Source organism: Anser brachyrhynchus (assembly GCF_964034855.1).
Source record: "Anser brachyrhynchus genome assembly, chromosome: 8".
In the NCBI taxonomy this organism is placed as follows: Eukaryota; Metazoa; Chordata; class Aves; order Anseriformes; family Anatidae; genus Anser; species Anser brachyrhynchus.
Genome location: NC_137702.1, coordinates 9241459 through 9380486, shown reverse-complemented (window position 1 = coordinate 9380486; position 139028 = coordinate 9241459). Strand labels below are relative to the sequence as shown.

The 139028-nt window shown below is 48.6% G+C and overlaps 5 protein-coding genes and 1 pseudogene across 21 annotated transcripts; 1 reads left to right on the top strand and 5 right to left on the bottom strand.

Annotated features, from left to right (window-relative positions):
- Positions 1-11284: 11284 nt before the first annotated feature.
- On the bottom strand, positions 11285-35011 carry MKNK1 (MAPK interacting serine/threonine kinase 1). 8 transcript variants are annotated; one of them, XM_080602729.1, is made up of 15 exons: positions 33526-33578; positions 32490-32661; positions 28876-28982; positions 28687-28766; positions 25285-25383; positions 24367-24464; positions 22876-22955; positions 21377-21450; positions 19615-19719; positions 16510-16565; positions 15852-15947; positions 15393-15587; positions 14669-14833; positions 14014-14057; positions 11285-13087 (listed from the first exon to the last, which is right to left on the bottom strand). In XM_080602729.1, exons 4-15 carry the CDS (start codon positions 28721-28723, stop codon positions 12859-12861), a joined length of 1278 nt encoding a protein of 425 aa, XP_080458855.1. In that variant the 5' UTR covers positions 28724-28766; positions 28876-28982; positions 32490-32661; positions 33526-33578; the 3' UTR covers positions 11285-12858. The 8 variants fall into 8 exon arrangements, with proteins under 8 accessions (XP_080458855.1, XP_080458856.1, XP_080458857.1 ...); XM_080602730.1 differs by lacking the exon at positions 33526-33578 and adding an exon at positions 29148-29288 and having other exon boundaries at positions 32490-32623; XM_080602731.1 differs by lacking the exon at positions 28687-28766 and having other exon boundaries at positions 33526-33587.
- A 5132-nt stretch (positions 35012-40143) lies between these two features.
- Positions 40144-58434, bottom strand: MOB3C (MOB kinase activator 3C). 7 transcript variants are annotated; one of them, XR_013954409.1, is made up of 5 exons: positions 57613-58113; positions 51960-52444; positions 45539-45780; positions 41128-41673; positions 40144-40988 (listed from the first exon to the last, which is right to left on the bottom strand). XR_013954409.1 is itself a non-coding variant. In XM_080602748.1 (5 exons), exons 3-5 carry the CDS (start codon positions 52378-52380, stop codon positions 41644-41646), a joined length of 693 nt encoding a protein of 230 aa, XP_080458874.1. In that variant the 5' UTR covers positions 52381-52444; positions 57613-57669; positions 58132-58434; the 3' UTR covers positions 40144-41643. The 7 variants fall into 7 exon arrangements, 6 of the variants coding, with proteins under 6 accessions (XP_080458874.1, XP_080458879.1, XP_080458878.1 ...); XM_080602748.1 differs by adding an exon at positions 58132-58434 and having other exon boundaries at positions 40144-41673; positions 57613-57669; XM_080602753.1 differs by having other exon boundaries at positions 40144-41673; positions 45539-45644.
- Positions 58435-63597: 5163 nt separating this feature from the next.
- Positions 63598-73158, bottom strand: ATPAF1 (ATP synthase mitochondrial F1 complex assembly factor 1; the record flags this gene model as incomplete). Of its 2 annotated transcripts, none has more annotated exons than XM_080602744.1 (9): positions 63598-64095; positions 64999-65106; positions 65661-65756; positions 67354-67401; positions 69404-69454; positions 70776-70838; positions 71572-71622; positions 72195-72303; positions 72896-73158. In XM_080602744.1, 9 exons carry the CDS (start codon positions 73156-73158, stop codon positions 63901-63903), a joined length of 984 nt encoding a protein of 327 aa, XP_080458870.1. In that variant the 3' UTR covers positions 63598-63900. The 2 variants fall into 2 exon arrangements, with proteins under 2 accessions (XP_080458870.1, XP_080458871.1); XM_080602745.1 differs by having other exon boundaries at positions 71572-71618; positions 72896-73122.
- Positions 73159-73220: 62 nt separating this feature from the next.
- On the bottom strand, positions 73221-91452 carry EFCAB14 (EF-hand calcium binding domain 14). Of its 2 annotated transcripts, none has more exons than XM_080602724.1 (11): positions 91028-91452; positions 90572-90720; positions 87067-87212; positions 85150-85248; positions 82197-82307; positions 81227-81304; positions 80163-80354; positions 79415-79495; positions 78002-78113; positions 77249-77380; positions 73221-76417 (listed from the first exon to the last, which is right to left on the bottom strand). In XM_080602724.1, exons 1-11 carry the CDS (start codon positions 91210-91212, stop codon positions 76242-76244), a joined length of 1461 nt encoding a protein of 486 aa, XP_080458850.1. In that variant the 5' UTR covers positions 91213-91452; the 3' UTR covers positions 73221-76241. The 2 variants fall into 2 exon arrangements, with proteins under 2 accessions (XP_080458850.1, XP_080458849.1); XM_080602723.1 differs by having other exon boundaries at positions 75457-76417; positions 81227-81307; positions 91028-91451.
- A 1337-nt stretch (positions 91453-92789) lies between these two features.
- On the top strand, positions 92790-116492 carry LOC308198779 (annotated as a pseudogene). Its single transcript, XR_013956135.1, has 24 exons — positions 92790-93262; positions 97021-97165; positions 97875-97919; positions 98137-98264; positions 99122-99246; positions 99558-99709; positions 100426-100532; positions 100966-101156; positions 101438-101571; positions 101664-101728; positions 102284-102366; positions 102544-102710; positions 109885-110075; positions 110931-111072; positions 111353-111397; positions 111903-112030; positions 112484-112608; positions 112702-112853; positions 113042-113148; positions 113944-114134; positions 114411-114544; positions 114964-115028; positions 115269-115351; positions 116064-116492. The product of XR_013956135.1 is annotated as an uncharacterized misc_RNA (transcript).
- A 5714-nt stretch (positions 116493-122206) lies between these two features.
- Positions 122207-128988, bottom strand: PDZK1IP1 (PDZK1 interacting protein 1). The gene is made up of 4 exons (XM_080602757.1): positions 128718-128988; positions 124529-124637; positions 123052-123150; positions 122207-122778 (listed from the first exon to the last, which is right to left on the bottom strand). Exons 1-4 carry the CDS (start codon positions 128782-128784, stop codon positions 122706-122708), a joined length of 348 nt encoding a protein of 115 aa, XP_080458883.1. The 5' UTR covers positions 128785-128988; the 3' UTR covers positions 122207-122705.
- Between the last annotated feature and the right edge of the window lie 10040 nt (positions 128989-139028).

Here is a 139028-nt window from a genome sequence, read left to right as displayed (position 1 = left end):
TTTGACTACAAACACTAAGTCAGATCTTTAACTGCTCTAATTTGGTGTAGCTCCCTAAACATCCATCTTCAAAGGATCCTTTAATAGCAATTACAGGCCAGATGAGTGGGATTTTAGTTTCCAATTAAACCAGTTTAGCTCAATTCAGAACTGCCAGATTTTGCCCAGATCTGCCATTCAGTTCAGCTCTCTGTGCTTTGTGGAAATGCAGGCGACACAGGGAAAACAGGAAAGAAATCAGAAAACACACTTTCTGGGATCAGGACAATCTCTTGGAGCTGTCTTTGTACAGCATCTAGCACAACAGGGACCCTTCCTGTACGTGAGGCTTCTAGATGCACATTTTAAAGTCAGTATATTTGAGATATGACTTCCTAGGGCATTAAGCATCCCATCTCACACCTGCTGCTGAGAATTTGGCCTCCAAGACTGAAGATGATCATCTTCCCTGTGTTGTAGAAAACGATGTCACACAGTTAAGATAGCGATGTTAAACTCATGCAGAACTCAGCGTAATTTTAGTTCAGCTGCAGAATTTCACTGGGCAGGGATTCAAGATGAGAGCCCTGGTCTTGGGCAAGATTCCCAAGTCTCTGTTTCCTCATCCCTGAAATGTGAATGGCATTGATATCTCTGGGTGAAAAACTCTATTTATTTTCTCATATTTTGACTGTTCTCATTATGAACATCTTTGCTTCAAAACCTGAGATGTTGACATTGTTTGCACTCTCCCTACAACTAAACTGCTGCTTAACAAGAAAGTAGCAATTCCTTAGGCACACATGTTAAGAACTAGACACTATTTGATATCCAGCCAGTTCTGAAAGGAATTCACCATCATATTCCTAAGAGGCAGAAGTCTGTTGGACATCCTGACCAGCATCTTTGTAGGTATCTCTCTTTGTTGGGGGGGAAGTAGTCTATTCCCAAGCCTTTATGTCTGTTTGGGCTTTGCTGGCTCCTATGCTCTCTGCATGTAATAGGACACTGTGCTAACATTTTCACTTCTGCATAGTGTGATAAGAGCTTTTAGCACTTATCTGACATAAATGCAAAGAGCATTTGCTGCCGACACGATGTTCACGTACTATTCTTTGGCAGTACTTCAGCTACATATTTAGCATCTACCACCAAAAGGAGATTCATCCTGAGTTTATGGACCTGCTCCCAGAGCATCATTTATGCTAATGTAAAGTGGACCCTGAACATGATCTAACGACCCTTACTGTGTGCATATGGGGACACATTATTTTAGCTAGGTTCCTTCTCCTCACCCAGCTTGCATTTCTGTCTGATTCCCAAGATGAGAACACTGACATACTGCAAAGGAGATGAGATCTTGAACATGTCCTCACCTGCCTGGAGACCCGGTGGGACCATTCAGGCACCAAGAGCTGCTGACCTCTGCTCTAGTAAGAAGAGACAGGGATCCAGGAAAGAAAAAAATGCAAGAAGGGCCAAGGACTAAACATTCATCTGAAACATGTCAGTGGGAATCTTGATCTGAACAAACACAATATGATCTTAATGCAATTTTAAAGGGGATTAAGCAATGTGCAAAAAGGCATCACACTGACTTTTCAAATCCTGTCTGTATCATATGGACTGTAAAACATTCAGATTTTAAAAAAATGAAGTTAACAAAGAAAAAAACACTATACAGAAACCTTTATTCACATAAACATCGAAAGAAGCAGAGCTGTCAACAGACACACCTACACCTCTCTTCTGAATTAATGCAGCTGTCTCTTGGGAGAGTTAACGTTCTTTCTCCCATATATCTTTTTCTGTTTGCAGATATTGCAAGAAATAAAGTGAGGTTAGAAAGATTTCTATTATCATCCTTTCCTTCAATACACACTTCACTTCCATATTTTCCTGTGCAGGGCTTGGGTTTCTTTCATTCTGTTTACTTTTAATTCCTTGCCCACTTAAGCTAAGACAACAACATTTTGTTCTGTATTTCCACAGCTATTCCATGGTGATTTGTTAACGATGTTGGGTTTGCAGTCAAATGACTGGAAAGATAAAAAGTTGGCAAGCTACTTCCCTCATTAGGGAACACAGCTCTAAAGCGCTCAAGCGCCAGCCTATTAGCTGAATTATTCAACAGAAGAAAAAAAAATACATGACAAGAAAAAAAAAGCTACAAAAGGAGTGGGGAAGAAAGTGAAGTTTATTGGCTTTGGTGCTATTGGGAAAGTTTGGCAGCATTCCTTGAAGCTCAATTGTAGAATTAAGCCCATTTGAGGAACTTAGGCAAGGTGGAAAGGCAGCACAAAAGCAGCCAGAATCTGGCATTCATAATCCAGATACTGTACTGTATTGTTGCAATTTGGAACTGATAATGAAGAAGCTCAATCAGGGAGTATTTCCAAAGCTGTAATTTAAGGGATCTGTTTATGTGCAGCTTGTGAATAACTGGTGGTGTTGGAGAACTTCCACATTCAGCCACAGGCTTTAAGCATGCAAATAACTCACCATGAGGATCCCCAGTAACAGGTTGTGTGTGTTTTCTTATCACGCAATAAATACCATGTAATTCAGAAGAGCTTAACAGCCCATGAGAGAGGAATGAGTTGCCTTGCATATGCCAATGGCAAGAGGAGTTGATATATGGCAGCTTGTTTGTTCCTTTAACAAAACATACTGGAACAAAACCCTGATGGGAAAGTCAGGATTGTCTGGTTTCTGTTTTCACGTAACCTGAAAAGCAAAAGGGAAGCGCTTGATTCAGACACAAAGTTGGCCTCAGGCAAAATCTTGAGGACCCCATATTTCTGGGGAACTGCATAGGAGTGGGAAAAACAGTATCTGAATCTTAATAGCAGAGGGAAGTGACTAAGGACACAGCCTCTGGTGAGAGATTTCACCCGAATGTGAGGTAAAAGACAGTTGGTATCTTGGAGAAACCTCAAGAAGATGGTACAAAGTCCTTCGCTAGAGGAGTCCACAGGCAGACTGGACTGCAGAGAAGAGAAGCATAAAATATCCTGAGTTGGAAGGGAGCCACGAGGATCATCACGTCCAACTCCTGGCTCCATACAGCATGCCCAAAAATCAGACCATCTGTCTGAGAGCGTTGTCCAAATGCTTCTTCAACTCCAGCAGGCTCGGTGCTGTGACCACCGCCCTGGGGAGCCTGTCCCAGTGCCCAACCACCCTCTGGGTGCAGACCTTTTCCTAGCACCCAGCCTGACCCTCCCCTGTCCCAGCCCCATGCCGTTCCCTCGGGTCCTGTCGCTGTCCCCAGAGAGCAGAGCTCAGCGCCTGCCCCTCCGCTCCCCTCGTGAGGGAGCTGCAGGCCGCCATGAGGCCTCCCCTCGGCCTGCTCGGGGCTGAACAAACCAAGGGACCTCAAGCTGCTCGCCATACGTCTTCCCCTTTAGACCCTTCACCATATTCATAGTCCTCCTTTTGGATGCTCCCTAATAGTTTTATAGATTTTTTTTATTTTTATTTTTTGGTGCCCAAAACTGCCCAGAGTGCTTGAGGTGAGGCTGCACCAACACAGAGCAGAACGGGACAATCCCTTCACTTGCCTAAACTCCAGAAGCAGCATGGGCAGGGAGAGAAACGGTGTCACCTGAAGGGTTCACAAACAGGGTTTGTGGGATTTAGATATCAATTGGGCTATGCCAAAAATTACTCAGAAATGGGGAAGAAGACAGAAGAGAAACACATACACAAGATTTTACTTACAGCCGTATAGCTCCTGTGCTAAAGCAAAAGGCATCGAGTAATTTTGAAGCTTTATAAACTGCAGGTATCTGCTTATTTTAATTGTCACATGGCACTAGGAAGATAAAACCTGAATCTGGAGATCTAGGAAGTGTGTCCTTTAGCTGCTGCAGAGCCTGAGAAAACAGCGCAGCTCATGTGGCAGGCTACCACCCACTCGTTTGTTCCCAGGCACGTTCGTTCTTTCACCCAGAAACACTGCCCAAGTAGATTTTGCGTATATTTGTGAAGAGATTAGCTATACAGCTCCGATAAAAAGTAACTTCAGTCACGCTAGCTTCCTAGCAGAGGGATTTGCACGGGGCCAAAAATTTTTATGCCACGGTTGCACTGATAGAAGAGGATCTAACAAATGAGGAGAAAGTGGCAACCATCGAATCCATTAAGCAACTACATTGTTTTTTACTTGGTGACCAAGACAGAAGGAGAAGTCAGGCAGTGAGATCTATGTGATGGCTCAGTATAATCAACAGAAGAGGACCAGAACATCAGAAACAGGATGATGACAACCTCAGTAATGTAACAGGGCTGAAATGCAACAGCAGGCAGGAATGTCATTAGGGAGCAATTAGAATTTTTGCTCTAAGTGCTAAAGACTTGACCTCCAATCTACTGTTCCCAGGGGAGAGGAAAGGACTGGGTATACCAAAGCGAGGTAGTGGCTGCAAATACCTAGACAACAGAGCAATCTTAACATAATCAGGTGAAACATTTCTGGGGAGCAGGAAAGCACCAGTGCTAGCACGTACAGCACATGTGGCTGGAGTCAGGATCAGGAGATTTTCCCACCGAAAGAGCTCAAGTGTATTTACCTGGACATGCAAAGGCTGAGGAGGAATGTGATTACCAGGGATAATGTTTAGAACAGGGTAGAGATATTTACACTGGAAGATGTTCCATTCAGGCTCTCCTCTCAAAAGCCCAGACCTCTCATGACATCTTTACATTGCACTCAGAGGGGGAAAGGCAAGTAGCCCTGATTTCCAGCAGGCAAATTGAGCTACAGAGCATACGTTACTTCCAGACCTGCAAAGTGCTCCAGGGAAGCCATGAGACACGGGCTGAACAGATGGAACAAGTCTTCTTGGAGCAGCTTCAGTGGCAGCTTACTGTCTTCCCCAGAGACCCTCTAGATTGATCATCCTTTGGGACAGTGTGTGTGAAAAGAAAGCACAGGAAGAAAATACTAACAGGATCACTTTTAAATGACTGCATTGGTCTATACTGGGGATAGCTGATATATCTGTGTTGAAAGGACCAGTACAAGTTGCCATTTGATTTCCTAAAAGTCCTCCCCAACCCAATTTTTTAGAATCAGAAGCAAATTTTCTAAAATGGCTTAAAATACTTGAATGACAGAAGAAGACAGGGAAGAAACTGTTAGTCTTGAGGCACGTTTGGATTTGCCATTTGTTAAGGCAAAGGACTCTCTGCTCCACAGATCTCAAACATTGCTTTCAGCATTGGGAAGTGTGCTGACATGGTCTGACAAAGGGTAATTAATTCAAAGTCAGTGTAATTGAACGCTCCCGCTGCTGCTCAATTAATCTGATCACTTCCCTTATAAATTCATAACTGCAGCTCCTGACCACTGCAGACCTTATTTATATGCCAAAGAGGATTCCAGTTCTGAAAGACTCACAGGTGTCTGGGACAAAGCAAGACAGGAGAAAAGCTGGACACAAAAAGCAAAGAACTCAAAGCTGCCTCCTTCCCTCCCCCAAATGCTCAGTTCCACCCGAGACAGGAGAAAGAAAAACAGGGCAGCAGAGAATGAAAATGCTAAGAAATTAAATTTGCCAAAAATAGCAAGAGGAAAATGGCAATGATTAAAAAAGAAAAAAAAAAAAAAGGAATTTAAGTGACATCTCTCTCCATTCTGGACATGGGATATTTGCAAACAATTTCTTACCTTTTTCCTCTCTATCTTTTCCCTACTCTGAGGGGTTTCTTTATTATGCCATTTATTTTTCCCCAAAGTTGCAGGCTGTTATATTAGTAAATAATTAATTTTACACGGCCATAACTCTTGCCAGCCCTAGAATTCAGACAGAAACAGTTGCAGGAATGTAGCTGAGTTCTCAGGGAAAGGGAGAAGTAACATGGACAACTTTCTGCTTGCAGATGGGGCTGGGAGCTGGGACTGTTCACCGGGTTCAGGATCAGACAGACTGTTCTGCATTTTCAGCCCAAGCCCCAGGGCTGTATTCAAGTTGCTAGAACAGAGATCACCGCTGGTTTTCTGCGATGAGACTGCATGGGGAAATTGGATGCTACTGTAGCTTTTTTGGCATGAATAGCAGGATGATGGCTTGCAAAGCTGCCCAAGTGGTTTAGACTTCAAATGAAAAGAAATGGGATAGCCAAACCCCGGAGGGCCCTCATGGTATTTCCCCATAGGAGATGGAGCCTCTTCCAGTTTCAAGTGAAACGAAGCAAACTGCTCAGAACAGGGGCAAGTTTTATAGATGCCTCTTCCTGTATTGCGATGAAGCTGAGAGCACCTGTAGAGAGAGATGTGAAGGAAAGCATTTTGCTCTGATGAAAAAGCAGGGAAATGGCAAGACAGAGCATCGTATCATGGTGAGACAGTTCTAAGACAGGACACTAGGAAAGCTGCATCCAGCTGCTTTCACGGGAGGACACATGGGACATAAAGGGAGTTGTCTGTAGTGAGGGGTAGTATAGGAGAAAGCTAGCCACTGTGGGACCAATCCTTGCCAAAGGCAGATGGAAATTTGGTACCAGTCATGGCAGGGACATGCATTTTTCTCCAAAAGCAGCATGTTCCATGGATAACATCACAGAAACAAAACACAATGTGCACACATGACATCACAAGAAATCCAGTTCCTGGGTCATGCCACAGTGCCTCCTCACAGCTGAATAGTGCTGAATGTGGTCTTTTGTGCCCATCCCTCTGCAGCACCACTGGTGGTCTTCGATCAGTGCAACCTCTTGCTTCAATTCAGTTCCCCTCTCCAAGAGCTGAAAGCCAAGCTGTTTCATTCAGCATCACCAGAAGCATATCAGAATCGAGATATGATTTAGTAGCTTAGTGGGTATTATTGGTGATAGTAGGATGGTTGGACTAGATGATCTTGCAGGTCCTTTCCAGCCTTGTGTTTCTATGATTCTAAGAAGCCTGATCGTTGGTAACACCAGCAAAAAGGCCAACAAAGCTTGATGACAAACAGGACCATCCAAACAGGTCTCCACCAAACAGCGCTTTCTGCTCATAACAAAAGGATGCTGCAGCTCTTGCATTCCCAAAGCTTGCAGGTGGCACTCTCAAACGCAATTCTTATTCCTAATACAAAATGTAAGGCACAGCAACAACCTTGGGTACTGGTCAAACAGGCTGCAATTAAACCATGCAAAACATTACTGCAGGGAGCCATAGGTACACCTGTTATTGCCCATTGTAGCTCCTTTAAGGCTGCAACAGTTCATATTGAAATTGTTCCTACAAAACAGTTCTCTGACCAAGGAGCACGGGACTTAGCCCCACGTTCCCAATTCGCCAACCTGTGTTAGTCTTCGCTTTCCTCCTGCACATAGCTCCATGAGTTCTCTCTCCATTTCATTTCTCAACAGCCTGGAGAAACCACGATACTCTGCTGGAGCCCCCTGGCTAAACAAGTGGATCTAAACCTGCTGCAAGGCAAACACCTGTATGCAAACCAGTGAAACTGGGGAGCTAAACTAAAAAAAAAAAAAAGAAAACGGAGCAGGAAATACATGAAGCAACTCTGCTTTCCTCACAAGCAGCCTGGAGCTAAAAGAAAGCACCACGGCTCTCAATGCAGCTGACCAGAAGCAGTCTCTGAATGAAGTCCAGGGTGATTTAGGGTGAGGGAATGGTGGGGGAGACACGATCCATACCCGACTTCCCCCGTGACAGTGTTGTCTAATAACTTGCCATAGGATTTTGATCTGACGGAGGACCAAATTAGGTTATGAGCTTTGCTGTCGATGTAACAGAAAACATCAGGCTCCCAGCTCCTTTGCTTGCTCTCTGCCACACACAGCCCTTGCCCTACTTCTTCCTTAGCAAAGCATTTCGGAAGGGCCCATTCCCCCTTCCCTCCCACTCCACCCTGAAGCAAAGCTGATGAACTGTGGCTGCTTGTCACCCTGCCAAACCTCGCTAACTAATCTCGGTGTGAAAGCAGCTGTGACAGGCAGCAGCTGAAGACGCAGCATCAAATTAACCAGCTGGAAGGGACCCAGCAGAGCACTGCTGCTCTCTCTTAACCACTGCATGAGTCAATTCTCACCGTCCTCAGCATCCCATTATGTTTGACTGGGTGCAGGGCCCGCTTCCCTGAGCAGCCCATTCCAGCCAGTCCCCACAAAATAATCTAGGAGCTGAAGCATTTCTTGCAGGGCTTTTTCCCACTGGAAGAGAAAGCGTGGCTCGGTGACATCTCCCTCCAGACTCGCAATAGCTTTTTGTGCAAACAATGCCAGCGAAATGCCACCATTGCTTTTACAAGTTTTTTGTTTTGTTTTCATTCGAGAGAATTGCATTTCTGTGCTCGGAGCATTTTGAACGCGCTGATCGAATCTGGCAGGAGTAACCAAACACACACACATCGCATGGGAAATGGAACAAGGAGGGAAGGAAGGATACAAGCAAATATTTCTTCAGGATTGTCAGGCCTCTCAGTTTCCATGGCAGTGTGTTTCCATGGAAGCCAAATTTGAAGCCTGTTGCTGCCACTGGAGTGGCCCAAAGAAAAATTATTAGTCTTGAAAATTAACCAAGCTGCTCTCTACCTTGAGAGCCAGCCCACCCACAGCCCTAAAAAAATATATACACACATATATAAAACCCAGCAATTTCCATCTCTGATAAAAGATCCAAAGAGCACATGAGGAAGAAGGAGAGAGGAGGAGAAAATATCACAAAAAGACAAACAGGAGCTTCCTTTTATGCAACCAGCAATAGAGCAAGGTTTCCAAAACACACTGGCAAGCACAAGGCTGAATGTGCTTTATGAAATGTTTCACACAAAGGTCAGCAAAATCCTGCAAAGCGTTCTGTACCACCAGATGCTGAGGGGACAAAAGGAGGGTACCCTGAGACTAGTGCTGCCTGGCTGCCATTTGGTTGTTCAAAACGAAGCCCCTTAATCATGCCACTACCTCCCCAGCAGTTTGCTCACCCACCTTGCTGTAAAAGCACAGGGAAGGGGATTTTTACTGGGGGCCTTCTTAGTCAACAATAAGAGCAGCAGCTTTGCTGCTTTCCTTGCTGGTCAGAACAGGTTTACGAATGCTTGAAGTCTCTTTTTTCCTTATCTGCCCCATTTCCCCACCAAAGAGAAGTTCTCTGCAGCCCCTTTCATTTTTCTTAGGCCAGGTAGCCCACACAAACTGCCTGCTTTATCGCCAGTAACCAAAATAGTGTTGCACAGAGACTCAGCCCTTTCTGAGATGGTGCGATTTAGCGATGAGATGCAGGCACGTTCTGTAGGAGGCCTGAACACAAGTTCAGGTGACAATAGCAAACCTATTTGAAAGACCATTTCAAAAGGACAGATCACCGAGACTCTGAATTTGTGACTTCCACCTAGAAACAAGTGCCATTCCCCTACTGAAATGGAAAAAGCATCGTAAAGGTCTACCTAATTGGGCCTTCTGGGGATATAAAGCCTAAAGAAATCTCAACTGTAATTGAAAGATAAAGATCAGAGGGGAAAGAAGCCCCTGCCACAAGAGGGGCCCTGTTAGACCAGCAGCGGAATCTGAGTTCGATTCTCAGTTTGATGCAAAGAGACGTAAGATCAGTACTACTGAGAAGTCATTTTTGTATCACGTATCACTACAAGGCCTCCTGTGCTCTGTGCTACCCCTCGTACCAGGGGAAGAAGGAACAAGAAGCAGGTGGTTTTAAAGCACCTGAACTAAAGCACCTGATCAGAACATGGTGAGAAGACTGCCTTTGGAAGGAAGGTGAGCCCAAATGCAGAGCCTGCTGTAGGGTTTGGGATTCCCATTCTGTTCAGACTTCTAGAAGAGGAAACAAAACCCAGTGTTTGACACAGACCAGCTGAGCTGATTGTTGCAGGTGAGCCAGGCAGGGACACACCGGCAGCGCTGCATCCCACCTCTCATACTGACTGCCTCTAGGGCAAAACAGCCTTCTCCACCCAACCTTGGTTATGGACTACTAGCCATAAACCTCCAAAGAACCTTAAAAACTGCTCTGCAAGAAGCAGCCAAAGCTAGTTTACATCTGCCAATAGAACAATCGGCACGAAATCAACACCTCTCTCCTGTTTGGGGAGGTTTTCTTAGTTCCTACCATTACACAGCTCTGGCATGTACTGCTACCAGCTGTTTGCCTCCCTCTCTGCCAGAGATTAATGTCTTGAAGGAAAAGCATGACCAGATTCTAGCTCTTCAGTACGAAGTCCAGTATCTTAGTTTCAAGCCCTGAACAGATGAGTTTGCAAGTACGTACCAGCGGGGAGCAAGGATGCTCTAATACAGGTCACACGTGGAGGCGGCTGCTGGCAGCATCCAAGGCAGCTGAGAGCACCACAAGAGCCAGATGGGGCTGCAAGCCATCAGGCAAGAGGCTCAGCACTTCCAGCATTTCACACACCAGTGCTTAAAATCCTTTGCACAGCACACATCAATAGCTGAAGCGTTCTCTTCACACAGAAGGCTTCAAGCCCAGAGGAGCACTTGCTCGCCCGGAAACGGTATCACTCAGACCTGCCTTTCTGCGGCTGTGAAGGGATGAGGAGTCTCCTCTATACAGGGCAATTCCACTAGCCAAAGGCAATGGCAAAAATATCCCCAAACTAATGTTCTCTTTGGACATTTCAACCTCTTCTCCCATGCTCTCTTTTGTAAAAGGAAAGAGAATCTGGCCAGCAAGCAAGTTTTTTCCTCCGTGTGCATTCACACACATGGGATTCACTTTCCATGATGGGTTTTAGAAAGGGGAACAAGGGCTCATAACAGGTCACCCAAGCACAGCAGCTTCAGTTTTTGAACCAACTCACTCTCTCTGGGGCTACCTCTACCAGCAGTGAGTAGCACCAGGTGCAGAGCAGAGCCCACAAAGGACCACTTACCAAGTTATTACCAGACCTTCAGCACAGTTAATGTCCCCACTTCACAGCTCCATGCTAACGCTCGTGCTTCAGGTTCAGGAGCCTGATGGGCTTCAGGGCTCCATACAAGAGTATTTTGCATCGCACCACCACTCCTGGACAAACTTCAGTATTTTTGCTTACACAAATCAAAAGGGAAGAACACAAAATGTAACTGGGCAGAGGAGTTCCTAAGCTCACTGGCCCTCAGTTATCTGATCTCTTATGAAGGTCAGAAGGATCACAGCCAAACAAAGCTGAGATCACAAGAGCTCCAGAGACGAAGAAAACAAGAGTCACAGAAGTGAAAAGTATACTTGATCTTCAGAATGTGTCTTAAACCCAGCAATGCAGAGAATTAAGCAAGTAATTCCTAATTTTGTATCATCAATAAATCAAGAGCAAAAAACACACAAAAACCATCAAAGTTGTTAAATCCATAACTTAAAATATTTTAATAAAAACAAAGCAAAATACATTTCATAATCCATCCACTGGCACAATGTATAAAATCTTTTAAATAAGAACAACTTTAATATTAGTCACAAAATACAGCATGTTGTATAAAAATAGCTTGTACGCACACTGATAAAATATAATGTAAAACTGCTCTGAACAGCCCATGCAAAGACATTCAGCCTTGACTTCTCTATTTCCAAGCACGTGTCGGATCAGCCACTTCACTCCTTCTCATTCACCTTGTGAGTGTTTTGTGCTGGCACTGGGGGCCCTCCTCCTACCCCTCTCCACGCCACGCACGATGCCCCAGCAAATGTTTTCAGCAATGGCTGGCAAGGTTAAGGTGCATCATGTCAGGCATCTAGCCCAATTATCACAGCTTATGCTTCTGAAAGTGCTCCACAGCCACGTCCTTCTCAATGGACACCTCACCTTGGTCACTCAAAATCCTCAGCTTTTCAGCCAGTACCCATCCAAATTACTCCCGACCCCGGTGCATCACAGTACTGAAGCTGGAACCTGAAATCCAGCCACCCAGCCTGAGGTGACTACAGGAGGCAGAATGCCACAGCTACAGCACTGTTTTTGCACAAACGTACCTTTGCATTTGATAATCCTAAATTATTCACACACCAAAGTTCACTCAAGCTTGTCCATTCACATTAACTCCAGGTAACACATACAAAAGGATTTGAAGGAATATGAGTTTCCAGAAAGGAAGGTATAACTGAGGATAGCATTAACACAGAAAAAACACAGACATTAAATATGAACTTGTCTGTTATACTTCAGTTATCAGACTTGAGAGTATAACTGTAAGAGAAGGGGGCACTGGACAAAAAGAACTGGGATGATATGAAGTACACTGTAGTTAAGAACAAGACATCAGAAAAAGAATAAAATACCCCCAACATTTGTCCCATATGCTGATACAAACTACCAATAGGATAAAAAAGCAACAAATTCCTCCTTATCTGTGCAAGCCCAAGAGACCCACGCACCTTTGCAGTATCATCCACATAAAATTTAAGCCCACTGAAGGTATGGAGACAGAGATCCATCCAGTCACCTTCATTTCCTGAGTCTACAGATAGAGAGTAGGGCACTGTTGGTTGAAAACAGTCCCTGCTGCTGACACTAACAGCAGCACCTTGCAAGATCTGCCAGCAAAGAGTGCAGCCATAGATATGTAAACTTTATGCTCTGCCAGGCAAAGCAAGAAAGTATTTCTCCTCCCAATGTTTTCAAGTTTGAAATTTAAAGTGTGTTCTTCTAAGAAGAAAATATGAAAGGTTTGTGATTTATCACCTCAGATAATACAGCAGCAAACCCATCTTCTCTAGCTTAAAAAGATCAGTTAAATTATCTTAATGCACCAAATCTGACAGGCAAAAACACTCCCATAAAAAGCTATCCCCTTAAAGTCACAAAGCACATCACAAGAGCAAGCTTCTAATCAGAGCCAGAAGCAGAGATGCTTTTACCAGTACCGAAAATCCACGTAAGAAAACAGGCTGATCTTGCCAATCCATAACAGGAAGGAAGTTTAAAAGGCTTTATGGGGAACTGGCTGAAAGTCACTGTTTTTGGTGGCGTGCGTCAGTGCTCTGCGCTTGGCGAGGCGGGATTTGGATGGAGGAGAAAGCTTCATGGAGCACACAGCATGGGCAACGCTCTCCTGCTCTGCGCTGAGCTCGTTCTCGTGTTGAGACAACTGGCGGTTAAGGGCTATAGCCTCAGCAGCAAAAAGCGTCAGGTCTTTTGTGCTGCTGTTCCTTTCGAGGGAAAAGGAGAAAGCAGTTACAACACATGCAAAGAGTCACTTGAGCTGGTTACCCTCAGAGAAGAACATGCATTTCCAGGCAGTTTTCTTTCTCTTATCAAAATACTGACAGAGCAGGCAAAATGACCAGTTAATGCTTGCATCTCTCCTTGTTGTGACAGCCAGCAATACATAACAAAAAACACACAGACTTTGCAACCAGCTACAGCTCTAGTCCTCAGTCTGCCAAGGACTCCCCCTGTAAAGCCAGGTAGCCACCTGAGACACCGTGCTTCAGTTTCTACACGTTAAAAAAGGACAAGCATGCGGGGCAATGTTGTCTTTCTTCAGAGAACTGCAGTCCCACTAAAATTGCACACCTGGCTTCAGGAAACGCATTTCTGAGGGCATGAAGAACCTGGAATCACCAGCAGCAGACGTGGTAATAGAAACAGATGTGTGACTCAGACCCTCTGGCATACAAACTCTGCCATCCGCTTTAAATGAATCTTGCCCTGCTCACAGTTAAATTGCTACTGTGATTACCACCAACTTCAATGGAAGTCAGATGCGAGTCTGCACATATGATGATTATTCACCCATCAAAATGTAGACTCTTTGGATAACACATGCCTTTATGCCTCTTTCCCCCTCCTGGGCAGCAAACTGCCAAAACCATCATTATTTCCAGTCTAAGATTAGCCATGCTCCACAGGAAATGCCTTTCCCACAAACAAGCAAGATCAGATTATAAAGAAAAATCACAGCTTTAATATTTCTGATGCTCTTAACAAAATGAGTGCTGCCACATTTATGAAGTAGCACCATTAACCAGGGATCTTATCCCTGATTTGTCACCTCCTATCTCTCCCCATTCATTCAGTAACAATTCTTGACCAGGCTTATAGACATCAATAGATATTAAGAAAAAAAGATTACCTTTGAAGAACTTGAGGGGTAGGTAATCCCCTTTCAGGAGCTTCCTAGAAGAAGCAGTTAAGAAAAGTTGGTTATGTGTTAGTAGCTGGGAACCAAGCTTCTAATGATTAAAAATCATGCGACTCCCCCAGATTTACAACTAATGGATACTGCATATTAACTACTTTGCTCTGGGTTTACAAATCACTGTTGACATATTCCTAAGCCATCTTTCCCCTCACAAGAAGATTCCACCGTTTGCAGGTATAACACTGAAGCTTGGGAAGCTCTCCACAGGATATATCTGTTCTTTCCTGAACTGGGAACTAAAGCAAAAGGTGATACTGATGTTCTTTTAAAACCACATCTAGTAGTGTTCTGCATTACTGTATTAAAAAGTAACATCATAATGTGTGCGCTGCAGTGCCTGGTATCCACAAGACAGCCATTTAAAACACATAAAGCGATAATTAAAAAAAATACTTAAAGCTTGACAGAGTCATCCAAATATTTACCACACAGAGCTTCAGGAAGAATAAAGCCACTGGAAATAATTTAATCAAAATATGAGCATTAAAGCATGCAATATCTTTACTAAATGTTTAGAGGGAGGGAGCAGCTTGTTTACGACTCATGAAGAAAATAACCCTTAAAAATGGTAACTGGGAATACGTACTCCTTGAACCCATGAATGTTGCAGAACTTGAGCAGCACTAAGTCGCTCTTTGGCATCACGAACCAACAACTTTGAGATGAGATCTTTGGCCTCGGAGGATATATGTGACCAGTCCTTGTCAGGAAATTCATACTTGCCTTCCTGAATGCTCTCAAAAAGCTTGTTCTGGGAAAAGAGAAAAATTAATTTAAATGGCAACTAGAATGCAACCAGATGTCTTCTCGGGTGGCCTTCTTCTTACTCAAATGTATCCACCTAACGTGGTGGGTGATAGCTGAAACCATGCAGTCTCCTTACTGAGCCAATGGAGAGTGAAAGGCAGCTCCACAGTGACTCAGCACATCCTCAGATGACCGTGATACACTGACTGCTGACAACTCTCTCCCCCCACAGAAACAGCGAAGTCAATGTACTCAGTTTTAAGAAAGAATACACTCAGGCCCTGGATGGAGACTCTCCTGGAGCTCAACGTCCACCTCTGGGCAACCTGCTCCAGTGCCTCACCACCCTGTGAGTGAAGAATTTCCTCCTAACCTCTAATCTACATCTCCCCTCCTTTAGTTTAAAGCCATACTGGCATTAATTCTCAGCAATGGCTTATCTCCCCACGTATCTGGTTCCGTTACACACACAACCCTTCAGTGCTGGCATTACGGCTAGTCTTACACCCTACATTCATGAGGCAAAGTGCACTCCCTCAAGCGTGCCCAGTACATGCAGTCACCTGGCAAACTCTGCAGACTTCTCCTCTGTCCCAGCCACAGTCCGTGCCACAGTTGCCCACAAAAGGCGGGTAACCACTGAGCATGATGTACAGAATCACTCCCAGGCTCCAAAGATCACACCGCTTGTCATAGAACGTGGCCTCCTCCGTGAAGACTTCAACCACTTCGGGTGCCATGTATTCTGCCGATCCACACTAGAAAGCCAAATTCAAGCAAATTTTCAAAGGGAGGGTTGAATCAAGACAAAACTCAAAGGTGGTTTTTGTTGTTGTCAGTGGTGGTGGTTTTGTTTCTTTTTTTTTTAATCATTCTCCTTTCTTTACATATGCCTGTTTTAAATGAACTATCCACACCACTCGGTGTAGACGTAGTAACGCTTTTGCAAGCTCTCCTCTGGAGATGCAAAAATTGTTTTATGGGGGAATGGGAGAAGCACGAAGCCAAAATAGGTCTCTTACCGGCGTTGTTAATTCTGGAGTAGTGATTGGAGTACATGCACTATTCAGCTTCACTCCACTACCAAGATCAAAGTCACATATTTTTACTGGTGATACCTAAAACATTAAAAGATTCAGAAGACTAGGATTAATGCAGTATGTGTGAACACAGCACCACATGGAAAAACTTAGGATAGAAGGCAAGATGTTCTGCAGCAGCAGGACTAGTGAAACCCACTCTCTTACAGGTATATTCTACCCCTTGCATTTACCTCATCTGCCCCAGCTGCTCCCACATCCCACCATCTAACCCTGTTACCTTGTTTTTCTACTTGGTTGGCTCCACACTGGAGCAGTTTGGGAACTATACATAACGTGACCAACAGGAATGCAGATGTTGCTTGTCCATCTGGGTACTGCCTCAGTACAGATGATGCTAAGCTGTAATTGCCATGCCCGCTCTGAAAACAGCTGGCTTTTTACCATCTAGCCAGATGCTCGCATTTTTACAGCTCACAGAAGAACTCAGCATCTATCAGGCTTATTTGTGTTAAATTTAGTTGAGATTCACTAATTGATTCGGAAGTCTTCAAGAAGAGAACAGACAGAATGCAAGCACTGAATTTGGAAACTAAGTTAAAAAAATAGACTTCAGAAAGTTAGAAGACCAGAATAGCACCTTTTCTGGAGATTCGCACAGGATGTTTTCAGGCTTCAGATCCCTGTGAGCAATACCTAAACAAGAGCACAAATGTTTGTTACAGAAAACACTCTCCTGTGTTACTTCTCATTACTTCTCTGTATTAGAAAGTGGTGCGGAAAATATTCTAGGCCTGAGTTTACACACACACACACACCCTGTAATGATAGAGCAAATAACTGAATTGCAATGCTTATTTGTAAAAAGTAACCATTGCATCCTGCTATGCCTTTATCACCCTTAAAAGTACCTAAGTGTCAATCAAGCAAATAAGAACCTGGTAACACTGGAACATTTTGGCTTACCCTAAAAGTATATCTATGCTAATTAAAAATAGCTTATTAAGATGACTTGACCTGTAGGAATGTTTTCTTGTGTGCATAATTTAGTCAAGAGATTTCTGTACCTTCTACAGGAAGGTCCTTCCTTCCAGAGGGATCATTTGATAACTTACTGACCTCCTACCAGTACAGACAGAACCTGAGAAGCACTTCCCAGAAGAAAACACTGAGCTCCCAGATGAAAATATAACCCCTTTAACAGCCACGTGCAGCTACATATCGATTTCTGAGGCAAAAATAAAACTAAAGGTTTTGGTGTGAGATGCAGAAGAAAAGGCTAAAGGAGAACAACCAATGGGCTCCTTAATTCATTCAATGGCTACCACAAAAGGCAGACCCAGCTGGGAAACACAAAGTATTCATCTGCACAATTCACAGGCGATGGTGGTTCTTTGTGGTCAAAGCGGTTCTTCAATTGCCTAAACACACATTGCTGGAAGTTCTCCACTTAATACAATCAAACAAGATCGGAAGGCAGAAGAAAATGAGCAGCAAAAATAAAATCAAACGAGCAATTTGACTGTTAACTGCACTCTAGTCTTGCTTAAAAAACCTGCTACTCCAAGCACAGTTGCTACTACACTATAGCATGAGGTAAGTATTGTAGCAAGGTATCCCACCAATTTCTAGTTAAGGTTCCAATCTTCTTCAGCATGAACCACAAGACATGACTTAAAATACAACATTAGTATCATAGCATAGAACTGATCAAAGGAATCAGCTTTCATAATGATGCAGTTCACATTGTTTGTGCATGGAAGAGGGGAAACACGACAAACATCCATCAGGATGGCCCATGCTGACATTTACAGCAAGGCTGAAGAACTCCCAGCAGTTAGCTTGGCTTGCAATATGAAATCTAACAGCGCTTTTTTGTATTAGAGTTTGAATTCAAATGTCTGATTATATAAGGTTTTATTTTGCGGTCACACACAGAGCTGAGAAAAGAAAACAACTGCCTTTAAACACTCCTCCAGTGGATTATTAGCAATAAAGCACACATACCCCAAGTGGGTGTAAGGCAGTATTATCATCCAGCTGAGTTTTAAACTACTACTAGCAAAAGAATGAGTTGTCCTCATTCAAATTTTTATTATTTTTTTTAAAGCATCTAGCTGTAGCACTTCACTGCTAAGCTGTGCAATAAAACTGCTTTAATTTCCTGTTTACTTTAGTGTTCTGTATGCTACTTACTAATTATTTTAATGTGACACGGAAGAACCATAAAGAGAACAATAAAATGAAAGGGCATGTTGCAGCAGCTGATTCTGCAAGACATCCCCACTGTAGCAATTCACAGCAACTGGCAAGAAAGAAAGTATATTGCTGCTCTAAAGCCATTTTAATGAATCACACCCCTTTTGTTTGGGGGAATGGGGAATCAAAACCAAATGCTCTGAGAGAAGTGCAAGAAGATACTAGCTGAGTAGATGTTAAGCATGCTTGAACAGCATTCCTAGACTTTCAGTTGTTACGCCGCCTCTTATAGCACTAAAGCACTGAATATCCGTTTCTCCACACGTCCGACCTAAGTTTCCTGTTTCTTATTCACCCTATAACTCAAAGTCAAAATCTTCTAAACATGGGTGTTCAAAGACTACATTTTCTACAGGTTTAAAACTCCAGGCTACAGAGATTACCAAAATTCCTAATCTAAATGAAGTTTTTTCCCCACATTGAAATTAACTTCTGCTATCATAGTCATAACATGCGACAAGATCCATATTCCTCAGTTCTACCACTTTATTCCTTATGCATTACTACGCCTCTCTTTTTGACAGGTTCAACCTATCAAAGTATAAATACTGTGATTCCAATTCCTCAAGCATGCGAGCAGTCCTGTGACTTTAAAGTAAAGCCTACAACTAAATATTTTATTGAACTGAAGCCAGTATTCAACAATTTAGACAGCAAGCAGACCTGCTGACGACCTGTAAAACCTGTCTAATAAAAATGGCAAAATGAACAGAGTTTATCAAAATAAACAATAAACATAGCCTTCAATTATACGTCATTTTATTCAGAGGTAGTCACTGTAATGAAATGAAAGCAAACATTAAGTAAATCTGCTTAATCTATGCAGCACCAGATATCTGGACATATATCTACCACATCCCACTTGAACACATACCCTAAGATGACCACAATGCACACAGACATTTTGAAATGAAACAAGAGTACTCCAAAGTAGAAAAACCAGGAGGAAAACATTTTAAAGCAAAAGAACTCTTCACAAACACAACTACTTTTGAATCTGAGCATATCCCTAATGAAATGAGAACACCTCCAAACAAGGACTATGGTTCACTTGTAGGTCCCTCACTCAACAGTAGGGACCCAAATGTGGAGACCAAAAGCTAATACAGAGGACTTGTAACCAGCAGAAACTCAGGGTAAACACAGAAAAGCATCCCTGTAGATCTGAAAGAGGAGGAGATTAAAAAGAAAATCAGCTCCCTTTTGAGTAATCTTTATATGTGACTTAGGTAACATGAACAAGCAAAGAGTTCAACCCTAATGGTAATTCTCCCTGGTTGCTCATTTAACTTTTATTCTTCAAAAGGCTATACCATCTTAACACATTATGAAAACATAGAGGAAAACATTATAAGTCATAAGTCATCTGACATGGCTGGAAACAGAAATGCTAGCTAAGTTAAAGCTGGCCACTTACAGATAAAACGAGTTTCATATCCTAAATGCACAATATCCACTAGTGAAAATGGAGACGGCCTTCTCTTACCTTTTGTATGAAGAAAATCTAGAGCTGAGGCAATATCTCGCACTACTTTGCTAGCTTCTCGTTCGTTGAAGTGCTTCCGCTTTTGGATATGGGCCAGGATGGAGCCTGCAAGAGTAACAGGTGGAAGAGAGAACCTTAGTACAAATGCTGCTTGAGCTGAGAAAATACTGTGAATAGAGGGGTAAAATACAACTGCCATTACTGGTCTGCAGTAGAAGGAAAACCAACCTCAGTATGAACAGGGCCAGAGAGAAACCATTTAGAAAAGTTACTTTTTGTCTCAACACCATCAAAATGAATAGACATTCTACCTTTAAATATCCAATTTCCACTGACATCAAGGTAAGGCTCACACAGTAACTTCAGGCAAAACTTGCCCAGGGGTGTGACATCTGAAAAGAACTCAGCTATGAGCATACTGAAAGATTGGTAACTTGGTCAGAGCACCATTGGTATCTCTTTAAGAAAGAATAAATATAAGGATAAAAACCTGCCTTTAAGTGAATTCCATCAATCTTCTCAAAACATTAAAAAAAAGTCTTTAAGATCTACCTACACGTAATCCACAGAGATCCAACCACATTAAATAGCCTCACTACTGTCTTCCATTTTCTTACCCAGAGAGCTACGTTTATGACAGCAATCAGGCAGAAAATTTCAAGAGGTAACTGACATTCGTGATTAGCTCTGAATACAGTAAACATTTTATATCTCAGGTGATTTCATTTTTAATCTTAAATTCTAGATGTGGAAGGAAACCTGCCATACTCTGTTGTGAGATGTCTTATCCTTATGCCATCAGTGCTGCCGCCACTCCTCCACAGTGAGGAATCAGACAGGAAAAAGGAAAGATGTTTGCTGGCAGAGACAGACAGAACAAAGGATGGACGAAAAAACTCTTCAGATGTGCTTTGAAATAGTGTTTTAGATGCCCGGAGGAAGGCCAATCTGGATCGGATTATCAGATCTCAAAGACACAAGGCTTCCCTTGCTGATGACACCACTTTTGAGCTTAACAGAGATTTCGTAAGGGCACAGAGTTCGAAGGATTTTCCTGGTATAGTTGTTCTTTACAGCCTTAGGAAGTAGTAACAGTTCTTGAATGTGCCCACAGATTTTGCAGAAAACAGGTCTGAGCCACCTGACGTGCTCATTTCACTAAGCAGGTTTACTTCACAATAAACCTTCTGAATACAGCTGATGTTCCAGACTCCCTCAGGTAAGAATTATATCAATGAAAACATATTATACAGACCTTATACTCAGCACTCACAGAAAAATCCTACAAACAGAAACAACAGTAGGGCACTCCTGCCATGGTTGTTACCACCTCTTCAGCATTCCTCAGAAACTGAAGTGTCATCCAGCATCTCCCAAAATCCACTTCAGAGAAAAAAAGAGGAACACTACTAAATTGTGCAAGTTCAGTATACTAAGCTAAATTTTAACACTTTTGCTGTCAAAAAGGTACCTTGCCTGAAGGTACACTGAGCACAGCTCTGCTTTAGTAGAGCTGGTTTTTCCATCACTTAGTTATAAGGGATTGCAACAGCACAACCACAACCATCCATATGCTATTTTCTTTTTTTGCAAACACAGGTATCTCTAAAGAATGGCCATAATTTAAGCTTTGTACATACTCTGATGCTTCTTTGTGTTAAATTGTCAACCATTTACAGCAAGCTCTTCATTTTCCTTTAAAACACTGACACAAACAGGACAACATGACTCAATGAGCAAAGGCACAGTTACTGTACAGTACCTCCTCGCAGCTTCTCAAAGACAAGGTAGTATCTTGCATCATCTTCAAAAAATTCTATTAATTCCAAGATGTTCCTTTAAAAAAAAATACAAGAATGAAGCACAGCATAAAGAGAGCAATGAAGGGTTTCACTATGGATAATCAGGAAGTGCCAGAAGTAGCCAAAAATAAAAGTATTAATTACACAAGTTGCTTTGGTTGCCTGTAGCATTAAAATCACATTTCCAATTCACACTGAAATTTAAGCAGTGTAAACAGGCCAAGCACCAAAATTTTCATCAGACAGGATTGTGAATGACTTCTGCTACTGCTCTATTGAGGGGAAGATAACTGATGATAATAGGCTGTATTCAGTCATTTGGAATAGTGCGTTTGTGCTGAAGGCAAGAGCAAAAAAATAATTAAATTGGCATTCTTTCTCTCTGGAAATCACAAGGCAGAACACACAGGGATTGGAGGAGACAGGCATCTGTCAGCATGACATTAAGTTTGGTTCACAACTTGCCATTTTCAGACTAACTTCTGTTTCGCTAGCATAGTCTTTGCAGTGCAACACATATACCCCAGGTTGCCTTCAGAACGTCCAACCTTGAAGTTAGATTTCTTCAAAACTTACAGAAAATACAAAATCTGAATTATGCATGTGCTCATGAGAACTGCAGTTTTAAAATCAGTTATGCACTGGATGACCTTATGCTCTTAACCGCGCACAGGACGAATATTAATCTGCTTTTTCTATAGCACAACTTAAACCCATGACTTGGGTGAACAAGCTTGTTTTTAGATTACCTTTAAGCATCACAATAAAAAATAAAAGTTTAATGTGAGCTACACAACTGTACTACAGATAACAGCTGCAGTATGTATTCTAACAATTACAGAACAAAGACATCTAAAGGAGTAGTTTCAGAATTGGCTTAAACTGGTCACAGAGCATGCTGCCACTGGCGGCACAGGCTCTCCCTCCTTTTCGGACTTGAGTGGCAGCTTTAAATTTGCTTTATCCTCTGGCTGCGTGAAGTCAGCACACTCATCCAAATGAAAACTAAATTAGCTTTTAGCTCATCTAAGAGTTCCTGTGCAAAAGCAGAAGGACTGACACAAAGAGGGGGAAAAAACACACATTAAGAAAGGAAGGGCAAGACTGTTGCATTCAACAGCAGCTTTAACCAGATTGGCTTTTGCCAATGGTGAAATCACAGGGGAAGCACCAAAGTGTTAATTCCTTATTTGGACAAAAGCCATACATCATTGAAGCACAGTCAGACTACACTGACATGGACGTTGATCAAGTTATATGACTTAATTTGTAGACTTTTCCCTAAACTTCCCAGGTAAGAGGAAATTCTCATTTTGAGCAGGTCAAGTCTAAATTTCAACTGGTTTTAAGGAGACTACTGCAAAGTTCCTAACCAGATCGCATAGAAAGAGGTTTAAATTAAAAATAAATAAATAAAAACCTCAAGATACTTTAAATAAACAGGAAACTCTATACTTACTTGTTACCCTGGCACTGGTACAGTGTTTCTATTTCACGAAAAACCCGACTCCTACTGTGGCCAGCATTTTTTTCAATGATCTGTGGAAAGAGACAGAGCTCGTATTTGAAAAATTACTGCAGCAACTGCACACGTGGGTCTAGAATTGGATAACTGATCTAGAACCTGAATCTCATCTACGTCCACCAGAGAGAGATACTCCACATTTGTCTGTCTGTTGAACTTCTCCTCTGTCATCTACTGACAGTGTCAGCAGTGTTTTGGAAAGCATTCAAAGCCCAGGAGAAATGAGAACAGGAAGAGAAGAAAGGAACTAAATCCACATGTTACCACAGTAACTGAGCAGTTACCAGAAGCTTTTTCTTGCATCATTTTTAACTCTGAAGTGCAGAAAAGGATATCCTTTTAAGTTCTAGCAAAAATAGATTTGAGTCATAACAGACACTGAACAGTGAAAAAGACGACATTCATCGTTATAGGCATTTAACTAAAAAATAGTAAATTTGCTGCAGAAAGAGACATTGGTTCATGCTGCAAATTTCACAGAGATCCAGCAGCAGGACCTAATGTATTAAAGCGGATATACACGGAACCTCAAAGCCCTTCTGCACTGCCATCAGAAGTCACCTGCCTTCACACACTCCTCAGAATGAAAGAGGGCAAGGACAAGGGCTTTCCGCAGAGGCTGAGACTGAAAGACTGCTACGTGAACTGAAAGCTCATGACATTACTGCAAATACTCCCACCACCCCTATTTGGGATCGATTTATCATTTTTACAGCCAGATCTCTCCAGTATCTGAACCTGCCTAACTCAAAAAGTAGCTGTTTATTTCAGACTATAGACTTCAACAATTTCACAAACAAAGTTATAGCATCTTCAGGACGAGGTTTTCAAAGAAGATTAAAATTTTGTGACTATGTTTTTTGCAGAAGAATCAAGCATAAAGTTTTTCTATTACTACTTGTGCTTTTAATTAAATGGGGAGACTCATGACAATCACAAATCTGTAAATGAGCCCTAACAACCAATATAATAGCATTACAGAAAATTCACCCTTATCAAAAAATAAAATACAGTTTTACATAAAAAATATTTGCTGTTCAGACAGCATCATTCTCAAAAGTCTGCATTACTTGGTAGGCCATCCTAGATAATGACTCTGCCTCTTCTGACATAAGACGAGATAAAAACAGGTAGGACTACAATCAAATCAGAACAGGATAGAAAAGCAAGCCCCGAGATCAAACCGTTACACCATCATTTACTGTCTGGGACTTTTATCTGCAGCAGATATTCCAGTTTACTCCAGAGGCACAAGACTCAGAATGACAGATCTATCAATGGTTATAAAGCAGGCTCATTTCAAGCATCAAGAATTTTCTAAAAGCTTTTGCTATTACACACTCTATTACAGGTTTTCACTGAGATACTAGGAATGAAAAAAACATGTTACAGGAAGAAGTGACGCTGCTTTTAATCTGTACTTACTTTTACTGCATATTCTTTCCCAGTTTGGAGGCTGACAGCACCCTGAACTTTTGCATATGCTCCCTCACCAAGAAGCTCAGCAGTCAGCTTGTACAAATCTGTCAAAGAAATCCAGCAGACAGGACACATTAGCCAAAGCATTTCAGTGAATAACATCAAGATGAGCTATTTATCTGATGAGCATCCGTCACATGACAGCAACTGAGAAAATTCCCTTGGCAATGAAGACAGAAAATAGATTTATGCAGTATGAAAGTAGATGTGCCAGACTTAAGTATGCTTCATTTTTCACTTTTTTTCCCCTCCTCAAGTTCCAAGCAAATTTAAAGCAGATTTACCTCATCCCAGCAGCAAAATTACAAGTTTGTTCGTACAGGCAACATTTTATCTCACCGACTGCTAGGATCGCATCCACCTTCCCTGTCTTCATTTAAAACTCAGAACTGATTTTGTTCACGCAGAAGGCATTTCCCTCCTTGATCAGAAAATGCCTACCACACAAGATTTACTTGCAGATACAGTGTTTTGAGTATAATTAAAATTTTAAGGCTTAACTCCAGAGGACAGCTACAATCGTGATTTGCTATCTACCTTAAAATGCTACCTACCCACTAAGAAGTTTTGTACTGACCAAGTTTTGTCTCACTGAACTGTATTCTACTGACAACGTCAGTATTTGTGCTCACATCTAGTCAGTCAAAACAGTGTTCCTATTAAAAAAATCAAGCATGAATTGGATGCATAGATTTCACACCTACCAGAAAAAAAAAGTGACCAAAGACTAAAACATTGCAGATAAAGAAATACAGAAATGTTGACTTATAATGTTCGCCAAAAAGTAACGTTTAGCTATTAAAATTGTGAACAACAGAGAGAAGATGGACCGTTATAATTAAAAGCTCAGAAATTGCCACCAACCTTCAAATTTCCCAGGGACATGATCTGTGGCTCGGGTTCTTTTTTTCTTTTTTCTTTTCCCACCATCAGCTATGGGAAGAGGCTGACTGCTGACCATCTCTGTGTGTCAGAACATAAAGGCGCCTTTAACACACAATTGATTACTTCAGGAGAAAAATGAACACACACTCACGCATTTATGTCCTTAAGCTATCCAACAGTCTCCCTGCTTCTTCGTCACAGGCTGACATCTCTCCCCCAAAACAACAGAGGAAAGCTAAAAAGACAATTTGGGTGCTGATTATCAGCTTTTGGTAGGCTTGATAAAAAAAAATGTAAGCACAGAAGGAAAATAATTATGAATCTGTTGTGAATTTTCCTCTCACAGCACACTAAAGCAAAGCACAGGAACAACCTCACCAACAACCACCAAGAGCTGCCCTTAACATAACGCATGCCCTGAATTGTTGAACAGCCCAGGTTGGAAGGCTGAAGACAGGATGTTCAGCCCTCCTAAGGGTGCCAGGCGTTCAGCTGTGCTACTGTTCTACAGACCTTTTCAAGTCAGCTTAAAAAAAAAAAAAGTGAGCTCCCAAACAGAAGGAAGGTGGGGAACGGGAAGGGTTTTGTTTAATTACATCTCAAACAAACCAGCAAAACAAAGCAACCGCAGGACTTACCAGGTCAGAGGAGCAATCTAGGTCAGTTCACGCTGACAACAGGCCAGCAACACATTTCTCATAGGACCATGACGTCCCTTTCTAAACCTGAGATCAGCGGATAACTTATGCTCCAAAATGAGCAGTGTTTGTAGCATCTAGATTTTTCTTTTTCTTGCATTACCAGCTGCAGATATTACAACAGCTTAGTCAGAGGTAACAATTCACTGATGCAAGATAATGTGGCAGAAAAAGAAAAAACAGCCTCTTATAATTACAGAAGGCCTAAGAAAAAGCAGCGCCATACACCTTCGCTGACAGAGGCTCCTTCATACAGCTAACCCATCTCCAAAAAGAAATGATTCCACAGGGCACTCACACAAGCATTTCTCCATAACTTCAGTAATATCCTGCCAAGTTGGTGCTAACAGTTGAAAATCATGGCTCAAATTCTTTATGGCAGTAGCGAAGCACTGCTAAAATGTTATATAGCCAGTGGGATTTCTAAATTCACTAATAAAGATCTTGTATTACAGAAAAAACTAAATCCCCAGAAGTAGTATAATTATGAAAACACTGGCAATGACACCAGAGCAAGCCCTAAAAACAACAATTTTTGTGGCAATTCTCCTTTAACAGAGAGCCTTTTTGAATATTTTTTTTTCTTTAACTTCGTAACTGTTTTTCTACCTTTCACTGTTTCCAAGGTACTCTTACAACACAGAAATTCTGAGGCAGAAAATATTACACAACAATCTACCAATACATGAAATACAACAAAGCAAAGAAAAAGGGCTTTTCTTGTCAATATCTGTCAGTAATAGCTCTTATGAAAGTCACTTAGAACTTATACGCTGTCTCAAACAGACGTGCTATTTTGAAAGCCCTCTCTCTTACTGAGACACTTGAAAATGCATCACTCAAAGCCACAATCATCTATTCAAGACAACAGTAAATCCTAATTTTCAAGTCTTAAGCAGAACGCACTAAGAGATCATCACAAAGGAAGACAAATGCAAGTCCTGAAACACAATAAGAAATATACAGGCATACATTTTACCTACTTCTGAAGAAACAGGTTTTTAACTCAAACTGATGTTTATACAGCTTTACTTTTAACATAAAGTTAAAGCTAGCCTTTGACAGCAAGTCCCAGCTCTCGCTGACTTCAATTCATCCTGTATTAGAAATTATTCTGAGCTGGGATCAAAACCACACACATGAAGCTGCTCAGAGTTAAGAGCTGGTCTTCTTGAAGGAGGTGCTCGATCTCCAGAAAGTGTTAAACAAGTCATTTTATTGACTCGTCAAGGGTCTGGTCATTAAGTCATACCTAGAGAGGTTCTATTGCATTTCAAATGTTAAATTGATTCAGAACTTTTAAAGGAAACTAGAAACAAGGAAAAAACCAAGAGACAAATCCTGCCCCTTAGCAAAACTGACATCTTTCTACACGACCATCTCCTGTACCCTGCCAGTTGGCTATGGTATTTACATTGGTGTTTAATAGCTCACTGCATTATTTCAATTCCCTTTAGTCTGACTCAATTCCTAAATTACAGCGAACCGCTTCCTTGAAACCAGGAAGTTCAATAGTCATCTTTACAGAAACCAAATTACTGAAAAGCTGATGTTTTTAACCTATAGTCTAGACCAAATTTGCTATCAGACATGCATGAAATGTTTGCTAATTAGATTTTTTTTTTACCCTTCCGTTCTGCTATTTCACATCATTGTGTAGTTTACTTCTCTGTCAAAACAGCTTTTCCTTTAAAGATATCGTAGCTTCTCATTATTCAGTTTGTTGTAAGGTACTAGTCCTAAGCTTAACGACTGGAATGACAAAAAAATTCCTTTTAAATCGGGCAAACGCTTTAGGAGTCCTTCAAGCTTTCAGAGCAACGTGTTTCTGTGACCGTATACCACAGAGTTTCTGATGACACTGGAAGACAGCGTGCCTCAGCCATCCAAGCACCGCTCGGGTGCTTTGCATGCTGCATGACTACCTCTTGTGACAAGGACACTTGGTGCTCTCAGGAAACTCACCCTGCCAGACAGAAAGCTCAGACTGGACGAACTGCTCTGGAGGGGAACAGCCCACAGATACATCAGGTCGGAGAGGAACACTTCACTCTGTCATTTAAAGGTCATTTCACAACGTGGCCCGAAGCGTTGAACCCCTGCTTCCAACAAACCAACCTGTCCACCCACCTTGTAATCTATTCTGGCTGAGTGCTGGGAGGTGAGAGTGGAACAGCATTTGGCGTTTAGAGCGGACTAGTCGAACCTTTGATAAAGAACACTTCTCACATCCCTCTCAACCATAAGAGAGTCAAACTGCTCTCTAAGAGACTACAGTCCAACTGACAGCCTGACAAAAGCTGAAGAAATAGGCAACAGTTCAAATTCCGATCTGTCCTTCTCTTCCAGACAGGTCAGGATTACTGCTCACAGGATAACACAACCCAGCAAAATCCATACTGCGAGGAAAAGAAAAAAAGAGTAAGTTTGTCTTAACTGCAACCTTGTTGAAGTCCTGCATGTTGTTATCATCATCATTCAGTGTTGAGGTAATATTTAACATACGCATTATTCAGAGCCTTGTGTGGGAAGGCGATAGTTACAGCCTTTTCCTTTCGCAATTGTGGCATCTACAGCTATGTTCAAAAGGATGAACAAAAGCACTTATCGTAAGGAAGACTCACAAATGATGACAAGTGAAGAACAACAAAAAAGAAATCACAAGTTTCACTGCATCCATTACCTTTCATCTTGCTTCCGAAAACTCCATACACAAACATGCCAAAATCCACTGTCCAAAAGTAACTCCTCTCTCATTCTAATCTGCTTTCCCAAAGGAAGGAAGGGTGTATTTTAAAACCAAGCATACGCATGTGCAGGAAGCATTTGAAGAACACAATGCGGATGCCTTGTTCTATTAAGAAGCAGATACCTTGTTTGTGCGTTTGAATTCAAAGAGAGGAAGCAGCTTAAGCAGAGAGTCCAAGCACTACCACCTGCTTCAGAACTGGGTCTTGCTTGAGCCGGGCTGTTCTGTAGCTGAAAAGGAACACAGTCACACATTCAAAAATCACAGAAATATTGTTATATACGTTAGGGTAGTGCCCAGAGTCTCAAGAGATTGCAAGAACCTATTGTGCTGGGCTACATGGGAACACAGCAAGTGCACACCCCCGCATTAAAAAATTTATAAGCCATACGTACAGAATGCAAAACAGCATTATTTCCAGTGCTCCAGACAATTTCGGCTGAAGAATAGACCCCCTTGTTAGTCTTGCAAAAACAGCAGAGGGATTTGTGGTGTTTATTAGTTCTTGCTGTTATAACTTCGGAGAACTATAACAGCTTTAGGAATAAAATACAGAATTACTCTTAATGGACAAGAAGGATCACACTCCTAACCTACATCAACAGTCTCTCAAGACCCAGCACCACAGCTACAGCTGTAATAGTCCCTGTGGTAACCAAGTTAACACCTATCTTAAAATTTGTCTTGTGAAAGCAGCCAAATAGATAGATAGATCTCCAATAGATCAGATACACAAGTAAGACGACATTCAGCTGTGCAAGATGCTGAGAACAGATACCACTAGTACTGACTTCACTCATAGAAAGTGGCAAGCAGGACAGCGATTTTCAAGTAACGCCATCTGAAGGAAAGAATTGGCGGTCTTCTGCGGATTCACAGAGGATGGCCGAAGCCCTGAATTCAACAAAGAAAAATTCAAAGTTGATGTGCTGGCTCAAGATGCTTTCAGACCACTGAGATGGTACCTAAAGCAGACGCAGTTACAAAAATATTATGATCCCACCGATACTACAAAGACTTTTTATTCAGGCCAAATAAAAGCCCACTGAGGTCCCTGATGAAGCTTCTCCAATTGAGATTTGAAAATATTACGTTGACTAACTGAATAACAGACAAGTCTGCACCTTCTGAACAGCACCCAGCTCCTTTGTTAATAAACACTCCTTTTCAAAGTCAATGTTTACACGTTCAACCAGTTACTGACAGATTCAATAAAACAGCCATGAGTAAGTTCCTTGATTCCACAAGCATGACACACCTGTCACTCTCAGACTTCAAATGTGAAAGTGTGTACTCAAAACTCTTTAAAAAAAAGTTAACCCGCCTTAAAGTTTCAAGCATCCAGCATTTTGGGCAAAGAAACTGAATGGAAACAGACTTCAGTTACATTTTCCTGCCAATTCAGTTCCTCACGTCATTCTTGGACATTCCCTTCCCCTGCAACACTGATTCCTCTAGACGTGGCTCATAATGAAGCACGTCTGACTCAGCAGGTGCTGATCCTGCCAAGACCTGGCCAGCTGCAGGAAGCTCAGAAAAAAAATTCAAAGACACCTTTATGAAGTGATTACATAGTGATTAATGGTGCTTGTAACATTACAGGTCAAGAGGTACAGTTTGAAGAGGAAGGATGCCCAATTCTTTAGGACAGCCCTGTGTCAAATCAAGAGGCAGGTTATTTTAATATTCGTTAATATTCGTGCATTAAGAAAGAATATTCATTTCAAACTCTCAGTAGTAAGCATTCCTACAGGTCATTCATCTCTATAGTAGTTTGCCATAGTTCATTCTTAGCTATCAAAGTTAGCTTCTTGTGTCACCCACTCGAAAACTTTTAATGTAATTTAAGTCATCAATCTGAATTCTCCATGACAAAGGAGGAACTTAAAAACATCCCAACGCCTTCTCAATAACATACAGGAGCATTAACATTTTAAAACGAACACCCTGAAGTCCACAGGAAGCCTGAGTGATCTGATTTCATGAAAGAGCAAATCTGAGAAAACTTCTAAGTTTTGCCTTACTGCAGGCATTACTGTACCACCTACACGCAGTTACAGCTCACACTACCCTTCTAAAATCCTTCAGTCTGAAGGTTACAGCAATCTTTTTCTCTGCTTCCATCCTTCTCTTTGTGATTCCTTTCTGTCTCGCTTTCGGAAGACCAGAGTCACCTTATCTTCTGCGCATGCAAGTTGCAGAGCCTAACACTTCGTGCTCTCAGTTAAGCACTTCCCTTGCCAACTACGCATGGGGTTTCCGAGGTTCTGAGCGAAACCCTCCAGCAATGGGTGGATCTCACTTTGCAGGATAGCACAATGTTACTTCATATAGTTTCCTTCTACCCTAATTTATTATTTCACCATTACTGGGGGAGGAAGGAGAACCTTAATGGAACAGAGAGCATTCCTTTCCCCCTCCTGTGGGGAGAAAATAGCACATTTTAGTACTCATTCTGTAGAAAAGAGGTCTTCTGATGAGATCTGTCTCTGTCTACAATAGAGACACGTGCATTTCTTTAAAAGCATTAGCTGTCGGTCAGAGTAACAGAAAAAACATATTATCCCACTGGACAGATACACGGGGATATAAGGCTGACCCTGCAATGAGTTAATAGGGGAGGACAGCAAATCAATCTTAAGTTGGCTTTAAAATGCACTGTAATCTTTTCTGCTGCTTGTTCTAGAACAACCTGCCTCTGAGGCAGCCGCGTGGATAAAAGGATATAATAGGTCATAATATTTCATCAGACTAACGAGTAAACATAAATGGTAAGCTTTGCCTGGGACAACATGACATACACACTGGTTAGAGCACTAAAGACCATCTTCCTTCCTTCCACATAGAGCAGCACAGCCAAACAAGATAGTTAATGCTACTGACGGCTGACAGACAATTCATATTTAACAGCTTCTATCACAGTGCAGAAGAAATTTAGCTGCAAAATTATTTTAAACTCCAGATCATACATATTCTAAATGAGAAAAGTCCTTGTAATAGTACTTTGACTGAACTACTCAAAGCTTCTCTAACCCCTAGAGCAGTTTTAAATTAAGGAGATATATAGGGCAAGTAAGTTCTGAGGGCCACTTACGAAACAGTAAGCTGCTTACCCTCTTCCACGTCTGATGGCATCAAGAACTCTCAGAGGACTCTCTCTGCATCACCAATTAGCTCCTCTAACCCCACTCAGCTCCCTTGCTAGTTTTCAAGCGTAAGCCAAAGAGAGTAACTTCTTAGAAGACAGCTTTCCATTTTGTACAAACGCAAGGCAAGCATTTCCTGCTATTACTCAACACCTCACAACTGATCAGATAAGGACTTTTCGCACTAGAAAAAAGACTACGCAAAATACTCACTCCCCTACTATCAAGCAGCCTTTTCTGGAGAGGATAATTAACTAAAAAGTGTTTTTAAAGTCTGAAACAAGAGTAGGCTCCGCTCTACTTTCACCTAAAATTAATAGTCGTCGAACTCACTGAATTTTCACACTGGATATCACAAATTAATTATTTTTAGTCTGTTTTAACATCTTCCTACCAGGAAAGGTACCAGAAGGTGGAAGGAAATTCCTCACATAACTAAATAAAATCTTTGAAAGCATTAAAGAATAATTCTGCAGCATTCATATCATGAAATAACATTACGGTTGACAATACCCAACTTCAAGAGACTCGAGTGTCCAAGGCACCCAAATCCACTTTAAACAGAAGGCTGCCAATAGCATAAAAAATTACCTTTGGGACCGCAGTGGAAGAGGTTCAGCTCCACTGGCGTATTTTGTCTTGCTTCCATCCAGCATCTGGAAGGCATGGAGAGCGGCTTTGTTTGGAAAAGAAGCCAAACTGTATACCTTCGAAGTTACCCGAGCATATGCCAGACCTTCCAAGCAAACCGTGGAGCATTACTCTGTATGGGGAAAAAAAAAAAACCAACGATTTTTTATATGCAGTGAGCTCATAAAAGAAGGGAAAAAAAACACCCCAATTGGTGGTTTATCTTTAAACAAACCTGACACTTTGCAAACAAGTGCCAACACCGTCAGGGGAACGAGCTAACTTTTGGCTATCACGCACAGCGCTGAAGCCAGCAGCAGAGTTGCCACGGGGGCCGTATTACTGCCCGGTGACCACTCTAACTGCTTCACAAGGTCACCCCAGTGAGAACAACAGATACAACGGAGGTAAAACACAGGTTAAAATGAGGTTTTTAGTGTTCCTAGGGGCTCACAGTTCTCGGCATTGTAAGACAGAGGAAAAAGACAAGAACTAGAGGACTCCTTGTGATCATCCCTATCTAAGAACAGCTTATTTGCCTTTATCCGTTCTCCCTCCAGAGACATCCTTGGCAGAGAGCAGCCATCGGAGGAGCTCACAGCCCTGCCACACTTTGTTAGAAGAAGCCCTACGCAGGGAACACAGCAGTTTAAGCCCTGGGGAAGGAGCATCTCCGAGCAACAGCCCGCTCCCAAGCGACTCCCGGAGAGAGAAAGGGCCCGGACCCCCGAGGCTCGCGGGGAGCGGCGGGCACCCCACCGCCCTCCTGCCATCCCCGGCCGGGCTCCGCGGCTGGCACCCCGCGGGGCTCTCTGCATCTCCCCCTCCTCACGCTCCGTGCCACAAGCGGGACGCACAGCGGGGAGGAGAACCGGAGAACCGCGCCGGCTCTGGCGGGCAGGGACCGCTCGTCCCTCAGCCTTCCCCTCCCGCACCTTCCTCCCCTCAGCCGGTCCGCGCTGCGGGCAGCGCCCGGCCGCGTCCCCGCCGCCCTCACCTCCATGGCGGCCGGCAGCCTCCCGCGGCGGGGGCGGCGCTGCGCCGCCGGCCCGCCCGCTGAGGGGAAGGGGCCGGGCGCAGGCGCAGCGCTGGCCCGCGGGGGTTGTGCCCCTCACAGCTAGGGGAGGGGGGATGCGGGCTGCTGCCGGCCAATTTGAGGCTTGAGGTGGTTTCTGAGGGAGGGTGTGCGCTTGAGCGTGTCCTCATGGCGGCAGGAGAGCGCCCGCAGGGTCAGGAGGGTTTTGTGGGGGCCCTCAGGTGTAGCCTGAGGGGGAGGTGGCTGCCATGTTGCGCAGCTGCTTCGCCCTTCTGGGCTGAGGTGAGGTGGCCGCCATCTTGTGCCATGGCCCCTCACCTGGCCTGGAGGTGAGGGGGACACTCAGTTACATCCCTGCCATCCGTTCCCCTGCGGCCCCAGTGCCCGTGTCATCAGTGCCCAAGCTGAGGGGAGAGCCAGCCATTCTCCACGTGTCTCAGCTCTGGGCAAGCCTGTTCTTTTCCAGCCAGATCAGCCGAGACATCATGAGAAGGTGGCTGGGGCGGTAGACATGTCTTCCCTGAAGTGCGTTCAGTAATGAGAAGACCCAATTTACAGCCCTGTTACAGCTCCTCCAGGACGACTGCAAGGTGGATCTGGACCACTCATGACTGTGTAACAGTCATACCAAGAACTGGTGGTGGAAAAACAGGAATGAGCAATGAAACAACATTCAGCATGTTGCTAAGACAATACCTTCACAGGAAACACTTTAGTGAATTCAAGAATGCCAGAGAGGCTTCATGTGTTAGGGCTCCACCAAATATTTGCTCTTATGAAGTGTTAGGGCACAGGAGGGATGATAACAATAACTTTCTAGAAACTTCTTTATTTGGGATTTTTTGTTTTGTTTCAGCTTTCCCACAGAGTTGAAACTGTTGTCTAAGTTCATTTCCTTGCCTACTTTCTTTGTCCTGTGCTCCCCACAAGCATCTTACATAGGCCATTGATTTTTCACAGGTTTTCAGTTTAGCCTCAGGTTCAAGTTATGGGCCTGCATATCTCAGCAGTCTCTCAGGCAACAAGCAGAAAGGTTCTTCTTTGTTTGCCTTTGGAACAGCATGGCTAGAGCAGAGGGGTTGGGGTTTTGCCTCCTGACACCCAGCAAGCCAGATACACCTTGAAGCAGATCAGACTAAGACGAACGTAAGGAAAAAGTACAGTTATAACAACCAGGAGCTAGGGATAAACCTAATAACTCTGGGAAGCACAGAATGAAAGCCTTATGGTAGGCTAGAATTTCAAAGGGACTTTGCGAAATCATTGCTGTACACTTGAACTGCCCCTGCAGTTGCCAGACGCAAACAACTCCTCAAAATCTTATCTGTATTCTAGCTTCATTTGCTCACACCCCTTTGGGGATAAACAACAGTCTTTCTATGTTAGGATTTTTTCATTTTTTCACATTCTCTTGAATAGTTTAGCTAGAAGCCTTATTTTCTCCAGCCAGTTCCTTACTTCCCCAGAACTGCTGCCCCCCCCCCCCCCCCTTTTTTTTTATGCCAGTGAAAGATCAATCTCATTTATGGCCCATACAACTACAGAAAAGGGGCAGCAATGCAAGAGAAAAGTGCTACTCAGATGTTTTTTCTTCTTTTTTTAAAGAAGTACTATGGCGTGAGGTTTTTAATTTTGCCAGCTTTATCCCTTTTTAGATTTGCTATTTATATCACCATTAAATATGTTTGATTGGAAAAACAATCAGGTTTTCTTCTCAGCAGAAACACAAGGCAGTAGCTCTGCACAAGAGCAGCAAGAGAAAAAATGCTCTCTAATAACAGCAATCTTGCTTTGGCCCTTCTTTCAGTTTTACGGAGAGAAGCTCAGATCTGCTTCTCAGGTGTTACCTCTTATCTTCCCGAGCCTTTTTATTAGTGCTATTTCCCACTGTAAGGCTGAGAAGTATCCCTGGCAAAGAAGAGTTTTTTTCCATGTCAACGCAGACTGACATTTTGAAAGGTCATTCCCCATTTGGGTGACATTTCAATCCTCCACTCATTGTAATAAACTAAATAAAAAGATGTAAACTTGGAAATTTAGAGTCTGTACTAAATAAAAAATAAAGTCAGGTCCAACATGAACTCCTGTGCGATACTACTCCCTCGTAGTATCCTAGTAGTATACCTCCCAGCAGTATCCTAGTATCCTCGTAGTATACCTCCCAGCACTGTATGGTTTCAAGCTGTTCATGCAGCTTAGTACCCACAACTCTCAAAGTCACAAGCTCAGCAAGTGTGAGGCAAGTTAAGACACACGCTACATGCCCGTGCTGCCTTCTCTGTCAAGGGGGCCAGGAGAATACACCACGGTTTTAGAAAGCTTCTCACATAGGTTCAAAAGAAACAGCCGAAAAGCAAAAGAGCAGTGCCTCAGACAGCTGAAACCTGAAGGTCCCAGGACAGGATGGAGAGTAATGAAGCTCAATGGCATCTTTGTGGTATCCTCTCACAGGATGAAGGCGTTTTGTTCTTTTCACCACACCAGCATGAAAGAACACATTGTCCTGCAAACAGCAGAAGCATTGAAGCTTGGTTTCCTAAGGATGCAGCCGTGTGTGTGCTTATGCAGTGCTCTGATATCTAAGAGGCAAACCCAGGTGAAGATTTATCCACAGCTAAGCCACTCCTGGCAGCAGTTCCCCACCTGGATCTCTGGAGGCTTATCTTGGCTGAGAATGCTCCTCAACCATCTCCATTACAGGAGGGCATTAGTAGTCTTCTCTCCCCACTAGCTGATCACCTATTTCCACAACACTTTGAAACCTTTTATCCTTGAGGGATTCAGGAGTTATGCCTCAACATCTTCCCATGTATTCCTTGAACAGAATTGAAGAGTAGTCTGGAAGAGTAGCTCAAGTCCCTGCAAGCACATTCACACTCTCAGCATCAAGGACTGTCTATGCTCAGAGGAGATGTCAAACACGTGTAGGTTATTTTCAAATATAATTCAACTGGATTGTAATTCCCATCTGCTGTTTCTTGTCACATCTTTCTCCGCTGGGTTAAAAGGCTCTTAACAAAACACAGCTTTTTATGTCTGTAAAAGTAGGCATCCGTTCTCAAAGCAAGATGTATATGTTGAATCCTTGTTTTTTCTGTCCCCTTTGTTACTTGCAAGGTAACCCAGCTGCACAGCACATTTAACTAGAGGACAAGTCTTAAGTTTCAATCCGGCCTGGTATAAAGCTGTAAAAAAAGGCTTCAGGTTCTCATTTTCTTGTTTTTTAATAGAATAGGCATGGCATTTCTAAGAAATGGTTATGCTTATATTTCAGGGCAAAGTCCTGTGAAAAGTGAAGAAGAAAGCACCTTCTCAAGCAGTGTAATTCATGTATTAACCACAGTAAAATAAGTAGCTCTTCCACATGACTTTTCCTTTTATTTTTAATACCTTTTCAATTACATGTCTGCTTTTTACCCATGCAGCACACAGCAGAGAAGATAAGGAGACATCTATGCTGGCTGTTAGGCAAATAAGAAATAATTACCAAAGCTAGTTTTGATTTATCCATGTTACAATTGGATCACAGTAGTTTGGCCTATGTTTTACTGCAAAAATGATTTTAAGCCTTGACTAGAATTATCCCTCTCTTATCTGCCCACAGCCAAGCACCTAAATCTATATTTAAGCACCTTCAATCTAGTCTAGTCTGGTTTTCAGGGCACGGAGCATGTACCATTCCCTCTGCTGTTCAAGGAAGCTGTACAGGCTCCGTTTCTCTGAAAATTATACTTCTCATTTAGGCGATTAAACCCAGAGAATGGCTTATGCAATCACATTTGCCAGGATCAAACTGCTGTGTCACTCTTTTGTTGTGAACAGCCCTTCTTTACAGGGAAAAAAAAAAAAAGTCCCGTTTCTTTCAGGAAACCTTATGATTCACGTGTAGCATGGTGTAGGTGGTGTGAATTAAAATTGTTGGTGTGGATGTTTGTGATTGCCGGGGTGAAACTTGCTTTTCCTATAACCAGACCCACGAGGACTACTCACACCTTCACAAGGTGCCAGTCCACTGCCCGATGGGACAGAGGTCCTGAACTGACTCTATTTAATAGGAAGCCAAAGTAACATGGGATCTGGAAAATGTATGGTCTGCTGGACACCAGCAAATCAAACTTGCTGGAAACAAGGAGAAAAATGCTTGTCTCCACTCTACAAGCCAATCATTGGATTGTTACTGCATACCCCCCAACTCCCCATCTGCCCCAGGCCATACAGCTGTGCACTGCACAGTGGCTTTTGAGACACACTGTCTGATGGCCGAAGGGAAATAGGGCTGCCAGACGAAAAGGGAAGGGAGATATCAAGCAAATTACAGTGTCTGCAAGCTTGCAACACAAGCTGTGTTAGACACTTGGGAAGGGTTTACATGGCCACTCAGGTTTTTGGTCTGTCACCTCTTTCCTCCCTTGCAGACCTTTCGGAGATGAAGGATCAAGTTACCTGTTTGCTAATAAAACAAATAAAAAAAATAGAGACACGGTGACTAGAAATACCCTGGAAACTCATGTTTTCACCTCCCCTGCAGTAGCACCGGGCTGGCAGTGCTCTTGGCTTCATGCTGCACGCTGTGCTTTTCATCCTCTACAGCTCCTCGCCTTGCTGCCAGACCCAGCAAGAAATCTTTGTAAAGACCCCCTTTACAAATCCTTCCAGTCCATTTCCTAGGCTGTCCAGCCTGGGAGAGCGAGGGGAAGCACAAGCCACGTGCTATCCCGAATGCTAGGCCCCTGAACAGCTGCTGGAGACACAGAGACTTGTGTACGTCTCAGCTCTTATTCCCTCCAGTGCATGTAAGCGTGGAGAATCCTAGCACTGCTGGAAAGCTGCAAGATGAGTAAGAGCCAAGGGAGGAAGACCACAAGTGCAGTGCTGGTCCTGGCCTCCAGCCCAGGGTGCCTACAGAGAGTTGTCCTGAGACTGCCAGCTCTTACGTACACTCACCTGACAGCCACGTGAACGACGGCAAAACGCTTCCCTCACTCCGTCGTTAGGGCATAGCCCAAAGCAGTTGGCAGCTGGCCCGGTGGATATAAAATATTAAATGACAAAAGATGGGTCTGTTACATTATGGCTATTCCCAGGGGGTACAGCTTCGTTAAAGGTAGTAATAAAATAGCTTTCGGAGGGTTTCCCATATGGCAGTGAAGCTTCTCCTTCTAACACAGGCTGAATAATCATGTATGTTGAGGAATCAGGGATCCTCTGCCCTCCAGACCATGCTTCCTTCTTTTTTATTTATTTTTATTTTTTTTCCTCAGCCACCTCTACAGGAAGAGACTCTCTCATGTAGGAGACCTCATTTGCTGTTGCTATGATGTTCTACATCAGCGCAGACGTGCAGTAGTCCCCCACGCACCGCTGGCATTTCAGCTCTGACTCAGGGTCTCTTTTCAGTGGGGAGCTGAATGCCACACTCTGGCTTCAAGGTTTTCTCGACCCTTGTGAGTCATTTGTCCTTCCCTGACCCGCATGAGGGAATCCAGCTGACCGGGCTGTGCTAACAAAGCCATCAGCTGCCAGAAGGGAAAAGCTGCACGCATTCAAGAGAGAGACTCTTGCCTCTAGTTGCGAAACTCTGCTGGAATCAGCATCTCCCCCACCTCCAGGAAAGCCATCCAAGAATGGATCTCGTGTCATTAACCCTCCTTACCCCTTTCTAATCCCCAGTGGCTTCATGGTTACCTCCCAGTGTGGACAGATTTTTAACGCTTTGACATAACAGCTTCTCCTTGGCTCCTTTTACTCTCTTCCCAAGTCTTCTCTTACAGATTACAAGCTTTCACTCAGAGTATCTCAGACCAGATCACGTCATGGTTGTTATGACATCCACTCTGGGACCTTCCAGCCCCTTGCATTAACACAGGAGATGCCATTGTGCCCAGCAACCCCCTACCACCACCCCATGTCCCAGCCTCACTGGTGTGGTGGCCATTTCTTCCCTTCTTATGGCCCAGGAACCACATACCCGTGGAAAAAGCAGTGAGCCAAACTCACTGCTGTGCATCACTGGAAAAATACCTTCAGGTGGTATGCTGATGAAAAAACTGCAAGGGGAGGATGCAGACCAGGAACACTAGCCTATACCAAGCCACTTCCTGAGATGCAGGCTGTGGGAAAACACCAAGAGCTGAAATTTTCTGCATGATCAGTGGAAAACAGTGGCCAGAGCCACTACAGAGATGTTCAAATACTTAAGAACTTTCATCAGACCTTTTTCAGCAGACCCCTCATGGCATTTACATCACGCACTAAGGCTCTGCTGCTGGTGGCTGAGCCCCAAACCAGTATTCAGCAGCCAGTTACAGAGTTTTCTCCATCATGCACAACTTTTTGCAAAGCTGCCGGTTGCTGAGGTCTCGATGTGGCTCTGATCTTCATCACTGCTGCAGCTCTTGGGGGAAATCCACTCTTCAAGTTATCCTGGGTGCTTTTTCATGATGTCTTACTGCAGAGGAATTAGGGAAGAGTGAAGCACACAAGGCTTGTTCATGTTTCTTTAATTAGTAACAGAACAAAAACGTTTGGACTTTCAATTATTATTATACAGTGAAAATACTGGAATGATTTATCAGGTCATTTTGTGTCCATTTTGCTCCATTTTATTTCCATGTAAAAATATACATCTGGTACACAAGACTAAAAAAAATAGATTTTCACAACAAAATAAGTGCTCTGAGCACTAAAAATGCACTTGTGCACTTTAGTGTTGGCTTAAATATTTACATTTTCTAGCCACATCCCCTTCCTCCCCCCAAAATGGGCAAAGCCCTGGTTATAAATATCAGCTGGGTCTGGTGTACAAAACTTTCCCAGAAAAAGGCCAGGAAAGACAAAGATAAAAACGCCGTGGCTCAGACAATTTAACTCCCTCAAAATTGTAAAAAAAAATAAAAAATAAAAAATAATTAAAAAAAAGACTTCAACTCTTGTCAAAAGAAAATGTCACAGGGAATGCAACGCTAGTTAACAGGCACTGCAAGCAGGGAAGTTTTGAGGTTTGATGCCTTTCAGGGGAATAGGGGCACAGACCAGGTAGCAATGGTATGCTTTCTTTTTCAGGCTAGAGAAACTCTGTTCAGAAAGGCTTAAGGGGAACTGATCTTGCATTTTTGGAAGATCAGGGTAGATTAGATGTCTCTTAAAGTCCCTCCCCACCTGTTTTTCTGTGCTATAGGGTTGGACAATGGAAAGACAATTTCTGTAGCCGGCACCTGCTGCTTTGAGACAAGACAACATGTCAGGAAATACTGTTTGTTTTCTGGCACGTTTATTTCCCTCACTTTGTATCACAGTTTCTAAGTACAGAAAATACTTGTGTGGACTGTGCTGATCACAATGGAAAGTCGCCAATTCACTTCCTTTTGTCATGGGGCCACCTTGCTATTAGTCATGACATCCCCGCTGCCAAGCATGAAAAGTTCCTGGGGGAAAAAAAGAAAAGGAAAAAAGGGAAAAAAAAAAAAAAAAAAAGAGAAAAAGATCCCTTTGGTAAAGCATGGATTAGGTCACAAAGAGAGACATTCACAGCTCATGATTAAAAACAGGACATTGGCAGCTAACCTCATGAAGTCAGCTGGGATCAGACCTCACCAACTTTGCAGAGCTGATCTCAGATGTTACGACAAACCCACTGCATCTGGGCAAGGCAACAGGCACGATTCACTAGCCAAGGTCATACCTGCTTGCAGGGCAGGTATCACTAACAAAACATTTGAAGATAATGTAGCTGAGGACAAAACAAGAGGAAAGTTAGCTGAAGAAATGTTATCACACATGGGATTGGTTCTTAGAGACCAGAGTGTGTATCAGTCAACCCAACTTGCCTCATTCTCCAGAAGTCCGTGGCTTTCTAAGACAGTAGCCGTAAGACAGACTGGAATCTATTAAAATTTAAAAAATGTATATGTTCAGAGATGTTTAGCAAGCTTGGGATTCAGCTCTGGCCTGAAGAGGCTCTTCTGCAGTGTTCATAGTTCAGCTGAGACTCCCAGAGCAAGTCCTTGGGAAGGGGTCCCCCAGCACACTTGTCCCGTCGGGTGCCGAGCGAGCTGGCTGGGTTCGTCCGCCGAGATCGCCTCAGTGGCAAATTCGTTCTGTCATTTCTTTCTGCATTGAAGGGGAGGGGGGAGAAAAGAGAGAACCGGTAAGTGCAAAGACAGCTTACACCATAGTGACAATACAAGGCAGTTTGGCAGGTGTCCTGCTGCTGACTCGGCTGGGAGCAGGCAGAGCAGGCGGTGCTGCTCCCAGAGCCTCAGGACACAGAGCTGCTCCTGCGAGTGGTGGCTCTGGCTCCAGGAGGTGACAGCAGCTCACCAAAGGACCTGTGGCTTTGGCAAGGGATCCCACACTGTAATGCAAATGAACTCTAATAGCAGAGGGCCACGGAAAAACTCCTGGCAACTCCTGTCTCCTGCCTTCAGTGCTGTTTGCTTGATGTCCCTCTCAGGGGTCTACTGCTTTGTGGTGCCCCTAAGACACAGAAGCAGGGCTCCCCGGTTTCATCAGCTCCTCCATCAGCCACTCAGGCCCAAGCATCCGTAGCCAGAGTCCCCTCCTCTCATTGTCACCACTCTTGTCACTTGCCAAATGCTTCATCTTCAAATCCTAGGCCTGAGCCATCAGTGCTGGACGCAGGGAGGGACAAGATGACAAGAGCAAGCTCTGTTTAGGCTAACAGATTGGGGATTTTAGCCAGGACGGCATCATATAGTGCTAGCTGCATTGGGAGGGTTCCCACCTTTCAGCTGGTGGAAGGCCGTAGTTGTCCTTGCCTTAAGGAGTACAATTAATAGCAGGGAAGTCTGTGATTCTCTCTGGCTCACAGGGTCACAGTCTGTGAATCTGCATGTGCACGCAGATCCCCCACGTACCCCAGATAAATGTTTTCGCATTTTAAAATGTACTCCCAAAATAGACCTGACTGGTCTGCGGAGAAGGAAGGATGCAACTAGGAAACTAGTTTCCTAGAACTAGGAAAGTGGGATGACTCTTGGGTAACCCTGCAAAAGGCCCTTTAGTGATCTAACCGAGGGGGCAGAAGATGTAATCTCTGCTCTTCAGTGCTGTGAGCTTTGTTTTTAAAATCCACTGAGTGAGAGTGGCAAAGAGAGTGTTTCTCTGCAGCCATCACCCCCTGGAAATCCCCAGCACCCTGCCTTGGTACGTGACCAGCTGGGGCTCTGCCAGTGCTGCTGCCCTGTGCCGTGACCTGCCGCCTCTTCCCTCAAGTGCACAGCTTCCCTCAGCCCCGCATTTCTCCATTTGGCCTTTGCTAAGAGTGAATCACTGCCTGTCGTTCTGCCTTTGCAAAAGATCTATCTCGTTTTTGGCTCCCACAATTCGCTGCTATGAAATCACTTCCTAAAGAAGCTTGACAAAAGTTTGATTGAGACAGCAAAGGGAAATTCAGGCAGAGGCAGTCTTTGAAACCAAAAACTCCTTCATCCCATAATCTCTGTATTTTTTTTCAAGCTACGTGAGCCTAACTGGACATTCTCTGGCTGATGAGATGCTGATTTTTCTTTCCTCATCATCCTAAATCTCCAAACTGGGGCTCCGCACAAGAAAACCCACATCTGGGAAGCTGCAGCCATAGTACAGCACTCAGACCTGCTGTCCTGCTCCCTCCGAGTGCCCATGTGCTTGGTGGCCCTCCACAGCCACGTGCAGGGAACAGGACTCTCCTCTCCCATGGGATTCGTGTGGGCTAACTGGCCATCAAAGTGCAAGGTGAGGTCAGTTGTCCAGGCTCATGAGGCAGTCAGGAGGGACTCAGCCTCTCGAGGACAGTTCATCTTACCCCGACTGAGAGATGATCACCTTTCTGCAACCCTTGAGATCTTGCAAAAACAAGACCCTGCCTTCTTCACCTAAGCTGAAGGCAGATGCAACGCGCTGTCTGTCCTCGCCTGTGTGTCAAACCAGCTGAGGAGTCCTTCAAGATTGAAAAACACCCAGGGGCAGGGCAACAGCTGTGGTGCAGCCCGGTGAGAAGGAGAAGGAGCAAAGCAAGCCACTGGAGAGAGAGATTTGCAATGGGAAAGTGGGCTGGGGCCAAGTGGGAAGTACTGCAGAGGTTGGTGTTGGGATCTGTGCGTCCTCACCGTGCTGCTGCACTGCAACCAGACCGGTGGAGGCACCAGCCCCTGCACACCCAAAGAACTGGGTGGCCTGGTCGGGTGTCCAGGAACGCCTTCACACAACCCAGTGAAGAGACTGCCTGATATTGTGCCTTGGGGGGAAGGAATTGTTACAGAAGCCTGATCTTGTCCTCTTTGGTCTCCTGGTGTTTTCTGGCCATCCAAGTGCAGCAGTAAGTGCACTTTTTCCCTGCGTGCAGCAGAGAGAAGTGTCCTAACCCACTGAGAGTTTGGGACCAATGCCCAGTTTCAGCCTCCCTGGGGTAACAGGGTGATCAGAAGGACTGCTTTCAGTCCTCGAAAGTTGCCCATAAGCTGCAGGAGCTTGTCCCTCTGTCCCCAACACAGCACTGCGTCCAGGGCACAGCCATCCTCTGGCTGCAGGTCACTCGCTCACGCCTACAGCCAGGCATCGCCTGGGGGAAGGAGGTCTCCTGGGTGCCTGAGCCTCCCGCAGGGCTTGGATACCAGCAACACTTACCAGGCAATGGGCACACCAAGAAACAAGACAGACCAGAGAGAAATGCGCCTCATTTCCTTGTAGTTTAACCCTGGTTGCATCACGCTGGAAAATCTATTCATCTTCAATTCATCCAGACCCATAAATCATCACATGCTGCATGTGAGTCACTGGCATTGAAAGGCTGTTTAGCGATGCCAGCCTCTTGCTTTGGCTATTAGTGCTAATTATTTACATTAGGCAGCATCAGTCAAAGGAGATGACACCATTACGGGCTGTGTATCAATGCTAACGAAGTTTGTCATGAGGAGTGCTGGGGAGGAAGAAGGACACGGGACACAGTGACACTGAGCTGCCATTTTCTGGAGCCGAGGGCCATTTGATAATATAGATCACAATCAAACGACACCAAGTAATTAATGTGGATGCTGTTGTCATTCAGGTCTCCCCTGGTTGGATCATAATCCCCTCTCCCAAACTGAAATTAGAGCAGAAGAGGCGAATTGACTGAGACAAAAGAAAGCAGAAAAGGAGTTAAAGTGCTTGGAAGGCAGGGGCACCCCTGGTGCTCCTGAACAAGCAGCTCATGTTGTGACTTTTCTTAGCTCTTTGGTCTCTCTGGAATTGGATCCTCTTGGTCTTCCCTGGCTCTCCAGTGCTGGGTTCAGCCTTTTCTGCAGCCTGTCCTTTATCACTGTGTGCTGACTACTGGGCTCCCTATTAATTCTTCTCCCCATCGCGACACATCCTCTCTAGGTCAGCCCACATTGACTTTGCCTGTGACACACTTGCTTCTGTTACAAAACTATGTACATTTTCTGGTTTATGTGCCGGGCCTGTCTAGCTCTTCCTCTGGTGCCCCAGCTCTGCTTTTTCCAAGGTCTCTGCCTGGCGAAGTGCTTCCCAGGGGAGGCTGCAGCAGATCCTGGAGCTCCAGCAAGGCCTCTCTCGTTTGGCCTGGATAGCTGCTGTCTGGAGCTGCGTGCCCTGCCGGGCCTCACCTTCTTCCAGCCTCGTTGTAATTCACACTCGGAGCTCAGGCAAGGACCTTACACCCCAACAGGAACACTCAAGACTGCGGAGAGGAGATCTGGGCTCAGATCTGACCCCAGAAGGCCACATGCACACAAGTGCCTGGCAACATGTTGGTGTGCAAATTTCGTTAGAGCTACCAAGACTATAGAGGGACAGCCTGTAGTGGTGGTGCAGAGACAAAAACCGTAGGTGTGCTTCTGGGGTAGGATGGCTGAAAGAGCCCAGAGAGTGTGACTGCAGGGGGCAGAGCCCGGCCCCCCCGAATTTACCAGGGCTGCATCCAACCCACGCCGCCCTCACCCCCTCTGCTTCCCTGTCCCTGGGGCATCCTTACCAAAGGCTCCAGCTCCCGATGGTCGACCAGGCTGAACTCCCTGATGAAGTAGTAAAAGTGCTTGTAGCAGGTGTTGACGTGAGCCTCGGCACCCATGTTGATGATGCTGTCAAAGTGATGGATGTAGACATGGACAAAGACACGGAAGAGGCGGGTGAGGATCTTAGTGCAAACCTGCTGGAACTGCTTGGGGAAGGGGACACCTGCAAAGCAGAAGCAAGTTGGAAGCCATTTGACCATTTCTGGAAAAAAAGGAAAAAAAAGGAGAAAAAAAAAAAAAACACCACCAGAAAAACAAAACAAAACAACAGCTAGAGTGTAAATGTTGCTGCCATGCTTAACAGGCAGCCACGGGTGAAAGACTCCCTTGGCCAATGTCAAGGTGATAGCTCCAGCGGGGCAGTGTGCCATCCAGCTTTCTCCCTTGCCCAATTTCCTCATTGCCCAACTAGCAATTTTCTGCAGGCTTATTCTGGCAATCTGGGGAGTTTCCCTAGGAGACAAAATTTCTCATCCAGTGTCGGAGGCCACATCTTTCCCTGTCTGGATCCCTCTGTCCTGCCCTTTCCGTACAAACCTGAGCAAGCCCAGCACAGCACAAATGTCTTTACCCGAGTCTACAAACAGAACAAAACCTCCTCTCGGCAGGACAGAAACCTTCCCTGCTCCTCAGAACCAAAACCATGGGTTGTGCTATCCTTCTTCCTCCACACGCCCTCAAACATCACTTCTGATGCATCAACAGAAACAGGTGGGGTTCCAGCTTTCCTCCTGAGCCTTGTTTCGAACAATTGTGTCATTAAATCAGGAACAGAAATGCCCGCCTTGGCAATCCTTACGTAGTCATGTCATTGCGCCTGTATGATGCTCCCTACTGAGCCGTCCAGGAACTGGACCCACCACACTTTACTCTATGCTTTTAGCCTTGTCTGCACAAGGACACAATTTCTTACTCTACGTTTCCACCCTTGCCTAAACACACTAATATCACAGTGAAAATCTCAGAGGTGTCAGCAAGCAAATCTCTAAAGGAAACCTGGCTTTTGAAACCCCTGCAAATATTTTTTTGGAAGGTGGAAAATGAAACAATCGTGATTTGTTTTCTTGACGGTTCTTCCTCTCCCCTGAGTAATTCAATGCAAATCTGCAAGAAGCAAAATAAAATCCTCCCTTCCCGCAGCTGTACCTACCTCCTCCCTTAGCTTCTTACTAATACAGCACTTAACCTCTTAAAAATCTTTCCAAATAATCTCTGCTCAACCGTGGCCAGCTCAGGCATGACGTTGCGGATAGCATCAGCAAATCTCTCGGCTAAAAAAAAATTAAAATGGTAATTTGAGTCTTCCTCATCAGCCCTGCTAGGCAATTAACTTGTTTTTCCCACCGGCTCCTGGCAGTTTTGTTTGCCAGCAGCAGTGTCGTGCCCCTCTCCTCCAGGGGTGGCAAATGTAAAGGATCTGTTCGCGCCTGGAGCCTGTTTTATCAATGGCCAGGGTCCCAGCACTCGGGGCAGAAAGGGAATTTGGTCAGGACCAGCATCACCCTCAGCCCAGCCCCGCTTTGCTTCGTGCAGGGGGCAGAAGTTGGGAGCTCAGGCCATGGGTGGGTGGCTCGGCTGCCTCCTGAGGGGGGCACACGTCTCGGCACAGCCTCACCTGGACGTGGAGAGGTGCTCTGAGACTGGCTCACGGCCACTGCCCTGCGTAACCGTCAGCATCCTGCAGCAGTGCGAACCCAGCAGGCTCTTTGGCATCACCCATTAGGATGCTAATAGGTCCTGTAGGGCTTTCTGGGAGAGATGCTTCCATCTGGCAAGGTACCTGCAGGCCTCCCCCATGCCACCAGTGTGGGGATCTGCTTCTGCCCTCACCCCGTGACCGTGGAGCTCTCCCTGCCTGCTGTCTGCTGAGGCAGGGACCAGGGAGCAGACCTCTGGGCTTCCCTGCCATCAGGAAGGGTGCCGTGCTTTAGCAAAGGCTTCATTGGGGCTTTTTGCACTGAGTGAGAATTTGCCAAGCAAATAAAAGCCCTAATCACCCAGCTGGGGCCAGAGACAAGCCATTAGGGTGGCCCCTGCAGAGCACCTTTGAGGAACCAGTCAAGAAATATTTATTTTAATAAAGAGAAATCCATCAGAACGAGTAATTTCTGATGAATGCAGATTCCCAGAACCCAGCTGTTCTGAACAGTGTCTGTGGTCCTGATACTGCTGTCGGAGGATCCACCTCCAGAGCTGGCAGGTTGTGGTGAGTGGCTTTCCTCTGCCTTTGTCCTGAGGTTAGCCAGGCACGGTCTTGTCCTACAAACCAGCTGCCGGCAACGTCTTCGTGCACATGCTGAAGAGAGCTGGAGGGGCAGACATCCAGCTACAACCTGGGTTCTCCAAAAGCATCTCTTGGATCAGGGAACAGAGGTTCAGCATAAATCCTGTGGCTGACAGCAACTCTGGGAGGTGTTGAGCTATCATGCTCCGAATGATGCCTGGAGAGACAGCATCGGGCTGCCAAGAGCTCAAGGCACCCTTCTGGGCTGCCCCACCGCTGTGGTTTCCCGTGAGCCCAGCAGCACCACCAGCTCCTGGGACGTGAAGCTGGGCTGCTCTTCCTTGTGTCCAGCACAAGGTGTCAGTGTGAGGCTGTCCTCTCCGGGCACGGCCAGGCTGCCGGGGTGGCTGGCTGTCACCTGTGGACTTCAGCAGGTCACCTCTCACCCCACCACGTCGTGACACCACCGCCTGCTTTGGTCCTTTGGGTCCGGGAATTTTGAGTGTCTGGTTCTGGCTCCTTCTCCCCACGTCCCCCCTCTTGCTCGCGCACACCAGCACGCCAGGATGTCAGGAAAAGCATTTACACGCGACACCGGCTCCTCTCCTCCGGCTGCGATCCCAGCCACCGCCCAGCCACTGACCCGCCAGCCAGCGGCCAGTATCATCGCCTCTCCCAAGCAGAAACGGTCCTAGCAGGAGCCGAGCGGGGAAATGGGAAGCATCACACGCGCTGGAAGGCAGGACAAGGGCTGTAAATTCAGCGGCAGGTACGGTTTCATCGCTGCGGCGCAGCCGGGGCGCTGGCGAGCGGTGTGACTCGCCGCCCCGCCACGAACCAGCATCTTCAGTTATTCTTGGATGTTTTCCTTGAAACCCCACGATGTGATTCAACGCTCCGAGGAGCCTGTTTTCCACCCTCCGCGCTGATTGCTTCAAAACGTAAGGAAGCCATGTGGGACCGCGAGGAAAAGGAAATGAAAACGAGAGGTAACAAAGCGCCTGCGCTCACAGGAAGGGGAGGCGGATGGGTCTTGGATCCTTCCTGCCATCTCTCCCGTCCCCAGCCCTTGTGCACCAGCCAATTTCATTTTTTCGTGATGAATCAGTAATGTGAAACTATTTTGCTTCTTGGCAGTCGTACTTTTTCCTCTCCAAAAGCAGTAATTCAATGAACTACGTGATGGATTATCGTTGTTAATATTATTGCTAAAATCCATTTTGGCCACTGGATGGTTCGGTGATTCATCTTTTCCTAAAAATAAGTCTTTAAAGCTCCTTTGAAACTAACAGCACGATGGCAGCTGCAAGCTGCTGTGGCATTAATTTTGGAAGAAAGAAGGCAGAAAATAAAAGGCAAATTGTGTAAAAAATAGCTAGCTGAGAAAACTGCAACAATTAGCTGAATTCTGAACATTTTTCTCCTGTTGTTACGGGGAGAAAGGACGGGATAATTATGCATCAAGTTTTCTCTGCTTTTTGTCGTTGCTTTGGGAATAAGCTTGAATGGCAGGGTTGAGCTTGGAAGAGCTTTCCAAGAACAGCTCCAGGGCCTCCTGCGAGCGATGCTCCTGGCAGCCGCGGGCAGACCTGGCAGAGGGCGCGGGCGCTGCCGCCGCTGCTTTTGGTCCAAACCCCACGTCCACACTGCTTTAAAAACGGAGACGTTTCAGCACACGGGGCAGTGTGGGCATGGGACGGGTGGCCCTGCAAACCCTCCGAGTTTGGGTTTTCACCATGGGCAGGCTCACGGTGAAACACAAAATGCAATTTCCCCAGCTCTCAGCAGGCACCGCGGGGCAGAGCGATGACCGGGAGGGGCTGATATTTTCCTGGTGGTAATTCGCTCATGAAGAAATCAACCGACATAATTTTACCAGCTGGTAAAAATAAGCCTGTAGAATCACTTATTCTAATTCCTGCATGGGAACAATGCTTATTCGGCATTTAAATGTTTTTTCTTTTTTTTTTTCCAGGCCAGCTACGTTGGTTGGGAGAGCGGAAACAGAGCACTGAGCGCATGTTAACTGATACGGGTCGTCTGGGAGAGCTGTAGGTGATTTATAGCAGCCAGGCTCACCCCAGCCAGGAAACTGTCTCATCGTGACCGGCGGACAGACAGGTTTCCTTCCAGAGGGAGGATTTATACAGCAAAGCCTTTCAGTGGGACTGAGCCCCGCAGGTAGATTTCCCTGTGGACGGGGAAGATGCAGCATCTCCTCCACCCTCACCATCTCCTCCAATTTCCAAGCCCAGGATGAAGGAGTCCCCCACTCTGACCCACGAAGAGCCTCTCCCCTCGCTGCCAGTACAGCCATGATCCAGCCCCGCTGAATCACGCGCTGCTTCGGGTTTTGTAGCTTTTGTTGGGCAGGGGTGCTGAGGTTAGCCACAGGCATCGTTAGCAAGTTTGGGTAACACTTGCTCTTTCAAAAAAAAAAAAAAGTCTGCTTTGTCTGCAGTCTGGTGGCCATAGCTGGGAAATCCTTGTCCTGGGACAGCTGCCTTACAGATGGCATGGGTGGACCCGGATGGAAAGCTGCCGTGTGCTTGGGGTACTGTCCCCAAGCCCCGTGTCCCTCCCCGCTGCATGCCACCATAAAGCGGGAGTTCAGCTGAGGTCAGGCGCCTGTCCTCTGGCACAGGGCTCCAGCACCATCCCAGCACGCTGTGCTCATCCGGGCTTCAGGTGATGGAGAGGGAGAAGGAGACCCCCAAAGGGCAGTTGTAGCACCCTAACTGCAGGCAGAGCCCGTGCAGCTGGGTCAGACCGGGCGCCCCATCCCACAAGGCTGAAATTAAGATTTTGGCAGGCCAAGCCTCCGCATGCTGCCTCTCTCCTGCTTGCACAGAGCTGTCACCCCTCCAAGCCTCATAGCCCAGAGGGGCAGAGGCTTTCCCCAAAAAAAGCAGCAGCACGTGCCTAGATGCTCCAGTACAGCCAAACGGGGCTGTGAGAATTAGTGGCAGCCAGAAATCCCACACGGACCATTTTCTTCAATGTTTCCAGGGCTTTTTCAGCATATCAATAAAAATCCTAAGCCCAACTGCAGTGGTTTCATCCAGCTCCATTGGCTATGCTGTTTGGGGAAACAGACTTGCAAAGCCCTGCATTTCCCCCTAAGATCCCTAAGGCTTCCTTTCCATTTTTTCTGGAAAGCAACCTCTCCTGGGCAGCAACTGAGACTCTGGCAGCCAGATCCAGTGCAAATGACCCAGTGAAAGAATAGATCCCGTGGGACAGAGCAGAGCAGAAAAGTTCAGTGGGAAGGGACCTACAAAGATCATCGCGTCCAACTGCCTGACCACTTCAGGGCTAACCAAAAGCTGAAGCATGTTATTAAAGACATTATCCAAGTGCCTCTTGAACACTGACAGGGCAAGAGTTTATTTATAGGCCCTTTCTGCTCCTTGAAAATGGCAGGAAACAACCAGAGCAGCCCCTTAACGAAGGGGAGAGGTGGTAGCTGTGCTTCACCAGCACCCAGCGGCCAGCACACCAGCTCCAGCCCCTGCACATCTCCCCAAACAACGAGAAAGCAGCTCAGCAGCAGGGCCAGTATCAGCCGCCAAACACAGCAGGTCAGCAGCAGAGGGGTTATTTCGCATGCTGCTTTTGCCTTTGGCAGCTGCTGCAAGCTCTTAAGGCCAAACTTTTTGCAGGGATGCATCGTATGCAGGGGTTTGGCAGCTGGGAAGGCAGATGATGAGATGTATTGTCAGGGCTGGGATGAATTAGCAGAGGTGGAAAGGAGCTGAGAAGTGACGCAGCAAGGCAGGACAAAGGCCAGACCTTGGGAGCGTGAACCTGCTTAGAAAACCAGAAAGAACTGGAGCTGGTCCATCAAGACAAAACGGACAAGGTGGTGCAGGGAGGGGCTGAACAGCTCCAAGCAGCCTCGCTGCTCAGCTCCTTGAGGACGGGTGAGGGAGCAGACAACCTACCAGCCCTCATTTCTCAGAACTGCAGAATAGATGGAAAAACATAAAAGCACGGAAGAAGAGAATATTTTTTCCACAACCCCTGTGAACAGAACGAGGAACCCCAAGCTCTTGGGATCGCAAGGTTCAGCAACACCTGGAGGTTTGCGGTGACGGTTCGGGAACCCGCACTGGTTACAAGCAGAGCCCTTCTGTGAAGAACCACGGCACACTCACCTATCCTGGTGGGGAAGATGTCCTCATTGTTGATGAGCATCTCGATCCAGTCCATCAGCATACACATGTACTGCGGGGCCGACAGCTTGGTCGGCTTCTTGTATTTGCTATCGTCCTGCCACCTGTACTCGTACTTGAGCCCGCCCGACATGATGGGGCAGCTCCTCTCCGTGCAGTACTCCGACATGGTGCCGTAGATGAGGTTGATGCGGTTGAAGAAGTCCACCACGTGCACGGCGATCCAGTCGTTGATGCTCTCGCCGGGAGGCAGCTGCACCACCGTCTTCAGGTCCAGCCCGGACTTGAGGGAGGCCTGGGCTTTCTTGTAGAGCTCGAAGCGCTGGGTGCCGGGCTCAAACTTCTTGCGGGGGCGAAACGTTTTGTCTTTGTTGAAGACTTGCTTGAGACACAGTGCCATCATGGGCTGGGCCGGCCAGGGTGAGGGCTGCCGAGTCAAAGCCACGGATCTTCAGGGATGGAGGTTTCTGGGAGGAGAAGGACACAGATTTTGGTTATGCACAGAGCTGTGTGTGTGTGTGCACCTCGCAGGGACGAGCTAGCACCGGGATGCTGCTGGCCCCACAGCAGCAGCAGTGAGGAGCCAGCCAGCCTCTTATCTCCGGGCCTTTATCTGTAAATATTGCAATCATACAAAAAGTGTGATATCAGCGGGGTTCACCGGCCCCAGCAGCCCCAACCTGGCATCTTTTATCCCCTCCTGGCAAAGGAGACGTGCCTCTTTCCCAGGGATTTCTCAGCTCACAAAAATAGCTCCCTGTGGACAACGCTGCGACTGCAGCTGGCTGCTGGTTCACACAGCCCCAGCGCCCGGCTCAACGGGAAGAGGGGGGATTTTTGTTGTTGTTCAGCCCCGTGTGTTTGTTCGGAAGAACAAAACCCGCATCCGAAGAAGGGAAACAAACGGCAGCCGAGCGCGCCGGTGCCAGGATGCGGCCGTCCCGGCGCACAATGCGCGCGGGAGCTGGTGCTCCCACAGCTCCCCACGCTTCTCCAGCCTCGCAGCACCCCGGGGACAGGGGACGAGGTCTGGAAGTCACCACTCTGAGCTCATCCCTTCCTGCCGGCCTGGGGTTGCCAGCACGGAGCAGGTCTGCAGCGTTTCCCTTTTTTCCTTCCTGAAGCTCCGCTGGAAATCCCGTCTGCTCCGGAGTGTCCTGGACGGGCTGAAAAGCACTCGTGGGGTCTGCCTGGAGTTCCCTGCGCTCCTCGCCGGGGTTGTTAACAGGAGGCTCCAGCATGCTAAATGGTTTGCTGGGGCTTGGGGAGGAAAAAATCCCCAGATGGCCTCCCCCAGAGAGGAGGAGGTGGAGAAAGAGTTAAAAATATAAATATGTTCACGGAAAGGGGAAGTGACTTACCCAAAGTCACGAGCAGGAGGGAATGGTGTCCAAGCAAGGCTTGGATGCACATTCAGCATTAAAAAGACATCTTTTAGCCAAAAGCTTGCTGTATAAACTCAATGTTTTGTAAACTCAGTCCCGAGCTGCAGGCAAATCCTATTTAACCCAGCAGAGATCAGCCATCTGTCTTGCAAGGGACGCCCTGTGCTCCACACAGAGCCCACCCTGGGGACATCCCTGCGTGCAGGATCTGCCCTGCGGGGCTTTCTACACCGCAGCCACACGACTGCAAGGGGAAAGCCCTGCTGTGGGTGCCACCGGTGCTGTGGCGGCTGGTGGGGACGAGCTGCAGCCTTTCCCACACATGCAGCGATGCTCTGCCACCATCACAGAGCTTGTGGCATGCTGGCATACCAAGCCCCGCCATACCCTGCTGTACCCAGTCCTGAAACTTGTGTTTTTAGGTGATTTTTGCCCCACGCCATCATGCAACGGCTTAACACCAGGGTACCTGCAGGTGATTTTTCCCCCACACAGGCCCCATGCCTAATAAAAATAAATAAATAAATAAATAAATAAATAAATAAATAAATAAATAAATAAAAACAGGGCAAGAACCCTGCTCAGCACCTGCTGGGGGTTTTCCTGCTGTGCATCTGTTGGAGATGGGCAGCAATGAGGGAGCACTACGCGCCGCTGCCCAAGCGCTGGGAGCAGCCCCCTTCCCGACCTCGCAGGCAGCTGGGCACAGCTGGGTAACGCGGGCGGGTTTGCTCAGGATCCTTGCCAGCATCGCTACTGAATTACCGAGTCATTAAAAGGCCTCGTGAATCCTTACCGGAATCAGGGAGAAAAGTGTTCTCCAGAAATCCGATTTAACGCAAAGCCAACAGCACATCCTGGGATTTACGACTGAAAGGAGCAGGGAGAGGCGGCGGGCCAAGAGCCGGCTTCTTTCCCAACCTCGCTCCAAGGCTTCCACTGCTCGGCGGGCAGGAAAAGACACGAGAGGCACAGGGAGGGAGCTGCGGGGAGGCCAGGGCCGGGGCTTTAAACACCCAGTACAGCCCTTCAGTGGGGACACTGGGGAAAGAAGCAGTTTGTTGGAAGTGGCCGTGGACTCATGTCGTCAGCGGTGCTTGCAGGACCAGGTTTTCCCAGTCCCTGCCTTCAACCTGGAGCAGCGGAGCGCGAGGCAGCGCGAACGGGATGCCCGTTTGGGGAGATCCTAAAGCTGTGCCCCGGCAGGCCGAGGCAGCAGCTCCCCGCAACATGACGGTGCGCGTCCCGCTGCCGCCGGTGCCCAGGGGGCCTGGCGTGGTGCCGGGCAGCCCACAGTTCCCACGCGCAAAATCAAAGCTTCCCCCCGGGCACCCCGGGCACGGCTGCGTCCCCGCTTGGCCGCCCTGCGATTCCCACAGCAGGGCGGTGCCGGCACCCGCATGTCCCGTCCTGAAGCATCTGCAAATCCTCCAGAGCAAGCCGCTCGGAGTTTCGGTGGTGGACCCGTGCCCCCCAAGTCCCCGCCGCTGCGTGCCCGCCGTGGCGCTGCAGCACCCTCGGTGCTCGCCCCATCTGCCTGCCCGAAATGGCCTCGTTTTTTGCAGGGGCTGGTTTTACACCCAGCGAAACCCTTCCGCTGCTCCAAAGGCTGCTGGTTTCAGTCGTGCCCCTGATTTTACCGGCGGCAGGAGAGAAACCCGTGGGGTTTAGCGAGAGCCAAGTCGGTGCAGGGTTAAGCTGCAGGGGTGCGGCAGGGCCGTGGGGCTGCAGCAGGCTGGGACGTGCAAAAACCTGGTTTCCTAGAGGGCTGGCAGGGCCAGAGGAGAAAGGAAATGAACTGGATGGGGGGGAAGCAAGTTCAGGGTCAGGATCAGCCCTTAGTTTCGGATTTGGGGAGGATATTTTTTTTCTTTTTTTTTTTTTCTTTAAATCACTTGAAAACCACAGAAGAGCACTGCCAGACAAAGGCTTTGTTTTAAATTAAGAACAACACTGAACGGTCTGTTTAGAAACTGGCAAAACAAAAGGGGGAAAAAAAAAGCAAAACAGAAGGGAGGGGAGCTTCCTCTGCCCACCGCAAACAATCCCGTGCTCCGAGCAAGGCCACCAGTGCAGGCCGGCATCTCTGACCCCAAACCAGCTCAAATCCCAAAACCCCCGGGGGGGAGCAGTTGGGGCAGCGCCGCTCTCTGTGCTGACAGACGAGGACTGGGCTCTGGTGGGGACGGTGCCGTGCTCCCTGCCTCAGTTTCCCCACTTTCAAAACTCATTTCCCTTCCCTCCCGTTACATTTAGGGCTGTAAAGTCAAAGGCTTGGCTTCGGGGAGGGGGAAAGCTCTTTGCGAGTGCCCCTGGGACGCAGTAATGCTTATTTCTGACCTGGGTCGGTAATAACAAGGAGGAGGAAGGCGCCGACAGCGGCACCTCCAGCTGGCAGCGGGCCTGGTGCCTGCGCCAGCCCTGGATGCGGCCCGAGACGCTTACACACGCACACAGGCATCCGAAACCGCAGGGCCGCTCGGCAGCAGCCTCCAAGAGGCCCTGAGCCGACCGAGCCCCACGTAGCGGGGCTCCCATAAAACCTGCCGGCTCCACGTCCCCCCTCTGCTTCCCCTGGTGGATTTTGGCGTTAGGCCGCTCCGGTGCTGGCTTCTCCTCCCCTGCTGACGGGGATTCCCTTCTCCCCTTCCCAACAGCACAAAAATTCCCCTCCTGCCACTTCCCCGCGTGCCGGGGCTGGCCTTGGCCCAGACACCAGCCCGAGCCCCCAGATGGCCTCCAGACGGCCAGTGTGACCAGCTGCCTGCTGGCAAAAGGGCTCCGCTGGCTTTTCGCTGCTCAAGGCTGCGTTACTGTCTGGATCCTGACCCCACAGCTCGCTGTGAGCACCGCAGAAGCCCTGTTGCAAAGCTCAACCTGTCCGGGAGCACCTGCAGCTGGGGTTTCTTTGTGGTGAACTTGGAGGTGCACCAGAAAGGCCCCAAAGGCCAAGCTGCCTCCCCCCGAGCATCCCTCTCCCTGCAGGCAGCTCAGACCCCATCCAGCTAGGGGCCAAGGGCAGGCGGTGCTCCCCAAGGAGGTTCTGCAGCTTTCCCCATGGCCACGCCTGGTTTTAAAGGAGGGGGAGTGCTGGAGGAAGGTGCTGGGGGCACGGCCTCAGGCCTCTGGCCCCGCTCCCTCTCCCTGGGCTTCCTGCTGGAGCCAAGCCCCAGCTGGGCCGTCCGTGAGAAACGGGGTTATTGGCTGCCGATCCCAAATATAACCCAAACGCTGGAAAATTCCAGGAAACGAGCCAAGACAAGATGCCGGGAAGGGGATCGAGGGCCAGCACGCCAGACAGGGCTGTGGAGAGCCGGGGGCTGGAGGCAGTGTCCCACCAGCCCCAAACACCGGGCACAGCTCCTGGTGCTGCTGAGCCCTGTGAGAGGCACGAGCATCATTTGGGGCAGTCCCCAGCGCCCATTTTTGAAGGGACCAACTCCCAAAGGCAGCAGGGCTCTGCTCTCTGTGCTGGTACTTCCGTCAGCTCTGCTGACTCTCGGAAATCCCCACCTCGTGAAAACCAATGTGGTTTCCAGGAACAGAGCCACTCGCACCTCTGCTCGCCCCCAGACCAGCCTCGCTGTTCCCTCTGTGTCCCCGACCCCAGAAAACCAAAGCCCCATCTCTCTGTGCTGCAGGTGGCACATCCAGCTTGTTTTGGGGTGATGCTGTCTGGGGGTACCTCGTTCCTGGGGCTGGGTCTCTCTGTGGGCACCAGTGACTTGCTCGGAGCCCTGCAGATAGGCTCCCTGCAGCACCCAGGGGCAACCCCCCCACCATCAGAGCCACAATCCCAAACGCCAGGAACTCCCGTGGGACACAAGCCAGCGGCTGGAAGCGCATCCTCACCGCTCGCTCTGCCCCAGCTGCCCCTGCCCTCCCTCGGACACGGACAAAGCCACCTCCAGGACCGTCCCCACCGGGCTGCGGGGTGACCACCCGCACCGGGGGCTCCCCCCGTGCCCCGCACACCTCCAGGCTCCTGCACGGCTCCCCAGCCCCGCACCCTCCCGCACCCCAGGCACAGGATCCCTCGGTATTCACACACTCACAGCCCAGCTGAGACACCGGCAGCGTGGGGAAGAGTCTCCGCAGGCTCCCGTGTCCCAGCCGGGCGGAGGGGGGGCTCGTTTCTCCCCAGCGTTTGCCCAACCTGCCTTGGAAGCACCCCAGGAGCATCCTCGGGGATGTGGGGGGCCACAGCAGCGGGACGTTGGTGCTGCTCCTTTCCCCAGCCCAGCACTCACCTCATCCCCGGCACGCCCAGCCGCCAGCGCACGAGCCCGCTGCGCTTGCTGCCCTTACTAGGGAAAAAAATAATTAAAAAAAAAATAAAAAATAAATAAATTAACTGTTTCAAAACAAAAGCCCAGCGCCCGCCGGGATGCCCCACGGCGGGAGGAGCGGCCGCACGCCGACGTTGGCCGAGCTTTCGTGTCAGAAAGCGGTGCCGAGGGTTTTTGTGCCGCCGCTGATGTCACATCCTGACCCTGCCGAGCCGCAGCTGTCCCCGGGCCCCGCGGCCCCCCCGGCACGCCAAGCAGCGCACACGCGTGCACACACATCCACGCACGTGTGCACACACATGTGCGGGCGCATCCCTCCCTGCTTTGCACCCCCAAAATCCACCAAAGGGGAAAGCGCCGGGACGAGCTGGGCGCCTCCCAAGAAAAAAAAATAAAAAAAAAAATAAAAAGAAAGAGAAACGAAAGAAGAAGCAGAAACAAAAGGCAAAAAAAAAGCCTTTGGCTTCAGACGAGACTTACTTTTGTTGGTTTAAGAGATGGGGCAAGTTATGAAGCGCCTTGAGATGTTTCAGTGCCGCTCGAGCCAGCGCGGTGGGCACCGCGGGAGCAGCGTGGGACGGCTTGGCACGGCCAGGGCTGCGGGAGGAGCACGGCTGGCTTCGGCTCCAGCTGCCTGGACGGGGATATAAAACACCCAGCACACGTCCTGCGTGAAGCCGGCGGGTGTTTGAGCGGGGCAGGAGGCAGCTGAGCGGTGCTGGTGTCCCAGCTCCCCGTCCCGGCTCCCCTCGCCCTCCCCGGGGAGCAGCGCTGGGTCCCCGCTGAGATGCAGGTTTTGCAGGTGCTCTCAAGTTGTATTTTCAATTACATTTTCAATGTACTACAGCAATTGGGTTTTTTGTTTGTTTGTTTGCTGTTTTTTTTTTCTTTACTTTTTTTTGGGGGGGAGGGGAATGGCACTAATAGGGTTTCTCCCCGCTCTGGGATGCTCCTGCTGCTGCTGCTGACATAAGATGGGAGGATCCTGGCGCTGTGGATGTTTTCGTGAAGGGGGAGGGTTTAGGATGGGGGCTTTGCCTGCTGCTCCTGGGGATTTACCTTCTGATCCCATGCAGAGCGTGCACGTGGCAGGATGCATCTCTGTGGGATCCAGCCTCCTTCCCCGTGGCTTCACAGCTGTGGGTGATGCCAGGGTTTGCCCTGGAGCCACGAGGTTCAGAGACAGTCCTTAAAAATAAAGTCACCTACCGGGTGATGGCACGTGTCCCTGATCAGCCAGCAGGGACGTGGCTGAAGGGCGCACTGTGGCCAGGTGATGGGGTGGGGACACACCGAGGACATGCAGGACCCACCTGTGCTTGGGATCTGGCCCCAGCTGGGTCCACGGAGCTGGCACCCATTGCAAAGCGAGGCCGCTGAGGTGTTGCAGCTGCAGCGTGTTTGTGCAGAAAAGGTAAAATCAGGAGGTGAGACAACCTGCACACTTAGAGCCGGGGTTGGAGGGAACCATGGGGCACCACAGCCTTGCAAAGGGGAAAATATAACCCCCAATGATTAAACCCAAAATGAGAGAGCTGTCAGATCCATCTGTCCGGCTTGCTTGCGATTGTCAGCTCATCCAATACAACAGCCACAACCCCAAAAGCTCTGCTCTGCATTTGTGCCCTCTCCAGTACCCGTGGGATGCTTCATAGAGGCAGGGCCAGTGCTCTCGTGGTCAGGGCCAGTGGTTTGGGGTTAAAGTGACACCATCAAAATCAGCTGGGCAGGCTCCTCCTGGTAGCTGGTGAACCAGCCCTGCCTCTTGCTTTACCGAGCTCATGCAATGGCAAAATCTTGTATTTTTTCCTTTTGCTGAGTGCCATGAGGTGCATTTTCCCCCGGTGGGGTGGGGTGAGCTGGCAGGGACAAACCCTCCTGCCCAGCAGAGCCACCGGCACTTGGGGACACATCCCTGGCACCACATGCTCTCTGTCCCCCGCTGCAGCAGGAGTCCTGGCAGGGTTTGTGCCACGCTGCTCTCCTCCTCCCCAGGGAACCAGCAGGCACTGAGTCCGTGCTTGTCCCCAAATGATGCGGGAAACCCCAAAACACCCTGGGACCTCGTGACCGGGAGGCTGGGGCAGACACAGCCCCCGGCAGCTGGTGCCCAGCCAGGAGGAACCTTTCAAATAAAATGCTAGCAAAGCGTGCTCAAATCTAAAGCTGAGGGGCTTGGATGGATAGCAAAGACCTCGGAGGGAACCCATGGTGAAAGCAGCCAGCCCGCGGGTTTCGGAAGCCCCCCAGAGCAGGGAGGCAGCGGAGCCACGCGCGGTCCCAGCTGCGGGCTTGGGGCAGGAGGGGGCCGTGTCGCTGCGAGGAGGGCATTTGTCCGCCCCGGAGGAAGGAAGAGGCTGTTCTGGTCCAGCTCCTGAAGGCAGGTGCATGGCTGAGGTTATCGGGGAGGGGAAGGAAGCGGGGAAGGAAGCGGGCCCGGAGCTCTGGATGGCTCTGCCAGACCTCGCAGGCGGTCACGGAAAGAGGCCCAACACCACCGCGGGGATTCACATGGTTCAAGGCACAACGCGCCCCAGCGATCGCAAAAGGGATAAGGGGTTGCTCTGTCTCTTTCCAGAGGCAGAGGACTTCTCCAGAGAAGTTTGCGTGGGCTGTGCAGCGCCAGGAAGAGCAAGCTGCCCCGGCGGAGTCCTTCAGACACTCAGAGATAGCGCGCAGGGACTTCCTGCGAAGGGCCCGCAGCCTCGCTGTTCTCCGGGGCTCTAATCTTCGTTTGCCAAGCACAGGAAGAAACAGACACAGACAAAAAAGCACTGGGCTCAGCATTTTAAACAAGGGTAGGAACGTTGTTCAGTCTGCACTTCCTCGACAGCTGCCTTCGAGGTGGCAGGGTGCGTCCCTGGGGAGCGGGACGGCCTCCGGCTTTCCCGGTGATGTGGGGCACATCTCCCTGGGGTGACAGGGGTGGGGGCAAGCCCTGGTTTCGAGATACTGATAGCTAAGAGCCTCTGGCTACAAAACCGGCTCCACTGCTCCAAAGAGGAACTGCTGTCACACCCCGAATGCAGGTGGCACCAAGGAGAGGTCACGGTTCGTGCGGCACCCGGCTCAGCCGCAGTCTCCCTGCTGCAGGGGCTGGTCTACGCAGGGCCCCGAGGAGGTTTGGGTTTCTCCTCCACAAACATGCCCACCTGAGGGCTACTGAAGAGAGAGACGCACCCAGCTCAGGAAGACCCTGGCCCACAAGTGGCTGGAAATCAGCAAAACGACTCAGAAAACTGGTGCTGGAGTTACTGGGGTCTTGCATCCTTCCCAGGGGTAGGGGATCCTTTGGTGTGACTCAACACATCCCACTGCATTCTCTCGCTGCTTGCTCACACAGGAGCAGCCTTGGCATCTGTGTCTTTCTAGCACAAAACCCACCCTGAGTTAACAAAGTTGAGCAGACAAGCTTTGTAACCTGTGCGCTGGTAGCTCAGAGCGAAGGGACATCTTCCCTCTAGCGGCTGTACAGCACAGTGTCTCACGGTTACCCAAACTACGACCAAAAGATTTATTCCAGCAGCTCTTAGGCTCATCACACACCCTAAGAACAAGTGTCCGACAAACCCTACGTGAGTTTTAGTGGCTTAGACCAGGAGTAGCTGCCATGCACCGAGCTGCAGAGGGGCAAGGGGTCTATGCCTGTGGCCAGCCCCTGCCAAGGCTGCATCAGTGGAAGAGCTGGGAATATCTCCCAGGTCGTGCAACTTTCAGCCCTGTAAGCCTTCGGCAGTCTTCCAACCACTGTACACACATGCACATACAAACCTAGTGAGCTCTTGGCTCTTCTAGTTTGGATAGACACAACGCAGAAACAGATAATGAGGTACACTCCAAGGCACACGAAAATACCTGAAGAAAAGCACTTGCTCTCTCCATCAGTTAATTCCGCCTCTTCTAGGGCCAGAAAACACACTCACCCCATTCTCTTCGCAAAATGGGTGCAAATGGTATGATCAACTTAGCCTTTTCAGGTAGGGTCTTATTCAAAAATACATCCAGTGCATGCAATGCATGAAATGTTTCCTCCTCTATATTGTACCATTTTTGTCTGTCTTAAACCCCTGGAGAAGGTATTAGCTTGTGACTAATCACCCCATGGCTTGAAAAAAAAAAAAAAAACAAATTACAGGTAGTGACTCCAGCCTTATACTGGAGACTTTTTTACCTTATACTGGAGACTTTGGTCTTCTAAGCTCAGAAAGAGGCTCAGGTGTAGATCTGAAGGCCTTGAATTTCACTTCTGTTAGCAATTACTCATCCAGGGATGTTGTATTATAGCTATATTAAAAATGAATACAGCAACTTTGACTTCTTCAAAGCAAGAAGTGAATAATGAATCAAAACTGCCCTTATTTCAGCTAAGGGAAAATTATAAATGGAGCACGAATGCTGTAAAATAGAAGTAGAAAGGCTCTTTAATAAAGGTGATGGGCTGTTCAGCTTATAACAGCCCTATCCACACCTCCCCTGATTACTGCCCTGCCGTGCACACTTTCTCAGACCCAACCCAATCAGAAACAAAGGCGATACCAGAGAACAAAACCATCTCCTTGCAGCACAGCCCCAGAAGATGGACCTCTCCTAGAAACATCTTTTAACAGACAAGAGTTCATACCTAACACACAAAAATGACTGTTAAACAGATCTCATCAGTAAAACCTTACTATCTGCCTTAAGTGCTTAGCTGAACATTGTTCATGCCCAAGGAAGGGGCTCAGAAAATACGGTGTGAGAGTATTACAGCAACAGGGTCCTGCAATTACACTAGCAAACAGATTGTGTAAAGGCACTTTGTAATTAAGCAAACCTGTATCAGGTCATGGTTAAGGATAGCATAAAAATAAAACTATTACCAGGCCTGCCCCCAAGATTGGTCTTTTTCTGACAGACAAGTTGCTTCTCCTTGTCCCTGTTTCTTAGGCAAAGAAGGAAATGCTTACCAGCTTCAACAGGCTGGTGGAAAGGTGTAATGTGGTCTGGACATGACAGATAACTAGTGCTAACGCCAAGTTTGTGTCCGTGATGTGATGTGGATAGGGAAGGTATTTCAGTATTGCTCCTGGTTGTCTTCTGTTTATTTACCTACTTATGCAGTGGTGGCACGTTGATGATCCCTGCACAGCCTGCCCTTGCCCCCAGAGGCCTGTCTGCCTCTGCTGGGAAGGAAAACAAGGGGAGCTCAAAGCACAAATTCTTTGGGATTCTTCTGCTGAAAGCAGGTTAAAAAAAAAACACCCCGCTGCAGTCTGTAAAGCCAGGTTCCTACAAACACTGCTACGAACATGTCAAAGTGGCTGTGCATACTCACACTAATGCATTTTTTTCCATGAGTTGTCATTTAGCAATTGAAGAACTGGTCGGTGGCTCTAGCTCTGTTATTATACCATTTCATCTTGCTTTTATTATAGGTAGTGCTGTTCCTGATACAGAAACAGGAGCTATTTTTGTCCCTTTAAATACCATTTGTAGAGCTGGCTGAGTAGATGCCAGTCTGAGGAAAAAACATGCTATAAAGCACACAATTCCTCTATGCTACTCAAAAATATACAAAAATAAAACCATGTTTATAATACCCTATTCCTCAAGAAAAACAACTCTAAGATAGAAACCCAGCAACAGGATGAAATGGATATATCAATTAAGAAGCACAACATTCCCAGAACAAATCTAAGTCATTCTGTTCTTTAGTCCTGAAAAAACACGCAGGCCGCATTATACATCTGTATGCGGAACCTCACACACAAGGTAACAAAGAGGAATCTGTTTTAGACCATCAGACCCATTCTCCTTTCTTGACAGACAAGTCTGTATAAATTCCACACAAATTAAAAAGCACTAGACCATGCAATTATAATGGCAGAGGGCATTTAAAATGCCTTTACTGAGAAGAAACACCGATTGTTATCTCTCTGGTGATGTCAATACACTCCACGATACAGCTCCCATTCTGACATTTTATTTCAGATCTCAAAAACACAGCGTGCAGCAGCTAAGTTACAGGAAGGGAAAACAGCTCCTTCTGACAACGTTACACTGAAGTGCAGTGCTCCAGTTGGGCAACTCGTTACCGCTGCTCAAGTGACCCACGTCCTCAGCTTGTATCGGTGCCAGGCGGGCTTGACAATCACACTCCCACGATGTCTCCAGACCCCTCCTGTAGCCAGTCCAACTCCCCGGAATGGAAGAGACAGGAACCAGCTAAGAAACCCTTTGACTGCTCCTGGTTTGCTTCACATGCAGTCTCTATGACTTGTCAGAAACCTGACTAGGTCTCAGTGCTTTCCCAAGTCCGCTTTGCTCAAGCTCTGCTATAACTGACATGTATTTAAATTCGTTAGATCTGTGGTTGAAGGTCTCCACTAATTCATAGGTCTCAGAACGATCCGTCGCATAGAAAAGCTGCACCTGATTCGCCAAGCACTGGGCTTCGTGGACCACCTGCAAGTGTAAATAAAGGATTTGTTAACATTGGGTTTTGTTGTTTCCTGTTGAAAAAGACTGAAAAGGGGCTGAAAGTCAACCTCGTTTTGCAGATCTCTTCACAAAACCGTCTCCCTCTTGTTCCTGAACTACTCAGGCACCTGAGCACCGTGCCTACAAACTATTCTCCTGCTGAGCATACACCTCAGAGGTCAAAGATACACCCTATCTGTCATGACTCCTACCCACTCTAAGGCACTGGAGATTTACCAAAGTCACATCTTTCTCCTCCTATGGTTGACTCGTGTTGCAAAGTTTGATTGTCTACTCCGAGATACAACAGGGCAAATGCATTACCACATAGTTTCGGAAGTGGTGTAAGCGGGTCAATTAGAGGTGGGATGTTTTAATTATCGTCTTGTTCCACCGGTATAATCCCTAGTGCCATTAGTCCTAGCACTATAATATTACAGATATGCAAATAACAGTACACCCACACGCTGGGAAAAGAGCAAAGACACACAGAAACTTAACATAAAGCTCTGGATGTCTCTTGCTTTGCCCGTCAGTATGAAGTTTCAAAACATTGTTTCAACTAGTTGGCAGGTAGCAACCACCTTCATTTAAATTTGCTTCCATTAGCAAGAAGACCAGAAGCATTTCTAAATTTTGCTTATGCTTTACAACAATAAACTATAATACAAAGAATAAGAAAAAAAGTATGTACGAGCTGCAAACACCAGACAGTCCGACTGCTGATTTCCTTCTAGCTTTCCCTAGATTACTAAATAGATTAAATTAAAGAAATCTAACATGATCACTGTTTGGGAAAGCTTCTTCTCAAGACTTAGTTTTTAATTCAAAACTATAAGAGGAACTGCAGCATAAAATGAAGGAAGCCAATGATTAGATTTCTCTCACCAAGAACTTGGAGTCCATTTCTGCTGTCATTAGTACTATTCCTTTTTCCTTCTGCAGCTCAGGATAATGGTACAAGACCAGCTGGCTCGGAGCAGATTCACCTTGGGTCTGAAGGAAGTAAAGAAATCTGTTGGTATCCCATACAGAACTTCAGCTTTATTGCAGATTTTGAGGCTTAATTATAAAACTTTTCAGTATTAACTGCTACGGAGACAATTATTTTTCAGGGCTTAAGGATCAGTTCTAATTAATAGTTTGTTATTCCTGGTATTTACAGAAAACAAGTGATTTGCAGGGTCAGGTTGGAGTTCTTAACTAGAATCCATTTTACATCTAAAATAACCTGCAACTTCTAGAAAAGAGATTTCATTTCACAGCATCTACTGGTATTCTAAGTAGTCTGTGCAAACAGCTCTAAAACATTTGGCTTTTCTATTTTGAGACTGCTTGAATTCTACCTTATTCTTCTTCAAAGAGACATTTAGTACTCATAAACTTACTGAATGCCCATAATTCAGGGCAGTTTTTCACTGAGAATTATTTTCAAGTTAAGCTAGAAAATCTGTTCATTAAATTATTTAGCAATTATATATTGTAATATTCTGACATTATATATTTTTGGATCCTAATCCATTTTCAACTTTTTTATGATAACTACTTACCTGAACATTTATTAGAGAAGTAAAGTGCAATTCCGTTCCTGACCACTGCCCCACAAAGAACTCGTAGCCTTCTTTTCTTGGCAAAGCGTACAGAAACTGCAGAGAAGTGATAAATAATTCTCCTTTTCATAAAATAATGAGCACGAATACCCATGTCATACTGGCCTCCAGCATAAACTCCTTAGTGAGGAAGACACCAGAAAAAAGGGTCTCTCTGCTTTACTAAGAATGATAGGACAGCAGGAACCAGATTTCATGACCCGGGAGAGTGACTCCAATCTGATAACCACAGCCCCAAGGCTCAAATTTCACATCAGACCAACACAGAACAGCCTGCACTGCTGCTTTGTGGATGAGCAGAGGTCATTAATCTTCAGAGCAGGCATTACCTTATTGGTATTATCTCATTAGGAAATCCTCAACGTTGGGACATATTTTTATAGTGTTACATGAAACTAAGGAAAGGACTGTAGAGAATATTCAGACCCTGATCTGTTAGCTCGCTTCTAAAATAAATTAACAACAGAAATGGCCAAATGTAAGATGAGGAACATTCAGAGTTCTCAGTCCTGTACAGGACTTGCTCACATGCCATCTTCCCGCATCAGGAAGGAGGACAATGTGGGAGCAGAAAAACAAGCAGAACACCCGACTAGATGCCTATGGACTGCACAGAAATGCACTTAAAACCATAAACAACTTCCCAAGCTCCAAGTAGCTTAGGAAGCCAGACATATTTGAACTTGGCAAATGGAATTCCCAGGATCAAGTCATCAATCTGGTGAAGTTTCCCATTTAGATGTAAAAAAGCACTCCTCAACACCATGACGTCTAGCTACCTTTTGATTTTATAAACCAGTGAAGGATTTCATTTGTCTTAGCAATGTGCAATTTGCACAGAGTTCATGCTTCAGTGCACAGATTACTCTAAAATCACACTACTTTCAACAGGAAACAATACTAATCCAGCAGCACATGGAACAAACCAGCAGAAATGTATTCTTTATCTTGTTAGCTGTTCTTGTCTTTCGCAGTTTAACTTCTTTAAAGCAACAGCATGCTCATTCACACATTTTCTAATTGAAATTCAGTTTTCCAATTAAAGTTTACCACAAATCCACCCAAGCCCCATGAGAAACTGTGAACCTCAGCCTTAGGGATCCTCAGTATTTTATGCACTTCAACCGTAAGACAAGAGAACTCACTTTCTCCACATACATGCAACGTAATGCAATGGTGACACATAGCCTATAGCTCACAACGGTTCCTCCGGGTTAAAACGAGGATGCTTTAAGCAACAGTGAAAGATATACAGGAACATTAGTGAAGCTGGCCTAAAAGGTCTGGCTCTTCACCTCGCTGCATGGAAGAGACTTAACCACAAGACATCAATTGAAGGAAACTGGAGGGATGTAGCTAAATCATTCCCTGGGAGATTCTGTGCTCACCTATCTGAGCTCTACCCCTCTTATATCTAGATATCTGATCTCTTGATCAACCTGTTCAATACACCTGGATAGCTGTTGCTTTTATCTGAACACTAAGACAAATATTTCAACACTTGGGTTTTACTAATTGAGCTGATACAATGCATCTGAACGCAGGAGGGTCAAAAGTTTATGAATTAGGCTTCAGACAGGAGAAATGCATTACAGCTATACATCAAGGCACCGTGAATCTCGGCCGTACGTACCGATGGACATTTCTGCGCTCTCTTCCATATCAAATCGAACTTCTCTGCCTTTGGGGAAGGAGAAAGAAATTCATGTTTCACAACACAAACGTGGATGCACAGTTATTCAGAATCGTCTCATTAACCTTTACAGGGCACAACTTCTCCTTACAGGAGGCCTCACTGTGGGAACAGGTAACAATGAAGGCACAGAAGATTCTGTTAGTTCTCAGCTACCTAAATGTCATGGGTACCCCATTTTAACAATGCTTTCTGCAAGAGGCAGCAGGAAACTCCTTGAATCCAAAGCTTTACTCGTTGGAGGTGGGGGCCCACACTTTAGGCTTACGTTAAAACCTCTTTCAGTAATAGCTCTACTGCATCATTTGGCGTCAACAGCTGCATGAGATGACACATCCCTGGCCGCAAATTATGGATTTTACATCACAGTCATCTGTTCTTCAGTATTAAAATGCAGCGGGATATTTATTCAAATAACATACTTACTGAATAGTTTTATGTGAAAACCACAAACATATTTAAGTCATCCCTGATGAAACCTGGCAATCTCATTCACATATCCTCTCCATGTTCCCCTACATCTTTTGCCTGTTCTTTTCTTGCCAGCACCATATATTAATACCTACTCTGTGGTGTTCAGGAAATAAAGCATATGTCATTTACCAACACAAAATTCCTTCATGTATGCTTTTGAGCGTTTGAGAATTATGCAAAGCTTTTCTTCCAGCCAACAAAAAACTTCTGGCTGGAGCCAGCTTTTTCCCCCCCCTCGATAACACCACAAACTACCTCCCAGTGTGCCTAGGATCTGGTTTGCATTAAAGCTTTAAAAAACTTCCAAAGCTTCCCTAAAGCAGCACACCAAAAAACAATGCCAGCCCTGCTAATGAAAGGCCCACACCACCTTAACTCAAAACCCAGTTGTGAAAAGCCAGATCTAAAAATCAGGATCACAAAGATTCTGAAGAGAAGAATAAAAAGAAATCCCAATCCAGGCTAAGGTTTCATGCAGAATAACAGCAATTAACATCTGGTAAATTTATCAGGGATAAGAAATATGATCTTATCACAGGAAGCACCACGCAACCTCAATGAAAGAGTGCTGCCAATAATTTTAAATGTAAGGAATTAAATCAAAGAATTAACAAAGTGCAAGTCTGTTAGACAAGTGCTCTCACACTGCCACATTAAACATACAAGTTAGCTGCCTGTACTGCAGGGAAGAGGGCAAAGAAAAGAGCAATTCTGAGAAAAAAAATCTGAAAATACAGATACTAGGCCCCTGCAACAAATATTGGATATTCTAAATAAAAAATGTCTGGAAATTCAGGGCGGGTGCGCAGAAAGAAGCACTACCTTTGAGACCAACTGATGGGAGGAAAAAAAAGGTTAAACATTTTTGGATCAAAAGCCTTTATTCCAGGCACTAAGATCCGTCATTCTGGAGAGAGAGTTTTTTCTTGAACTCCCATTTTCTTTCAATGATTCCTTCATTCAATGATTGTGATCAGAATCGCAATTAGAAATTGTCCTGGTTTTGGCTAGGATAGAGCTGGTGGGGTGCTGCGTTTTGGATTTAGGATGAGAATGCTGATACCGCACGGATGTTTCAGTCGTTGCAGAGCAGTGCTTGCACAGAGCCAAGGACTTTCCAGCTTCTCACAGCGCCCTGCCGGTGAGGGGCTGGCCCAGGCTGGCCAGAGGGATGTCCCATACCGCGTGTGTCATGTGGAACAGTAAAAATGGGGAGGGGACAACTGCTGCTTAGGGACTGGCAGGGCATTGTGTGGTAAGCAATTGCATTGTGCATTACTTGCTTTGTATGTATTATTACGATTTTGCTTCCCTTTCTGTCCTATTAATCTGTCTTTATCTCAACCCATAAGCTTTTACTTTTTTTCCCCCCCTGATTCTCTCCCCCATCCCACTGGGAGGGGGGTGCGAGCAAATGGCTGTGTGGTGCTGAGCTGCCTGCTGGGTTAAACCACAACAGAAAGGAAAGCTTTGCAAGCTGACCTTCAGAGAATGTAACTACAGAGAAACTACTTACAGGAATAACAGCATAAACTGTATCTTTTGCAGAAAAGTACTGATTCCAAATCTGTAGGAAACAAAGGAAATCTACCATTAAAAATCAAGCATCCACCAGTAACGTTAAATGCTTTAAGAAGAATTCCATTTGCGAACAAATCTTTGTACGCGCTTTGAGGGATCATTTTTCAGTTAAGCCTGAGTGACTTTCCTGCTAATGCAGCACACTTCTAACATTGCAGAGTACTTGTACCAAATGACAGATTTCAATTAGATGACAGAAAAAAGCAGCGCACTCAGAGGTGGCTCAAGATTTACTAGCTATAAGAACCACTTCTTATATTCTTCACAACAATCACGCCAACAACGTCTGAAGGTTCTTTGGTTTTATTTTGAACAAAGGACATGCAAAGCATTTTTAACAGCAGACAGTCTTTCAACACAGCTGGATGGCAATACCTACATAAAAGCTCATATGAAGTCCTTAATAAATTGACTAGTCCTAAACGACTAATGAGAATTATCAGTAAAATGTTTAAACAATGAAACGGGGAAACTCAAAATAAGTTACTGAATCCACTCCCTGCTACAACTGGTCCCACGTCATTCCCTGCAGAACACAATCGCTTCTATAATGTTCTCAAGCTGTCAGGAAAGCATCAAGGCTTTTGCTCTAAGTCCTGCCAGAAGGCTCCTTTGTACGTGTTGCTGCCCATAAATGAGCATGCCTACATAAAGTTTCTTGGCATACAATTTGATTAGGAAAAAACTACCAGACCCAACTCAAGCAACATCAGAACTATGGAACAGAAATTATTTATAACCAGACAAAAGGGAATGCAGTACAAAACAAAAAGATATTAGGGAGAATAACTTGATTCACGTTGTCCTTGAAACAAACACACCGACCTCCTTCTAACCCCAACTATCTTTAGTATGAGTACAAAGGCTCCTGAATGACAGATAATACAAACGAAGATAGAAGACTGCAAAAGCTTTGTTTTAATTCCTGCAAAACAGACGCAGCAAAATCTGTACGAGCTACTGCCAGGATTTCCCTCTACCTGTCTTCAAACCTGACAGGATCTTGCTGATGCCAATTAAACAGCTACACATTAAATGGCAGCAGTAAGTTACAGCAGAGAGTTTCTGAGTGATCAAGTGCAAATGTAAACTGACTATTATCATGGGGGTACATTCTAGGTGGATTTCCCTATACAGAGAAAAATACCTTCTACTTTTGACATGCATGTGAATGTGCTTCTTATAAACATACTGCCATAGCCATGTTTTATTTTTCAGTCTTATATTAAGTAAAATTTCCATTCTCCCACATAAATTATTATTAAGCATAGATATGGAACAAAGTTCAGTCTATTTAAATCCGTCACCTGTTTTATTTCCTCTGCTGATTTTTCTTTCACCATCTCCACATTAAGAATCGAATCAAGTGTCTGCAAGAGAGAGCATAAGGAATCTGGCATGGTAACAGTTCTCTGATTCAAGTGAGAATCTAGAATGAATGGATGGATGCAACTACAGAGAACAAAATCAAGCTAGAGGAACTTAATTCAATTTACAATGCGTCTTAGTTCTCTTAATTGCCATAGAAACTAGTAAATAGTTAAGTATAACACACTGAAAAGTGGATTCATACATTGAAGCAGAATATAAAAGATTCTGTCAGGACATAGAACACACTTTGCTCCAGTTCTGCAGGTCTCTACTGCAGCTGAAAGATGAGCTGTAAGCTGTTCCTCTTCGACCATCTCAAACACATGTTTTGTTGGCAGCTTTACAAAGATTGCTAAAATACAGGAAAGTTGAAGAGAATAAAACCATCCTCTTGTCCCTCTACTGGCTGAATGCTGGAAATATATTTAAACATTGCAGAGGCAGCTTAACCCTTTCGATGTATTACTGCAAGCTTTCAGATTCTCTAACTAGCAGGAACTTCCAGTATATCTGAGAGAAAGGACTTGATAATAAAAACCCAGAGTGCAAAGAGGTTTAAGACTTGAACATAATCCCAACAGTAAATGAAAGTATTATTATGAAGTGCAGCATAAGAAACATTACTTGTACGTCAAAAAGCTCTTGGGCAAAGTACTGATGGTAACACTACAAATTAACATCCATCCTTTATTTGCTAGCACATCCTCTAATGCTTTGGTTCATTTCCCTTACCTTATCCCGTGTGAATCCTCCCTTTGACGTCTTTGTGCCCAAGCCTTCTGCCTAGAAAAAAACATCCTTCTTTAATTTTTATAGCTGACGCTTTAGTAACATTTATTTGCCTTTCCTGCCATGCATATCATGCCTGCTGACAAAATCTTCCACGTATAAGCTCAAATTTAAGATACTTAAACATTGCTGCAGTGCATTTTACTATAGTAAGTTATTGATGAGGAAAGGTTAAGTAGTAACTTAATGTGAATTATGAATTACAAGGTCAGAAAGGATTAGTTAAAGGAAATTATTATTCATTTGGGATCTGATATTGTTGAATTTTATTTCTTTTAAATTCACTACAGAATGATAAATGCAAGCTGACGTCACTCCATCTGGCCAAACTAATCTGGAACGAATTAAACACTTAAATAAAGCCCTCAAGCTCCGAGTCTACTGCATGGAAAAATAGCTAAATAACATGCTGGAATACAGAATTATGTTTTTAGCCACTAGAGTGTAAAATTCTGGGGCTCCATACCAGCAAGAATGCTGTATGTTTGTAGCTTTATGCTGATACTACATAAATGACAGAATTATAGCTCCAGTGCGTGCAAATTACAAAGAAAAATCGGGCTTGCCTTTTCTTCCATACATCTGACAAACTCAGCTTGCTTGGAGTATCCCACTGGCTGCTTTTTCACTTCATTTCTTTTTTCCATACGGGATTCAAATACATCTGGACTGGCTCTGAATCAGAGCAGAGACCGTTAATAGTGCCAAGCGATTAACGCCGTTTGGCCTTTTAAAGCGTTTCCTGTGGTACTGACCATACAGTTAACCTGTTTTAGTTTCTTCTGCTGCCGTGTTAGCAAAATCGTCCCTTAGCAAATTGATTACGTTGGGGTAGGATTCTCTCCTCTACTTGGTGGCAACGACATAAGGGAATTTCAAGGCAGCATTTGGCCTGAAGTTATTTTGTTTAGTTAGCGGGGCACGAGGCTAAACTAAATGACTTTCAGCCTACCCGTACCACCAGACTAAGGGCACGAAGGTGCCCCAAGGCAGACAGACAGCAGCCTCCAGGCATGTAGAGACCGTGTGGCCCCACAAAACAGAGGTGACAAGGGGATGGCAGGGCAGGCTCTAACTTAACCTGGCTCTTAGTGCACCGAGCCCCTTCAGGCCGGGCTCCCCCTGCACCCTTCGCCGGCCACGACCTCCCTCGCGTCTCCCACCCGCAGCCTCCCTCTCCTCACAGACCCCAGACCCCCATCCTCCCCCAGCACCCCCATTCTTCCTTTTTCTCCCCCCAAACCCGCCGCCCCCTGCCCCGAGCCACCTGCGCAGCTCCTGGATCTTGTGGCGATACTTCCCGTAGAAGGGGTTCTCCTCCAACGCCGCCTCCCCGGGGCCATCCCGGGGCCCCGTCCCCGCCGCCTCCCGGCTCGGCGGAGCCAGCAGCCCGAGGGGCCGGAGGGCAGCACGGCTCCTCAGGGCCGCCCCCCGGCCCAGCCCCAGCCCCCAGGCCTGCAGCAGCGGCCCCGCCATGGCTCCCCGGCCCGGCCCGGTCCGCCCGCCGCACGGCTCCGCCCGCCCCGCCATGCCGAGCCGTGCCGTTCCGTTCCGCCGAGGAGCAGCGCCACAGAAGCCGGGAGAGAGACACGCAGGCTAAAAACGAGCTTTTATTGAGGTAAATCAAAGCCGCGGCACACGGTAACGGGTGTGGGGGTTCAGCCAGCTCGCGCGGACCCGTAAAGCCGCTACACGTTTCCGAAACGGGTACAGGGCAGCAGCGAAACTTGGCAAAGTGAAGATACAAAGTGGTCCCGACACAGGAGTCACCAAAAATATAGAAAGATTACAAGCTGGAAATGACACCGAGCGTCACAGAGCATCTCAGGAGCGTCACCGCGCTCCTGCTGTCACCTGCGAGCAGCCTGTCCCTCAGCACCGTGCCGGCCTCGTCCCTCGCCATGCCCTGTGCCAGGGACGGGGACACGCTCGTCACAGCACCATGATCCTCTCAGACCATCCAACACCAAGTCACGTCTCCTGCTCACTCCCCCGAGTCCTAAATTATCCCTAACGTGCCCACTGCCATCACGTCACCTCTTGATTTCAGACCTTGCCCCTCCAGCACTTGCTACCCAAGGGCAGGCCAAAGGTTTTGGGGCTCCTAGGACCACAACGTGAAGCCACAAATGTCCCACCAGCTCCTCACTGCCAGCACAGATCCAGACAGGTGCGTTCTTTGTCCCTGACTTCTGTGCCCTCTGCCACCTGCAGCACTAACACACGAGAGCAGAGAACCCTGCAGCGAGAAGCATGCGGGATGGAGACTGGAGACAAGGCAGAAAACCTGAAGGGATCACAGCACTACGCTCTGAGGCTGCAACAAAGAGCTGCCGGCTAGTCTAGGCCGAGCAAAAGCTACTGCTGCACTCCCGGATGGTCGTGGTTCATTAAACTCAAAGCACAAGTCCATCCTACACTGCAGTGACTACAGCAATTAGCAACTGACCATGCTCTTGACATGCAAGTTAAGCAGCACCACTGAACAGCTGTGCCTGAATGCCAATTGCTTATCAATTGCAACTCAGTTCCCTGGCCACGTACACAAGACACCAGTGTCTGGAGCAGCACACACTATTCTCAAGACAAGCTCAGCTGACAAATTTCACTATTGCTGTTGAAAAGCCTTCCAAAAGTAAAGCAGACTGTATCAAAACAAAACACTGGTAGATTCGCACGGCAGCACAATAATCCCTTATAATTTAAGGTAGTTTTCATACAAATCAAATTTCCAAAAATATTTTGCAAACTCTGGCATATGGCTATGATACACTATGTACAAATAAAATACCAGAACGGTTACATTTTATTGCTTTTTTTTTATTATTTGGTTAAGGAATTATATATAAGTGTATAAAAGAGTATGGGAAGCTGCAAGAAGCAGATATTAGCTTCTTGTCCTCATAAAGCCAAGGTTGGTTGGTTTTAATTTGTTTTTAAATACTGTGTTTTAAAATGTCACATCAAAAGCATCTCCTTAGCGGGTCACGTCTGCATTACCCAAATAGGACAGAAGAGCAACAGTGAAAGAAGCCTAAGCAATGAATAAAAGGGTTTCATTTTGCGCATTCCTTCACTGATACACACTTCCAGAATACAATTATTAATAAAACTATAAACATCCAATCCAAAGTTACACAAAATTCAACAGTTATCAACTGACTTCCACATAAACTGATGTTTCTGTGAGGTGGGTAATTTCAATTCACTAATCATGCAAAAAGGCTCCCAACAAGATCAGTGATACTGTGAGCAAAATCACCTGATGTGGCTCTGACCTGGCCTGCAAAAGAATCCCTTCTCCATTTTATTTTTTCTTTTTACATTCAAGAAGGTTATAAACACAGTGTTTACATCCACTAGTATAAACACACCCTGAAATTCCTCTATCCTAGTGAAACCTCATTTAAAAAGCACTCATCAGTAGAGAGCACTGATGTGATTATACAATCCTGTCCTGCCTTGTACATCCTTTTTTGACAAAGACAAAAGTTAGGTACCAAGAAGCAATCACATGCACATTAGACAGAAAACAACCCACAAGTTCTACTCCAGGCTGCTCCCACCTACTCACAATCCTACTGACAAGGAGCCTTACTCAGGGCTCTTCATCAGTGACCCCACCAACAGCGGGTGGAAGAAGCCAGCAGCATTGGCAACCTCATTCACAAGATCTCTGGTGACCAGTCAGCGAGACTCAACACACCTCTGACTGCTCCCTGCACAGCGTGCAGGGGTATGAACTGTTCAGGTGCTACTCAGCAGGCTGCATTGCAGACTTTTACCTCTTAGGTATCTGTTATTCAGTAGCTTTTTTTTTTTTAAAAAACAAACAAACAAACAAAAAAAAGATAGGCTCATCTCACAAAATGTAATCTGGATGCAATACAGCAAAGCTAAAAGAATGCTGGAGTGAAAACCCAAGCACTTGGTAGGCAATTGCTCCTGTAGGCTCACGATAGAAAAACACATTCAACTCTTCCCTCTAAAAGTAAGTCCTGCTATAGATGGACATAGTTTACCACTCCTTCCTTCCTCTGCCTGAGTCCAAACTCATTCATGGATATACTTAGTCAAAACTAGAATTTTAGTTAAAGCTCTCACCTACGCCTTTTAGCCAAATCTCCCATTATAAAGTTTACTACCAACGCAGCCCCTGACACAAACCTCCCCTTAAATATGCATAATTTACTCTATTTCAAATATTTACAAGCAGAGAAAGCCCATCTTTACAAGACAGATCTCTTTCTGCTTTACATAAAGTGCAACTCTCTAATTTAAGGCAAATTTCAGTGAAATATAAAACCATAGTTTTATTTTTGTATTTTAAATTAAAAACAAGAACTCCCTCGGAAAGAATGACCAACAAATGCATCTAAACAAGTGTGGGAATTTTCTGGATTTTAACAGTCCCAATATTATGTCCTATCGACATCTAAACTTGTAATTTGTTTTCAATAAAAGAAAAAAAAAAAGGTGGCAACGTGTACAGTAATTTCACTCCAAAGATCAGTAAAACACTGGGAAAGTGCAGACAGTTTTTTTCATATCCCGTAGTTTCCTTTAGCTACAGTAGCGTCCATCAATATCACATTTCTAAATATATGTATCTCCTATATACCTAAAGCTAGTCTCAGTTCTTGTAATGAGTATTTCTCATCTCCATCTGTGTCAAATTTCTTAAAGATCTCTGAATCCTGGGCTATAGAGCCAAGCAGCTTTTGAAGATCTTCAAAAGACAGTTTTCCGTCAGCATCTTCAGGTGCTTTTTCAAACAAATTCTGAAGATCTGCAAAGAGAACAATGATTTAGAAGTAATTCTTTGAAGTACACAGGAATACTGTGTAAGTTACTCTTCCAGTTTTACTGCATTATGTGTTACTACCTAGTAATTAAGTAAAACATCCCCAAATACACAGCTTGCCTTCTGTATTGTCATAAGCGTCAGTAACAGTTCAGAAGTAAAAAGCACAAACATCAACATTTCTGAATTAAATTACAATAAGTCTTTTAAAAAAAATCCCCATTTCTAGCCACATCTAATAGCCCATTCTACCATTACCCACTGCACAGAGATGCAGTTATCTTCCACAAAAGCAAGCTCTGAATGACTGTTGCTATACCAACAGCACGGATCATATAAAGGGAAAAGTGCCTATTCATTTCCTGAAGCAAAGCAATGCCCTTTCAGTAGCTGAAGAGATTGAACAGCAAGATCCAGAAGCCATTCATTCCACCAGGCAGCATTCTCTTAAAGGGAGAAAAAAAAAAAGAATCGAAGAGGAAAAAGAAAACAACGTGCACATTCACACCTACTTCGTTTTCCTTCAGCACCCTAGCTCTGCCCTTGACTACTCTCCCAATCTGTTGGGCACTTGGCACAATACTTTGGCACACAGAACACATCACTGACCTTAATGCACGCGCCTGTTTAAATCCCCATTTCTTTTATATGCTATTCTTTTCTCTCTGTTAAATCTGTGGTTTTCAACCTTTTCAACTTGACCGAACTTCTCACAGATTGTCCAGACACTAACATAATTCCAGCTACACTTAATGTCCCCTGAACATTCGCATGAAATATTTACAAAAAGAAAAGGTCAGCCTAGAAAGCACACACCTTCTATGCTGGAAATTTCTGGCAAGGACAGATGTCTCAGCTGTCCATTCTTCTCTGTGTTGTCATCAGCTGACCTTGAAGTCAGCCTTGAAAGGTCTGTGGGCTTTGCCGTAGTACTCGAACTACTTTCAACTGTTGCAAAACAATTTCTGTTAGTCTTATTATTTCCACAGAATTAGTCAGCAGAAACAAACAGGAAAAAGCCAGTAGAACTAATTCAAAGATTTTTTACATCACACATGCTATATGGGCTAAGAATAGTGCAAAATTGTTTCAGGATATAGTAGTGTTATCCACTTTTACCAAAAGTAGAAGAACAGAAGGAATGAAGGCTTATTTTTGGACAGTTATACAGCTTTAACCTTTCACGCTGTACTCGTGGATGTATATTTGTAAACCTCAAACACAGAATGACTGGCTGGCAAATGCTTTCTACTTCCTATTCTGAAAGCAATGAACAAACTTTAGTAATTCAATCTGTATCAGCCCACCTGAGCTGCTTTTACCATCTCCTCCCTTCTCTGGGGATGTATCATTGTCTACTTCCATAACAGCAACTGCTGGAAAGTTGCTAAGGAAACTTTTGTATTCACATGTCATTTTCTACGTCTTAGACCCGTTTTCTGCCTGACTGAATTCATCTTCACCAAAAATCTTAGGAAAGCTGTATAACTTATTCACCTTCATTACTTATTCTTTTAATTACACCAGGAACCTTAACCTTTATGGATTACTCTTGCACAACATTCTTACCATTCTTTGATGCCTCAATGGGACGGTCATCTTCTGGCTTGCTTGTGAGAGCACTGATCAGCTGAAGCTTCTCTCTTAGTTTTAATACCTGAGAATCTCTGGTTCCTGGTTCCTGCACATGTTGAAAATAATTTTCTTAAAAAGCACCCTCTTCAATAGACAGAGGAGATCAGAACAAGAATTCACTTAAAACATCCAAGTACTTTTGAATGACCTAATCATTTAAAAACTTGATCACTATCATTTTCAAAAAAAGCGGTGGAGAAACTTCAGGAGTAAATTCACACATTCTATAAGAAGAAATAGAATCAGTACCTCAACCCAAGAAGTAGGCAAGTATTTTGCAGACACCAATTTCAAAATAACGTGACATTTCTATATTTCTTATACAAATGAGTAAGATACTCACAAATGATAATACAGAAAGTCAACAAATGTCCTTGGAATGAACATTTATACATTAATTGAATTACATAATTGTTTCAAATGTTTGTTTGCAGCATTGACTACTTTCAGGTAGGAATTACTATATCACTGTCAACCATCACATTTTTTAGTCTGGATCTCTTCTGCTCTTTTACGATAAAATTCCAGATTACAGGTTGCGTTCACATCAATCCAAGCCTGACATGACAGCGTAGTCAGTTCACTCATCTGCCTCCTTGCCAGAATGTGCAAAGTAACTTTAGCACTACCCCTCATCCCTAACCCACAACTTGGCCGTTCAGTTAAGTCTGTTAAACTTGCTCACAGTCAGTTATTCGATCATTACTGAGAGAAGACTTTCATCAATATGTGGACTCCACTACTACAAAGTTTCTCTAAGTCAAATTTTGGCTGTTAGCTCCTGAGGCTACAGCTCTGAAGTCAGAGGACAAACAGGGACTGTGCAGGCCTGGGCAGCACTGCACTGTCTTCTTGAATTCCGTCCTCTCACCCTTTCATGACTTCCCCTATGATGCACTATGTTTATTAAGGATAAACATAACCCAAGAAAGTTTTTACACATGGAAAAATGTCATAACACCATTTACGGAGTGAACCTAGAATAGCTGGGACAGCTTTGCTGAGGGCATGACAATGGGAACTCAAACTGAGCCAGCTGCCAAAGTCCCTCACTGCACTGGACCATGGTCTGAAAGACTTTCAGCTGCACGAAAGGATATTACAGCAGCTCTGCTGTGTTATCCCATAGTCAGAACAACAAAACTTTATCACAACTTTTCTTCCATCCTAATTCACATCCTGTCCCCAAAATGGGGTGGGTAAACTGTCCTTCTACACTGTACTTTTAAAAGAAACTGGGTCAGATAAGCCTACTTGCAGATCTTTTCTCAAGTCTCATTTAAAACATGATGAGAAGACAATGACAGGGTCTACTAACCCAGTATAGTTTGCGTTTCCTTACTTTACCTTCAGTTCTTTATTTGAATGTGTTTCATTATCTAGTTGATCTTCATTTTCCACTTTTAGAGAGGTAGTTGTATCATTCCCCTAGAGTGAAAATGGAGGAGAGCTGAGTGTACACACGTACTTATTTTTAATTTACATTAATTTTCTATAATAAAGTTTCTTTCCTTCAAATATGCCAGGCACAAAGCAGGATAAAAACAGGACAAGTACAAGCTAGAATAAATATCAAGACAGTGAATGATATAATTTACCACAGCAGTGTCAGCATGTTTCTTGCTGTTCAGTATACAAAACATGTTCATAGAGTCTGGACTCAGCACAGCCTACAGAAGGCATTGGAAAGATCTGTGAACATATTTAAATGCTTTTTTGAGCATTTAAGTACAGATGAACAATCCAGAAGCCCACCTAACTTCCTGGTGGTCTTGACAGATGTCCTATATGCCGGAGAGGCTTGCCCAAACATAGTTTAAGAGGTTTGGGAATCCCATCCCATTAAGCAACTAAGTCTTAAACATCAAAATGTTTAGGACATTCTTCTGCAGATTCTGAAGGGAAGAAGATAGGAGTTTCTTTGAAGTGGTCATTAAGTTACATATTTCTGATCAGATAATCAAATTCCAGCTTTTTTAAATGAAATCCTAAGCCTCTCAAGTTTTACTCTCACTTCTTTAGTTGGGCCTTAAAAAGCTACAAATGCCCTGCGTAGAAAGAACTGAAATTAGTAGACACCCACAGTCACGCTTACCACACTGGTAGACAAGTTGTCTCTTTTGTCCAGTTTATTCACAGCAACGGGAGAGTTTTCCAACAGCGTAACCCTCCGGCTGAGGTTACCGATGGCTGAATCCACATTTAGAAGCTTGATATCATTCAACTTCTGGTACGCCACTACAGAATTATTTAGCTCCTCCAAAGCTGCATGGAGTGACTGGCTTTCCTGAAATATAAAAAAGTCAGAACACGGCAGTTTACTTCGCTTCTGCAGCGCTCTTGCTATTAACAACATGGTGACTGACCCAGTTTAACCAGGAAGGCTTCAGGCTGGCTCTCCACAGAAATGCTGAAAACATTCAACTGGAAGCTTCCAGAAAGTTATTCCAGCTTTCAAAGTTTGAAACTGAGATTTTCCTCAGGGCTAACCGCTTTGTTGCTAATGTAATCAATTCAGCTGTGCCAGCAAACACACAAAGCCTATTCATCTAGTTTTCCAGAGCAAGCCTGGTAACTACACCAATTATTTTTGGATATACTCTGGGTAGCCAGAGGGTCACTCTAAGAAGCTGGTATTTATACATAAGATTCAGTTTGAGGAATATAATAATTGTATTAAATACAAATAAATGCAGTAATTCCATTACAGGCCATTTTGGCTAATCACCTTTTTATTTTTTTAATCCCCACTTTCCACACTTCATTACATTGAGGGTGACTCAACACATGCCACTCCCAGATTTGCTCAGATTGGCAAGTACCTGCCATAAAATCCATTCAATAAAAAGCCTTTAAATCATTTAAATTTACATGAGCAAAGTACACAGTAACTTGTTTGATATTCCATTTCAGACGTTCTACTCCTCACCCAGTTAAAACACACCAAAAGAAAAAAGGTACTCTCAGGCTAGAATACTTTCGTGTTTGCACATGCACAGGAACAAACTACAGTAAAATTATCTTACACTTGGTTTTGAATTATGCCATCTGTATTTTGCCTTCATAAAACCATACTTTTTTACGCTACAATATTGTAAAACACACAAAAACGTTAAGTACCACTTGTACCAATATTCAATACGCAAGGGAGAAAAATACCTGTTTGCAATTTTCTGTCTGATTTCTCTCAGTTCTTGGCAGAACAGTGGAAGGAAATGAAGTTAGCTGTTTCAATTCCTTCTAAGGAAAGAAGCAGAAAATTATGTTACCAAAAGCTCATAGAAAATACGAAGCTTTTAAGAACTGGCAGAATGTAGGTAAGGATGTTTTGTTATAATTAGTGTCACTCGTGCAAGCAGTATCTTAACCAGACTAACACAGTTTTCTGTTTCAAACACTGAGGATCCAAGTATGGGTTTGGGGTTGTTTTTGTTTGTTATTAAACACTCCAACTAGGTATTCTCCTTTAACACAGTCTTATGAGACACATTTCACCACTGCTACACAGGCTACACCTATAAAGTTTCTGCAGTACCCACTAACTAAATTAAGTTTCAAAAGGCGTCTAATGAGAATATTTGCAGGAGAAAAAGGAATTATTCAAAGTAATGCTGTATTGCATTCTAACTGAAAAAATATTTGTTGACTCTTTTTCCACTAGAAAATTTCCACTTCCCAAGCAAGAGAGGTCAGTGTAAATACAGCGAACAGTTTCTGGTAAATATGGTCAGTAATTTTATTCTCACACACATCCTTAATTCAATTTTCTCGACACTTTCACCATACCATTCTTAAGACATGGTGCAGAGAGTTACACCATAAGCAGTACTCTGTATCACACAGCAGGAAAGATTCCCAAGGCTCCACATTTGTGTAGCAGCAAGTAAAAATCTGCAGGACAGAAAATACAGTAGGAAGCAACTATTCTGGCTCTAGAAAAACACATACTTGGGACCACACAGGAGACGCTACGCAGGGTAACAAGATCAGTATATTAATGTATCAGCCTGCACCTACTGAGACCTAGAAAGTGTTTCAAAGATGTAGAACAAGAACTTAAGAGTTCTTAGGCTTGTTTTATATTAGGCAGGTAAACTTTACACAGAGTTCTATCAGCGCATTTTCTTACCACTTCATTCTGGAGTACTTCTATGGATTTCTTGTATTCTTCAATAGCTGTCTGTATGTTTTCAACATCATGAGAAACGCTGGTAAGAGTGCTACCTATGTTTGCCACAGTCTGGAAGAAAAGAGTAAGACAAAAATCTCAGCCTGCCTCAACTGCATTGTTCCAACGTTTCCATTTGCTAAACACAGTGTTTTGTTAACGAAACAGCAGGCAGGCTGCCACAAAAACAGGCAGTCGAGCTTGGAGGATGCAGAACTTCCTTCACAGGCAAAACAGCAAACCATAGCCAGGGCATCTCAGGGCCAATAAAATGCACACACCCCCTATACCATGACAGCTTAAGCTAGATGACCAAAATTACAGGCTTACTACTCCCAGAGCAACGCAAAGGTTCTGGCATTAAAAAAAGTCCTGAGATGAAGAAATCTGTCTTCCTCTCTGCGTGGAGTATTTGTATTAAACACAAGGATGCTGACATCATCTATTTACCCTGCCTTAATTGACTTCGAGGCCTACCTGTCAGACACGTCATGCGCTGCAAAACTGGTCTGCCAAAGGCTGTTGTCTAGGTTTCCAAGTATTGCTTTTTTTTTTAAATGAAAGAACAGCTCTGAAGCATCAGGAAAGCCCGCATGAATTCCACAGGTACAGCCAGCGTGCTGTGACAGCCACCTCTGCTTCTGACTACTGCACTCTCATTCCCCCGTCACCTATTTGCACTCCCCCTACATCCAGACTTCAGAAACCATTCTGAAAAGCTGCACTGATGTTTTACTAGCTGATGGCATAGTTCCATAGCAGAGTCAAAGTGTCAGATAGGACACAAACACTGATGTAATAGGACAGAGCTCTCCCCTATGCTTCTCATTCCATTTTGAATACTTTCTTCAATGATCAAAACAAATAAAACCCATCTAAAAATCCCCTCTCCCTATGAGCCCATTACATTCACAAGTCCTTATGGCACATGAGTGACACCACGGCTACCCAGAGTATATCCAAATGATATCCACACAAACCATCCTCCACTTCTTTCTTTTTGCAAGTCTGAACAATCTCCCTGCCTTGGAGGACCTCAGAACACTCTTAGCACCTTTCATCAGTCAGAACACAAGCCCCTGCGCATGAGCAACTCCCTCAGTAACCCTTCAGGACTAAGATCAGCAAGCAGCTCCCTGTTTGCAGGATGATTTGATGAAAGAGGGCTTAAAAAAATAAATTTAATTCCAATAGCAGCCCTTCCTTCAAAAAAAAAAAAAAGGCAGGTGATTCCAAATACAGGGGATTGCAACAGATAGTTGAGCAAGACGTTTTCTCTAGACCTATCAAAAACCAGGCCACCCACCTATACCCACTAAGTTCTCCCGTCTGACAGAAGGTACTGCAGCATGCACACAGCCAGAGGTCTAAAAGAAGTCTGAGCTTTGAAAACTATTGCTCTTCATTAACATGACACTGAAAAAAAAACATTAAAATTGTTGTATTTAAACTTCAGAATAGTTTTTCTATGCTCAAAACATACTTCCTAGAAGGATTCCAGCTCTGTTTTTATACCATCAACCTTCTGAAACGTACATGCAAGCAAAGGTGGCACCAAGAGAGAAGAGGAAACAGATGCCACATCTAGCACCTTACTTCAACACAACAGCAGAGACTGAAAGGAACCCTGAAAGTTCCCAGCACTGTATGCAAGGTCTTTGATTTTCCACAAAGTGTGACCAAACGCGGGCTTATTTCAACAAGAAGCCCTGCTGTTCGGCAGCTCACTGCGAGCTGAAACTTGTTGGCCCTAACAGTTTGTCCTGACAGTACTGTAGTAAAGGCAGCAAGATCACACCAAGGTTATTACATAAATAAATTAGGTGCGGGTTCTAGACTCTAAGTACTTCTTTACGACTTCTGACATAACGCAGTGAAAATCCAGCATGCTCCTACCAGCAGATTAGAAACAGCTTGATATTCCCCCCAGAAAAAGAACTCCTAGCAGAACTGACCAGCCAAACCACACTAATTATTTTGCATATGACCAGCTTGTTGATTATGCTGGAACTTTGTAGGGATAGGAAATGAGGAGAAGTGGAAACCCGTAAAAGCTACAAGGAGCACTGGACTGACATTAGGTGTTAGCCCGATATAAATATTTATTTCTAAATAACAGAACTGCCATGGAAGACCTGGGAAAGTTTCAACAAACCTTTCTTTTTACCAAAATGAACAGGCCAGTTCTTTGGAAAAGAGGGCTCAGCTAAGGCAGACAGTAAGACACTGTATTAACAGAGGTCACTTCATAAGTAAGCCTGCGTCACCCATTTGGGCACGTCTTCCAAGGAATTGTCAAAAAAAAAAACATCTCAGTACAATGTATGTTTTACTGTGCAAGCACTGAACTGCTGAACACCAAGAAAGCTCCCACACTACTGTTCCAGGCACACTGCTCCCTTCTGCCTGCCTCAAGACCACAAACGCAGATACAGATGTAGTACTGTATTGCTCATTATCAGGACTGTTTCCAGAAAGCAATGAATTTCTATTTATTTCATATTAAAAAAAAGAAAAGTCAAACTAACTTCCTATTTGCAACCACCACCACCGTAAAGCTGCAGACAGACTTTTTGCAAGCGTCTTAAACGAGATTAGGAAGATTAGCAACCTGAAGGAAAGCAACCTCCAAGGTAAAGAAGTGAGAACATAATACAACCAGAAACACGTGAATCTCCAAAAGGGGAGAGCCAAATCCTTCTTTATTTAAAAAATAACAATAAAAAAGTCTGCCATACATTACCTTAGGACCATACTCTATCTGAAGTATGTGAAACACAATTTAAAAACAGAGAAGCCGCTGTTTCACACACGCAATTCATGTAGCTCCCGTTGTTACTGCTGTCCCCAACAGCCCTGCTGCAGCACAGCACTACACAACGCATTCAGCGATAGCCACATGTACAGTACTTGCCTTCTGAAGTTTCTCTACCGTGACAGGAAGATAAATCAGATCAGAAGCAGACTTTATGTTGGTTTTGAGATGATTTACTGTTGAGGTCAATAGGGAAATCTAAAAACAAAGAGGAATATTTACAATCAGCCAACATAATCCTGATTCTGACCTTTCCCAATACTAATGGCTTAATTTGTAACACCAAAACATAAGACACAAGAAAAAGATACGTACATATACACACACAAAAACACCCTTGTCTCTAGGATAGAGGTCCTGCTTAAGGCTATATTAAAAAATCTCCTGCTTCTTGGAGGAGAAGCAAATTTTTTTTAAACTGAATGAAAAACATAGGGTACCGCCTGCCCGTTTTATACTCAACCCTTACGGACAGGTTGTTGCCCAAGGAAGTTTTTTTGTTGTTTTTATCTTGCACAAGAAACCTTTACGTAGAGGAAGCAGACATCTAGTTCTGCATTTAGCAATCACAAACCTGCCCAGCAAAACCCAGTAAAGCCATGCAACTTCTCTAAATGAGCGACAGGCAAAGAATTTGCACATATCACTCAAACCTTCTGCTGCAGAAGTGGTTTCTGTCAACTCTCTTACCCAGATTACAAGTGATTTTACAAGTCTTAATTTTTCATCCCACACAAGAGGCTGTCAAATTACAAACACCTACGAGCTGGTCATTAATTACTAATAGCACTTTAAGATCAGTTTGCAGCCAACAACAGTTGAAACAAATGAAGAATCATTCTTCTCACACTTGACAGCGAGAAAGTAGAACAGATAAAACACACTTTCTTCTAGTTAAAAATTAAAGTTGTCTTGCAAGCTGAGAAAAAGGGCAAGATCCTAGTTTTACAACAGGCCAACCTTGACCAGCTGGCCTACAGAGTCTCTAGCTCCACAGCTGTGAATATTGGCTGAAATAATTCCCAGCAGTGTATCCCAACAATTCACGGAAAAAACAATAACTGAGTTCTGGCTGAGACTGGAACCAGACCCTGAAGTAACTTGAGGGCCAGCAGGAACCATGTCCCGAGTGGTTTTAACATCCAGGTGCAGATAATAATTGCCTTTTAAAAGTCCAATGAGGCACCTAAACAACTGTGAATAACATATATTGTGCTAAAGAAAGCAAGTCAAGTTTTCAAACGTATTTAAGTGCACTCAACCACTGCATGGGACTGCAAATAAACCAATCCAAGCAGGCACCTCAACTGTTTTTAAAACTTAATCCAAAGTCCCAGCATCAGAGAGGGCCACCCCACACGTACCTCTGGATACCACTAACTGCGAGCAGGTATGAATTTTTACCCTCCAAAACAAGAATTTCAGTAAGAGCCTTGCTGCATGCTTTGTTTGAAGCATGAGCTAATACATCAGCAGAGGAAACAGCTTTCCGTTAAGTGGCTTAGTTCTATCACAGTAAACAGAGCTAAGATTTACACCAGCTCAGGTTCCAAGCGTGTATTAGCAGATTTTACATTCACGAGACGTCAGTGCTTCCTTTGTAGCAGCATGAACTCGCACTGATTCGGGCTAACTTCACTCCATGCACATGAAACGTTTGCAGATACTCTCCTTAGATTTGAAGTGTCAAATCTCTCTTCGTAAACATCACGGTTATTTGGCAAGACAATAAGAACTGCACAGTTCTTAGGTTTCCTGAAATTCCTCCTCAAGCCTTCCCACCAGTTGCATAATTCTTCCTTTTTGCAACAAGTCTCCAGTCCAACTGGACGTTCTACCTCCTTTTGTTTAAGAAGAATACGTTATTTCAACTTTCAAAATAACATTTGGCATCTGGTCACAGAAGTCCTTGGAGAACCGCTCACCACTGCACTTAGTTACATAGGCACTCAAGCTTTTTTTCTGCTTGCAGGTTTACTTTTTCTGTAAAGATAAAATTAAAGTGATTCTTCTCACCTGTTTATTGATCTCCGTGATATTTATCCAAATTTTACTTAGCCCCAGTTCTCCAGTCTCAATTTGTTCTAGCTGCTTTTGCTTCTGCACCAAATCTTCATTGAGTTTAGGAATTTCTTGGAATGACGTCTTTTGATTAGATTCCACTAAAGAATGAAAAAAAAATAAATTTAATCAACAGAAGTCCAGGGAAACAATGTTGAATAAGCAAGAAACAAATTACAAGCAACAAGGTCTACAACAGCCAAAGGCAGCATTACCAGTTTCTGCAGGAGCTTATTGCCACTTCTGGTTTCAGCATTTGTTGGGAACAGCTCATTTTTGTTTTTAGGAGTACAAACGTCTGCAGACAGAATCCAGAAAGACCGTACTAAATTTAACACTTTGCAACAGCACTGTCACTCCAGAAAGCCTCAGCAGGTCTTTTTTCAGTGCAGTTACTTTGCATTACTTTCACAGGGGGGACACCAGATAGTAACAGAAACGTAAATAAGAAGTGCCAAAAGTACCAGGGCAAAGCAGGCACGCGAAACGAACCTCGATGCCCTTTTCAAGCCTACAAAGAGGCTGCTGCTGATGAACTGAAGTCCAAAGAGATTAACATGATTACACTTCTTCCATGTGACAGAAAGACAACTGAAAAAAATGCGTATGCTTACACGCTAACATCTGTTGGTAAACAAATCGATAAACAAGTGCCTTGGAAATAGTCAGTTCTTACTGCACTTGGTACTACAGAAGGGGGAAAACGTGGCTCTCACCAGTTCTCGTGAGCCTGAGAAATGCAGCTCTTCCAGGTCTGCAGTGACTAAGCTGTTTAGCTGCAAGTGCTATTAAGCAATCCTAAATCCCTAGGTATGAGGAACAAGTGAGCAAAGGTTTTGAGATGGCAGTGACAGGGCTCTCCAAAGCCCGCACCTCTGCTCTGCGAAGGAATGCTGCAGTGCTCCCCAGCAAACTGCCAACTTTCAGACCCCACAGTGCCAAGAGCAGCGCTACCTACATGGTGTGCATCCGGCGGCTCCAACAATAAATTCCCACGTATGACCCACGGGGCCAGAGGAGTTGCCCTTCAGAAGTGCTTTTGGCCCATGCAGGAGTTGACTAAAGAGAACTGGAAACCCATGTGTTTTCTAGAAGCCACTTCACTTAAAACAAATTCTAAAGTCACTTACAGGTATGCAGTAATCTGTACCGATCACTCAAGACCCAAATAACACTTCTGGTTAAGTAAGACCCTAAGAAGTACATTTCATCCAAAACAGACTCAGAGCTGATCATGCGTTTGCATACCTTCATGTACGCACTCAGTCTGATGTCTCCTCCCCAGACTTCAGAGCCTCTTGCAGACAGATTACTGCCTGTTTTGCCACTCTCACGGTGTACAGCAAGACCCCACTTAAAGAGTTTTCTGCAGTGCTAGAGGGTTAAATACTATGTGCGTTCTCAGCACCCTTACTAAGTGGCAACACTACAATGACTTCTCCCCACCCCGAACGTACTAGAGACGCAAGTAAGTCTTATTTTTAAAAACGCTCTCATACCATAGTTGGTTCAAAGGATGGCAGAACAGGTACCACCACGGGAATCTGCTCTTCCAGGGGAAAAAAGACAAAAATCAATGAACCTTCAGAGGAGGAAGACTTTTTCCAGAGCAGCCAAAGGACTGATCCGTGTACCTTTGTTCCTCCTTCCACCCTCCTGTTCCACCAAAGTAGAATTTACCTTTTGGGACCAGGTTATCCTTGCTGTCTGTTTTTGGTTGTTGTCAATATTGTTTTTAAAGCTGTCTCTCACAACGTGACTCTCGTCCAGCTCCTAGGCATGCTATTGCAGTAACAGGGAAGTAGGGGACTATTTTATTACCACACAGAGGATTAGACGCACTGGTTTTCTATCACAGCTAGTAAGGAGACAACAAGTCCATCTGTGGTTGTCAGAGAGCGCGCTCCAAGCGAACAACTCTTTAACAAAGAAGTCTGTAGAACAGGAGTGATGAAACTTAACTGCACCAAAGCCAACAAGTGTCATCACACCAGACTTTTCAGTGCCAGTAGATACTATTGCTTAAATTAGATCAGTCCATGAAGAGCAGCAGGTGGCTTGCCCAGAACTAGACGAAAACAGGCACTGCAGAGCTGCTCAGCAAGTTCAGAGCCACATCGCAGTGCCTGTAACTGGGCACTCCAGTTAAGCCTAGTTTTAGGGCTTCGGTGTCAGTTAGTCTAAAAAGCTGACCTAACAAGCAGTGCCTTCTCTTGTAGCCTGCCAGAAGATTTCAACTCAGCAGACAGCTGGTTAGCAGCGCAGCTACTCCCCACCTGGCAGCAACGTTACACACCCTAACAGGAAGCCCAGGACACCAACAGCAGAGAGCTCCTCAAAGAACAGCAAACGCTTCCTCAGTGTCTCCTTCCACTACTAGTGGATCAAGCCCTCTGCCTACCTCCAGCCCTAGCGCCCTCGTACTTTTCAGATCAATTTCAAGAACTCTCTGGCCTTATTTTTAATGTCTTTTTCATGTCCTAAGCAAAAATATATATATATCCAAAATTAAGGCCAAAGCCACAGGACAAAATCTGCAGTCAACAATGATGCTCTTCAGGCAAACCATACCTACTTAACCCTCCTGAAGCATCCACAGACTACAGGAAAGTTCAGGATTCACTATCATCTGTTCCCTTCACACAGCTCCTCAGCTTATCCTCGCCTTTTTCAATATACACGATTTTAAACACCACTAAAATAAGTCACCAAAATGTACCCTGTATCTAGAGGTATGCTATAGAGACCCAAAAGCACGTTGCACGCGAGTCCTATTATTTGTCACACCTCTGCACTGCAGCAGTTGTTTTAGGACTAAAATCTTACATGCACAGAGGAAACCTGAGACCTCCAAGCAAAATGCTTCACGTTAACTCTGTATTTCAAAGTATTCAGCATGATACAACCCCACGCCACATCCAACAAGACAAAAAAGTTGAACAAAGCTTGGCCAATGAAAGCCAGATAAACATCCCAAAGATATACAAGAAAAAACATAATACCTAAAAAACATTTAAATCGCAGTAGCACAACCGCAAGTATTAGAGGCTTTTAAACAAGCTCAGGATGGGAACATCACTTTCCATTAATATTATTTGGAAAGAAGCATCAAAACTCCTCAGACTACTTTTACAGGGCTTTTCAAAAGTTTCTATTTCTTTTTAAACTGTGGCTTTGGAAGGGAGCACTCCCAAGCCCAAAGTCTAGAATTTCAGAAGTGTACGTACAAGCAAAGCCCCACCGAATCCAGCATTCCTGCTCCTCAGGAGGTACCGAGCAGGCAGGAATACATAATGCCTGCCTTAGATTCGCTCAGCCTCGTTATTTTTGGTTCAGAGGACTCTTCAAAGTCACAGAGGGTTTATCTTAGTGTCTTCCCGCTCTGAATAAGCAGGCAGGCAACTACAGCTTTTCCTACTGCCGAAAGCAAATGTGAAATAGCATAGGAACGCATACTTACTAGTTCGAAATTTCTCTTTTATCACATCCAGATCCTCCTTGAGAGCTACCTGCATCCAGACCAAGCCAACACAAGCCACCACGCAGGCAGCAAGAATGACAAAAGCGCATAACGGGTAACAGAGTTTGCAGCATCGCAGATAGTCTCCCCTGGGTAAGAGAAAGAAAACTGACGGTGAGTATTCAAGAGTATCTAGAAAAGTTTTACTTAAAATGCTGATCTGTCAGAGGAGGGGAAGGGCACGCAGGCTTTGCTTGACAGGAGTTAAGGGGGAAGTTTTCTAAGTGAGGGTGCACAGGGAGACAGGCAGCACCCCCAGCACATTCAACTTTAGCCACCTCGCTGAAACGCCCCCCCCGCCGCCACCCCTCACACCACACACCCCGACCCCACCAGGGCAGACCGGGGAGAGCCCCGCACCCCCCCCACATCCCCCCATACCCCCCCAGCCCTCACTTGGCGAAGCGGCCCCGCGCCCCCCCCAGCTCCTCCTCCTCCTCCTCGGGGGAGCTCGACTCCGAGTCGGAAGCGGGGGGCTCGGTGCGCAGCAGCCGGTGCCCGGAGCCCTTCTTGGCGGCCTTCTTGCGGCGCCCGTCGGCGGCCAGCCCCAGCAGGGCGTTCAGCTCCTTGCGCTTCTTCATCCTCTTGGGCGGCGGGGCGGCCACCGCCTGCTGAGCCCCCCCGCCGCCGCCGCCGCCGCCTGCCGCCGCCGAGCCCCGGCTCGCCAGCTCCGCGGGGCCCCCGCCGCGGCTACAGGAGCTGTGCGGGGCGGCTGGTGGCGGCGGTACTGGTGCTACTGGTGGCGCCGGGGCTGCCCCGCCGCGCCGCCCGCCCCGCCCGCGCCATGGCTGCTCGCTCTGCCGCCCCGCCGCGCCCCCCACCCGCCAGCAAGACGCGCTCCCATTGGGCGGCGCGGGGCCGCCCCGCCCGCCGCTCGGAGGGGAGCCCGCTGAGGGAGGGGCCCGGGTTCGAGACCCGCCGCTGACGGGGCGGCGCTGCTGAGGGGGGCCGCCTCTTCTTTCCCCTACAAGTGGGGGCTCCCGTACGTGTGGGGTCTCCCTATAAGTGGGGGATCCCCTACATGCGTGACCTCCTCTGCAGGTGGGGCTTGTGGTCACCCTTAAGTGTTGACCCGGTTCAACGCAAAACCTCTGCCCTCTGCAGGAGCGGGCCTGAGAAACAGTTGAGGTGAATAAAAGTGGTTTAATCGAAGGGCACGGTTGAGGAGATGATTAAAAGTGGTTTAATCGAAGAGCACAAACCAGGTGGCATCTCCGTGGCTCCTCCTGCAGCTCGCACCTGGCCTCAGCCCCAGTTTCAAAGTCACACGTGCTAAACCCGCCTGCAGCCCCAGTCTGAGAGTAACACCTGCCATAGAAACATTAAGGTTGGAAAAGACCTCCAAGATCATCTGGTCCAACCATCCCTCTACCACCAATATCACCCACTAAACCATGTCCCTAAGCACCAGGTCCAACCTTTCCTTGAATACCCCCAAGGATGGTGCCTTCACCACTATCCCAGGCAACCCGTCCCAATGCCTGACTACTCTTTCTGAGAAGAAAATTCTCCAAATTTCCAACCTAAACCTCATCCCTGCACAGTAGGGAGGCAAAGAGATGTCTGAGAGCCCCAGGGCAGTATGAGGAAGCACCTCATGTCCCCAGAGTGTGTGCTGGCTTCCTTGAGCCTGCCCCTACAAGCCCTCAGGAGCAGCCCCGTGGTCTTCACCATGCCCAACACTGTGCAGCTGCGTGGCACAGGAGAGCCTGGGGCTCCCCAAACACCTCCTGTGCGTCCATCAGCCAGCACCCGGTGCCATGGATTTGTCCCCATGAAGGGACACACTTTCTGTCCCCACAGCCTGGTTGCACCAGTCCCCAAGTCCCTCGCCTCGGGGAACACCCAGCCACCCTGCCTCACACATCCCTCAACCTGTGGCTTTTGGGGCTGTTTTATGCCCAGTACCAGTCCCACGGCCAGACTCCCGGCTCATTGTGGAGGCCACATCTTCAAATTTTGTCCCAGCCAGCTTTAAGCTGTACCTTCACAGTGTGCCTCTGCTCACACAGTGCTCAAGCGCATCTCCGCGGAGCGAAGCCCTGATTCCCCCCCCGCCCAGCCTCAATTTTTGCCAGACGCACCCCCTGCATTTCCCTGGCACAAACCCGGCTGTGCGTGGCCGCTTAGCCCCACATCCCTTTATTTTATGCCCCCACATCCCAGCAGCTCCCCGCAGCAGCGCGGGACCCGCGGGCACCCCGCAGCCCCCGCTCCCCCCCAGCCCAGCCCGGGGCTCGCCGCCGGTACCGGCGGGCGGGGGGGCTCGGGGCGGGCGGCATCTCCCGGGGCTGGCAGCTCCGTTCCCAACAAGCTGTGCCGTGATTTGGCCTCCGCTCGGCCTCCCGGCCCTGCCTCCCCGCCCTGCATTGGCTGCCGGCGGGGACAAGGACTCCGCTACCCGCCCGGAGCCGCGGCGAGCGGCTTGCCTGGGTTTCGGGCCGGCGGGGGATGAAGGCGACCTGGCTGGGCGTGGATGTGGCCCGGGTGCTGCACTTGGCCGCCGTTTTCTGCCTGACGTGCGTGCTGCTGAAGGCCATCCAGCTCTACCACCGGCGGAGGGAGCTGCTCCGGGCTCTGGCCGCCTTCCCCGGGCACCCCACGCACTGGCTGCTCGGGCACGTCCACGAGGTGGGGGGAAAACGCGGGTGGGCGCCGGCCCCCCGGGGGGATGGGGGGAGGCCATGGGGGCTGCGGGAGGAACGGGGGGCGGCCGGGAGGTGACCCCGCGTGGGGACGGGGGGGGGGGGACACGCGTGGGGAGCGCAGGGAGAGGCGCCCGGGGAGAGCCGCATGCTGCGGTGCCTGCAAAACGCGGGGGGAAGGAGGCGGCGGCTGGCCGGGCGGGGGGGGATGAGGCAGTAACGCGAGGTGTCCTCGTAAGGAAGGGTTAAATCCACGGCTGTCCTCGTAAGGAAGGGTTAAACCCACGGCCGGACACGCCCGTGGGCACAAAAAGTGCCGTTATAAGCGCCTGTGGCGTGCGCGAGTGATCCCAAGATGCGTGCTCGCCCACACGGGTCAGCCCGTGAGCACGGTGCAGCTTCCCGGCAGCTCCGCGAGGTGCAGCGTGGCTGCCCGATATGAAAAGGTTTTTAATTCATGATAAGGTGGAAGAGCTTTTTAATTCTTGCCGGAAGCCTTCAGGGCCAGGCTGGATGGGGCTTCGGGCAAGTGGATCTGGCGGGTGGCATCCCTGCCCGCGGCGGGGGGCTGGAAGCAGGTGGTCTTTAAGGTCCCTTCCACCCCAACCCGTTCTGTGATCCTGGGATTGATTCTGCATTTCTAAAATCACCCTGACCTCTCCTGGCCTCTGCTGTTTCCCCACCCTGACCCAATCTATGGCACGTTAAATAACTGACACCCCAAAAAAATAGTTGGAAAACGTGGCGGAGAAGTTCTGCCGGAGGCAGGACCTCGGCGAGACCCCGTCCGCGCTGCGGCAGCCCCAGTTTTGCTGTGCTGGACAGGACAGTTAGGCTTTTGGCAACGTGAATGTGAAGACAGGCCAGTTCGGGGTTTTGTTGTGCTGCCAATTAGACTTTAAAACTGCAGTTAATGAAGTGTGTTCACCAGTTTCTCAGCTGTGCCAGTTTCTACTGAGATGGGACTTGACTCCCTTGTGCTGATCACTCTCTCCCGTCATTGCTAGGTTGTTCACAGTTCAACTTTACCTTGGACTAAAGTAACCTTTTACCTTTGACAAGCTTCTACTTTGTTGAGGAAGGATTCCTGTTAGTTTTACTGATTAAGTGCTGCTAAATTCACTAAAAACCAACAGTTCACTGAGCCAGTGAGGAAGCTGTAAATGCCCTAGGCACATGCCGAGTACAAAATCTACAGACACCTAGAGGAGGAGCTAACGGGATGTCTGGCAGCTGCATTCAGGGAGAACACCGGAATTTCCTATTCCATCGATATAAAGTAATGAAGTGCCAGTTTTGGTTCAGTTCAGTATCTCAAATATACTTACGGTGCCTCAGGTAGTTCTCCTGGGAATGCATCGCTGTTTGTTTTGAAGCATTCTCAGGTGTTAGCCTCTGCTTATCCAAGTCACTTGGTAGAAATTAGCGTCAGGAGAGGCGGCGCAGAGCCCTTCTGTCTCGCTGAAGTGGCATGACCTGGCGAAAACCCAGAGTACCAGGGCCTGGCTGCGCTTCCCCATGGTCACAATTTTTGGGAAGCGCAGGGGAGCTGCCCACGGTCCAGGAGGGCCGTCAGTCCCTCAGCAGCCTTCTGTGTGCATCTCGCCTGTTTTAGCACCCGCTGGAGGAGAGCAAGCCTATTTTTGACTAAGCTGTGTTAGTGCAGCTTAGTGGTCAGATTTCAGCTCCTGTGTTTCCTGTGCTTCATTCGCTATCAGCGCGTGGTCATTAAAAACGCCTTTAGGCGCCTCTTCCCAGATGCTTTTAACGTTGGATCCATTCCAAATCTTGCATTTCGGCGTGAGATCGGGCTATTACCTTTCTTCCTTAGAACCAAGCAGGGGTTATACTTGTCTTTTAAAGCACCCAAGGGAGGAAGAAATAGAAGTGCTGTTGTGTTTTGTGTTTTTTTTTTTTTTTTAAAAGCACACCAAACATGCACGCCTCATATCTGGTTAAGAAGCAGGAGCTGACGGTTGACATTCCTCTGCAACCTGCAGGACTTTAACCCCCTCTGCACGGCCGGCAGAGGTGGTTCACCTTGGGGGCAATCTCTCCTTTCGCAGAACTCGCTCCACTCTCTGCCAGCGCAAGGATTTGTCGCAGTAGCGTGGATCAAACTGGGTGCCGATGCTCCAGACAGTAGGCTAGGTGCAAAGACTTGCGGCGTTAGGACTTCTGCCACCCCTGGAAAGCTGAGCACAGTGAGGCTTACTGCTGTCCCGGTTACTGCCAGCATGTTTATGCTTTCTCTGATCGCACGACAGGAGGAAACCCAAGCAGCTGTGTCCAAGGGACTGTCACTTGCTCAGGTGTCTGAAGGCACCGTGCCAAGTCCCCTTGCTGATGTTGCCCAAGGTATAGGCTGGCAGATGAGCGCTGGGGAGGACTGCTCCCTTTAGGAGGAAAACTGGCCCCCTGAAACTGGAGAAATGTATGATTCTCTTTAGTAAGTGCTAAATCTTGAGCTGGGGTTTGGCTGGGGGTGAGCTGGGACTGGCCCCACGGAGCAGACGCCCGCTGTGTCTCCCCGGGACGAGGCTGGGTGGGTGGCTAACTGAGCGCCAACCACCGCGGCCTGAGAAATGCTTGTTGAACAAAAAGCTGAGCCAAGGTAAGTCAGCTCTAAAGTAATCGAGCAAACATTCCCTCGACTCAGTAAATAAGGTGACGTTGTGGCTAATTTCTACACCGTATCAAATTAATTGCACGGCAGGTGTAATTAAACTTTCAGCTTGGTCAAGGCAGCAGCTGCTGTTTCAGCCCTAGCTCACCAAAACCCTTCCCTCTGCTTAGTGTCACAGCCGGACTAGGTCTGTGGGTGGACTGGCAAGATTGTCAGAGCAGCTTTTGTTTAAAGAAACTTGTGCATGTTTTGCTTCTTTGATCTTTTTCTTCCCTGCCGGCGACCCTGGACATTTCCATCAAGCCATCTAACCAGTTCATTGGTTATTGCCTGTTTAATGTACAACACAACCAGCTGTAAAAAGCAATAAAACAATGATCACTTTGAAAGAATGAACCATCCAGTGCCACTGCTATAGGTGATAGTGTTCACGTGTTGCTCATCAGCATCTTTTCTGGGAGCACTGGCTTTCCATTGCAGATTAAATTAAATCCGTGGTAATCAATGAAATCTTGATTGGACATTAACGACCAGCATCCCCTCCTTTACACGCTCCCTTGTTGACTTTGGACTCATTCTTTGGGTTTTACCTGGACACTGGCCTTCTCCACGTGACTGGCTGGAGGAAGCAGCATGCAGCTTTCCCGGTGAGAAGGCATTGCTGCCCCAGAGCAGGCGCAGCAGCAATGCAGTTGGCTGCCATAAAAGTGCTGCTGTATTTTCTCATTACTCCTGGGTGCTAATTGCTCAGCAATATGCAAGCAAGAATGTCCTTTCCTGCCACAAAACCCAGGTGCTGTCTGGGGTAAATCTTTGGAGCGGCCACGGAAAAAGAGCACCGAACGTGCATGCGCAGATAGGCAGCGCGCACCTGCCCATAAGGGTGTTCCTCATGGCTAGGATTAATTGATAAGGAAGAATTACTTTATATGATGTTTAAAAGTAACAAGCACGACTGCTTCTCATGCTGGGCAAGCCTGGAGGGAGAACCACCCCTTGCTGGTGATAGTTTTGTGGTGCAGGAAAACCTTGAGCTTTTTAAGACGGTGGCTTAGGAGATTTTATTTTTTTCACCGAATCTGGGCATTCTTTCTCTTTTCACTTTTCCACAACTGCAGTTTCTCAAAGAGGAAGAGGCGCTGGACAAGGTAGAGGTCTGGTCACAGAAGTACCTGTATGCCCACCCTCTCTGGTTTGGGAGCTTCTCGGCATTCCTGGTTGTCACCGATCCCGACTATGCCAAGGCCCTGTTTGCCAGAGGAGGTAAGAGACAATGCACCCAGCTGTGGGGCAGCAGTCACGGACTGCAGCTGTCCCGTGCCAGGATGACAATTCACAGCAAGGCAGGATTTCACAAATAAGTTGCTTTGCAGAAATCATCCAAAGACACGGAGATGTTTGGCTCGTGCGTGCCCTGTCCTGCATGCTCCAGGCACACAGCTATGTGTCCCACCAAGGGCTGCAAGGGACCAGGGGCCCTCAAAACCACCTGAAACATGCCAACAAATCTAACTTCCTCAAGTGCTCCTTAAAAAGTCATCTTCTTGGTGCCTGATCACAGCGAGGAGAGGACAACTCGGAGCTTTGGTGTTGGCTCAGACCCACGGTCACCCTGCAGAGCCGTTGGTTTGGTGCATCTGGAGAGAGAGAGGTGCTAGACAGCGCTGTCTGGGAGGGTTAATCATTTATCCTACAGTGTATCCGTTCAACTTTGGACTACCAATATTCTTGTGTATTCCACTCCGAGCATCTGCTTTTATACAGTTTTTCATAACTGGGCCCAACAGTGTTGTTTTGCCATGAAATAGCAATCAGTTCTGCAAGGCTGCCACCAGTTCTGTCTCACACCCAACCAGAAGTGGTACCCCGGGGCCAGCCTCCAGGTGCGAACTGGTAGATTGATGCTGGTGAAATGCTTACCATTTTCTTTCCTCTTTCTTTCCTTTTTCTCTCTTTTTTTTTTTTTTTACAGATCCCAAGGATAACATCAGCTATAAACACCTTATCCCGTGGATCGGTAAGTATTCCCAGGGCTTTGCCTTCCAGGAATGATCCTGAAGTTAGTTGAGAACACATTTTAAATTAGCAGCACTGCACTTGTTCCTTGATGCAGTTATGTCAAAAAGCTTTCTGAAATTATTACTTTTTAGCACGTTTAGCTGGGCTGTGTCCATAGACAGGTAAAACCGTTCTGTTTGTGCCTACGGAAACATGTGCTGCCTGTGTTTCCCTAGGGAAAGGGTTGCTGATCTTACACGGGCCAAAATGGCACCAACATCGAAAGCTCCTGACGCCGGGGTTTCATTACGACGTCCTGAAGCCTTACGTAGCCCTGATGGCAGAGTCTACCAACGTGATGCTGGTAGGGATGGTGTCGAAGGCACTTTTGTAAATGAAAAACCAAAGTAAATAAAGTTTCACAACAAATCCCTAAAATATAACGGTTGGGGCATAGCTACACCGTGACCTGAGGTTAAAGGCTGTGATTTTTTGTCATCCTACCCTCGGCCAGACTGCAGTCCCTGGCTTGCCCGATGCACAGCGATGCAGTGTCCTTTCATCCCTCGGTGCTGGGCATGATAGGAAACCAGGGTGAGTTAGGGGTGAGGGATTGGAGGCTTTGTGCACAGCTGCCCGTGGACAGGCAGGATCTGGTGCAGCTCTGCTCCTTCTCGTCCCCCTCCACCCAGCCTCCCCAGAGCAGCATACGGGGCTTTGCCCAGGCTCTCCCCCAGCAGCTCCACGCGGCTCCCTGCTGTCCTCCCTCCTGCCAGCCCAGGGAGCAGCCAGGGTTCGGGGGCTGCAGAGCCAGGAAAGCTTTTGCAATGCACTGTGGTGCAGTTCGTGCAGTTTTTGCACTTGCAGGCAGTGCAAAGTGCCGTGTCAGGCCACGCCACCAGGTGGCAATCTTTACCAAAGACATAAAACTATATGCAAGCCTTATTTCCCAGCCTGGTTTCACGCTGAGAGCTCAAGTGCATCTGTGCTCCTCTCTCTCCTCCTTTTCTCAACTTTTGTGTCCATCAGATCCGTGGGTAGCAGCTTGAGATAAATCAGGCCAGGTGCTGTCTTCCCCTTGCTGGGATTTTGACAGCAGTTTTTCTCTTTTCCATTTCTCTGGGACATACCCAAGGCCAAGCACTCGCCTAATGGAAGGGTGCATGCAGACCTTGCAGGACCGCCCCTTGTCTTCTCATTCTTGTCTCCTTTGCCCCCTAGGATAAATGGGAAAAGCTGGTCAAAGTTGGGAAACCAGTGGAGCTCTTCGAGCATGTCAGCTTGATGACTCTTGATAGCATCATGAAATGTGCCTTCAGCTATCAGAGCAACTGCCAGACCAACAGGTAAGTGCTGGCTGCCCCGAGCCCTGGCGGAAAGTCTGCAGCTCAAAGGGGAAGCAGGCAAATTCCTTGTTCTGATTCTCCCAGATCCACTTTGACCACTCAGACTCAAATCACTTGGGCAAGCACTTGCTAAGTAGAAGTGCAGCAGCCTTCTAGGCTTAAGGAAGTCTTTCTGATGCCATTATCCCTTAAATACTTGGTTAGTCACTGCTCATGAACCCTGGGGAGGCTGCGGGTGGCGAGGGCTTCAGGCTGGTATTATTGCCCATCCCAGCACATGCAGTGGTGTAATTGTCTTCCCCTCTTCCCAGGAAAAACACCTACATCCAGGCTGTCTACGACCTGTGCCAGATGGTGCACCAGCGGCTCCGCATCTTCCCCTACCACAACGACTTCATTTACTGGCTCAGCCCCCACGGATTCCGGTTCAGGAAGGTCTGCCAGCTGGCTCATGACCACACAGGTATGCCCCGTCTTTATCAGCTCCCAAAGCTTTTGTGCAGGGCAGGTGGTGGCCAGAAGAGCTTTCCAGGTAGCAGGCATGGCCCAGGCGCTGCATCTGCCACATCTACTGGCACTGCTCCGGCCTCTAGCCCAAAAAAAACCCATCCAGAGCTGAGAATTAGGTACCCCCATGAGTCCCTAGGTGAGTTACCTCCTTGCTCATGCAGTGATCCTGTGAGCATCCACTGAGAGCAGCAGCTTGCAGCAACGGCTTGTGTCCAGCATGAAGCAAGGGGTCTGACAGCTCCTGGGTTATTAAACCGGGCTAAGAGAGGGCTCTGAGGGATTCTCCTCTGGGAACACTCCTGTTACACGACCAGACACTGGCGAGATGGAGGGATGAGCACTGCAGGCAACACTGCTGGCAGGGATGATTTTCCCCTCCAGGCCAGGCATGATTTCAGTGCAGGAGGGGTGGGTAGGACAGACCAAGGGGTCTGTGGTGGGCAAAGAATTGTGCAGAAAAGGATCTGCTGCTGTGGCTGATGGCAATGTGCACGTCATTTGTTGTCATGCTCCTGAAAAAGCAAAACGATGTGGGATGCAGAAATACCTGTGTCAAATGCATCAGGAACTGGTAGGAGACATCCCTTCAGGCGAGCTTTGCATTCAGGAGGTGATTTCCAGGCTCAGCATCTCCTGCCCCTGCTGAACCTTCCACTCTTCCTCGCTCAGACAAGGTGATCCACGAGCGGAAGGAGTCCCTTAAAGATGAACGGGAATTTGAGAAGATCCAGAAGAAGAGGCATTTGGACTTCCTGGACATTCTGCTCTGTGCCAAGGTGAGTGGTGATGGCTGCACAGCTCATCTTGGCTGACGAGGACACGCAGCAGCAGGCAGGGCCACAGAATGCAAAATCCAGCCCCTGTGGGGGTGCCACAAACCCCCAGAGGTACTCAGGGCCACACGAGCCATTAGATCAGCTGAAAACACCATACCTGGTCCTGCCCAGCTGAGGAGGGGCTGAGGTGACCTGGCGCTCAGCCACTGAGATGTTGGCAGTGCCTGCTGGGGAGCTCAACCCCAAGAGGGATTTCACAGTCTTAATATAAGGGGGCAAAGGGATTTACAAATGAAAAGGGGCCCTGATTCAGTCTAAACAGAGATTTATTTGGACATGCGTATCCCAAAGCCATCATCATTCATGCATCAATAGCTGAAAGATTGCAATGTCCCCTCCTGGGGGGCCACTGAAGCTCTCTCTGGGCTGCTAGGACGAGAATGGAGCTAGCCTGTCTGATGAGGACCTGCGTGCTGAGGTGGACACGTTCATGTTCGAGGGGCACGACACGACGGCCAGCGGGATCTCCTGGCTCTTGTACTGCCTGGCACTGCACCCCGAGCACCAGGCGCGCTGCAGGGAGGAGATCCAGGGCATCCTGGGCGACCGGGAGACACTTCAGTGGTAAGGCTGAACATTTCCCCATCTGGTGACATTTTTCCCCATTACGGTCATTCTTACATCCCTGGAATGCAAAGGGACTGATTTTTCATGTTGCTGAACGCACGTTGTAGTCATGGCTTTTTGTGTCTCACTGTCATGTTGTGCTTGTTGAAAGCTTAAAGTTGTTCAGAGGTGGTGGGGTCCCCAGCTTGCAGCAGCCCGTGGCTGGATGCTGTGCACCCCATCCATCGCAACGGGGCAGTGGGAGGGAGCAAGCGGCTCTAATTACCCTGTCTCTGCAGGGAGGACCTGGGGAAGATGACTTACAGCACCATGTGCATCAAGGAGAGCCTTCGCCTTTACCCGCCGGTCCCCGGCGTGTCCCGGCAGCTCAACAAACCCATCACCTTCCACGACGGACGCACCCTGCCAGAAGGTTTGTGTGTCCCATGTCCGCTTGACATCACAGCAGTAAAATCATTTGGCCTTTGCCACTGAGCCCTTTTCTCCTCCTCGACTGCTTTACAGGCTGCGTCGTCGCGATCAGCATTTATGCCATTCACCGAAACCCCATGGTATGGAAAGATCCTTTGGTAAGTCTTGGAGTGCCTTTCTAATAACTTTCCCACCGTATGCTGCACCTCTTTGAACTCCCGCTCTGTGCGTTAGGACAGCAGGGCACTCTTGCTGCTGCACGTCTTTGCTCAGCACCTTTGGGATGCTGAGAAGCAGCTGCCATGTTTCAGGCTCTGGTGGTCGTCGCATGGCGTGGTCACACAGCAGCGTTAGCACCTCTTCACAGGGTGCAGCACCACCAGGAAGATGGAAGTGCTCCAGAAAGCTTCTCGAGTTAACAGACAAAAAGATGGTTTTGCTCGGCTTATAGGTGGTGAATTGAATCACACCCGTGCGTCACAGCTCCTTGCCTGTAATCATTGCTGTGTGTGATTTGTCTCGGCAACACCATTGCACAGGTCTGTGGAAACCATGGGGGTCTGGTGTATGAGTGTCAGTCCATCTTGAAATGCATCCTCTCTCCAATGGGGTTGTTCAGAAATTATGGGGTGTAGCATTTCCAAGGATACCAGTCAGTACCTTTGCTCCTTACATAAGTGATTTTTTTCTTGCTGTCGATACTTCACATCCAGGTGTTTGACCCTTTGCGGTTTTCTCTGGAGAACACGTCTGGCAGGCACTCTCATGCCTTTCTGCCTTTTGCTGCTGGAATCAGGTAAAGTACTGGACTTTGGAAGAGAAGTGGGGAGAGGAAACGTGCATCCCTGGGGGTGGCTCAGCCCAACGGAGCCTGTGCCAGGGGCCCCTCTCTCCGGTTCCCCCAGCTGTCCCCTGCTCACGTCCCCTGGGTGCTTGCTGTGCCCAGAGGCTGAGCTCCACCGCTTTATCCCAGGAACTGCATCGGGCAGCAGTTTGCCATGAACGAGTTGAAAGTGGCCCTGGCCCTGACCCTGCTCCGCTTCGAGCTGTCCCCTGACCCAGCCAATCCCCCCATGAAGATACCTCAGATCATCCTTCGCTCCAAGAACGGCATTCACCTGCACTTAAAGAAAATCCACTGATGCTGGGAAATGGCCTGAGAGGCAGCAGGAGGGACCGAGTGGAGAAGAAAACAATGCTTCCCTGGGACAAAAGGTGCACAGCAGGCTTTGGGGATGAGAATTCCTCATTCCTGCGCTGCTGCCAGCAGCTGAACGTGTCCCCATGGTCACCTCGGTGCCCGCACCTCCCCAGTGCCTGCAGGTCAGCTTGGGGCAGACCTCGCCTCTCTTTTCCTGCTCAATGCCTGATTACACTCAATGCACTGATTATAGTTTGGGCCCCGAACTTCTGCTCAAACTGCAAAATAGGCTGTAATTTTTGCATTAATAAACCAGTAATTCCTGTACCAGCCACTGCATTGCTTTGTATTGCTGATGTTCACCAGCTTGGTCACACCAGCTGCCCCACAATCTCCTCCCATGGGCTCCACAGAATAAACCACCTCTGGTGCAAAAACTGCCAAAGTGACTAAAACAAGATTTTTCCCAGTAGTTCAGAAAACAGATGTGGTATTAGGATTCAGAATTATCTTGATAAATTGGAAGAACTGCTCAAATGATCAGGATGTGGCTCTGTAAGGACACACAAAGCAGAAGAGCAGGCATAGCTACTGCACAAAACCATGAAGGGAAACAACTGGTGGGGCTGCAGCCTCTCCAAAAAGGTATTTTGAAGACATAGAAGGCTATAAAGGTAACATGAATCAATAATATCCAGCTGTTGTAATCAACACAGACACCAAACTTGGATACATAAATACAAATATTTCTCTAAAAATTTTCCCTTGCACCTCCTTTCACTAGATGAATTAAGACACTGTCCTTCAACTCTATTCAAGCATAAAGGCAACTACATTTACTCCAAAATATACCTTGCCTTCATATTCTAAAGTGTAATGTGAGAATTTTTTTTTTATCAAAATAGCTGGTCACCAGAAGCAAACAACATACATCTCTTTATTGGATTCAGTTTTGTTTCATGATAAGATTTTAAAAAAATGCCATCACGTGGATGAACCTTGGCATGCAGAAGTGAAAAATGAAAGCAAGAACATCAGATTAGCAAGAGCACGAGGCTGAACTCAGTGCACCCGCTGAATGGGAGTAGGTAAATGGGGATCAATTAGGGGATGTTGTCACAATGGTCCTCACGTAAATAAATGTCCTCTGCTAAATTGCATTTGGTTACACACAGATTACATATCACAAAGCAACCGCTGAAGTTTCTTGAGCACTGACATAGGTTGCCTGGAAATCCCCATTTTCAGAGCTTTTAAGAGCAGGTCACCATTTTTGCAGCAGTCTGAATGCCCAAAGAGAGCAATGGATGTGCTGTGGTGTAGGGCCGCAGCAGGACAACTCTGGTCTGCCTGTCTTTTGGGCATGGGCTGACCTGGGGGTAGAGGAAAGGCTGCTCTGCTGTGTTCCCAGCTGACATACATGCTCGTGGCCGGCCTGCTCCTGCCTTCGCCCTGTTCAGTCACTCGGGACTTTTAGGACTCACTAAAAATCTGCCTCTCCCTATCTGAAGAGGAAGAGGAAAGGTGTTCTGCAGCATTGCCGCCTTTCTCCCTGCCTTGTGCCCATGGCTTCTTGGCATGGTGTCCTGGTTTCAGCTGGGCTAGAGTAAATTTTCCTCCTAGTAGTTGGTATGGTGCTGTGTTTTGGATTTAGGATGAGAATAATGTTAACAGCACACTGATGTTTCAGTAGCTGCAGAGTTGTGCTTGCACAGAACCAAGGCCTTTCCAGCTTCTCACACTGCCCTGCATCCCACATCCCTCATCCCACATCCCATATCCTGCATCCCACATCTTCAGTGGCTGCCCTGCTTTGGAACTGGAGACTCGGGTTGAGGCTGCTGGGACAACTCGGTCCTAGTGCCAGATCTTTCCCGAATGCCATTTCTGAGGGTGTCTCTCCTCCCAGTTACCTTTCCTCTGCTAGGTATTAAGACACTTCAGAGTAAAGAAAAGACCTGGTCACATGGGATGTGCAACCCAGACCGATAAAGACAGTTAAGTACTAGATGCAGAGAGGTTACTTCATTTTTTAATCCTTCTCTACTTGCTGCCAAAAGGGTAATTGCAAAGATGATGAGCTGACCTTGGGCCGCCTGATTCAGGCCATCAGATAACTAATTTATCAAGAGTTCATAAAGAGGCTCTGCTGGGTGCAGCAGGGTAAGTATTCATTTTGGTTAAAAAGATCTTGGATTTCTTTCATTGCCACAGCTAAACAGCAGCAGCCCCAGCTTTTCAATAACTCACAGTGGCCTGGTGGTGTCACCTTCTCGCTCCCTGCCAAGCACACCAGGGCTGGCAGATCCAGCAGTGACAGTGGCTTGCTCACATCCCTGGGGAACACAATCCCTGCACAGGACACATGCTGCTCACTGGGCAAACCCATTATCAGGTGCTACCAGCAATCGACATCTAAACCCCACCGGGATATTGCACTGGGAGCAACCTGTAAATTAAATAAGTATTGCAACATACTGGTAAGACAGCTGCATTAAATGCTTCCAGATATAAATTCACTCTGGAGATGTGTGTGGTCAGATGGGATCCAGGCAGCTCACATTACTCTGCGACACTTGCTGGGCTCTTGCCATGATTTCCTCATATATCATGTGTTAGGAAGCCTGAAACATTATTTTTCTTGGCATTACAACCACATTTCATCTCTCAGCACTAAGCGTTGCAGGAACACACAGGGACAGATGGCTTGGACTCTTCTTCCTATCCAAATAAACACAGGCACACCCAGGAAAGCAGCTGCTGCAAGGTCGAGCTCTGGGGCAAAGTACCAATTTGCCACCTAAATTTCATCTGCTTGGCAAACCAGTCCTTCTGCAATAACTGCTAACAGTATGTGTCCAGCCATTGAGAAAGAACCTCCCTTTCTTCTCTTTAGGTGTCTAAATTAAGTGGGGAGACTCCCAAGACCCTGAAAACAACTATTGTATGTGTCGATGGCTGTGGTACAGGATGGTAGATCCTTGGTGTAACATTATTTTTTTTAAGTTTATGGCATGACCTCTCTTGGTATACACTGCCATTAAGCAGGCATAAACAGCAAAAAGCTAAAAGTAGAGAGGCTCTTTGCAAATGCTTGACAACCTCCCAAGCACCCTTTAGCAACCAGCTGTAGCTTTGCTAGCCTCAGATGCCCAGAAGGTGAAGCCAAGCCCCTGTTCACCTTGCCAACCCACCCAGACCTCTCGGGCTATCAGGAGGCACCTGCAGGTGCTTTTCCAGCTGAGATTTTCTTTCCGAGGTCCCTCAGCTGGGACGTGTGGGAGCAGCAGGGCCGTAGGCCTTGCTGGTGTTCAGCAGGCCATGGCTGGCCTTGCCTCAGTCCTTGATGATGACCAGGCCTGCGCTGTCCTCTTTCACTTCTCTCTGCCTGTTGCTCCTTGGCCACCTCACTTTCGCTTTTGAACTTCCACAGTTTCTTACCCTGCAAAAACTCCCTGTGTTATCTTCCCCAGGATGTGCTGAAGAGTATCAGACCAAACATTCAAAGCAGGCCCCAAACCTCTGGAGTCTGTGATAAAAGTGTTTTACACCCCTCCACTGGTGAAACAAAAAATGCAGAGGCTGGAGGCTGGGTTAGGCCATCCCCCTGCAGAGGGAGGCTTTTGCTGTCACCCAAGCTCAGATTCTTCTTCCTAATCCCCCTAAATGTGGCTTTAGACACTCTTCTTCCAGGCCCTTTCTTCCTTCCCTATCGGCTCAAAGCACTACATCTCACTTGACCAACCCATATATCCTTAACTCCATGCCCAGAAGTTGATACTGGTTATTAAATAACTACCGGGGAGCCAGATGGGTAAAAATCCACCCTGCCTGGTAACCCATAATGAAACCTATTGTCCGGGGACTTTGTCAGCAATGAGAATGTCTGTGTAGTTATACAAGTGTAGAGACTCTCCAGCCAGGCCCCTCCACCTGTGGGTCTTGGGGGATTTCTGCTCCATTTTGTGGGTGATTGCTGAAATCTGCCGGGCAGGTCCAGATCTGTCAGTCTGGTAATGGGGTAGGGCACCCCAAAACAGCTCCATTGGTGCCAGCCAAAAGCTCAGCTCCCATCCCTCCCTCTGTCCTTTATGTGGCCCTGGCAAGGCACCCAGCTTATATGAGCAATATATGAGCGTGTTGAGGTTTTCAGTACAAATGACCCACAGAAGCCACTGTCCCCAAGTCCTCAGCCCCATGGAGCTCTCCTTCTCCTCCCTCCCCTCCACAGTCACAGGCAAGGCCAGAGGAGAGGCTCGTTGGTGGCGAACTGTTCCCTAGAGGGGCTCTCTGAACAAATATGAAAACCTTTTTAGGGCTCGGTGAGAGTTTAAAACATCTGGAGGAAAGAAGGACAGCTGTCGAACAGAGGGCATAACACCATGTAGATTGGCAATGGGGTCTCTTGCAGCATGCACCACTTGAACTTCAAGGTTAATCCCAAGCATGATGACAGACCTGTCTTCACCTCTCTGTGATCCCATCTGATGAGAGAAGCTCATGGTAACATTACTCTCCTCACATCCTTCAGACCCACATTTGAAGGCAGCTTGCAGAGCCATTGATGTGGCTCAGACATCCCAAAAGTGGCTCCACGTGCTGCCTCTTCCTCCTTTTTCACCTCCTTGGTAGTCAAGAAGCATCAGCAGGAGCCCCGATGCAACCTGCCTGCTTCCCAGCCAGCTGGACAACCAGCCCATGCTGCCTCCTCACCTAATTGCCTGTTAATCACACCACTGCAGATGGTGGAGGATGATCATAGTGGGTGCTGTGCAGAAAAGGGAAGGAGATGTGTCTCCTACATCTTCCATAGCCATGAGGTCCCTGGAGTTGAGAACTCCTGCTCAGGAGTGTAAAGTTGTCAAGGCAAACTGGGTCTCTCCTGCTAGGGCTGCAGACAAATCATTCCCTAAGGAATCCTTCCCTAATGCTTGGTCTGACAGACTCCAATCTCCTGCCTCCTGAACAACTTTTCACTCTGCTCTGAACTTTTGCATGGATTCAGCCAGCTTGGCATAACAAGATGCACTCAGCATCAGGAAGCTGGCCAAGTGTGTGAAAAATTAACTCTGTTCTGTGCCTGCCAGGGGAGTTCTCCAAGACAATAGCTTAATCCACATCTTTGCCTTACAAGGAGTCCCTGTGTCTTCTTTAAATTTCAAAATTGTTGGCTGATGTGGTTCTAATGATTTACTAGGCTCTGGGCCAAACGATGCAGCATGTTAGCAATGGTGTGGGGAAGAAGTCAGTGTGAAGAAAGCCAGCCGGGGGATATACCCCCATCTTCCTCTTCCTCCTAGCCTGAACAACCAGAGGCACCATCTTAGTGTGGGTTATGGGGGTCCAGTTCAGGGGGACGGTCACAGTGGGGGGCTGAAGCAATGTGGTAGGACAGTGCTCAAGCAGTAGAAGCACCCAAGTCTGCAGAGATACAAAAGATTATCAGCTGTTATCATCATCTCTTTGCAACGCATCTTCCTGCCATGCTAACAAAAGCCCAGTGCCATGTGGAGAGCTGTAATGTTGGCTTGGTCATCCTATCCCAGCTGAGGAACTCACGCAATCACTTTTTCTACGAAGACCAGCAGGGAGTTAGGCTGAGTCTTCCTGCTCTGTGCACTAGTTTACCCGTCCATGAAAAGAAAAGAAGAAAGAAAAAAAAAAAAGGATCATCACATAGGATGAGTCCAGCTTTCATGGCCGGGCACTTTCCCATGCTACACCCAAACCAGCACATGGTGAACTTCAGCCTGCTTTCATGTGCAACAGCCGAGCAACATACCCACCAGCCCTCGCGTGGGTTCACAGCTGCTGGACACTTCAAATCTGCCTAGGACTGTAATATAAAAGCCTGTACCCAGGGCTCTGTCTTTGCAATCATTAATTAACAAATATGCCACAAGCCAGCTGAGGGAAAAGTTTCTCAGTTCACTAACCTTCAGTCACTGTCACAGAGTCAGGTAATTCATGGGTCTTGTAAGGTATTTCCATATAAACTTTCCGTCTACAGAGTTTAAATGTTTTCACTGGGGTTGTGCAGATTCATTTCAGCCAATGATCTCCAGGTCTCTGCCACTATAAAAAGGACACGTCTGGACAATGAACACCAGACAAACAGGAGTTTTTTTGCAGTAAAAACACTCTACCAGCAGAAAACACGGGCTTCAATTGGCTGTGGTCTAATTTAGACTGAAAGCTAAAGGAAAGTGTCCACGCTTCAGAAGACCCTGGTCTTAGAGATCCAGGCACCCAAGTGGGAAATGATTTCAGCCCATCTTGGGATCCTTCTCTTTGCAATATGCCTGAAAACCAGCCAAACGTGGTGGGCTTCCAGCCCAAGTCCCCCATCTGCCCTGCAGACAGAAGGAGGACCCACCAGGACAGGAGTGAAGATCACCATACCATCACCCCTTCCTACCAGGTTAGATGTCCCTCAGTCTCGCTGCAGCTCTTTTTACTGCTCTGCTGCTCTCTAACTCCTCGGCTTACCTATTGAGTGATAATTCTTCTGAGCAATAATTTTGTATCCTGGCTTGTCTGTGACTGGGCCCCTTGGAGAACAGGGCCACGAAGCCTTGTGTGCTGGTCGGGTTTTGCCCATTCCCCTGCCTATAGTCCAGCAGTGCTGTGTGATGTTACAGTCACTAAGGGCACTGTTTTTACAGCTGAGTGTGGCTGGATCAGTCCAGCACGTGTGTGTCGGACAGAAGTGGCCTGTTTGCTCCTCACTTCATGTAGTCAGAGGAAGGGCTATCAGACCTGAACGTGGCTTTGGCCAGCTGGGCACGGGCAAACGCAGCAGAGGTGGAGCCCTGTGCTGGCTGCAAGCACTTTCACTCACTGCTGGGATGTAACAGACTTCAGACAAAGTAAATATTTATGGGCTGTTTGCTAGCAAGCTGCCTCCATCCACAGGTTGTTGGAAGCAGGTGAAAGGGTGAATAGGAAAAGCAGGAAATTTGGTTATGGGCCAAGATGACGCATCGCTTACCAGGACACTTCTGATGCTATAAATCTCACCCAGACTTCACACCAGCAGCACTTTGCCAGACTCAGCTCCAGCAGAGGCGGAGGGAGAGGGCTTTTCCTGCACCTAGCCCCCCATTAGGCCCGGGCACAGGAGGAGCAGAAGAATAGGGAGAGGAGGGCAGTGTCAGCACCTTGGATGCTGAGCCAGCATGGTGTCTCTGTTGGACAGCATAGCCAGACCTTCTGCTGTTGTTTTGCAGCTGCTTGTGGTGTTAGGTGTCATCTTCGTGCTACCGAAGGTGCTCAGGATCTACCGGGAGAGGAAGAAGCTCATCAAAGCCCTGGAGGCATTCCCTGGTCCCCCCAGACACTGGCTCTACGGCCACAACCATCTGGTAAGGACAGAGCTGGGCTCAGCCGGGGTGGCTTTGTCCCAAAAACTGCACAAGGCATCCGTTAGGATGCGAGTGGGGGTGAAGGTGGCGTGTGCCATGTCCCCTGCTCACACCCCTTCCTAAGGAGAGGACCTCTTTGTACAGGGAGTGACAAGACTTTTGCAGGGCAGGCAGAAAATGTGACTAGATGTGAAATATGCCTTATTATTATTAAAAAAAAAAAAAAGAGAGAGAGAGAGAGAGACATGTTGGTTTTGATCATGTACTTAAACATGCCATTAGATGATGTCTGGGACTTCCAAGAAGTTACTTAAGAGTGAGCAACCACGTCTCTCTTCTGCATTAAATCTTCTACCAACAAGAGTTTCTCCCCCCATACCCACTTAAGAGGAAATGGCCATGTGAGCAGGGCATTTTATCACAGCCACTTTCATCCTTCTGAGGAGGTTTCTGCTTTCACCTTGCACGCCCAGCTTGTACAGCCAGATTGAGGAACAGATCTGTAGCAGTAGCAGCGTTGGTCCCCCTGAGCAGACACTGGGCACCCTCGCATTGCCCATGCCAGCTGTAGCTCCCCAGCGTGACACCAAGTCACTCCAACACCAGGCTGTCCTAACACAGCTCGGCTACAGCTGGGTCCCACTTTGGCACCATGGAGCGTGGCCATCTCAACACTTCCCCTTGCCACAGCCAACCTCTCCTCCACCTGCAGCGTGGAAAGCCCCCATGTCACATCCACCACTCTCTGCTTCCCAGGAGAGGACACCTGGCATGTGCTTTCTGTGGGAGGGCAGGTTTTGCCTCTGCCCTCCCAGGCATGCCCCTCTTTTTCTGCCTAATTAACTGTCATTGCAGATAAATGGCAAAAAATTGTTACCTTTGATGGTGTCATGGAGACAACAATACCCCTACGCCTTTCCCAGATGGTTTGGAATGGTGCTGCCTATCCTGGTAATCCACCATCCTGAATATGCCAAGAACATACTCGTCCGAGGTGGTAAGTGTCTTCACCTGGTTTGGAGAAGTCCTGTCCCGTCCTCCACACTTCCCTACCAACAAAATCATGGGAAACTTGCCGGGAGCCATCCCTTCTGCTGGCTTCCTTCACAGCTATTGGAATTCCTTCTTTGCTCACCTTCTCAAACCACCGGCCCATCCCAGGTTTCTACATTGTGACTAAGAGGAGGGACTCTAGTGGCAATTTATCCTGAATTTATTTTTGTTATAATGCATTCATTAGATGCTTATACTGCTCTGGTCTTTATTTTGTTTCACAGATCCAAAGTCTAATATACCCTATAAATACTTAGCTCCCTGGATTGGTAAGTAATTTTCTTCCATTATCCCTTTCAACCAAGCTGCTCCTTTCATTATTCTCCTTCATCTGCCTTCATTTCACTTTCTTCCATCCTAAAACCAGAGCTCCCAAACGGGAGGGTTGGTTTGTGCAAGCACTAGCACCGGAGTTGCCCGCATTGCATATTGTCTGGCTTTGCCTCAGGTCATACACCCTGGCCTGTGCAAGCCAGTGTGTCCAGCAAAATTTGGGGCAGAAAAACCAAGCGAGCAAGCCCTGTGCCTTCGCTACCACGGCTTTGGCAGAGAGCCGGTTTCAGAGCAAATTGGGCGTGCACAGCTGTTGGTGCAGGACACACGGACATGCTTCTCCTCCATCCAAAGAGCTCACAGCCTCAGGGAGGCTGGAGAAAAGGTTCCACCACCAAATCCTTCTCCTTTCAGACTTTTCATGTTAGCCTGCTCCTCAACCAAAAGAGCCTGTAGTCTTCGAAGTCTGGAGTAGCTGACTGCTACTTTTGGTGTCTCCAGGGCAGGGGCTGTTGACCCTGAATGGAACCAAGTGGTCTCAGCATCGGAAGCTGCTCACTCCTGCGTTTCATTATGACTTGCTGAAATCTTACGTGGCCCTGATGTCCGACTCAGTCAACGTGATGCTGGTGAGAATCATCATTCCTGACACTTTTAGCTTCTAACTGTACACCAGTGAAAATAATTAGGTGTGGGGATGAAGGAAGGAAAGAGACTGGACTTAGATTGTTCCTAGAATTTCGTTGAATTTTGGGGGGATTTTTGAAGTTCTGAAATTTCTCCCTCCACCTTCCTCTGGCTGTTGCACTTATTCTCTCTTTCATCTGCTTTCCAGTAAAATCAAGTGCTAGAATATCCCTTCCTAGCCCAGGAACAGTAAACTTGAAAAAAGAAACGCACAGAATAGCTTGATTAAATTCACAGAATATGCATTGAACTAGGCCCTTTGTTGGAGAAAATAAAGTAATTAGCTTAGCAGTGTGGATCTGGGAAGAAGCAGGGATAGTGAAATATGACCTGATTGTACTGTGGCTGAGTCCGCTGTAGAAGTCCGTCCCTCTGTGTGCTTTCTCCACCACTAGGGAAAATGGGAAAAGACCAGCACACAGAGGAAGTCAGTGGAGCTCTTTCAAGACATCGGCTTGATGACGCTAGACAACATCATGAAGTGTGCCTTCAGCTCTAACGCCGACTGCCAGACTCAGAGGTCAGTGCATGAACCTCCAAATTCTGGGAGAACAAGCGCTCCTGTTTGCCCCACTCAATTGCCATCACCAGCTTTAACCTTGGTCTCTCACAGCAACTCAGACTATTATATCAGAGCTGTTTATGAACTGAGCTGCCTCATAAGCAAGAGAATACAGGCTTTACCTTAGAGAGATGCCTTCTACGGCTGGACTCGCCAAGGCCGCAAGTTTCAGCATGCCTGCAAGCTGGCCTATGCCCACACAGGTATTTCTCCCTCTTTCTCTCCCAGGTAAACTTCTCACCCACTTGCAGCTGGAGCTCAGAGGGGGCCTTAGGCAGGCACTGACCAAAGGGTTAGGCATTAAACAGGGTCTAAGCCACTGACCCAGTATGGTATATGCTCTCTCTGGACAGCAGGACGCATCTAATGGATTGCTCATTCTTCTGTGCAGATAAAGTAATAAAAGAAAGAAAGTTATTGCTCACCAGTGACAAGGAACTTCACAACATCCAGAAGAAGAGACACCTGGATTTTCTGGACATTCTTCTTTGTACCAAGGTGAATGTTTGAAATAATCCTGTCAGACACCAAGGACCTCATTTCTGCGGCACCAGCGATGCATCAGCAGGGAGCTCACCAGTTTGGGCTGGAGTTACTGGCAACAGCTCCCCCGCTCCCCATTGCCTAGCTTGGGGAAAGGCAGATTGAAAGGAAAGGTAACACCAAGGTGTGAGGTGCAGTGACTGAGCATAAACAGCTCAGAATTTCATCTTCCTTCTTCATTGTCATTGAGCACATTAACATTTTAAATGATGTGAGCTGTCAGAAACCTGAGAAGAGAGATCTTTGGAAAGGTCACAGGAAGGCCACCTTGGCTGTAGTCCTCTCAAGAGGTTTTGTTTCTTGCCTTCTGTAGTTATGCCTCCACAGATGTCTTCAGATGCTCTGGACGGGAGCTGCCATTTGGAGTCCAGGAGACCCACTCTGTGCTCACTCTTCTTTCTGGAGCTACTGCTTTCTTTTGTGCTTAAACTAAAGTTGAACAAAGCAAATTACTGAAAAATGTAGCAGGGACCCCGGCAGGAGAACAAATAGGGCATCCTGAAGGGCTGGGATCTGGTATCCCACCAAAGCCCAACTCTGTTGTTCTGATGATTGCAGAGTTGGCAGCCAGCATCTCTGTTCTCACATTTATGGGATATATTTTCTGCTGCTTTAGTTCCTGATGTACAGGGAGGTACAGGAGAAGCCAAATCAGGCCCTTCTTCATCAACATCCAGGGTTGTTTCTATATCCAAATGGGCAAGTCCAATTAATGAGAGCTTGAGGATGATATATTCTTCTCTTTGTTAGGACGTGAATGGCGTTGGGCTATCCGATGAGGACCTGCGTGCTGAGGTGGACACGTTCATGTTTGAGGGTCATGACACCACAGCCAGTGGGATCTCCTGGCTCTTGTACTGCCTGGCGTTGCATCCGCAGTACCAGCAACAGCGCCGGGAGGAGATCCAGGGGATCCTGGGGGACCGAGACACCATTGAGTGGTGAGCTAGTACTCCTGGTTTCTTTGCTCTGAGCTCATTCCACTTATTCTGAGAAGAAATCTCACTAACATCCACGTTATACTGTATCTGCACTGGTGCATTCTGTTTCTCACGTAGCAAAGCTGGCAGCAAATGGAGGAATAGGGAAAGGAGAAATTCCAGTGGGAGCTGGAAGACACAAAAGTCCAGACCACCCGGTGTGCAGGACAAGCCACGGCCGCTGGTGTCCCCATTGGTGCCACCCAAACGTAGCCTGACCCCGTGGTTTGCTTTCAGGGAGGACCTGGGGAAGATGACATACACCACGATGTGCATCAAGGAGAGCCTGCGCCTCTTCCCACCGGTTCCTGTCTTGTCCCGACAGCTCTCTACACCTGTCACATTCTCTGATGGGCGCAGCTTACCTGCAGGTCCGTTGGGTTTGTTCATCCTTCATGCTGCTGTCCATCACAAGAGGCTTCCAGCCTGTCTTCTCTCTCCAGGAGGCCTTGCAGGGCCACCACAGCTCACTGCCACAGTGAGCCTGGAAGGGTGGCTGGAAAAGGTCCCAGCACCTGCTCCAGGGAGTTCACAGAGTCCCATGGGATGTGCAGAGTGCTGATCCTGGCCAAGAGTAAAAGTAAATCCACTGGTACCAGAGTGGGGCTCAGCTTTGAGGCCATTATTTCTTCCATGGGAGGGTTTCAGGGTTTGATCCACCTGAACGGGCTGGGAAATGTCTCTGCCAGATCTCCTGCCACAGCCCCTGCAGAGTCCGGGAAGGGAGGGAATCTCACAAACACTTCTCTGTGTCTTTGCTCTGAGGTGGCGAGTTTTTTATCGCTTCCAGGCTGCCAAGTTGTGTTGGACGTATTTGCTATTCACAGGAACCAGGACGTGTGGGAAGACCCTGAGGTATGTTACCTTTATAGCAGGAAGAGGAGGTGATCTCTGAGCCCAGACATCCACTCCTCTTGAACAAGGCAGCCTGTGCCTTCCTGCCAATTGTAGTTGTTTTGTTGGGGTTTTTGTTTTGTTTTGTTTGCCTCTCATTCCAACAGTCCATATCTAAATGCAAAGTTGGGGACCAGGGAGAACTTGGCGCTGCTCGTGCTAGGGCCAATGCCGACCACGCGGCCCTTGTTGCTCCCGCAGGTGTACGATCCCCTGAGGTTTTCTCCTGAGAACTCAGCACAGAGGCACTCCCACGCCTTCCTGCCCTTCTCTGCTGGATACAGGTGTGAAAACCTCAACCTCCATCCCGCTCCTTCCCCACAGGCTGCTTTGTGTGGGACACCTCACCCAGAGCTCTGCCCCTCAGGCTAATCCCCCAGCGCCCATGAGCCAGGTCAGCTTGGCCAGCTCCTTAACAGTATCTCCACCAAGCTCCATCAGCTCCAGAGCATTTCCCGCACCCGAGGCTCTGTGGTCACTGTAGGGCTTCACACACTTCTGTGGATTTGTGGAGGTATTTACAGTTTCTGTTGTCTGCACTGGGAAGAGGGGCTTTTAGAGGTTTAGGGGTAAATACCCAGCACACATCAAAGCCAAGCTGGATCTCCAAGTCGTTGTGGTTCCCCTGCCATTTCAAGAGATAGGTCTCAGTAACTCGCAAGAGGAGATACTTCACACAGAGCCAAAAACGACCTGTCTGAGGTCTCTGGGTTTTGAGCTGGATCCGTACAGCTCTTTCTAGTGGAGAAAGCCCCAATTCTCTAATCTCATAACTTTTTCAATGCTTATTAATAAAAACCAGCAATACCCCACCCCAGAGCTGGATGCATTTTGGTGTGGCACAAGGGGGTTCCTAGATAAGATGTGTCACTGGAACCCTCAGCAGATGGATACCCCAAAGGCACCACCCCAAAAACCTCACACCGGGGCTGAGCCCAGCTCGGGGCTGGTCAGGGATGAAGGCCTCACCCGGAGCCTTTGTCGTCCTCTCCCCAGGAACTGCATCGGGCAGCAGTTTGCCATGAGCGAGATGAAGGTGGCCGTGGCCCTGACCCTGCTCCGCTTCGAGCTGCTCCCCAACCTGTCCAGGCCTCCTGTACTGAAAGCACAGCTCGTCCTCAAGTCCAGCAGCGGCATCCACCTGCACCTGAAGAAGATTCGCTGACCCTCTGGGGTACCACCAGCAGTTTCTCAAGGACCGCCCTCCACCTGGAGACGTCCCCTGGCCGACCATGCCGCTCTGCGGCCTTCCTGACCCCCAGGGACCCCCCCCACAGACCCTCCCTGGCCACCGTGTTCCTCACCCACACCGACCCCAACACTTAACCCCTTGCACCCAGCGGGTTCAGGTCCTCTCTTTGCACGGGGAACAGCGCTGCTGAGGGGGGTTTTGCATCATGGCTGAGTTAGCCTTCATCTCCCCAAGGATCCTCTGTGTCCTCCTCATTTCCTTGCCTTCTCCTTGGGGTTTCCATCACCCACCCATGTGTCTGCACTGTTGCCTGCTACCCGCTGGAACGGGGCGGATGCTCACGTCCCTAAAGCCTGCCTGCCGCCCCAGCACCGTGCCCCCCCCCAGCCTGGGTGTGCTGGGAAGCAGAGCTCCTCCCTGCAGCCCAGGATCACTCCAGATGAAGCTCAGGGAGAAACCATCCCCTGACGGGCTGCGGGCTGGCCTCGTGCCGGGCACCGCAGACACGCGGGCCAGCAGGTTTTTCTGACCGCACGCTGAACTTCCTGGAGCTGAGGGTGCTCAGGAGACGGATAACCTGGAGAAAACACTCAAATCTGTGTGTGCTTAGCCTTGTCCTCCCCCAGACGAGAAGAAAGCCGTGCCGAGGTGCTCCCTTCACACCTGGGGGCAGGACGAGGCCGGCAGGCAGAGGCAGGGCTGTGCCCCTTGCTCTGCCCCTGCCCCACAGCCCAGGAGGGTGCAGCCCTGCCATTGTGTTTTCCCAAGCCACAAAGGCTGCCGAGGAGGTTTTTAGTCCCCGAGAAGGCCGCTCACACCCATCCCACACCACGGGTCACCAAGCCCTCGCCCTGGAGCATGTCAGTGTCTCGCGGCAAGGAAATAACCGCAACAACCCGGCTTTGAATGCAGCGGAACGAAAATTCCCCCCCAAGCAGCGACGGCGATGGCCGAATGGGCTTGCAAAATCCATCCCAGGTGGGAGAAGGGTCGGTCCCAAAGCCTTCCCTGCAGAGGCTGAGAACTGGCGGCTCAGCGCACGAGTGAAAGACAAAAAGCCGGCACCGGGGAGCCGTGCTGCTGAGCCCGGAGGGGTGGAGGTGGTGGCGAGCTGGAGCACGGGGACAGAAGGATGTCCCCGCCGTGGGGACAGGGGCCGTGCCCAGCTCCTGGGGAGCTGCGGGGCCGCGCTGCATCGCTAGGTGGCAGTGGGAGATGCGGAAACCCCAAATCCTCCTTTTTTCCTCCACCTTGGCTTCGGATGCGCCGCCTGTGCCCTCTGGGGGCTCGGGGTGGGGGTTGGCGGAGGATTAGGGCTGGGGGTCAGGGAGAGCTGCCACTGCCCCACACTCAGCGGGCAGTGGGGGAAACTGAGGCACGGGGGGGCTCGAGGGCAGGATCCGGACCTTCGCTGGGACATCGTCTAAAGGGCTGGGATGCTGCGCATCCCCTTGCAAGGAGTGGCTGGTATTTATTGTGCAAGGCAGCTGGAGGCAGGGTTCCTCTTCTCTACTAGACGCCCCACTAAGCAGCTGCTTGAAAGGATAAAATCCCCGATCCCCGAGGGTCTGACTGCTGGGGCTGGGCGGTTGTTTGCAGGGCACACATGGTTTGTTTGCACGGGAACAATTTGCTGGTTTTTGCTCTGCCACCTTCCTTGCACGTCAGACAATTCAGTCACGGGTGAGGGAACAAGAAATGTGCCTCGCAGCCCTGCTGGCCTGCTGGCCATCCCGGCAGTGAGCCTGGGGAGCAGCCGGCCAGAGAGACCCGGCCCAGCCTCCTTGGTTGGGAAGGAAACTAGCTGGCACTCCAGGATGTCCCTGCAGCACCCCCACAGAGGTGATGAGCTGCCCAGGATCACCCCCCTGACTGCCTGTTTGGCTTGCCAGGCTCCTTCTGGCTCTTCTGAACAGCTGAACCCCAACCACGTCCATCAGACACCTTCCCTGGAAGAAAAGCGGTAGGAAATCTGCTCAGGAAAGAGGCAGAATTAATTCAACTTTTGATGCAAAACCCAAGTCATTGCTCCAGGCGGTGCTGACAATAACTGAAGGAGCCAGAACCACACATTTCAGAGTCCCAGCCTGGACAGAAGCACACTTAACCCAGGTGTGCTATTTGTCTGCACGAGGACCCAGGCTCTGGGGGAAGGTGTCACCCTGCCACCGCATCACGGGGCTGTCACAACCAGCAGAAAATCCTACATTTCAGCTTATCCCGATCAAACCAGGTGACTCAAACATCCCTCCTGCCTTTAAATGCTCGCAGCATCTGGACAGCAGCGTGTCAAGCAGTGTGAGATAACCTCCGCTGCGGAGCCTGAACGGCTCTGAGGACACCAAAAGCACCACGAGGAGCCGGCAGCGCCGGGTGACGGGGACCTCATCGCCAAGCCTTGGCCCCAAAATGCCTCCCTGCCGGGCGGTGACATTTCTGCACTGCCTCATCTCGCTCCCTCCATCACCATAGCTACAGCAGCTGCCAATGGCCGGGCGATTCCTTGCAGGGTACCACAAACCCTTGGGGAGATGCCTCCAGAGCCAGCCCCTTTGGCACGGAGACGCTTCGGAGACCCCAGGCTGCGCACGCAGCACCTAAAATCCCCCTTTTCTTCTTTCCCTTTTTCTTTCTTTCTCTTTTTTTTTTCTTTTTTTTTTTTTTTTCTTGAAGCACAAACAATGGAGCTAAAAGGTTGGGTATCAGGCCGATAATCATGAATGACGTGTCGTTATTACACGCCGCACATTCATTATCTCCCACTCCAGCCATGTCACAGACGGCTGGAGGAGGGCAGATAACGGGGTGCCTTCATGCAGATGGCTTATTATCAGGATGTTCCAGGAGGGGCTTTAAGACAGTTAGTGATGCTGTTTGCCAGTTAAAGATTAGAGACCCCAGAGAATAATTAACAATCCCAAAACCCGGTTTTTCTGCTGGATTCTTCTGCTTTCTCCCCCCTCCCCCGTCCTCTTTAATCTATTCACTCTAGCAGGTGTAATAAAGTGATAAGGACCGGCTCCGGGGATGTTTGTTTGGCTACTACGGGTGTATAAACCAACAATGGATGGTATTTTACTTCTGGCTTTCAGGGGCTTGAATCGAGACCAAAAACTTCGCAGCCCCCTTGCCCACACACATCCATCCTGCTCTCCCAGCTCCACCTGGACCGGCCTCTCTGGTGCCACTGGGCTCCATCCCAAGGGGCCGTGACAGTCCCCTCCGCATGCCCACAGCCTCTGCCAGCATCCCCCCACTCCCCTCGGGGGTGCCAGGCTCCCTTTTTGCCTCTGCAGGTCCAAATCCCGTCGCCTGGGTGCTGGGGAGCCCGATAGCAGCATGTAAGCCCCAGGCTGTGCTGCATGGGGTCAAGGCCGGAGCTGACCTTCCTTCCAGCAGCCGTTCACCTGCACACAGCAAGTCCTTAATGAAACCACCTTGGAATAATTCGCATGTCCTCTGGATTAAGCAAAACTGACCTTCCTCTGCTGGTGGTTTCGTGCAGCTCTCCCCATCGGGCTGTGCGTGGGCATCAAGGGACGGGGTGGGTCTCCCCCTGCCCACGCTGCTCCAGGGTTGTGGTCACTGCTGGAGCAGAAACATCTTAAACCTGTGCAGGTGGAGAGCCTCGCTAACCTCAGGGAGATCAGGGAATCACCTGGGGCACGTCGGGTGCTGCTGGTGGCCACGGAGGGCAGCCCCAGCTCACGGGGTCGATGGGGTGGGTGCTGGGACACCTGGAGAAGTTGTCTTCCCAACCATGCTCTTCTGCCAGGGAGGGATGAGGCAGCGTTGTGCTTTAAGCAGCATCCCCAGCCCTATCAGCAAGAGATGAGATATCCTAATTATGGCAGTACAGGCGAGGATCCAGGCCGTATCAGCCAGCACAGAAAGGTAAACAAGAAATCCAACAATAGACCCTTAACACTCATTAGCAGTGTCAGATAATACCTCACTTTTCTCCCTTTGGGGCTTAAAATCTAATTAAGATTTTTCCAACAATAAATTTCATTTCTGCTCGTTCCCTTTTTGTTCTTTTGAGGCTGCTCGGCCTTGTCCGAAGGCCCCATCCCTCCCCTGGAGCACCCATGGCCACGAGGGGCAGGGGATGCTGAGCAGCTGAGCACCGGCCCCGCATCACCTGCCCCAAACCCGGGGATGGCTCATTCGGGGTGTGCACGAGGCAGGGAACGAGCTCGTTACTCATTATAAGGATGCTGTTTATAACTTCTTTTGCAACCGGGAGGTAAAAATTAATGGGTGCCCATCCTCTCGCCACACCCCCCCAGCCGCAAGCCGGAGTGCTGACGCAGCGGGCAGGCAAAATGACTAATCCTCGGCAAATTCTGCTGAGCAAATCATTACCGGTGAACCCTGGGGATCTTGTTTGTCAAAGCCACGCAGTTTGGCACCCATGAAAGAAAAGCCAGGGGAGCAGCCTTGACCAGGGGGCGAGCTGGGGGGGGGCTCACTTCCAGCCCCGTGTCTGTACCCCCAGGCAAGTCCCCAGGCACGGGGCAGTGCCTGGTTTTTCAATGCCCAGAGCCTTCCCCGGCGCCTGGGACATGAAAGCAGCAGGTCTGTCACACCCCAAAATCCCAGGACCCAGCCCCTAGCTGCCACCAGAAGGCTGCACCGTGGGGTTTGCCCCCCCCCAGCTCCTCTGGCCGATTTTCCACCCCGCGTGGTTTCTTCATGCGAGCTGTGATTTCTCAACGCCGGCTCCGGAGGGCATTTTTCGAAAGGTTTCTCTGCGTGATGTTCTGTGGGGAGATTCCTCTCAGGGTGGGCCTGTCACGAGGACGCTCCCGGTTTGTACCACGCCTGGATTTCTGCGTCCCAACCCTGCAGGGACATGGAGTGTCACCTGTGGGAGGCCTCGGCCACGGGGCAGGAGCTTGCAGTGCTCAGCAGCACACGCGTGGCATCACCACCTCCAGCCCTGCTCCATCCCACGGCGCTCCCAGGGGACCTTTCCGGGCTGAGCTCCCCATTGGGACTCTTCAGGTTCACTCTGGGGAAGAGCCAGCAGGTTTTGGTGCTGCAGGAAAACAGGGCGTTTTGCAAGCCCCTGCCTAGCAGGGAAACCTGCCTGCGCTGAAGGGCGCCTGCACCGGGAGGGTTTGGGGCTGTTAAGGTCACCTGCAGGTGTGGAGGAGCAGGGGACAGCCTGGCTGGCCTTAAGGACAGAGCCTCTTAACCCTTTCCCCGTTGATCAGAGGGAGCATCCTGCAAGCTGCTGGCACAAGTGATTGCCCATTGAAGGCCAAGATGTTAACGGGTCCCGGCGTCAATCTGTAAAATGCCGCCGCTTGGAAGCGATGGCACCCCTGTGAGCGCTTCCCAGACGCCATCCCTTCTGCAGAAAACCCCATCCCTTCGGCAGGAGGGAGCCGGGTTAATGAACAAACAGCCCCCGGGGGGAGAGGCTGGACAGCCCGGAGCAGCCCCACAGCCACTGCCTGGCAACGCGGGGGGAGCGATTGCTTTGTGCGCAGCCTTCAGCCCTGGAAATGGTTCCCAGTTTGCTGCAGGTCTGCACCCTGTGGACGGTGGGATTCAGGGAGTGCTGCCCTCCTCCTGCCAAGCAGCGCTGGGAAGCGCGGGGCTGGATCCGTGCCTCAGTTTCCCCACCTAGGGAATAACAGGGGGTGATGCTTGCCTCCCCTGCAGCCCTTCTCCACTTGGGGTGGCACAAACACCCAGCAAAATAAAAGTCCATCTCCTTTTTCTCTCCTCTGTTGACACATCAGCACAGGAAAAAAGTGTTTTTGGCTTCATCTCAGCTAGGAAATAAGGAACAGATCCTACCTGGGGGATCACAGGGGTGCTGGCCCCTGTCTGAGCACCCTTCCCACCCTGCACCTCCTTCCCCGAACTGCCCGAAGGCTGGGAGCGCTGCGAGATGCCAGAAAGGCCTCCGGGTGATCAGGGAAATGACCCCGCATGCACAGCAATCCTCTTTATTGCTGGCAGGGAAGATATGTACAGGGGAGGAGATTTGTTCTGAAATGAAAACGCGTGCTGTAGGGCCTTTGCTCGTATAAAGGAGGGCGACATGGTGAGACGAGAGCGGGTTTTCGATCCGCAGCTTCCCAGAGGGCAGCTGGGGATGTGTGTGTGGGGGGGAAAGGGGGGTCCCACACACCCCACAAGGACCCCCATGCACGTCCGGATCAGGTCAGCGTCCCCGTGGTCCAGGGGATGGGGGACATCAGCCCGGCCGAGCAGGGCTGGGGAGGTGACAGCCCCACAGCGCTCCGGTGGGGCTGGCAGGGGGGCAGAGCAGCAGGTCCTGCAGCCGGGACGTGGGGACGAGAAAGGGCTGGAGATGGCGGGGCTGGGGCAGGCTCCGTGCGGGGGGACGTCGGGGCGGAGGGTCCCGTCACACCAGCGGGAGGCAGGGCGAGGGGTGGAGAAAGGAGAGGACAGAGGGACAGCCGGTGCTACATGGCGGTGGTCACCACCCTCTCCTCCGGCTCCAGCGTGTTCTCGTAGGCGTGCTTGCTCTCCTTGGACCTGGGTTGGGGGGAGAAGCACAGGCTGTTAGCTCGCCCCAGGGCTATGGCCAGCACCTCCAAAACCACGGCTGGGTGAGGCTGTGCTGCAGCAGCCCAAGGAGATGGTGCGCAGGACGTGCCCTGCTGTCCTTCACCACCTTCTGCTTCCCCCCGCAGAGGGTAAAAGCCCCAACAACCAGGTGCATGGGGCGGGAGACCCGGAGCAGGACAGAGGCCATGGCTCTGCATGAGCCCACGAGCCACAGGGAGGGGTCCTGAGCGCGTCCCTCACCTGAAGTCATTTGCGGTGCTCACGTATCTCCCTTCGTGGCTGTTGTATGTGACAGCCTCCTCCTTGCCCCCTGTGGTCACCCCTGACTCAACGTTATCCCTGCAGGGGGAGAGGAAAGAGCCTGTTAGCGCAGGGCAAGGGGAGAGCGGCTCCTGGTGGCGATGGCAGAGAGGAGGGCACAACTGTGACCCCCTTTCTCTTGCAGCTCAGAGGCCATGGGGATGATGTGGGACCTTCAGCCAAACCCATGGCCCTGGGTGGCCCTGACGGCATCCCAGAAGGATGTGGGACAGCAGAGGCTGAGCCACCCGGGTGGATTTGCAGGGCTGCGCCCGTACCCTGAGTGCCAAGAGATGCTGCTCACGTTTGCCTCTCGGGGTGGAAGCACTGCCGGGGAACCCCAGCCACAAGCCCCACTGGGTGCTCCCAGCACCGGGGTCACAGTATCTGTCACACGCGGGGTTGTTTTCTCCCGCCGACTGGTTTTTCCAGTTGCCTTCTGTGTAATCCGTTGCAAAATAATCACCCGCAGTCAGCAGCGACACAGGCAGATAAGCGGGGGCCGTGCCTCCGCCCGAGCCCTGGCGCAGAAGGGCGTGTGCATGCGTGTGTGCACGTCCCCGTGTGTGCACGTCCCCGTGTGTGCACGTCCCCGTGTGTGCACGTCCCCGTGTGTGCACGCCCCAGCATCTTCCTCCTGGCTGTGAGGCTGCACGGCTCCCCGAAGGAGCCATCCCACACCAAATGGGTGCTCAGCCCCAGCCTGGAGGCTGCGGGTTCACCCCTTGCTGCCTCCCTGGTGCCTGCCCACAGGTGATTCCCCAGCCTTTCCCAAGGAACAGCCTTGAGCAGGCGGTAGCTCGAGCCCGTAGCTGCTGCCAAGGCGGCAGTGCAGAGCTGGCAGCGCACCCAGCCACTGCGCTGCTGCTGTCCCTTCGGAAGAGAGGCCGGATTCATGAGTCTGCCAGCCCCAGCTGTCCCCAGCCCTGCCGCTGGGCCCTCCAGGCTGGGAAGGAGCAGCCTGGCGTGGGCTGACGGGCACAGGGGGGACGCAGGGCGGCAGGGACTGGTGCCAAGCCCACCGGGACGCAGGCTGCAGGGCACGTTCAGTCCTTGTCCCTTGTCGACTTTGGGCTCGGGTTCAAGATCGAGTTCCTGCAACCGAGCAAGGCACACGGGTCAGCTGAGCGAGCTCAGCATGCAGCGAGCAAGAGGTGCCAGCCCCGCGCCGCCTCCGCCACGGGTCAAGTCCACATCGCTGCCCCGGGGCTGGGGCTGCTCGGCCGCCTCGCTCTGCTGCCGGCTCCTCTCCTGCCTTGGCTCAGTCTGCTTCACCAATTAAAATGTATTGGGCTTGTTTCACCCCCCAAAATGCTTGGTTTTGTGCCATGATCACAGTGCTGCCAGCACCAGCACAGTGACAGAGGCGCTGGGTGCATCCCCTGCCAGCCCGAGCATCCCTGGCCCCAGCACTCACTTCTTCTTGTTACACCAGAACCTGTTGACCACAAAGACGATCGCCACCAGGACCAGGAACACCACCACTGCGATGACACCTTGCGACCACGGCTGGAGTTTACCCCTGGCTGCAGGGAAAAGAAAAAAAAAAAAAGGACAGAAGTGATATGAAATGTAATCGTGTGCTTTGCCTGCTGAGCTGAGCTTCTCCATCAATGTCCAGCCACGAGTTCAGCCCTACGAAGCTGAGCAGAGCACGTTGCTGCCTACGTGTCTGCCTGTGCTGACATGAGGCACACAGACCTGGGAGCTCTTGTGTATGCCAATGCATGTACAGAGAGCAAAGGGGGGATGCAGATGCCCCTGGGACTGGTGGCACAGCGCAGCAGGAGGGTATTTGCCCAAAATAGTGGGGGAAAGCAGGCAGAGGGGTTCCAACAAACAGCTCAGAGCACACACGCTGCAGGCATTGCTCCCGGCTTGTTTTCCAAGCGCCGCCCGGGGTGATAAGTGACAGCAGTGAGGTTGTAAAATTCCGCTGTCACTCTCGCAGCAAACCGCTGCCACCGTGGATTTGGGTAAAATCCGCCCTTCAGCAAGTTTCCAGAGCAGCAAACTGATTTACGACGGGAAATTGAAGGCCGAGCGGTTCAGAGCAACAGCCAACGGCACAGAAGCCAGGCGGGGCTGGTGGCGGGGAGCTGCGGCATCCCCGTCACCCTGGGGGACATGGCCTCTTTCATGGGGTAACGCTGCCTTTGGCTGAGCTGCCTGCGGGCACGCGGAGCTCCTGGAGGAGGACCAGGAGCAGCTGAAGTGCTGACCTGCAGCGCCTCGTCTCACGCTGGTGCTGCTCACGTGGAGTCTGGCTCAACACGTGCGCCCGCAGGAGCGTCGGGAGAACAAGGCCTCATTTTTCTGTAGCCATGCCCGAGCGGTGACCTGGCCGCGGGTGGGACGGCTGTGATGAGACGTGTTCCTGCAAACAGGAGAAACTCTGGGGCAGGACAGAAAGAGGAGGAGCCCTTGTCTCAGTGCTGCCTGGGGCGGCTGCTCCTTGCTTCTCCACAGCGGAGCACCCAGACGTTCCCGAACCCGTCCTGGGTATCAGCACCAGCACCAAAAGCAGAGCTGGTCAGCGCAGACACATCCCTTCAGGACTTGATTACTGCTTCAATCAAGCAAGGTTTTCCTTCTTCCTCAGCTCCTTGCCCATGAAGGAAGCCCTGGCACGCGTGGATGGGGCCGCTGGAGGCAGCCGGCCCCAAGCGCTCCCCCCACATCACGGCCTCTGCCACCGCGTCCCCAGCCCCAGCACGGCCGCTTCAGCCTGACACCGGAGCCTCGTGCTGGCTGAACACTTTGTCCAGGCAAATCTCTGCTCTAAGCTGCAAACAGCCCTCACCGGGGGCAATAAAGGCGCGCTGTGCAACCTGTGTTTGCAAACCAATCATCCAGGCAGCTACACGCCGCCTCTGCTGCCGGCTGCCATCTCACCTCCCGGCTCCGCTCTGGGGGAGACGGTGACAAAGACCCCCAGCTCCTTGAATACTTATCACAAGGGGCTTTTATTTAAAAAAATATAAATACAGACCCAAACTCTCCCACCCGTACTGGGTTTCGGGAGGCCGCTGGCTCACCGCCTGCAGGTTTTGGGGAGCGGTGACCCCGCGGCGGAGCAGGGGATGACAGCAGCCCCAGCAGCGGCTCTCGGCCGCCTCCCTCCCCGCACAGGCACTGCAGCGTGTTTACTGCAAGGTCCCGGGGCCAAAACTCAGCTGGGAGGAATTCAGGCGGAAATTCCCTCTTGTGTCAGCAGCGTGCTTCGCCTGCAGCCCCCTCAAATCCCTGGGCTGCTGGTGCCAGTGGCGTGGGGATGGTGGCGGGGGGAAGAGCAGGGCTCAGTCCTCACCTGCACGGTCTCGTGGGCAGGAGATGCTCCTGCCCTGTCAAACAGCCCCAAAGATACCTTTTACCCCCACCCCGAGGCCTGACTGGCTTTGTTTCCTCCCTCGCTCTGTCCTTGTCTGTTTTCTCGGCCAGATTTATTTATTATTTGTGTTTTATTTTTCCTGCTGAGGCCATGGTTTCCAGTCCGAGCCCAGGAAGGGAGGTCCAGGTCCAGCCCAGGATGAGTTTGCTGCTGGGGTTAAGGAAGTTCAAGGTCAGCCTGGGTTTGAATTTCTATCTGACCATCACGAAACTCTTCTGTGCTGGGCAGGTGAGGCTGCCCAGAGAGGTTGTGGGGTCTCCTCGGAGATCTTCAAATCTGGACCTGGTCCTGGGCACCCTGCTCTGGGTGGCCCTGCCTGAGCAGGGCTTGGAGCAGGTGACCCCCAGAGGCCTCTTCCCACCTCAGCTATTCTGAGATTTTGTGAATTCAGCAGTGACCCAGATCTCCAAGTTTCCTTCTCATAGTCTTCTAGCAGAGAAGGTGAGGAGATAAAACATCGGAAACATCTTCCAATCAGCTATGTTTAGGAATTAGAGCTTTTGCAAGTGAAATCTCACTCAGACAGCTGTTTCCATGAGATTTCAGAGCATCCAAAGCTGAAGGGACAAACGGCAAACCAAAATCAAACTATTGTGGCTTCGAGCAGCCTGGTGGAGCCCGGCTGCCAGGGGAGGTGAGGAGCCAGGGCGTAAACCTGAGCAGGGGATGCACAGAGCTGGGGCAACAAGGGCTGGGACGGGCCCCTGACCTTGCTCCTACTTGAGCCTAAACCAAAGCAGAGGCAGAGAGCCCGGCAATGTGGGTGAGCCCTGGGGCCAAGCAGCACGTGCTGCTCGCCTGTGGCCCCTCCAAGGGGACCAAAACCAAGCAGGGCTGGCAGCGGGAAGGGCAGGCACCGCTGCTGCAGGCTGAAATATCCCCGTGGGACAGGGGCTGCACGCATCCATACAGAAGAAGGGCTGGGAATCAGGCAGAGACAAGTGTCTGCGCCCAGGGGTTGGTGAGATCTTATCAGGGAGTGAGCGCATAGATGGCAGCCCTGCCTGGCACCGCCGCGGGCTGGAGCACACACTTTGGCCTGGGAGGGATGGCAGGCAGGGCGGATGACTCTCACTTGCCTTCCCTGACAATTTTTTAAGAGGGACATCCCTCCCAGGACAGCCCCACCGCCTCCTCTCTCTTCTGCCCCGTGGCAATGGTGGGTTGTCCCGCAGTGAGCAAGAGCTCCCCAGCCAAATAACCAACGCGGGGCGCAGCCTCTGCGCTCCCTGACAGGCGTGTGCCCATCCCTCTGCAGCTCCAGCTGAGATTGAGGAAAGCATCGATGCCAAAATAAGCCCTGGTGCACACTGTAACTCCATTTCCATTCTCAAAGTCTTGTCTTTAGGCACACAGACAACTTCTGGTGCATCTTCCCTGAGTGCTCGGAAAGCATCGGCTGTTCTCTGAGTTTTGCTGTGCCTGAGAAAGTTGTGCCAGGCTCTGAGTCCTCATTAAAGGCTTTTTTTCCTCTCAAAGCAACAGCAAAACTTTCAATCCTGCTGACGGTGGAGACCCCACGCTGTTAAATCCTTCGCAAGTTGGTAAACAAATACAGGAAGAGCGGTCAAGGCTAGGGCATCAGGAGGAGAAAGGGGGAGGGAATTTTCCAGCGCTTTGGCAGGGCCAGATTGGTTTTAATTACTCCTGATTATTTGTAGTGTCAGACAAGTCCTTCCCTGCCTTTCATGAAAATAATGTCATAGCAATAGGAAGTTTCTCTCTGAAGCCTCCAGGAAGGGAACGGAAGCCCAATTTGCGGAGGGAAATGTCTCCCCCCTGCCACCTCACCAGCGATCAAAAGTACAGGAAAACCTGCGAGCCCTCGGAATGAGAAGGAAAAGCAACCCAGCGCAACGCTTTCCCGGGGCCGAGAGCGAGAAGAAAGGATAAATAAATAAATAAATAAATAGATAAATAAAAGCCTTAAGACGACACACTGCTCGCCTCCGAGCGCACAGTGCTGCGGGGATAAATCAGAGCCGCTCTATCGCCGCCTAACCCTGCGAGCAGGCACCTCCAGAGCCAGGTGAAGCAAGCAGCGAGCCCATGAACCCCCTAAAGGGATTTTTCCTATTCCTGAGGCGCTTTTCCCATCCCCGGGAAGCTCTCCGGGGGCTGCCCCCTGCCCCCGGAGCCCCCCCGGCGCGCCCCCCGCTCCCCGTGCCTCAGTTTCCCCGGGCGCGGGGCAGCAGCGGGGGCTGCCGGCTCTTACCTTCCTGGCAGCTTGCGGGCTCCAGCGCCAGGAGGAGCCCGAGGGCGACGAGCCCCAGGGCCGGCATGGTGCGGGGACGGTGCGGGGACGGTGCGGGGCTGCGGTGCGGGGCGGTGCGGGGCGGTGCGGAGCGGCCCCTGCTCGCCGGGGAAGAGCCGCGCTGCGCTCGGCGCCCTCCCTCCCGCAGGAATGAGCCGGGTAAATTATCAAACTCATTAACAGGGAGGCTGATGCTCACACCTGGCTATTCAATCCCCTGCCCCGGGAAGGGGAGGGCTGGGAGGAGGGGGGGGGGGGGGGGGGGGGGCGGAGGTGGTGGCTTTTTTTTTTTTTTATCTTTTTTTTTTTTTTTTTTTTGCCGCCCAAGAGCCAAGGCTGCCGGGGAATTTGGGGGCAAGGCGACTTGAACCTGACGTTCCCCTCGGGGCTTGGAAGGGAGCCGAGCCTCCCCGCTGACATTTGCATGGGCGCAGGAGGAAGCAGCACCGCCCCGAGCCGCGCAAATCTCTGCCGATCACGCCTGGGGCATGCGGGCTGAGAGCTGCAAGCTGGGAGCTGAAACCCCCCCCACACCCGGCCCCCTTCTCCCCCAGTGCCCCCTTCCCACCCTGCCACCGAGCAGGGCCCTGCCCGGGACCCCCAACCACCCTCCTGGGGCTGGGGGGCCGGGGGAGCCGCCGCGTCCCGACGTGGACCCCCTCGTTTTGCTGCTCAGCCCGGGAAAGAGGGGTGCAAAGAGAGAGAAATGCTTCTGTTCTTTTCAGCAAGTGCCATAAACAACCTAGGAAAACACATCTGCAGTTTAGAAACCTCCCTTTATTAAAGCAGCTGATTGCTGCCTCCCCTATCCCACGCCTTGTTAAATGGGGAGGCTGTCAAGCACCACGAACGCAGCGCTCGTTTTATTGAGCCTTTGGGACTCTTCCCAAATTTCTTCCGACACCAGATGAGAGAGAAACACACGATGAAGCGCGGCATGGCTGCTGCTGCGGGTGGGAAGGCGCGGGGCTGGGGCTGGGGCTGGCACAGGAGCCCAGCAGCTCCCCAGCACACCAGGCCTTGGGCAGCTGACAGGTCAGCCTGCAGGAAGAGCTGAAGCTGCTTGGCTTCGTGGCTGCTCAACCTCGGTTACACCCCAAGGGAATTTTGGAACTGGGAGCCAGCGGTGTCGTCGTCGTTCCTCTCGCCGCATCTCCCAGCCCTCCCACGAGCAGGGTGTGAGCATCCCGCTCCGTGCCTGCACGCCTCCCCGTGCAGGATTTCCCCTCTCCATTCCTCCTCTTCCCCCTGGACCTAAAAGCAACGTTATTTATGCTGGAAATGGGCTGGAGCTGGCTCGCAGGCCAGCTCCCAGCTCTCTCACCGTTCCTTTGGGCACCTTGCCATGCCCCGATCCCCACGCGCAGCGCGGGTAAGCCTCCTCCTCACCCTGCTGACTTTTCTTGCAACAAGCAAGGGAGGGACTCTCCGAGGCGGGGACTGTCCCCGCGCACCTGGGAAGGACGTGGGATAACCGGGACCTGCCCATAGCGAGGTCCCGTGAAAGCAATCCTGCTGTGAATCAAAAGGGATGAGTTGGCTTACGAAGAAATAATAATGAGAGTGAACTTTGGTTTCCCAAGGACTTGCTGGTGTGTCTCCCATTCCGGGGAAACGTGCAGAGATTGTGATCACTGCTGACTGCTTGTCGCTTGTCTCTTAGCAAAACCCTGGGGGGAAAAAAAAAAGAAAAAAAAAAAGGCTTCTCCAGGCTTCTGTCTGGAGCAGAAGCCCTTACCAGCAGAAGCCCTAGAGCACCCAGTCCTGCCGCTGCCTTTAGAAAATTCAGTGCCTGAGACACCCCCTGCTAATTGCTACCCACCCTGCAGTCACAGCAGAGCTGGTGGGGTTTCCCTATCCCTCCTCCACCCTTACTCCGCGACATCTTCTCATCATCCCTGCCCAGCCCAGCCCCAGGGATTGCAGGGGGATTTTCCAAGGGTAGGGATGTCTCCTAAGCTGGGGGGCATGGCAGGCCAGGAGATGAAGGCAGGGCTGCTAGGCAGGGGTCTTGCTATCAGCTCCCTCCTTAGGAGCAAAAACCACTTTACCGTCACGCGTTCCCCCATTTATAAGAAACTTAAGGAAGTGTTCTTGTTCTGTCCTTGGTCGTGAGGCCAGGGAATCATTCCTCTGCTTATCTCAAAGCTTACCTGTGCTCCAAGGCATCTGCTTAACGCATGGCAGCCATTAGGGAGGTATGCACTGTTGTGGCCAGAGGTGCACGATTGTGGCTCAAAGCACCGTGGCACCTGCAGGGTTGCATATCGCTGAGTCTGCCCCGGGGGGATGAGAAACTGCCAGCAGCTTTAGTGGCGGTGGGCTTAGTGCAGGGGCCAAGTCAGAAATCTCAGCAAATAATTTTCCTCCTGCTTTGTCCCTGTATGATTCTGGCAGCGGAAGCACACGATGTGCAGAGACAAGGAGCTGCAAGTTCCCACGGCAGCGCTTTGGGAATCTCACCAGCCCTCGCATGTATGCTCTCAGCAGCACATAGATGTGGTTGGTCAAACCCCTATGGGCCCATTTTACAGATGGGGGAAACTGAGGCACAGAAGGAGCAATCCCTCCGGCAGTGCTCAGCCAAAGCCTGGCTGGAGCCAGCCCCAGCCCAGCTCTCTCCGAGGGCCTCCTGTGAGCCGCTGCCCATACAACAAGCCTCCTGCAAAGCCAGGTCTTGGTATTTCGGGATTTATGCTGATCTCCTCCAAAATTTGACTTTTTTTTTTTTTCCCCAAAGAAATAACGTCTTTTTTTTTAAGCCAAAATTAACATTTGCTCAGAGCGCATTCCTGAGCCTCAAATGTGTTCCTGGGTGATATGGCTCAGAGCGCAGATGCCAGTTCCTCTTCAAAAACGTTCGTGGGGCTCCGTGTTTGGATGGAGGTTATTTGTCTTTCTCCTTCACTTCCTTCCTCCCTCCCTCCTTCCTTCCCTCCTTCATCCTCCCCATCTCCTCCCACTTCATCAGAAAGAGACAAACAAATTAAGAAACAAAATAGGTAAGAGCAAGCCTGAACAGCCCCTTTTCTTTAGAAAAGACCCCTTTTTTCCTTTAAAAAACAAAACGATGAATTTATGTTTAAGTGGTTGCTCCAAAAAGAAAAGGAAAACAAGCAAACAAACAAACCCCAAATTTTTTAATTGTTTGGTAATTTTTTGACATTTTCCATCAAAAAATATTCCCAGCCTGCCCCAGAACTCGCCCATTTCCCATCGCCACTGACTTCCAGATCTCAGGTGCAGCACCTGGTGCAAACCCCGCTGCAGACGGCATGGCTCCAAGTGCAAGCCTTCAATCAGGGGGGCGAGACCGACCCTTGCAGGGGGGTTTTGTGGATTTCCCCCCCTCCTTCTGTGCTCCCTGGCCTCCTGGGCAGGGTCAGGCAAGGCGCTGTCGGCAGGACTCGCCTCCCGCAATGAGTGAGCTATTTCATCGGCCGGTTACTCGGTGGCGGACCAACCTGGTGGCCAGCTTGTGCAAGCAGAGCCAGGCAGACCCCGATGTCTGCCCTTAAAGCCCACCCACTCCTCCCCGCTGCCATGGGCAGGGATGTCTCCCACCAGACCAGGTTGCTCCAAGCCCCATCCAACCCAGCGCTGAACACTTCTAGTGATGGGGCATCCGCAGCTTCTCTGGGCAGCTGTTCCAGTGCCTCGCCACCCCCATCACGAAAAATTTCTCCCTTATATCCAATACAAATCTGGCTCCCTCCTCTCCCCAGCTGCCCGTTTGCACGCAGCTGCCAGGATTTGCCCTCTGAGAGCTCCTGGACCCACAGAATAAAGGAGGCTCAGTGCCTGCTGAAAACACATCCCCAATAACCTCATCCCTTCAAGCTGGAGACATTAGGCTAAGAAAACAACCGCCCGATCCACCCCACCGTGCCGCTGGTCTCCCATACTGCTGCTGGAAGGGCCCACATTATCGATTCCCCCTCGTCTTTGTGCACCCCTGATAATTTCAGAGCGCGGCTGCCGCGCTGCCGGGGCGGCAGATAGCCGGGATCCCGCCACGAGGTGCTCAGGGAGGGAGAAGGGAGCTGGGTCGTGCTTGGATATTCCCTCCTGCCCAGCGATATCAAGTGGAATGAATAATTCACTATCTGATCATCTCTAATCTTCGTCCCATAAAATCAGCAGCAAGCTGGGAGGGTTTTTGAAGCCTCCAGCTGCATTGGCTGATAAGGCATGAGGCAGGAAAGATTGGAAACCCATAAAAATGATAATCTCGGCCTCCAGTGTAACTTGGTGGAAGGGTTTTCTCCTGTCCTTTCGTTAAGGATGGATTTCATGATCTTCCTTAAATAACAACAAGCCTCCTCACGAGGAATCTCCCATCTGAAAGCTGATTGCATCATCATTAGGAAACAGGAGGCCAATCGGCCAGAAAAAAGGAGCAGGACCATGGGTTATTGCAAGGGCCAAGTCCCGCAGACCAACTGGCACCCGCCTTTGTAAGCTGGGGAGAAATTGGATGATCAGAGGCATTTTCTGAGTGCAGAAATGTATCCCTCAAAGGACACCTTCCCTCTTTATTTGCCAAATGAAGAGGGAAGGGTGTGAACCTGCGCTCCCTCCCCAGGGCTCCCCATAAGCTTTCCAAGTCGCGTGGTTTTGCAGCCGGGAGTGCCAGGCCCCAGCCCCACACCATGCTGCTTGCCACCACCCTGCCCGTGAGCATGGCCATTGAGCAAAGCCCCATCCTCCGTGTCGTGAACCTCCTCAGTGTGAAGAGGAACACCGCATCTCCTTTCAGCCTGGCTTGCACAGCAGCCCCCCTCCATCCCCAAATTCCAGGAGTCCGGCCATTGACTGGGAGAAGAGCAGAAAGAAAAGACCCAGCTCCTCAGCCATTCCCATGTCACTTGCAACCAAGATAACCACGAGGAGAAGAAGGAAAGAGTTGGCTGGCTTGGTGGGTGCGGATGGCTTCAGGAAATAATTATCCCAGATGCCAGACTGGGAGAAAATTAGAAGTGTAAACTATAATCAGATGTTAAGTTGCTTTTCTTCTGCTAATTGAAATAATGTTTTCTCTGCTACCCACCACTCTACCCCTTTCAGATGCTAATCCCTATCAAACACGGACTTACAATTACGAATTCATAGGCATCTTTCCCGGGAGCAGAAATTGCTTTGCCCTGTAACCTCTAAGATGAGGTCTTAATAGGAATTCACGAGCAGTCTCTGGTAAAGCTTCATTAGCCGGAGAGAATAGACAAGGGCAAGTTGCAGTGCTCCCTAACCACTCTAGGGAAAAATTAATTTAAATTACTTTGTAAAGTAACAAGGCCAGATAATGTGTTTCCTTCTTGGATTATTGTTTTCTGACACCCTAATGCACTCGTAGATTAGGTTGCTTCTCCTGTTTTGATGGTGGTCCATACTAAGTTGTGGTGCCTGGCGAGCAGCACCCTTCGGAAGGAGATCACCGGCCCCCGTGGCCAGAGCTGGGAGGAGACAAGGTGAAGGTCTGGCTGCTCCTCACCACGATCGGTGGCTGGGAGGCTGCTGGGGACACTGGGGCAGGCAGAAACCATCCCCAGCAAATCTTCAGTGCAGCCTAAGAGAGAGACCTGTCTGTTGAAGGGGACACTTCAGCATTTCTCTGGTTGAGAACCAGTCCAAGCTGGTGGAAGGAGTGCTCCTGGATTTGGACAGAGCTCAGTTTGCTTCCAGGAGGCCAGATCCTGAGCAGCACTGAGCCCCACGCTCCCAAGGGCAGGGCCAGCACAGGAAACCTCTGCCAGAAGCCAGCATCCCTCAGCAGAGATACCACCTGGCTACCCAGGATGTCTGGGTCCTTTTCAGCTAAAAATGACAATGCACTAAAATGTGCTAAAGATGATCCCTGCACCCAAGGGGACTTGTGATTTTTCCCACCGCAGCTCCCTTTGAGGGTCCCCAGAAGCTTTACTTTTCTTCTCCTGGCACCAGGCAGGCCTTTCCCCGGGATGCCCTTCGTGCTGGCTCCAAGCCCTCCTCGCTGGCCGTGCCATTTTGTGTCTTTTCATGGAGATGTGCAGCGCGTGGGAGCGCCCAGCCAGGGGGCATGGGAAGATGCGGCGATAAGCGGCTTGGCAGAGGGGCAGCGATGCTCCCCGTCCCTCTGCGCTTGCAGTGAGACTTCGGTGGGTTATTAACCCGGGAGGCAGCGTGCAGAATAGGCCAGCCTGGTTAAATCGTCAGGGGATGCGGGGATAATTCAATAAAGACACAAAGGGTTCAAAGGGCCTTTCGGCAATCGGAGAGTGACAAACCGCGCTGATCGTCCAGGCTGATTAAATAGGTTCCCGACTGCCCCAGGAGTCCTAGGAGACCAGGCTGAAGCTGGGAAGATTTATGAGGAGCTACCTGAATTGGGGAGAGAAGATATTTGTTTTATCCCTGGCTTCTGAAGGGGATCGCTGCCTTTTTTTCAGACCAGAGGGAGGGGGCTGGAGAGATGTGCATCGAGACAGAGAGGGAGATAGTGGGGCAGATAGTGGGATGGATGGACAGACACACAACCCATCCGATCATTTTCCTGTCCCCAGTTACCCTGGGGAAGATAGAGCATTCTTGAAACATGGGGTCCGAGCTGCCAGAGCCCTGCCAGCTGCCACCAGCCCAATTTATTTCCCTCATTATCTTCAAAAGAAGCACGTTTTCAGGTGGCATCTCTCTCCTCCTCCTTCCCACCACCAGAGCCTCCTCCTGGCATCCGAAGGGAAAAAATAACGGGGCCATCGGCAGCGAGCGAAACGCATCTAATAACCTCCACTTCTTTTCAACGAGCTCCAGTTGTTGCTCGACAAGTGTACTCCAGCCCCGGCAAGTGCCAGACAAAAGCTCCCCTCTCCTCCTCCGTGTCTGCTGAACAGCCTTATTATTTCAGCAGCCCGCATCTGCTGGGTGGCAAGCCGCGATTACCATAACACAGGGGCAGGATTTGGCCCGGCTGATCCACCCTGGGTTCTGCAGCAGGCAGGAGCATTTGGCTGGCTGCAAAATCAAGCCAAAAAAAAAAAAAAAATCAAACATATGAAGTCAGTTTTCTGGCTGCAACCCAAGCAAACAGGTGCAGGTAGTGGAGATGGGGAAAACCACGTCACCTCCTGCTCCCGGTGCTGGGAACAGCCCTGCCCTCTAACGCAGCCCCAGAAAGGCTCAAGGACAAAAGGTGAAGGCTCCTGGGAGATGCCTTCGCCTGGGATGGAGGAGAAGAGGCCATTTCCACGGCTGGGAGGGCGATTAATTAAAGTGGGTTAATAGCAGGGCATTGACACAGCCACTGCAGCTTCCACCTGGAAGCACGACAAGCCTTCCCAGGGTGCTGCCAAAAGCACAGCGGAGAGGAGAGGAGGGAAAGGGAAGGGAAGAGAGAATAGGGAAGGGAAAAGGGAAGGGAAAAGGGAAGGGAAAATGGAAAAGGGAAAGGGAAGGGAAAAGGGAAAGGAAAAGGGAAAGGAAAAGGGAATGGAAGGGAAGGGAAAATGTGGGGGGGAAAAGGAAGGGAAAAAGGGAATGGAAATGGGAAAGGGGAGAATAGGGGAAACAGGAAAAAGGGAGAACAGTGGAAATAGGAAAAAGGGAAAATAGGTTAAATAGGGAAAAGGGAAAACGGGGAAAAGGGAAAAAGAAAAATGGAAAATAAGGTAAATAGGGAAAAGGGAAAATAAGAACAAGGGAAAATAAGGTAAATAGGTAAAAGGGAAAAGGGAAAATAGGGTAAATAGGAAAAAGTTAAAGGGGATAATAGGGAAAATGGAAAATGGGGGAAAGGGATGAGGACATATAGGAAATGGGAAAATAATGGGGAAATGGGGAAAGGGAAAATAGGGAAAAAAAAAAAAACAAGGGAAAAAAAAGGGAAAAGAAAAGGGGGAAAGAAGGCGGCAATGGCAAAAGGGGAAGGGGCAGGGGCCGGGGGGGGGCAGCCCGCAGGAGGAGCCCGGCAGCCCCGTGCCGGCCCCGCAGCGCCCCCTGCCGGCGGGCGGCCGGGTCCGTCCCCGTGCTCGCGTGGTGGGACGTGGTGAGGGCTTGGCGGCTCCCTCTGGTTAATCACAGAGGCTCTAGATCTGGTTTCGGGGGCCTTCAGGCCAGCCCCGAGCAGCTTGGTGCCCCCCAGCCCCTCTGCGCTCCAGACACGGGGCAGCCGGGGCAGTTTTGGGGCCCCCAGCCGCCCAGCCCGCCTCAGGGTGCTGCGTTTTGGTGGCTCCCAGCTCGGCTGCACCGTGCACGAGGCCTCGTCGCCTCCGCGTCTCACACAGCACCATCAGGGATGCTCAGCACCGGCAGCCCCGTCCCCGTGCCTCGTGCCTCTGCCGTGGCCTTCCCGGCAAATCCCCGCGCCTCTCGCCGGCCCGTCTGGAAGCCACCTCCTCCCATTGTTCCAGCAGCCACCTCGCGAGGCGATGCCACGCTCCTTTCGCTTTCCACCGCTCACGCGCTGTCAGCCCACCGCCACTTCTCCGGCCTCTTTCTGCCAAAACCCCTCCGTGGCGCGGCCTGCTCCCATCTCCCGTAGCGCTGCCACTGCTCCCAACGCCGTGCGGGGCCGGACGGAGGGAGGGGAGCAAAACCCTCTTGGGGTCTCGCCGCCCCGGCTCGGCCCTAACCCTGGTCCCGGCACTTCAAAGGGCCCGAGCAGATTTCCCTGCGCTCCAGACGCTCCCTCCCATTTCCTGCTGGATTCCCGTCTCGCTCCCTTCGCCCGCATCAGCAAAACAGAGTGTAAAAATAGAGGCCGGGCTTCACCCAAACACAATAGTAAATTGTTCCCCGGAAAGGTCACTGGGGCGTCTCAGAATAGCTCCGGGAGCAGGGGAAAATGAACGTGTGCAAGGGGGGATGAATCTGAAGGTGACGGCTGGACCCGTGCTGCAAGGTCCCACTGTGCGTCTTGGAGCATCCCCATCTTTCTCCAGCCGCCTCCAGCCCTTTTGGGGTTGGCCGTCACCCTGAGCCTTGTCCTGTGTGGGGGAAACTCAGCAAACCCAAAGCAATATTTAGGTGTAAAAGTGGAAAAACTGGGAAGCAAGCAGCAGGAGGAGAGGCAGGACAACCGGGGATGCAGAAAAGGGATGGGAGGAGGAGGACGAACAACCTCGCTGCGTATGCCGGGCTCATCTCCGAGCCACCCGTGACAGCACCGTGTCCCCTGGGCACCTGCAGCCTTTGTGTGGTGGTGGGAACGCCGGGGCCGAGCCCGTCGCCGGTGGGGCCGAGCCCTGGCAGCCCCACGGGAGGAGCAGCTCATTGAGCAGCCCCGCCGGCCATAAATTACTGCCTCCTCTTGTCGATGCCCGCGGTGATGAAGGGGGCGAAGCTTTCTCATCGCCTGCACGGGTGGGAACATGTGGGTCCCGGCGTTCCTGTGAGCATATTTTAATCGACTAACGTGGGAAGCCGCTTTATAAAGCGGGTGCTTGCTCTTTTTTTTGGCGGTGCTGATCCCTTTTCGGGCTGCCCTGGTGCATGGCTTTTCCAAAAAGGCTGTAATTAAGACCAGATAACGAGGCTGGGAAATAAAAGCTCAAATTTTTGGTGACAAAAGGCACAAATTTTCATGTCTCACTGGCTGTAAAAAGCATGACTCTCCCACCTTCTCTCTCTCTTTCTCTCAATTTTAATTCGATTTTATCTAACTGGTGCCACTTTCCCATCCTCTCTCTCTCCCCAGTTTCATCTGTGCCCCAGCCACCTCACGAGCGCAGTGTCAGGGGGATTTTCTGCCACTGGGAGCTCACACATCACGTTAGAAATGTGCCTGAGCACAATGCCTTTAAATGCACTCGCTTCTGGTTTATGAGGAAACCACTTTTTGCCTGAAAATTCCCCACGGCACGAGGCAGACCAAAATCCCCATCACTTCTGAAGCGGTGTGTAACCAGCTAGCTGCATCTGGAGGCCAAAGCAATGAGCCCCAGGCTCGTCCACATGCCCCAACCGGCCGGGGGCAAAGTCACCCACAAAATCGCCCCCATCTCTGCAGACATCATTTTTGTGCAAGACTTGGCCCTAAAAAAACAAACAAACAAACAAATAATAATAAAAAAAGGATAAAACCAGGTTGTTTTCTTCTTCTTTATATTTGAACAAGAAGGGCAGTGGGGTTCCAACACCAAACTCACGCAGGAGGTGGGGAGACCCCAGTCATTTTGGAAAATATTGGAGGCAGGGCAGTGCTCATCACCACTTGCAAAGCAACACCTTTGTAAAACAAAAATTACCGACTGAATTACCTGACAGAAGACAGGAGCAAAAGCGGCTTTCAGAGGGGGATCC

What these genes read in the sequence shown, in the direction of transcription:
- PDZK1IP1 (XM_080602757.1), bottom strand. Translation starts at nt 128,784, where the DNA reads ATGCCGGCCCTGGGGCTCGTCGCCCTCGGGCTCCTCCTGGCGCTGGAG. An exon ending in TTCTGGTGTAACAAGAAGAA is followed by an intron (nt 123,151 to 124,528) that starts GTGAGTGCTGGG and finishes CTCCCCCTGCAG; the next exon opens with GGATAACGTTGAGTCAGGGG. An exon ending in AGCACCGCAAATGACTTCAG is followed by an intron (nt 122,779 to 123,051) that starts GTGAGGGACGCG and finishes CCCCCAACCCAG; the next exon opens with GTCCAAGGAGAGCAAGCACG.
- MOB3C (XM_080602748.1), bottom strand. Translation starts at nt 52,380, where the DNA reads ATGATGGCACTGTGTCTCAAGCAAGTCTTCAACAAAGACAAAACGTTT. An exon ending in CATCTTCCCCACCAGGATAG is followed by an intron (nt 45,781 to 51,959) that starts GTGAGTGTGCCG and finishes CTTTTTTTCCAG; the next exon opens with AAATGGTCAAATGGCTTCCA. An exon ending in ATCGGGAGCTGGAGCCTTTG is followed by an intron (nt 41,674 to 45,538) that starts GTAAGGATGCCC and finishes CCTTCAATGCAG; the next exon opens with AAAGAAATGACAGAACGAAT.
- EFCAB14 (XM_080602723.1), bottom strand. Translation starts at nt 91,212, where the DNA reads ATGAAGAAGCGCAAGGAGCTGAACGCCCTGCTGGGGCTGGCCGCCGAC. An exon ending in GCGCGGGGCCGCTTCGCCAA is followed by an intron (nt 90,721 to 91,027) that starts GTGAGGGCTGGG and finishes TCTCTTACCCAG; the next exon opens with GGGAGACTATCTGCGATGCT. An exon ending in TCACGGAGATCAATAAACAG is followed by an intron (nt 85,249 to 87,066) that starts GTGAGAAGAATC and finishes CTTTGTTTTTAG; the next exon opens with ATTTCCCTATTGACCTCAAC.
- MKNK1 (XM_080602726.1), bottom strand. Translation starts at nt 32,565, where the DNA reads ATGCCTTCCAGATGCTGGATGGAAGCAAGACAAAATACGCCAGTGGAG. An exon ending in TGTCCCTGGGAAATTTGAAG is followed by an intron (nt 24,465 to 25,284) that starts GTTGGTGGCAAT and finishes TTTCTTTGACAG; the next exon opens with ATTTGTACAAGCTGACTGCT. An exon ending in CTTTGAGAAGCTGCGAGGAG is followed by an intron (nt 19,720 to 21,376) that starts GTACTGTACAGT and finishes TTACTCTTGCAG; the next exon opens with GCTCCATCCTGGCCCATATC.